Source organism: Cavia porcellus, unplaced genomic scaffold, assembly GCF_034190915.1.
Source record: "Cavia porcellus strain 051 isolate PalLab524CR breed Dunkin Hartley unplaced genomic scaffold, mCavPor4.1 scaffold_33, whole genome shotgun sequence".
NCBI classification, from domain to species: Eukaryota; Metazoa; Chordata; class Mammalia; order Rodentia; family Caviidae; genus Cavia; species Cavia porcellus.
Window position 1 is genome coordinate 30,920,072 of NW_026947516.1, and position 144,179 is coordinate 31,064,250.

Sequence of the window (144,179 nt, forward strand, 5' to 3'; positions counted from 1 at the left end):
GAAGGATGGACATAGTATTTGATACAAAAATACAATACCAAGTTATCAAAAATGATTACCATTATGCCTCTTGCTATCTTGAAAAGAGTTGCCTATATCATCAGGTATAACAGAATTGAACAAAACAGTACAGAACAAGACCAATAAAACCTACACTGGAGACCTTACAGGACTTCAAAAGAAGATAATAGTCAAGCCATAATGGGCATCATAATAAATCTTATTGCCTTCAAAGTGGTTGCCTATACCCTCAAACTTGATGCTATCAAACAAAACAATATATTTGACAGAACAAGACAGGGAGAGCAATACTGGGGTTCAAATCAGGTTAATAGGAAAACAAAAAAGTTACTGTAATGTATCTCACTATTTTTTAATGTAGTTTTCCCTTAATTAATAAATAAGAAAAATAAATTAATTTTAAAAAACTGGGACACTGAGATAAAAGAGGACATAATAACAGAACAGCACATGTCAGAACCGAACAATTTAAGCATCACTGTGTTTAACCACCAGATAACCTGACATAATAGTAGTCACCATAGTGTATCTTTCCTTGAATTATTTGAATATAACTTCATATACTATAGCTTCAAACTATTTGGCAAATAAATTAATGTCAAACTATTTGGCAAATAATGACAAACCATGAGAAAAAAATTTGAAGGCAAAAGTGAATAAAACTACAGTTTTTAAAAATTATGGATACACAATCTATCAAATTTAAAAATATTTACAGAAAATAAGACTTATCTAAAGTGACATAATTAGATAAAACCTGAATCAACTAATGAGTGTGTAAGAAACTATAAAATATTTTAACATTCTAAAAATGTTTTCATAAAGATGAAACATTGTTTTTCTATTATGATGAATTCCATTCTAAATAAACTGTTTAGTGTTAAGGAAAATGAATGGAAACCCAAGTTACTTGTTTTTGAATAGAGCACAGTTAGGCTCTCAATAACTAACAAAGATAATGAACTCGCATGAAGTCATGTGCATATATGTATAACTACATAAATCATTTTTTCACAATAATATACTCTCAATTAATTTCAAATGAAAATACTTGATTTTATGAAACCAAATTCATTCATTAAGTGGCATCTCCTGAGAAAATAATAGGACTATCTCAGGAATGAATGGATAACTTAATTTTAAGATTCTATAAATATTATATAAGGACATTTCTATATCATGAAAAGTAGTATCTTGAACTAACAACAATCAACTTTTTAAAGGGAGTGGGAAGCAATGAGCAAAGTGTCCCAATGTAGTCCTGGGGTCTCCCTTCCACTTGTTAGAAAACAAATTGGTTGAGACCTAGTTTCCTCTTCCTGTTGAGGAGAAGCTATCCTTTTGCTGTTTCTCCAAGAATGAAAGATTTCCTCTTACTGAGAGGTGGAACTGTACACTTGTATTGTATCTCAGCATTTGCAACGTAAGGTAGCTAGCTTTACAACCTGATCCGTTGGTATCAACAACATTCTGCTCTCACATTAATGAGTTTGTTCTCCTACTGGTTCCTCTTTAAGAAGGAAGAGCAAAAAATAGGTAGCTGTCCCTCTAGTTTTTGCCTTGTCATAGCTCCTTGTAGACAGGTAGAAAAATCAGCATATTCCTGTCTTTTATATTTTACCCTAATCTCTCGTGTGGAGCATGACAAATGTCTAAAATTCTGCATGCTACAATCTGAAACGAGAATGTAAAGAACATACTGTAATATGCTCTTCCTAATGTAAAAATCAAAGAAGAGGTGCCTGGGGGTGTGGACACATTAGTGACATCCTCTGAGAAGTAGATTTACATGTGCAAGAGGTTTAGTGGAGCAAATGCCTACAAAGGAAAATAATTGGGGAAAAAAACCCTAAGGGTCTGGTTGGGTCATCACATTGTGATGCAAAACTAATCCTGGTGATGGAGAGAAAGGAAGATACCTTTGGGTAAGAAATGTCTTGTTCCGTGGTGTGTTGTAAGGTTTCAGCTAAGCTGATGCAAAGTCTTTGATCCAAATGCCCTGTGTTTCTCACAACATGTTCATTATAGTATCCCAGGCAAGCCCATGGTAAGTGTGATTTTCATACCAATGCCATGATGGATTTCAGAGGGCAGTGGCTGGGGACCTCTGTCAATTACTTTTCCTGCAGACAGAGATCTGAAAGTCTCATTCTTATGAATACCACCATATAGTTTTCAGACAAGAGAAAACTATGAAAATTTGCAGATAATATAAAGATATGCTTGGAAACATCAAGAAGATCAACCGCAAAACATTTATTATTTAAGAGACGGTTTAAAACTCATCTACAGGCCCGGTGATGTTCAGGAATAAAAGATGAACTTGTTTTGTAGGTGAGAAAAATCACTATTGGTATAGGATGTGTTGCAACAAGGACTTTATCCAGAGTTACATATTTTCAGGAATAAGGATAATAAACCAATCAGCACATACAAACCTACAAATTCTTTCATTTCAATTGTTCAGCTTTCATTTGCTAATTTTTAAAAAACAGAAGAAATGTAATTTAATAGATTATCTCATAGCAGCATTGTTATGGCAAAATACAAAAAACGGCTATATATAAACCTAAAAAATAAGGATGTAAATTAATGTGCCTACACATACACACTGAAATAGTTATTTAATAAATCAGCCGCTTCAAAGAATATGTGCTGAAATGGTAAGATTTTCAAAATAAGTGAAATTTAGCAGTATATAAATTTTCTGAAATACGGTTCTGATTCACATACATGCACACATACATAAAAGTAAATGCAAAATAATAATTGTAAATATTCATGCATAATTATTGTGGGCTAACTTAGGAATAGTTTAATGTTTTATCATTTGTGCTTTATAGTTCTTTTTGAATTTCCCATTACACATGAAGCACAAAGTCAGAAAATAATTTTGTAAAATAAATTTAAAATGCCCAGCCAGGAGTGGTGGCTGGATGCTTGACTATAATACCAGCACTTGGGAGGCTGAGGCAAGAGGATCATCAAAAGTTTGAGGGCAGCTTGGGCTACATAAAGGAGTTCAAGGTCAGCCTGTACTAGATAGCAAGACCTTGTCGCAAAAAAAATTTTTTTTAACATGGCCAACTACTAAAATGTGATCATAATTGTTTTTTGTCATATATTTCTGATTTTCCTGTCGATGTCCGCTCCCGGCCGGCAGGAAAGACACACGACAAGGTCTGGCGGTGGTCAGGCTTTTCTTTATTCTCTCCTTATACAGTCTGCCCCGAAGCCTCTACCGGTCCGCTCTCCGCGGCTCCTTCCGTGCTTCAGTCTGCCCCGAAGCCTCTACCGGTCCGCTCCCCGCGGCTCCTTGCGTGCTTCAGTCTCTCTCTCTCTCGGGGGTGGAGGCACTGGCTATATATAGGATTAATAGCTAGGCAGACTACCCTGTGAGGCGGGAACTTAGTGGGGTGATAAGAAACAGGTGCCACACAGGCGGGCTCGATGAGAGGGGCAATCTAGCCCAGGCTTTTGTACTTTCCCACAGGCCTCGCAATCACCGCGTCTGATGACTTGACAGTGCCACGGCTCCCAACATCTCCCCCTATTTTATTTTAAATGATGGCTACGCGCATCGCAGCCCGTCCTGGATAGAGTGCAGAGGCCTATGCCCCGAACTGAGGCCCACCGTAGGCCCTTAGCGTAGACCCTGGTCGGCCGTCCCAGGGTCCACCAAGGCCCTGAGGCCCTCGTCCTTTTTTCTAGGGCCAGGAATGAACCGGACGGAACCTGGTTGCACATAGGCATGCACTCATTTCTCTCCACGAATCCCCTCGGAGAGAAATTTATCTAACAATCCAGCGGCTTTCGAGCGGAACGGGGTAGGGCCTGGCTTAGGTTGAGTCGTGCTGGGGAGGCACGCTCTTACCCGTCATTGACTCACCCACCCTGCTACATGTTGTTGTCTAGGGAGGAGAATGTGGGAAGCCTGTCACTTTTAAACGCGGTCGTAGGCCATGCGAGCGAGCCATGCGTATACAAGGGTAGCACATAGGGGAGCAAGCCGTTCCAGGCCCCCAAAAAGGGATTGTCCTGCAGTTCTTTTAGGGCTCATCTTGTTGTTGGGTCTGCTTTTGGCCTCTGGTGGAACAGGCCTGATCTTCAGTCGAGGGACTTGTCGCGTCAACCTCTCTGGGACCCACATTGGCTCTCGTCCCGATTCCTGCGGAAAGACACAAACCGCGCCTCGGCTTCCTCTTTTGTATCTCTGCCCTCCTTGACGGACCCTTCTCGGGAGCTTCCTCACTGTGCCTGTTCAAACACCTCGCGTACTTCTACAAGTTCTTGAGAGCTCCCCCCGTAACTACCCTCACTCTTTAGGCACGTGTGTATCATTTCCCACAATGGACGAGCAGAGACTGAAGCTCTACCCTCCCGCTCTGCTAGGGAAAGGTCTCTGCCCAACTTTTCCCAGGAGGGCAGGTTTACATGCCCTGTAGGCAGAAACCAGGGAGCAAAGCTGTCAATCTCTGCAAGGAAATTTTCTAAAGTCTTACGCCCCACCTTGAGGTCCTTGGACTTTAGGAGTCTCCGAAGGACCAACACCAAGGCTGTGTATCTTTACTTGGCATGTTTCCCATTTTTAATATATCTTCTGTTATTTTTACTTCTATGTTTATGTTTTACACTCTTTTATTACCTTAAGTTCTGGTGTTATGTTTCATACTCACCGCGTGAGGCCCAAGAAACCCGCCACTTACGCGTGAGGTTGAGAGGAGTCTACAAACCCTGTAGGTGCGCGCCACCCAGGGCCCAGGCTTATCCTCTACTCACCTGTCCTGCAGCTGCAGCACTGTGTAGGAGAATGCAGTCCACCGCCGCGTCTCGGGGTTGATCAATCCCCGTGCGGGCCTCCAAATGTCGATGTCCGCTCCCGGCCGGCAGGAAAGACACACGACAAGGTCTGGCGGTGGTCAGGCTTTTCTTTATTCTCTCCTTATACAGTCTGCCCCGAAGCCTCCTCTGGTCCGCTCTCCGCGGCTCCTTTTGTGCTTCAGTCTCCCCCGAAGCCTCTACCGGTCCGCTCCCCGCGGCTCCTTTTGTGCTTCAGTCTCCCCCGAAGCCTCTACCGGTCCGCTCCCCGCGGCTCCTTTTGTGTTTCAGTCTCTCTCTCTCTCGGGGGTGGAGGCACTGGCTATATATAGGATTAATAGCTAGGCAGACTACCCTGTGAGGCGGGAACTTAGTGGGGTGATAAGAAACAGGTGCCACACAGGCGGGCTCGATGAGAGGGGTAATCTAGCCCAGGCTTTTGTACTTTCCCACAGGCCTCGCAATCACCGCGTCTGATGACTTGACAGTGCCACGGCTCCCAACATTTTCCCTTCCAAGCATATGGTAGGAATGTATTTCCTAGTGGCCTTATGCTTACATGAGGCTATACAACAGTTAGTTTTAACAGTTTTAACAGTTAGTTAAAAGCAAAAACGTGATGTGGTGCATCTAACATGGGACATTAATTGCTGATGTAGATATTCTCTTTTCTCTCTTCCATGATGCCCAGAAGTGCTGAAAGTTGGCTGCTTAATCTGATGGTGCCTGAAAAGGCACCATCAAGATCAAAACCCTTCTGACAACCTGTGATTGATGTGTACGGAGTGCAAAATGAACTTGTGTTCCTTTCAGGACTGGCATATGCAAATTGTAGTTTCTGTAACATAATGTAGCCTTTTATGATTGATGCAAAACTGGTAACAGAAAAGGGACTGCTAGAACAAAACCGCAAATCTGAAAAAGTAGTTTCAAAACTAGATGTCATAAAGGGACTACTGGTACCGGAGTCAAAGAAGAATGGAAGGAGGGAGAGAGAAAGACAGAGATAAAGAGAGTGACAGAGAGACAAAGGATCTCAAAAGTAACTGTAAAAAACTTCATGGCAAATGTGCAAAATATTAATGACCTTAGTGTAATCATGTGAAATCATGTAACAAAATCTTAAGTTAAGACACATTTTACCAAATGTCAAATCAACACTTGAAAAAGGTGAAGGTTGTGAAATATGTAGAAAGAACAAAATACTGTCACTGATTAGAGGAGGCTGAAGAGATATAAGAAATAATACGATGTTTGACCCTGGAAGAAAAGAAACATTTATGGAAATCTTGTTGGCACTGAATTTGTTCTATTATCTGGTTACTATTAATAATTACCTTGATTCTACTATTGTTATATAAGATATCAATATTAGTGGAATCTGGATGAAAGGAAGAACTTCATACTATTTTAAAATCTCTTTTGTAAATTTAAATTATTTGTATATACATGTGTACATTCATTTGCCCATGGAACAAAGGAGAATAGAATGCAAAGAGACTAAAACTTATAAAACTGCGTTGCAATTCTTTGAGGCATAAAGTAGTATTTAGACTTCTAAGCACTTATGTTTTTGGGTTAAATTTGGTAACATACATAAAATTTCTTATTAAGAAGTATGATTAACCCATAATATGTAAGAGAAACCAAACTAATGTTAATTGCTAAATATCATACATCATTTTAAGTTTGTTATTTCATTTCATAGTGAGTACATGACTTTTCACCTTTGTAAGTTAGCATACAATATTGGTAGAATTGAAAAAAGTAGGTCATTTACCATGTCCAGATGGACAAAGAAATTTAGTTTTTCGAAAAGCAGGCCAATTGCACCATAGTTAAGATATCTGCGTACTTAATTACTGCTATATTATAAAATAAACTTTGAATTTCTCCTAGCACTACTGTTATGACAATGTATCACTATGTCATGGTTTGTCAACTGAGACAGTTGAAATTTTAATATATATTTCTTGTTGATTTTTCTATTCGTCCATTTTACATGTTCTGTAAATGAGAATGTCATGCAAAAATTAAATCATCACAATATTATTGTCTGATTGCTGAAAACTCTACTGCAACATAAGATGAGATATATAATTAATTCACTTTAATTCAGCTAGCTGTTACATTTTAACCACAACTTGTGTCACTTAGCTTGTCTTTTCTGTTTTCTTCTGTCCCATGTTTTTGAGAGAAAGACTTATTTGATCAGCAGGAAACATTCATGAATAACAAATGTTTAAAACCATGTAATCATGACTTTCAAATGGTATCCATCAGGCTTCTGCAGGGGACAGAGAATTTCAATCATAGGATATACTTTTGAGGTTGGTTAAGAAAATGATAACAACAGAATTTTAAAAATTGTATAACATGTGAAATTTCTGATCTGTGCATAAAATATTACCACATAGAAATACCTTCCATTTTATAATCAAAAGTTCTCCAGAAAAAATGTCGTGACGTTATTAACTTTTAAAATATTAAGAAGCATAAATGTCTGCCTGGCAAGCGCAAGGTCATGAATTTGATTTCTGGTACCTAAATAAATAAATAAATAAATAGTAAGAAAAAGTAGCAAAGAAAAATAAAAAAATATTCAATACTGATGACATACAAATAAATGACATGGCAAGCATGTAGTGTATTCTATAGAATATGAATGTTAAGTTCATGACAATAAATTTTAAAGATTTATAAAACTTTCCCATTAATTATGGCATTGTCAAGATACTCAGATGTATGAGGCATACAGGACCCAAGCCACCTACAACCCAAACAGAGCTACACCCAGGCATATAATAATCAAAATTCCAGAAATCCAATATAAGAACAGAATATTAAAAGCCATCAGAGACAAGAAACAGATCACTTACAAGGGAACACCCATCAGAATTACAGCAGACTTCTTGGCACAAACCATCAAATCCCAAAGAGCGTGGGGGGAAATAATTCAAGCTTTGAAAGATAATAACCTCTAGCCAAGATTGATATATCCTGCACAACCATTCCTAGAAATTGATGGAAAAACAAGGTGCTTCCAGGATAAAGATGAACTAGGGGAATTTGCAACCACCAATTCAACTCTACAGAGAATACTGCAGGATATTCTAAAAAAGACAAATATCAAGATTCCAGAAGCAGTGGCAGAGAGGCCACAAGGAATGGAGCAGAAAGCAAAATGAAGAAGACAAACTGACAACTAACGACAGAAAAAGAGTTCAACAGAAATGAGGCAGAGAATGTTGGATGGTAGGAACAGCTATTTTGGAGAAAACAAGGAATCATAATAGCTAGTGCTGATTTAATATCATCTTGTTTTGAAGTCACATCAAGCTTTTATTCTTCTGTCTCCATCGGTCTTAACAGGTTATTTCTTATTGGATTTTATTATATGTGATAATATAAATAAAAAATTTTATAGACAAGGAGATGATACAGAACCCATTGTTCATTTTCTGATAGTTGGTTCTAAAAACCCTGTAATACTGTCATTCTCTTGAATGGTTTTACATTGTCTTGATATGTTTGGTGCTACAGTATACGAAGTTATACTCAAAGATTTCAAGGAAAGGGACACTACGGTAACTACTTTTATATCAGAATAACTTGTGGTGAAACCCTATTCTGCTTAAATGGTTATGTTTTGACCTGTGCTGTTTTGTTGTTGTGACCTCTTTTATCTCAATCTCCTTTTTTTAATTATTTACTTTTTTATTTTTATCTTTTTTGTCTTTTTCCTTTTTATTGGTACCAGGGATCAAACTCACAACTGCCTGCTTGCAAGGAAGGTGCTTATGCCACTGAGCTAAATCCCCAGCCCCATATTTTCATCTTTTTAAAAAATTTTTTTTGTCTTTTTATTTTTTATCGGTACCAGGGATCGAACTCATGACTGCCTGCTGTAAGGCAGGTGCTTATGCCACTGAGCTAAATCCCCAGCCCTTATTTTTATCTTTTTAATTAAGGGAAAATAAATTAAAAAATAGCAGGATATGCTATAGTAACCCACTTTGATTTCCTATAAACTTGATTTGAAACCCTGTATTGCTCTCACCATCTTGTTTTGACTGATTTTCCCCTATTCTGCTTTACTTGATAGTACCAAGTTCCAAAGTATAGGTAACAACTGTGAAGACAATAAGATTCATTATGACGCCCATTCTGGTTGACAATTATCTTCTTTGGAAGTCCTGTAATGTCTCCAATGTTTTGGTTTTATTCTTTACTGTTTTGTTCAATTTTATTATAACTGATGATATAGGCAATTCTTTTTAAGATATCAAGAGGCAGTATGGTAACCATTGTTGATCACCTTGTATTTTGTTTTTACATTATCTATTATGTCCATCCTTTTGATTTGACTGATTCTGTTGTGTTATGTCACATTTGGTTATACTCTCTTCAAAAAAAAGTAATAATAACTGTGGGAGTAATAAAGCCCAAAATGTGTAATTGTCATTGTACAAAAGAGAGGAAAAGAAAGTGCTCTAAACGATATAACTGCATGCATATTTAAGTGTATAAGATAGATAACCACATTACTGAATTTTGTTGGATCATTGAACAGAACTGTTTGCAGTCTCACTGTTTGAATGTCCACTTTATATGCTTTAATTTTGTAAGTTGAACAACTATTTCTAAGATAACAATATGTGATCTAATAACTAGTGATTTCCTACTGTTTTTTTATGAAATTCTGTCTAAGTTGTACACTTTTTCTGTCTTTTTCTCCTTAAATAAAATTTTTAAAAAATTAAAATAAAAAATATGGCATTGTAATGCCATTTCATTTACTTCTTTCTAAATCATGCAGAATATAGCTTATTACTACTTTCGGTATAGTAGATATGCAAATAGCACTTACTCAATTGATTTAATGGAATTTTTTGTTTAAAATTTTGGTAAACAAAGGAAATTTCTGTTTTTAATCTACTCATTTAACTAAATCATAGAATGTTCTATTAACAAAACATTTTCCTAGCAATGATATATTAAAGTAGTGAGTGGACTTTATCAGAGATTAAATACAAACACTTTCTTATTCTGCATAAGAAGAGTCTTAAAAAAACTAACATCATCTTTTCAAACCTTTCAGCTTTGCATGCAAATATTTAGGCACAACTTAGTTCCTGACAAGTTTCCTCTCAAAACAAAACTACATTTTCATTAACTATACTCCAAAGATTGTTTTCCATCAGGGATTTTGATTTTAACTTGATTAGTAGACCAGTGGCTTGGAATTATAATATTATCCATGAAGACCTTTTCAAGGGAAGTCAAACAAGAAATAACAATCTCTCTGATCTCTATTTCATCGTACTACTGGACACAGTACAGTGGACACAGTAGTTGCACGTTGCAATGAATCAGCACAAATTCTATATTTTGTGTGCGGGACAATGTGAAGTGCTGAGAAGTTTAGGTTGAGAAAGGGTATAATTTCTACCCTTGAGAAATTTGTGATATTTGCTTGAGGAGGCAGGAAACTAGAGTATCGTTCCTATATGTCAAAGTATGGTTATAGCAACTATTCTGAATTTATCAACTATGGATGTTCAAGGTGTAATTTTTCTTAATGTTGGTATACAAATTATGTATTTATCTTGCCATTATTCCCTGTATCATTGCATATCCTTCTTACTGGATTACAAGCATCATGAAGGACCATATTGGGAGCTACTTTCTTTGTCCCTGAATCATCTGTAAAAGTCCTATGAAGGGCTTTTCAGAATACAGTAAGTAGTCAAGAAACACGCTGAGTATATTCTCTGTTGCAGCATGAGTGAATTTGTCTTTTTAGTTTACCTCCTCTATCCTTTCGCCTTTTTCTTAAATCAAAGAGGTACATGGTATCCTTATGAAAAAAAGTACCAAGAGGCAGAGATAAAATGGAATCATGAATTGCAGTTATATCTGCCAATAGTTGGAAAAATGGGTAGATTTGTCCACTCTGAAATTTTTGAAGGTTCTAATGCCCTTGCAGTGATGAATAGCGAGAATATTTTTGTTCATTTGTTTGTTTGCTTGCTTGTTTTGCTTTCTACAAAGAGCCATTTCTGAAGGAATTGATCCTGATGAATAAGGGCAGGCAAAATGTAGAGTTACAGGAAGGAAAAAGGAGAGGGAGGTCTTATAGAAGTGGATCCTCTGTGCATGGAAAGATGGCTGCAAGGAACACACTGAATTTTACACTGCCCTTTAGATGCCTTATTTATGACATTCTGATTACATTTTGTAAGAGATATTCTAATAGATTTTTTCTTATGTCATACTTTTGTAGGTATTATAAACATAACAGGATTATCATAGAGTATTAGGTCTGGAAAAGACTGAAAATTTAAATTTAAGAGGATTCCTCTCCCTTTCTTATTTCCTTTTCTTTCTTCCTTCCTTTCCTACTTCCTTCTGTCTTTCCTTCCTTCCTGCTTTATTTTCATTCTTCTATATCTCTTTCTGTTTAAAGTAAATATAATCATAAACGAGATTTAAACAGTAAAGACTTTTGTTATCTCACATAAGTCTGAATACAGGGTGATTCCCTAGCCGGTTCAGCAGCTCAGTGATTTCAAGGATTACCCTATATTTTCTGTCTTTCTTTTCTATTGTTCTCACCACCGCAGAGTTATCATCACTCACATTTTTAGATAGCTATTGCAGTTCTCAGCTCCACATACACAATCAACTGTATCCAAAAAAGCATTTGCTATTTTAAGCCTAAAGTGTGGAAAGCAATTTCTGCCAGCAAGTAATTAGGTGGTAGGGAGTTGTTGGTTGGGAAACTAACAATGTCTGCCACACTTCTTAAGATTTAAAATATTTTAAGTTATTAGACCCCTGAATTTGTTTTAGCTGTATCTTATTGGTTGTAATATGCAGTGTTTATTCTTGAGCATGTTTTTGATATCATGACTTTCAATTTTTGTGTTGTTATTGATACAATTAAAGGTGTTTGAAAACTATATATGTCCATTTTGCTCCAAAACCAAAGTGTTTCTTTTTTTATCTTATTACATCATGAAAAGATAATATTGTATGCATATTTTAAATAATTGGAAACCTACTAAGGGTACTTAGTTATGTATTTGAACAAATATACAATCAACTTTGTAAACCTCTCATGTTGGAAATTTCAAATTATCTGATTTTAGAATATGGCTGTTATAGTTCTTCCAAGGCTATACAAATGTCTATATATTTGATTGGAGATGCACTCAAAGATATTAAAGTAATTCAGCACTGTTAAATTACTTCATTTCTTTCTATTCTAGTTGTTAGAATTTGACCTTGTTTAAAAATGTATTTTTTTCTTTTAGGTTTTGCATTCTATTAGTTTTTCCTCTTTTATTCTCATTGCTCTTCTTTTAAATCTTGCAGCCCTCTTTTAAACCGCAAATAACCATTATTTTTTCCAATGTCCCTGATTTAACCTAGATTTTAAAACAGTGTGTTTTTAGTGAGCATATAACTTTGTTCTAATATTGTTTTCCAATTTTATTTTCAATAGTTTGACCTTCTTGTTAGAATGCTTTTCACTTGTCCTATCCTGGTTGTGTTACAATTTATCCTTGAATATGAAAATACATTTTTGGTCAATTTCCAAGATATTTTCTGTTATATGGAACAGAAATGTTTCTAGTTATTTTAAGAAGGTATTTAAAACAAAATGAAAGATGTCAAAGAATAACCTGTCAAGTATTATTACATAACTGACCCCCCAGAGGGGTTGATACCTCTTAAACTATGAATTCAAGAAAATAGCATCAGTTGAAAACCAGTACAAAACATAATGTCCCATATTCCGTTTCTTGGAACTCTGGATGCCAGGTGTTAAGACTGAGCGTTTTGTTGGAGTGCGGCATAATGTTAGTTTACTTGACAGCAAAAAATAGAAACAACACCTCCTATGAATTTCAAAATTCGTATGTCTGCATCTAATGAGTAAAATGTATGGATATTTTGGGTCCTCAGACAGAAAATAGGGATTTTTCTTTTACAATTCCAAGCTCTGAAGTACAAAAGGACAACCTAAAATGAAATCAAAATTATTCAGTGCTCAACATATCTACTGAAACCAAGATTTCTTTAAATAGTGTAAGGATGAAAGACCCAGGGGATAAGTTGAGGAAGTATCTTAGACTTTCGTATGCAGAATTAAAATTGCTTCTTTAATGCTACCAGTTGATTGAAGGCCTGACTCTTAATGAAACCAGCACTTTGATGACCTCTCAGATGACGATTTTTCTCCCATAACCCTTCAGCTAACAAGGATCAGCAACCATGAGAGATTTTTCCTCACATGCAATTCTATTATCTGTCAAAATGAAACTATTTCCTCTCAGGATGTCATAGCTATCTGGTTTAGTAACCAACATTTCCCCCTCACATTTCTTAATAATCAGATGGGTTCTGGCAACAATTCTCTAACCTGCTTATAGTCTGGCATTATGGTTCCATGGATGGAAAAATATATATGTGCCTGATAAATGAACAGCCTTGCAACTTTTGGGGGGCTTTTGCCTGATGATTTGGAACAAATTTTACTTTATTTCAGTGAGAATTTAGGGATTTTTTTTCTTATTTTAGCTCATTTAAGTTTTCTTTACTTTTTCATAATTTTTGTCCTCTACAGTTTCAGGAAATAATTTAAGTTTATTTTATCTACCTATTCCCAATATAATTAAATAATCAAAGAAGTTCCTCATGGATAATGGAAGGTGAAAAAGATAAACTATTAAGCTCTCAATTTCAAAAAAAAAAAAGTTATCCATAAATAAGAGGCTGAGAAAGTTGAAGTCGTAGAATGTGACTCAGAAAATCCATACAGTTCAATAAATTCTAAACCTCTTTATTTCATAGTTTGGGAAACCTATAGAAATACATTGTTTTTACCATGTATTGTCAAAACTGATTAATAGAACTCAAATTTCAAACACATGGAAACAGTACTGGAACAAAAACATTTTAAAAATTATATCAAATAGGACATTTGAAGCAGAATTATTCCAGTTTCTAGATTTGGAAACAGAATGGAGTTGGGCATGGTGATGCATGCCTTTTATCTCAGCACTTTGGAAGGCTGAGGAAGAAACACCGTGAGTGTGAAGTTTCTGGAGTTCCATCGCTAGTACTGGGAAAAAGCAACAACAACAAAACAAGTTGCTTCCAGCAATGAGTTCTATTATCTTTTGGTAAAACTGGTTCAGTCCTGGAAGATTCTGATAGCTCAAGTGTAATAAATGTCAGTTGTTCGTTTATAATAAGGTCTTACATAGAGGCTGAAACTCTAGCTCAGCAGCGTAAGTGTCTGCCTGGCAAGCATGAGGTTGTGAGTTCAATCCTCAGGTTTTTTTTTTTTTTTTTTTTTAATGGTCTTGTGTAGAGGAACAAGGAATGAAAAACTGTTGCTGCGATCCAAAGGCTTTTCAATCTATTTAAACTGTCTGTATCTGTGCGTGCTAGTCATGGTGATATCATTGTCTTCAAATATATTTGGACCAAAAAAGGAAAATAAGGTAGTAAACAAAAGTGTATTGGAAAGAATAAAAGCAGATATTATAAGCCTAGGACTCTTCTAAAAAAAGATACTTTTCTGACCATTTGTTTTCTTAGTTCCTGGAATAGTCACAAAGAACAATTTAAAAAGCTATGTTTGATCTTAAAGTTGTAGCATATCCATGCTTATTTAGGATAGCTCACAAAGAAATTAGAGTGAAACATATATAGGCAAGGTTGATAAGATGGACACTTAATACGAGTGCTCTAGATAGAGATTTTAGCTTAGTTTGGAGGATGTTCAGAAACTAATTTCCCTCAACGCTGCAACTAAGTGTGAAAATCTCCCATGCTAGTCAATTATAGTGTTCATTCTCTGACTGTTTTCAGCCTATGGGCAGTGAAGGTGGAATTAAAGAGCAATCACATTATAAAAAGAGCTTAATGTAGTTTACAACTCTTATTTATATCATCTTCTTAAATGCTGAAATGCTTCATTCAATAGAGTATAGCATAGACTATTTTTATAAGTCTTGCTTATAAAACTGCAATCACTGTGCAATTAAAATACCGCTGCAATTAAAGTGTGTGTAATGGAACATTCAGAAATGTACACATGACTTTCCTTTATAACCACCCAAGGAGACATTTTATATTCAAGTCTCCCAACTTGTAGGATCCATTTGGTTAACAAGGGAAATTCTTTATTCACACAATAGCTTTATGACGACACCCCCTCACACACGCATGTGCACGCGCACGCGCACACACACACACATCAATGGCAGTGTATCATTTATTTACAAACAACCAAATGAAAATTTCAGAAGGTTACATTTTCAAAGTGTGAATTGCTATGTAGAGATAGAATTCATTTGGCGTTATTTTAGGTTATTCACTTTCTTCCTTCTTTTTTTTTTTTTTTTTTTTTTTTTTTGCAAACGAGAAAAGAAAGTGAGCAACATCAAAACACCAGATATCATTCTAACTTGCTTTAAATAAATTATCTTAATTTAGTCTTAAAACGGCTGGCAAAAAGTTATCTTTTTTAGTTTTATAAAAGAGAAGATGTAGACTCGACAAGATAAAGTCATTTGTGGTTTTAAGTCTGGAATGCAAACTTAGGTACAGTTAAAAACAAAACACTTCCTAAATGTAAACTCCATTTACCCAGCATTATTTTTACTACAAATATATGCCATTAGTGTATTTTTGATTGTTAGGTAGACTCTGTAAGAAAATTTCCCTATGCATTTCGAGTATTTTCATTAAATATAGATAGACCCTCGCAGATGATCTACCTTCAAATCTTGTTTTATTTTATTTTATTTTATTTTATTTTATTTTATTTTATTTTATTTTATATTTTGAGATTCTGAGGACTCAGGGCATCATGCATGTTAAACAGGTTCCCTACTGTTGAGCTACAGTCCTGACCCTCAAATCCTATTTTTAAGGGAAAGTTATGGAGATCCAGAAATTTCAGGTGATTATCTCAAGTTCCTGATAAGTGAAAAGGCAGAGCCAAGTTTAGAAATGTAGAATATCCTACCAGCAATTTGCCTTTTAACTGAATGCAGCTTGCAAAAACTTTTGGTTTAATAACTATTAAAGTATTTTAGACCCTAAATGTTAACCATGAATATTTCAGAATATTAATTTAATAAATCTGAATTAAGCAGCTACCTAAATACCACATAAGTACTGAGGGCATAAGTGTTACTAGACATTGTAGTTAATCTTCTACATTATCTCATTTTTCCTTCATATACTGGTAGTACCTACTAAATAATGTTATGAGAATTAAATAAAGTAATTCACATAGAATGCATTGAACAATCTATGGGACATAGTACATTTCTAAATATTATTTCTACTGATATCACCAATCTAGCCTTTGTACTCTCTTCATCTGCTGTGTGCATCACTCTCTATCTTCCCTGGAAGGATGCAGCTGTAGTTACTAAAGCCACTTACAAAGCAAAAACACTTGTAGTAGAGAATCTAAGGAAATGGTAGACTATTAAATAGTGGGATCATATTTGAATTCTTAGAAGGCTTTTTTTCTTTGATTCCTTTGGTGATTGTGATAGATGGTTCTTAAGACAACCTCCATAATTACCATTCCTTCATATTTCATGGCATGTATAATTCCTCCCTTGACTATGGGCAACCTTTGTTACTTGCTATACTCATACTATAAAGCAAAACTGAAAGGACATCGGAGATGCGATTAAGATTTCAAATCAACCTGTACTTAATTGGCCATAAAGAAGATTATCCAAGGTGAGTCTGAGCTGATCAGATGAGGTCACTTTAACAAAGAACTGCGTCCTCTTGAGCTTGATGAAGTATATATCCAACTGGTAAAGCCCTTGTGCTGAAGAACTATGAACAGACTAGCAAAGAGGTTGGCCAGCAGCTGGCAGTCAGCAAAAAGCCAGGGCCCTCAGTCATATAGATGCAAGGAAATGAATTCTGCCAACAGCCTGCATGAGTTTAGAAGGAAATTCTTCTCCTGCGATGCTTCCTTATGAGAATACTGCCCCACCCACATCTTGATTGAAGTTTTGTGAGACCCCAAGCAGAGACTCAGATTCCTGATACACAGAAACTAAGATAATAAATATATGCTGTAGTAAGCTTTTATGGTGTGATAGTTTGTTAGAAAGCATAGAAAACTAATAATGCAATTATTTTTTATGTCATTTGAGCCTTTTTAAAGCATATGGTATTGTGGCCCAGAAGGAAAAAATAAGATATTTAAAATGGACAAGCAGAAAACAATAGCTTTGTGGTTTACATGTTAATGACTAAAACTACAGAGAAAACAGTCCTTTCATTTAGGTAGTGATTTTCTGGTAATTACCTTAAAATTATCAAGCTAGTTACTTCTATCTAAAGTTTTCTTCATCATCAGCCAAATGCTTCCTCTGAAATGCTCACTTCTCCTATTATTGAACACAAGGAAGAAATAGTTTCACATATTGTTATCCTGTCACAGAATCCTCCACCATGATTTAAAAAATATGGTCTAATTTGAGTTTTATGACAATTTTGTGCAGCAAGAATAAAATAAATTTGAGATTCTTAAGTTCAAGGGACATAGTTGAGAACCCAGTTGTTATCTGTGTGCTTGAAAACATCAAAGTCCCACAGGAAGTGCTTAAATGGGTCAGGATTACTTTTTACTGGTAAAGAAATTGTGACTTCAAGAGAATAAATGGCTTGCCTAGCAAAGAATGTACAAAGAAGTACAATAATTAAAACTCAGGCCATTTGTAGCAGAGGCCAAGAGTTATTTTTGGTGGTAGCATTTTAATTCTGAAAAGGAAGCACATTTAGCTATTAACTGCTATTAACTTTTTTGCTCAAATTTGCATTTCCCCTTAGCTGAAAACCCTGAAAGAAGGGGTATAAGGAGTGATAAAAAGAAATATCATGGATATGGAGTGTTGTCCAGCCTGCACAGCTCTTGGAGTATCTGAGAATCTGTAGTGTATTGGTGGATACCTCTGCGTGGATGTGACCAAGAGAATGTCGGATGATGATAAATGAATTGCTTAGGTTTTAAGAGAAATTTTGACTATTTATTACTTTTTCTGTCATGGCATTTGAAAGTGAAAGCTTGCAATTTTTTAAAAAAATGAATTTCTAAAATCTTTAAAAATTAATTTTGCTTACCCATATTTTATATCATTTCAATGTAAACTCAAGTAACAATTCCTCATTTGAGTCAATAAGAATACTAGATTTGCTTTGGAAGCTTCAACATTCAATGCTGAAGCAAGTGACAGAGCTGAATATCTCATGAGGTCATGTGTGTTCTGTCACCCTAAACCTTTTTGTTTCTCTGTAGTGTAAGTATAAATTTTCTTAGTTCTTTCAATGTACAAAGGAATTGGTCACTGAAAAGAAGCCAAGATTCCCTAACTCAGGAGTTTAATGGTATAGATGCTTAGTAGCCAAAGATTACCAGGAAAAACACATGGATTTATTATTTACTGAAACAAAGAAATACTGAGCATTATTATGGTGTTTCAAAAAGAAGAAGCTGTTAAGAGGGACTTAACATAGGATTTGCGTTTATGGACCCTTTGTTGAATTTCAACGGGGGCATTATTTGGTCTTGATTGGTGTGATCAGAGCAAAGGCAATTTGGTGACTCAATATCTTAAATTTTTTATCAAAGAGCTGTGAGACATGGAGGAATCTAAATGGTAAAGAAGTAGCAACCACTCTTGGAAGCTATGAGACGGGCAAATTTGAACAATTTTGTGGTTCTCAAAGAGTTTTTGTTTTTGTCTGATGTTGGTCTTGTGAGTTTATTTTTATGTTCATTAAAAGAAGAATGATACCCAACTACCAGATAAGAGATGTTAGGACTTTATCAAGGTTGTTAAGTAATAGCTGGCTTTTTCCATTCTCAGTTTGTTTCAGATGAGGCTGATGTTTCTTCCCGAAGAACAGGCACTAGAGTTAGGACTGGTTGTTGAAACTTACACATCTCTTGGTCCACAGTAAATAGACCAGAGATAAGGATGTCATTCAGGATGATCCAGTGTCAGTCAATATCCACAGAATTCTTGCTGAAGCTGCTTAGAAAAAGATGTGCCATTTTAATTAGGTCATTTACACCTAGGAGTTTAAAATGATTAAGATATGTTTGTTGCCTCTTCAACAAGAGTTGTGGGCCCCTAGTGTTTACCTATCAGTCTTCTTGCTAACAACAAAGTTATGTTTAGTTAGACTGTTCATTTTCCTTGCTAAATTTGGATTATTTACTTTCCCTTGATGGCTTATCTCTAGAACACATACTTAAGATAATTGAAAACTGTCCATTTGCTTTGCTCTATATATCACATTTTTTGCTATCTATTTTCACCTTAACTACCTGAGTGCCTGTACACATAAAATCTCATAACTGCCAGAAGGCAGAATCATCTTTCAGACCAACATTCTGACTAATGGGAAAAAAAAAAAAAAAAAAAAACGTTTTCTTGTTGATCCACTTTAGAGGTCGTTATTTCAGAATCTCTCAAGAAAGTTCTGGTGGACATTTTATTTCTATAAAGGAAGGGCGTTTTTAAGAAGTAAATAAAGAGAAAAACAGAGCCAAACATAGAGAAAGATCATCTTATGATAATGTTATTTGAGCTTTGTGAACATTTTCTCTATTTTAAGTCAAAGTCACTTATGGATTTCTGAGTTATGTGAGTTGATAAATTACTTCTTCATTTAAAGTGTTCTGTGTGAAGCTTCTGTTATGTGCAACATGAATACACTCCTCCAACTTCTTCACATAAACATTTTAAAATAATTGACCTATATATTCCAGACTTAGATACAGTGAAACTTTAGTTTCAAAGCAATAGGATTACAATAGGGAGAATACCCCATTCTCATAAATCTGAATTTGAAAATGAAACAGAATGGTTTCCCTTTCACAGTGTAAATGAGATGTAAGCCAAAATAAACCTGATGCTTTAAGAAAAAGCATAATAAGCAAGCAGAAATAACTAGTGAGGTCTTATTTGGGTAATGTCTCTGGCCAGCTGATGCCTTACAGAAGCTGATAAGATAGGCACATTCCACCTTTTAGTTTTTGCTGATGCTCTTGCAACAGTCCAGACTTAGAGGGTTATGGGAAGGAGAGAAGCCTAAGCAAAGCTTGTCAAAACAAAGTGATGGTAAGAAGTGCACATTTGTGAACGCTTGATCCAGTATAACACAATAGTTTGGCTTCTAAGGATTCACCTGTGTGTTGGTCAGAGGATAATGATGAGTCCTTTGTTTCTGATGCTTTAGACTTCAATTAAGAGGGCTTAATCTTAATGCCTTAAATATAACAGAATTCTCTGTTATGGAATACCTCGTTTTAGGTGTTATTCTTTTTTTTAAGACTGGATAAAATGGTTTAAATTATGTTGTCATGACCAATAGGAAAGAAAATCATCAGAAAAAATATATGAAACTTTCTCGTGAGGAAGAAAGAAAAGAAAACTTACTGTTCCTAATTCAATCCATACTACATCATCACTAGAGGCTCCCCAAGGATAAATATCAGCTCAGGAGAATCAGTCCTACCATTAGGGGGAAGCTAAAATGCCTTACAACTTCCCTTTCTCCTCCTAATATCCCTGCTTTTGCAAACACCACATGGCACTAGTATCCGGATCTGTTTCCTTCCTGCCATGAAGTGAGTGGGTTTATGCCATCAAACCTTTCACCCTTTGTTTTTCCCATGGATCCTGTTAACCAGAGACTGAAACTCCTGACCAAGGGTCAAATTAAGCTGCTACTCCTTTAACTTCTGAATATCAATATATTTTGGTCACAGCAACATCACAGAGAAATACTCACGTTGATAAAATACAGATTTTTTTTTCAGATCTAGACTCCTACAAGAGTGTTATGTGTTATTTTTTTAATTCACCAACCAAGAGCTTTCTTAATCACAAAGTAATGAGAGCTTTGTCAACATTATCCTTATTTCACTCTCACATGCTGGTCAGCTTTTCTCAATTATAACAGGGGAAGGAAATTCTTAAGAAGAAAAAAGATGTCTGATTCAATTTCAATGCGAGATATGGATATTAGAAAATTTTAAACTCTATTATTTAGTGCTCAAAATATTAAAAATGCATTTAGTATATATTATAAACTACAGAAATATAAATTGTTCTATCAGATAAAGAAGCCACTAAATATTTTTGTTTTTATTGGATATATCTTAACCATTTCGTTTACTATAGGGGCTATGTTTGTGATGCATAAATGAGAGCAACTTAATCTGTGCTTACACTGCCATTCCATGATTCAGGCCAGAAGTTAAGACAGGTCTTTGCTAATGGATGGATTGTTTATTTTAGAGTTTTCCACTGGGAAGAAGAGAAATTAAGAGTTTAATTAGCAGACTCTAGGCCAAGCTGTGCATATTTTATACTGTGAAATTTGTAATTTTTCATCTACTTTTTAACATCTTTTACTCAGTTACAACTATAGAGTTACTTATAGAAATACAAATACAAAATGGAGGTAAAATTTTTCTTGTTCTTTTGGGGCTTCACTTGATAAAGCTCCTAGTAAGTTGCAAAGGGATCCTATTTATATCAGCTTCATAACTCTTGAAAGATGGGACTAAACCCTTATACACCTAACAAGGTGGATTCCATGCAACAAACTATTTGGGCTTCCCTGAGTGCATAATCAGGAATTCATTCTGTGTCTTTATCAAAAGAGATGTGCCGGCAAGGATGTGGAGAATATAGACATTTCATACACTGTTGGTAGAAATGTAAATTATTATAGTCATTGTGAAAGACAGCACAGAGGTTTCTAAAAACAATAATTTCTCAATACCACCATATGACCCGCAATCCTACCACCATGTATACATACAAAGGAAATAAAGCAGTGTATTGAAGAGACACCTGCAACCCAACGTTTAGTGTGGAACTACCCTGATAACCAAGAATCAGGATCAACCTAAATGTCCCATAGTCATGCAAAGGGACAAAATCCTGTCATCTGCAGTATCTGGGATTGGAACTGAAAGATGCAATGTTAAAATAAGCCAAGTACAGAAAGACACACATGATCAAACTCATATGAGGAGTCTAAACATTTTGATCTCAGTAGTTGAGAGTAGAATAATGATGGGAGGGAATAGGAGACTAGAGATAGTAGGACAGAGGGATATGGAAAAATGTTGCTTAGTGAACACTAGGTTATGATTAGATAAGAACAAAATTTTCTAGTATACTATTGCAGATCAGGATGACTATGGTTAAGAATAATGCAATGTGCAATTCAAAATTTAAAAGAAAGTATTTTCAAAGTTCTTATATGAAAGAAATAATAAATGAGACAGAGACAGTTAACATTAAATGGTACATAATATATACATGTAACAAAAGACTGTCACCTCATTGATAAATGTATGCAATTTTTATGTATGAGATAAAATTAATTTAGAAATGCATGCACAGAACAATAGTTATAAAATATTCTCTAAATATAAACTCTCTTTTCTCTCTCTCTCTCTCTCTCTGTAACCTTTGTAACCTCTTGTAACCCAATGAATAAATGTAGTCATGTGTTACCGGCGGCCTTTCCAGTGGTACCATTTCCAATAACATCTTTAAAAAAACTAAATGGCACATGAATTGTGATCTTTTAAAACACTTTTTGAATCATATGTCAGCAACCTCTTTAGTTCTAGAAACCTAGATGTAGCAAAATAAAAGTTTAAAAGTGTCCTTTAAAAAGCTGACAAAAATTGAGAGAGGTATTTTTGTAGAATATGCATTAAGAATTTTACAGATGACCTATGCATCATTCAATGTGCTGTTGGGAACACTCTGCTGGTTAAAGAAAGTACATTGTTGTAGTTTTCCCCTTGCCCGCTCTCTTAGCCTGCTAGCAGACTGACTACTCACTTTGTCGATCACTGGTCTCGTCCCTGATCTTACTCAACTTGGTCTGGTGAGGCAGGATCTGCTTCACTTGGAACAGAGAAGTTATACCGGATCTTGGCTTCTACACATTTCCATGAGGCAGAGATGGCTATCTCTCCTGGTAGGACACCTCTGGGGCTAGCTAAGCAGCTTTCTGTCACAACAGCTTCTATGCTACAAATTGCAAGATCCTGTTGAAATTATGTATATGCAGAATCAAGAGGCTGGCACTAAATAAAATAGGCCATTGCTTCCTCAAAGCTTAGCAGGGTTCTCAAAGCATGGACGTATTAATTGAAGAATTTCTGGCTCCCAGCCCACCAGCAAAGTGATAGCCCAAAGTCCCCCAGAAATTTATCAGGTTGGCCTGCTGTTGATTGAAATAGTACCTGGGGACACCAATATTGTTGGGAGCCGCAGCCCCGAGCCCGGTCGCCTCACTTGGCGGACGTGAGGCCTGTAGTAAAGAGTAAAGCCTGAGGTAGATTACCCCTCCCATCGAGCACGTTAGTTTCCTGCTTACCGCGTAAGCAACCCGCTCAACAATATAGTCTGCCTGGCAACTGATGATGTTAGCCAATCAGCTTGCCTTGCTCACTTTAACATGATTGGACACTGTATCCGTATATATACTGGTGCCACCCCTGGGGGGGAAGAAGAAGCCCGGAAGTAGAAGCCCAGAAGGAGCCGCGGGGAGCGGACCAAAGGAGGCTTCGGCTGGGAGCGATCCCAGGGCAGGCTGTACGGAGAAGAAAAATAAAAGAAAAGGTTGTCCACTGCCAGGCTTTGTCGTGTGTCCTTCCTGCCGGCCGGGAGCGACATCGACATTTGGTGGCCCGCACGGGGACTGATCACCCCCGAGACGTGACAGCGGACAACGCTCCAGTACAGAGCTGCGAGACAGGTGAGTTGGGGATAAGCCTGGGCTCTGGGTGGCACGCACCTACAGGGCTTTTAGACTCCCCTCAGGCTCACGTGTAAGTGGCGGATTCCTTGGGCCTCACGCGGTGAGTAACATATTAAAAGATGGGAAACATGCTAGGTAGCAACACTAAGAGCGAGGGTGGTTGTGGAGAAAGCTCTCAAGAGCTTACAAAAGTACGCAGGGTATTTGAGCAGGCCCAGTCGGGGAGCTCCCGAGAGGGGCCCGTCAAGGGGAACAAAGATGCTAAGGAGAAGGACGGGGCTCTAGCCTCGGAGTCGTCTGACTCCGAGGACGAGGGAAAGTTGAATGGCAAGGAGGCCAAAGAGACCAGCTGTCAGGAGCCTAAGTCACTCGATAAGGAGTCGCAGGGTTCTTTCCCAGTAATTCAGGGTACCACAGAGCCATTTGTTGACTTTGTGGCCCGAATGCAAGATGCTGCCGATAAGATATTTTCTGATCCGGGAGTGGCTCGACCGCTGGTAAGGCAGCTGATTTTCGAGCAATGTACAAAGGAGTGCAAGGCAGCGATAGCTCCTCATAAGAACAAGGACCTCAACGCCTGGATTAGGATATGCAGAGAGATAGGGGGGCCGCTCTCCAACTCGGGAGTGGCTGCTCTCCTGGCCGCGGCTGTACAGCAGAGGGGACCTCGCGGGTTAGAAGGGGAATGTAAGGCTAAAGGGTGTTTTGCCTGCGGGGAGCCAGGACACATTAAACGTCATTGCCCAAACAATGCAGATGCTAGGCCTCGCCCTAGGAATGAAGAACCATATGTTTGTGGGCGATGCAAGAGGGGATCACACAAAGCTGAGGAGTGTAGGTAGGTCTTTGATGCTCAGGGCAACCGTATTTGTGGACGAGATGTTAGAGGGCCAAAAAACGGCCAGAGGGGGCCCCCTTCACAGGCGGGCCCCCGCCCCAGAGACAGGACAGCTCAGGATGGCAGCCTTCAACAAGGGCCACCCCTGGGTCAGCAGGTGTGGACCTCAGTGTCGCCTCCAGACTTATATTAGTGCCTGATATGGGTGTTCAAGTGGTTGAAACCACCTTTAAGGGACCGTTACCCGAAAATTCCGTGGGTCTGGTGATCGGGAGATCCTCCACGGCCCTTCGGGGTCTCATAGTAGTCCCGGGGGTCATAGACTCAGACTACACAGGACACATTAAAATTATGGTTCAATCTCTTGTGGGTACTATGGTAATCAATAAAGGAGACAAGATAGCGCAGCTCTTGCTGCTCCCCAGTCTCCACAGGAGATTTCCCTCAAAGCAGAAAATTAGAGAAAGTCAAGGTTTCGGTTCCTCAGGGAAAGTCTTCGAGGGACTCCATATAATACTTGATAAAAGGCCCATGCTCTCACTTAAGGTCAACGGCAAGAGTATAACAGGGCTCCTAGACACAGGAGCTGACCGTTCCATTATCTCTAGAAAGGATTGGCCCTCCAACTGGCCCACCAACACTGCAGATAACACGCTGCAGGGCCTGGGGATGGTGTCAGCTCCTCAGGTTAGTGCTTCAACCCTGCTCTGGTGCGATGAGGAGGGTCATCAGGGCCATTTCCAACCATTTGTGTTGCAGTTGCCAGTGTCTCTATGGGGAAGGGACATCCTCACTCAGATGGATGTCACGCTTACGTCAAACTGCTCCCCCCAGGCTAAGGATATACTCAGGAACCAGGGATATACCCCCGGCAAAGGCTTGGGCAATGCCCTACAGGGTCGGACATCCCCAATACCAGTAGAGAACAAAAAAGGTAGGCAAGGGCTGGGTTTTTCTTAGGGGCCGCTGAAGAAGCTCTCCTACCCACTTCGATCAAAATCACCTGGAGGTCAAATGATCCGGTTTGGGTACCTCAGTGGCCCTTGCCTAAGGAGAAGCTATTAGCCTTGTCAGAAATAGTCAGTACACAACTTAGATTAGGACACATTAAGCCGTCAACCTCCCCATGGAACACCCCCATTTTTATAATTAAGAAAAAGTCTGGCAAATGGAGGCTGCTCCATGATCTAAGGGCGGTCAACGCGCAGATGCAGTCCCTGGGGGCGGTCCAGAGGGGGCTGCCAGCTCTCTCAGCCATCCCTCAGTCCTGGCCAGTTTATGTTATAGATCTTAGAGACTGTTTCTTCTCAATCCCCCTGCATCCAGAGGACACTCATAGGTTTGCCTTTACTTTACCCACCATTAACCAAGAAAGCCCTGATCTCAGATACGAGTGGATAACGCTGCCCCAAGGTATGGCCAACAGTCCCACTATGTGTCAGATTTACCTTGATTCCCTACTGGCCCCCCTACGGAAATCCTTTCCCAAGATAAGATGTGTGCATTACATGGACGACCTTTTGCTCAGCGGCAGGGACCCAGACATGCTAAATAATATGCTCGACCAGTTGGTCGAGGCCCTGAGACAAGCTAATCTGCATGTTGCCCCCGACAAGATTCAGGGAGGAGAAATGGTGACCTACTTAGGCGCAAAAATCTCCCCTATGCTAGTCTCTCCACAGAAGGTCACCATTAGGACGGATGGCGTTAGGACCCTGAATGACATGCAAAAACTATTGGGAGACATTAATTGGATTAGGCCATATTTACATATACCAAATTCAGATCTCAAACCCCTGTTCGACCTTCTGAAGGGAGACCCAGATATAGCCTCCCACAGGAGGCTCACTCCTGAGGCAAGAGCTGCCTTACAGAGAGTGGAAAAAGCCTTAGGTGGGGCTACCTTACACAGAATTGAACCAGGGCGACCCTTTGATGTCTGTTTGCTACAGACTAGTCTACAGCCCACAGCGGTGATTTGGCAGAAAGGACCATTACTGTGGATACACCCTAAGGTCTCACCTGCAAAAGTCATAGAGCATTACCCGGAGGCAGTCGCTTCATTGGCCCTTGAAGCGCATGATAGAGCTGTCCAACATTTTGGCTCAGGACCACAAGCCATCCGAGTACCCTATACCGCCAGCCAGATCAAGACCCTGGCTGCCTGCATAGATACATGGGCCATTCTGAGATGTGTTTTCCATGGGGATATAAACAATCAATACCCTAAAGACCCTATCTTGTCATTTGTCACTCAGCACCCTATAATTTTTCCAAAGGTTACTGCCTCTGAGCCATTAGTCCCAGCAACTACAATATACACAGATGGCTCCAAGACGGGGATAGGCGCCTATGTGATCCTAGGCAAGCCCCCGGTTACCATACAATTTAAACCTGATCAGCCTCAGGTGGTAGAACTACAGATCGTTAAAATGATTCTTAAACGGTTCTCAGAAGCCATTAATATTGTCTCCGATTCTAGGTATGTGGTCAATGCTATGCAAGTGCTTGAGACTGCCGGTTTAATTAGATCCACTTCCACAGTGGCTGGGCTGTTCCTGTCTATCCAGACATTGCTTCAGAACAGACACCATAAGGTCTTCACCACCCACATAAGAGCACATACATCCCTGCCAGGGCCCATGGCACAGGGGAATGCGGCTGCTGATACTGCCACTCGCCCGTTATGGATTTTTACCTTACTAACACCAATCGAGCGAGCCCGTGCCTTCCATGATAAGTTTCATGTCAATGCCAGGACACTAGCAAACCATTTCCATGTTTCCAGAGCAGATGCATGAGATATCGTGCGACTATGTGACTCCTGTGCCACATACAAACCTGCCATACCGATGGGAGTAAACCCTCGAGGTTTGATCCCTGGTGATGTTTGGCAGATGGACATCACACATATACAGGAGTTTGGGACTCTTAAATATGTTCATGTTTCCACAGACACCTGTTCTCACGTCATATTCGCAACAGCAGAAACAGGTGAAAAAGTGTCTAATGTGATCAATCATTGCCTGGCGGCTTGGGCCGCATGGGGCAAACCAAAAATATTAAAAACTGATAATGGACCAGCCTATATAGGCAAAGCCTTCAATGAGTTCTGCAAAATGATGGAGGTTCAATTAAAACATGGTATCCCATACAATCCCCAAGGTCAAGGAATCATTGAGAGGGCTCATAGAAGCCTCAAAGAAATTTTACAAAAACAAAAAGGGGGAGTAGGCCAAGGCCTGGCCCCAAAGGCACGATTATCCATGGCACTATTCACACACAATTTTTTAAATTTAAATAATTATAATTGCTCCCCAGCCGTGGAGCACTGCAACCCTTCCCCCAACCATAAAGGGTGGGTGAAGTGGAAAGATGTCCTGACAGGACAATGGATGGGCCCGGATCCAGTGGTCAGCTGGAACCGAGGCGCGGTTTGTGTTTTCCCACAGGAATCGGGACGAGAACCACTGTGGGTACCGGAGAGACTGACACGGGCGACAAAGCCCTCGACTGAAGATCAGACCTGCCCTACCGGAGATCCATCACAGACCAACCAACAAGATAAATAAAAATAGCGGTAGCCCGAAATGGACAAGAAGATCCTCAGGCATATGCATGACTCGCTCGCCTAGCCTACGACCGAGTCTAGGGGTGGTGAGCTTCCCACACTCCTCCTCTAAAAAATTATGACATAGCTGGGTAGGAGAGTCAATGACGGGTAAGAGCGTACTCCCCCGGTGTGACTCAACCTAAGCCAGGCCCTACCCCATCCTGCACGTAAGCCGCTGGACTGTTAGACGCTGCCCAGGTCTAAATTTCTCTCCGAGGGGATTTCTTTACGGAGAGGAAATGAGTGCAAGCTTGTGTGCATCCAGGTTCCGTCCAGTTTGTGCCTGGCCCTAGAAAAAGGACGAGGGCCTCAGGGCCTTGGCAGACCATGGGACAGCCGACCAGGGTCTAAGCCAAGGACCTACGGTGGGCCTACGCATAGGGCATAAGCCTCTGCACCCAGTCCAGGAAGGGCTACGATGCGCACATTTATAAAAAAAATAAAAAAGGGGGAGATGTTGGGAGCCGCAGCCCCGAGCCCGGTCGCCTCACTTGGCGGACATGAGGCCTGTAGTAAAGAGTAAAGCCTGAGGTAGATTACCCCTCCCATCGAGCACGTTAGTTTCCTGCTTACCGCGTAAGCAACCCGCTCAACAATATAGTCTGCCTGGCAACTGATGATGTTAGCCAATCAGCTTGCCTTGCTCACTTTAACATGATTGGACACTGTATCTGTATATATACTGGTGCCACCCCTGGGGGGGAAGAAGAAGCCCGGAAGTAGAAGCCCAGAAGGAGCCGCGGGGAGCGGACCAAAGGAGGCTTCGGCTGGGAGCGATCCCAGGGCAGGCTGTACGGAGAAGAAAAATAAAAGAAAAGGTTGTCCACTGCCAGGCTTTGTCGTGTGTCCTTCCTGCCGGCCGGGAGCGACATCGACACAATAGGACTGATAAAAGTGGCAGGAATCCCTATGGCAACAAGCACATCATCTTGACAGTACCCAGAAGGGCCCTGCATCAGAGCAGATGGCTACAATGCTGGTTCCCTGGCATGCAGGACTGGTGAGGCCAGAAGACCCTCCCAGCTTCTTTGATTGTTTGGTTATTGTTGCTGTTGCACATAAATTTTAAAATTTAATGTGATCTCATTTGTTTATTCTTGATATTCTCTCCTGTGCTACTGGAGTACTGTTCAGTCATAGGCTTGTACCTATGACTTCAGGTGTTTCTGTTAGGTTTTCTTCTAGCAGTGTCAAATCTTACCCTTAGGTCCTTGATCCACTTTGAATAGAATTCTGTACAGGATGAGAGGTAGGGATAGATAGATAGATAGATAGATAGATAGATAGATAGATAGATAGATATTAAGACTTCTACATATGGATATACAGTTTTCCCAACACTATTCGTTAAAAAAGATTGTTTTCCTCTGTTGTGGTTTGTACCTAGACGTCCTCCCAAAGCCTTATGTGGCCCCAGGTTGGGAGTTTTGAAGGTGGTAGGATTAGCGTGTGTTAACTAGATTAACAGTGTAATACTGGGATTAAAGGTATGGGTAATGAAAGCCCTACCAGAAGCCTGGGAGCATCGATCCATACGCTTATAGCCTGGAAGGAATATAGAGGGATCAGGTAGGCAGGTTTGTTTCTGCCACTGCTACTTGTTGCCTTTTACCTACCCTGCCATGCCGTGGACTGTTTTTCCTTTATAATGCCCTTCTACCTTACCTTGGCACCAACTAGCTAGAGGTTGAAACTTCTACAAACTCTGAGATGAAATAAGCCTTTCTTTCTTTAACTTTGCATATTGAGTATTTGGTCTCAGCAACAAGAAAAGTAACCAAAACCCTAGGTGTACGTTTTTTACTTCTTTGTTGAGCAGTAAATGACTATACTTGGCAGTGGTAATGAAATCAATTAAATTTCTATCAGATAAGACAAAACGTGCATAACTCTAAAAGCTCAAATCAAGGAATAGGACCACAAGGTGGTAATCCAAAAAAATAGGATGTAGGATATTTTTATTGTAGTATGCATTTAAATTACACAAATTAGTTTGTGGTAAGAGTACCTAAACTCTACCTTTTTTTGCAAATTTCCACCAAAGAATATTATTATTTACAATCTTCATGCTGTACATTACAATTCTAGACTTATTCCAGTCATACCCCTGCAGCTTTGTAGACTTTGACCTGTATTTCCCTGTTTCCATCATATCTTCACCCCTTGTAACCACCTTTCTGCATTCTATCTATTTGATTAAAAAAGAAGATTTTGCATAAATGTGAGATCATACTGTGGTTTTCTTTTCTGCCTGATTTATTTCACTTAGCAAAATGCTATTTAGGTCTTACATTGGAATATCTCCTTTTAAAAACCAAAAGCCAGAATAATATCCCTGTGTGTGTGTGACAACTTTCATTCAGTATATTCATTTAGAGGTAGACACAAGCTATTACTGTATCTTGATTGCTGTGCTGCGAAAAACACAGGAGTATTCACATTTCTTAAAAATTCCAATTTCATTTATTTTATGTATTTACTCATAAGATAGATTGCTAGACCATGTGATAGTTTTACTTTTAATGTCTTTAGGAACCTTAATACTATTGTGATTGGCTGCACCAATTTACATTATCACCTAAAAAATACAAATTTCCTTGTTCTATATATGCATGACAGTACTTATTAGTCCTTGTATTTGGGTAATAGTTATTCTATTGGTGTAATGAAATATGTCAAGTTTTTTATTTGGATTTAACTGATGGTGGTGCTGAGCACCCCTTCATATACTAGTTGGTCATTTTCATCTTCTTTAGAGAAACGTCTGTTCAGATAATTTGCCCATTTTATATCAGATTATTTACTTTTTGCTACAGAGTTCCTTATATAGTATACTTTAACCATGAATACTATTTCATATGTGATCTACAAATACTTTCCCTTACTCTGATGGTTACTTTTTCATTGTGTTGCTTATTTTCTCATCTATATAGAAGTTTTTAGATTGATATAATCTCACTCATTAATTTTACTTTTATTTTCTGGACATTCAATGTCTGAATTAAAAAAAAATTTGCAAATTCAAAGGCAAGCAGATTTTCCTGTATGTTCTAAGAATTCCATGATTTAAGATCTTGCATTTAAGTCTCTCACATATTTTGAGCTGATTTGTGTTCATGGTATACGTAGGGATTCAATTTCACATTTTAAAATTTAAGTATTTAGTATTCTTAAAATCATTTATCAAGAAGTCTATTATTTTCCTATTTCGAATTCTTGGCACTTTCATTGAAAATTTTTGACTATATGTGTGGGTGTACTTCTGGCTTCTCTGTTTGGTTCCATTGGTCTATGTGTCTTCTTTTATATGAGAACCATAGTCTTCAGATTACTATTAATCTATAATACATGTCAGCAAGTGTGATACCTCCAATACTATTTATTAAAATTAATTTTGGTTAGGTTTGTTGATGTGTTTCTGTAATCCCTGTACTCTGGGATCCTGAGACAAGAGGATCATAAATTTGAGCCCAGCCTGCACAACTTAGCAATTTACAGAGACATTCTCAAAATAAAAATAAAAAAATAAGAAATGAGGATGTAGCTAAGTGTGTGGCTTCAATCCTCAGCACCATATACAAAATATTAATTCTTTATATTATTTATTCTGTGAAATTATAAAACATGGAGATTATTATAATTCCTATAACTTGAATTTTAATATTTTTAATTTTGATGTATTTGCATGCTTTTTATAAATGTTATAAAAATGTCACTATATTACATAGAGATTTTCTTTCCTTTGGTTAGATTGTTTTGGTTACTTGTGAAGTTTGAGACTCTATCAAAATTTAAGAATCATTATGTCTATTTTTGTGTAAAATATTATAATTTTGATAGAGATTGTGTTGAATCTCTATCTTCCTTTGGGTCACATGGACATTTTATTTTAATATTTCCAATCCATGAACACAAGATTTGATTTATTTTTGTCTTTTTCAAATCCTTTCATCAAAATTTTGTAATCCTTTATGTACAAATCTTTTTTAACAAATTTTATTTAAGAAAAAAAAACAGAAAAAGTGTACAAGTTATACAAAATTTCAGAACAAATAAACAGTAGAAAGTCACTAGTTAATAGATTGCATATTATCATCTTAGAAATTGTTGTTCAAGCTACAAAATTAAAGCATATAGAAGGGATTTTCAAACAGTGAGACTGCAAACAGTTTTGTTCAATGATCCAACAAAACTCAGTAATATGGTTATCAATCTTATACATTTAAATACACATGCAATTATATCCTTTAGAGCACTTTCTTTTCCTCTCTTTTGTACAATGACAATTACACATTTTGGATTTCATCACTCCCACAGTTATTATTACTTTTTTTGAAGAGAATAAACGAAATGTGATGTAACAATACAGAGTCAGTCAAATCAAAAGGATGGACATAATACATACTGTAAAAACAAAATACAAGGTGATCAACAATGGTTACCATAATGCCTCTTTCTATCTTAAAAAGAGTTGTCTATATCATCAGTTACAATAAAATTGAACAAAACAGTTAAGAACAAAACCAATAAAACCAAAACATTGGAGATATTGCAGGACTTCAAAAGAAGATAATAGTCGAACCAGAATGGGGCATCATAATGAGTCTTATTGTCTTCACAGTTGTTGACCATACTAGCAAACTTAGTAGTATCAAGCAAAACAGAATAGAGAAAAATCAGTCAAAACAAGATGGTGAGAGCAATACAGGGTTTCAAATCAAGTTAATAGGAAGTCAAAGTGGGTGACTATAATATATCCTGCTTTTTAAAAATTTTTCTCTTAATTAAAAAGATAAAAATAAAAAAGTAAATAATAAAAAAAGGAGATTGAGATAAAAGAGGACATAACAACAAAACAGCACAGGTCAAAATATAACCATGTAAGCAAAATATTGTTTCACCACAAGATATCCCAACATAAAAGTAGTTACCATAGTGTCTCTTTCCTTGAAATCTTTGAGTATAACTTTGTATACTGTAACATCAAACATATCAAGACAATGTAAAACTATTCAAGAGAATGACAGTATTACAGGGTTTTTAGAACCAACTAACAGAAAATGAACAATGGTTTCTGTATAATCTCCTTGGCTATAAAAGTTTTTGTTTATATTATCACATGTAATAAAATCCAATAAGATACAACCTGTTAAGACCATTGGAGACAGAAAAACAAAAGCTTGATGTGACTTAAAAACAAGATGTTATTGAATCAGCACTAGCTATTATGATGTCTTGTTTTCTCCAAAATGGCTGTTCCTACCGTCCAATCTTCTCTGCCTCATTTCTGTTGAGCTCTTTTTCTGTCGTTAGTTGTCAGTTTGTCTTCATTGTGCTTTCTGCTCCATTCATTGTGGCCTCTCTGCCACTGTTCCTGGAATCTTGGTATTTTTTTTTTTTTTTTTTAGAATATCCTGCAGTATTCTCTGTAGAGTTGAATTGGTGGTTGCAAATTCCCCTAGTTCCTCTTTATCCTGGAAGCACCTTGTTTTTCCATCAATTTCTAGGAATGGTTGTGCGGGGTATATCAATCTTGGCTGGAGGTTATTATCTTTCGAAGCTTGAATTATTTCCCCCCACGCTCTTCATGATTTGATGATTTGTGCCAAGAAGTCTGATGTAATTCTGATGGGTGTTCCTTTGTAAGTGATCTGTTTCTTGTCTCTAATGGCTTTTAATATTCTGTTCTTATATTGGATTTCTGGAATTTTGATTATTGTATGCCTGGGTGTAGCTCTATTTGGGTTGTAGGTGGCTAGGGTCCTGTATGGCCCATACATCTTAGTATCTTTAACTTTTGCTAAATTAGAGAAATTCTCCTGGATTATTTCTGTGAATAGCCTTTGTAGTTCATTTGTTTGTGTCCCACTTCTTCTTTTATGTTCTTAATTCTTAAGTTATAGATCCTCTTATTATTTTCAAGCCTTTGCATTATTGCTGTTTGTTTTCTTGTTATTTTTAAGAAGTTTTTCATTTCATGCTCCCACATTACAAATCTGTCCTCCAGTTCAGATAATCTATTCTTAGTTTCTTTCAAACTGTTATGCCAGCTTTCAATAGAGTTTTTAGTTTCCTGGTAATCTCTTTGAACCTACTTCACATATTCTATGTTCTCTCTATTTTCTCCACCAAACAATTCTCCCCTTTTTTTTCTGTTCTTCCATTCCACCATCTGTTTTTTCTTGGGTGGTACTTAGCATTTCTCTAACTATTCTACTTATATCTTGCCTTACGTCATTAAATACTTCACTTTTGAACTCGTCTATGAGGCTCTGGAGATGCCGCTTTATGTCTATAGGTGCCGTGTCTGATATTGCATGTTTTCTGTCCTCATTCTCCTTTGCATTTACCTTTCCTGGATCAGTGTTCTCAGGATTGGGGGCCAAGGACGCTTTCATGTTGCTCCCTCTTCCCATATTTTTTGTTCCTTCCATACAAGCATATATAGGAGGCCCAGTTTCTTTCTTTGTCAGTTACAGTTTGTTTGAATTGCGCCAGCTAGGTGTTCCCACCCACTGTAGTGTACTAGGTAGACACAGACCTGGGCAGCCTCTGCTGGGCTGCCGCTCCAGGTCAGTCAACCTACTGAAGGCTTCACTGCTAGGGTGCACCTCCAGGCACTGGGACATGGTTTGGTTTAGCCTAGTGGGTCTTATTCTGTGGTGTCACCCAGGCCAAGTGTTCCCCACCAATCCCGCTTGAGAGGGGAATATGCGACTAAAGTCACTGCAGTGTCCTGTTCCAACTAGTCTGCCTGGTCCCAGAATGTCCTCTATTGGAACCTCCTTATCTATGGAGGGGTCCCCATTCCTCTCACTCACTGCAGGTCGATGCAAGGCTCCCTGCCAGTCCCACTCTCAACTCTGTTCACCGATTCCTGCTCTCAGAGCTTTTGCGGGTCTCTCTTCCTGCCATGCCGATTCAGACACAGCTATGGCAGCAGGAAATTCACATCGTGGCTTCCAGAGGTGCAGGTTCAAGCTTCAGTGCTGAGATTTTATCTCTTCTGGTTATAGCACCGAGATTACATTTCCAGTTGGTTTCTCTCAGCTTAGTTCATTCCTGGGTTGGCAGGGTATATCTCCCCTTGCTTAGGACTCCTCACACCACAACATTCCTGGATTGTAAGCTGGCTAACTCAGAGAGCCTCCATAGCTGCTGTTTTCTATTTGCCATGTTCTCCTGGAAGTCTTATGTACAAATCTTTAACTTCCTTGGTACATATGTCATTTCCTCAGATAATTGTTGGTGTAAATATAAGTTTTTATGGAACTGTTAAATTTTATTCTAAAATCACATACATATACTTTGATTGACAGTAATATAAAAGGAGTATTATTTTGGGTCACTGGTCTCATTAGAGTTAGCCTCATTATCACACAGGTGTAATAAGAATGATGATTTTCTGTATAGGTCTTTTAAGTTTATTTTGCTGAAAGTTTTTATGCAGAATCTTAGATTTGACTTTTAGATATCTTCATGAGGCTACAAATCCAAGCCAAGAATTTGCCATCACATTTTTCCTGCAGTAGCTATAGTTGTGCATAAATTTTTCACTCTCTAATGTTACCATAATATTCTAATCTTCCTTGGTCTGTGAGGAACTGATTTTTCTTACTAAATTGCAGAGCTGGAAAACTTAAAAACTAGGACCGGTTTTCCCAGGAGATCTTTATAAACAATGGAGTCAAAAAGTCAACCTTAGCTCCTTCAGAGTGTCTGGTCATCTCATTAAATGAGCATCATTCTCAAACATGACATTCCAATCAGAGCTTTGATTATATAAACAATGCTTCTAATTACATTCTGTTAACAAGGACAGATTCTTATCAAACATATGCAAATAACTATATTGTAGTGAAAATAAGAATGTTCAATAAGAGTTGTTGAATTATAGAGGAGCCAAGTGGGATGAGAAAGATAAATGTTTCAATGTTTCATTTCATTTTACAAAGGTATGTCTTACTACATTACTATAAATTAGAAATAGCTTAAGATAACAAAGAATGGAGACCCTTAGATCCAGAAAATAGGTCCCTAGATCACCAGAAATATTTCTAGGAACACACATAATCATCCTTCATCACTTATTCCCATCCTATGTAAATAAATTTCTTCACTGGATATTGGTTGCTAGTCTCATAAATCCATCTCTTTCTGCCAAAGCTATAGAAATTCTGACACAAGGCATTACATGGTCTCAAAGTTTGTTTAAGTGAAGCCACGAGAGCTCTGTGCCTACAAATATCCATCTGCTATAGTCCTTTTACATAATTCGCTAAGATAATCCATCTTTGTTAAAGATGAGCATTGTGGACTATGATTTATGGCAAGTGAAGTCAGGGAAGCATGAGAGTAAAACAAAAAACTACATGACAAAAGGTGTAAAATGATTGTGGTTAACTTATTTACTGAAAATTTTCAACATTAAGAATCTGATGAATTGGGACTGGGGATTTAGATCAGCGGCATAAGCGCCTGCCTTGCAAGCAGGCAGTCGTGAGTTCGATCCCTGGTACCGATAAAAACGAAAAAGACAAAAAAAAAAAAAAGACTCTGATGAATTTCATCATAAAAAAAAAAAGAATCTGATGAATTCCATCATAAAAATGATGTTTTTAATGGGGTATTTGGTTGTTTTTGGTATTAAAAATCAAACAAAAGTCAATACAAAATGCAAACTGTCTGTGAGATGATGACTCACCTTGTTTTCAAAGAACAGTGAGTTGTCCTATTGCTGGACAAAATAACTGACTTGACAAGTTAAAAGAAGAGGCTAGTTTGGCTCACAGTTTCAGAGGACTGATAACAGCTATTTTCAAGATAGGGCTATTATAAAGGAAGAGTGTGGAGGAGCAAAGAGCTGCTCAGTTTGTGATGACCAAGAAGCTGAGTGAGGGAACAGTGCCAGAGAGGAAGAAATCATGGACCAGACATAGACCAAAAAGCATGCCTCCACTACCTACCGAGAAATGGGCTTTACTAATCCCGAGGCTGTTCCCAAGTCACTCAGGTTGACAATCTAGTTTAATTGTCACAGATACATAATTATACATAATAATAAGAAAGAGGACAAACATAATTTGTACAAAGAAAAAAATTAACATATAATATATAGTAGCCTGAGACATAATACTCTATAAATCAAGTATTTAGTCAGAATATATTAATTATATCAAATAAAGATGTAAAATGACATGAAACAGGTTTGTGATTCCCTGTTGAAAATCTTTGGCCTAGAACATACTGGCTTCAACTTTAACAGTAAAACTGGAGGAAGTTAAAATTTTAAGGGACTTTCTGAAAAAGCACTGTCTATTTATTGTCTAACAAGAGGCAAAATTGCACCAAGAATTTGATAAACAGAAACATCATAGACATTCAGGGCACTGAAAATTCTCTAAGAACTTCATATAATTTCTGAAGTATTTTATTAACATTTTATACATACACATTTAGCTTATGGTGAGCTAAACATTTCTTCTGATTTGACATTTTTTTCTATGAAACTCATATCAAATAATACTAATTTTCTCAAGTACATTGCTTTATTCATAGTGAAGGAATAAATCCTTTGTCATTTTCCAGGGGCCTTCTGGGGAAGCAGAGACAATTTTAGGAGCAATGACAGCATTTTGGATCTAATTTAAGGAAAGCAAAATGTCAAAAGTTGTCAGGAGCTTTGAACACTCAATTAAATAGAATCATGAGGTGAGTGACAAACAGTACTTACCTACTTATTTAATCTAAGTGACAATGAAAGATTTTAAAAATAAATATAGGAGGTAACATGATTAAAGAGGACAAAACCTTGGTCTTTTTAATATGAGACAAATTTGTTTTCTTAAGTACATGATATAGTCATCATAATCCAGAGGAAATTATTCTGATAAAACAATGTCTTCAAAGAAAATTGTTGAGACAAAAAGTTCCAGTTTAGCATCTCTACAATATTTGATGCTAGAGCTCTTTTAAAAGTCTTATAAATAAATTTAGCAAGCTTAGTTCACTTTGACCACAGAAAAATTCCTTTTTAACAAACTTTACACAGTTTCTTATATAAATTCAAGTTTTGCTCTACCTTTTTTGTTTCCTAATCAGAAATGAGCTTTTTCAAATTTTATTTTATGAAAAATAAAACAAAATTTTATAACCAAATAAGAGAACAACAATTGTTATTATACCATGGATTGCTATCTTCAAAAAAGTTACTCAGTACAAATCATAAACCAAAAAGATTCTTATTAGAAAGAAACAGATAATAATATTCTTTTATTAAAAACAAAAGTATTCTTTGTTCCTTAATAAAATATATTTTGCATGACTTTTATATAATGCTGTGTGTGTGTGTGTGTGTGTGTGTGTGTGTGTATGCACATGCTAAGGCATGAACCTTGAAATTCACACATGCTAAGTATATATTCTACCATTGTACTACACTCCTCAGCTTCTGCATCAGCATTTTACAGAAGACTAGCAAGTTTATAGATATATATCTCATATCATTTTATGGCTGCACAAAGGCTATCATAGAAAATTCCTAAAGTTCTGCAGGGAACCACAAAGATAAAATATAGTGACAGAAAGGTGTTCTATACAGCAACGTTTTGGATCAATGGTTATTAAAAGAACTCTGTGTTCCACCACATAAGAGCAATCTGGTACCCATTAGTATCCTCAGGAGTCCATTATGTAGGATGGGTGGTTACCAAATCGGTAACTAGGATATCTATCTATGGTCAGGAGTTTCTAGATATGCCCCATCCTGAAAAGGAAAGAGTTTCTGGACATATCTGAAAGGCAGAAATGTGCTGATAGACACATATCCAGAAGAATCTCAGGGATACAGAAGCAGAATGAGCAACACCCAAAGGTCTCTGGATTTAAAAGCCTATAGGAAGGTTAATAGTCTAAAGAGTACACAGTTCCCTAGCACATGGGCAGCCTTGGGAGTGTAAAGACCTGTGCAACACTAATGTGCTGGCCAACTGGTGGGTAGAAGATATCTAGAGACACTAATGTATATGGACAGGGGCAAAAAGCTCTAGGTTCCATGGTACAGGAGTTGAATGATGGTCAGAGAGTCCCCTGGTTCCTTTGTCACAGACTTAATCTCTTTCTTTCATCATATGGGCACGCTGGCTGCTAAAAAGCCTTAAGCCCCTTGGTTCTGGGACAGAACTGGGATTGAAATGACACAGGAAATCCTAGCTAGCAAAAAGTTGGCTGACTAGTAAGTTCTCTAGGATATGAACAAATGGATGTATAGTGGTCAAAAAAGGCATTAAAGCATCAGATTCTACAGCAGGGGGTTACCTTGTAATCATATGGACCTTGAAGACAGCAGTGTATGGTGTTTGGGTCATCAAAGAGCACTCAGAGCACCATGGCATAGGGACAATTGTGTTGAGAAGCATGCCTAGGGCATCTGTACCATTCCAGGCATGTAGTCACAGGAGCACCTGGCGTGCAGTGCAACCTTTATGTAAAAGCTAAAAGAACTCTTGGCTCCACAGCTGGTTAGACTGCTGATGGTCTATGTATCCACATATCTAGAGCACAGTGGCAGACTAGGGGGCAGACGTGTTGTTGGAACTCTGGTGGACTTGCCAATTGCTGACTGGAAGTTTCTCAATTGGTGTGAACAAACCATAGGTGAAATGGGTCTTGCTTCTTCAGTTTGCGGGATAGCTAAAGACCTGTATGGCCACCCAGTTCTCCTGCAATAAGCAAGTACTGTGACCAAAAGTCTTTCCTTTTCCTCACCAGGAAACAGATTCCCAAAGAAAATTTGATTCTCCATCGAACAGACAAAGTAGGTGCCAAGTTAAAGTAGGTACCCTTGGTGGCAGGATATCTGGTAGCTGAATTGTTCTCCTAGACACAAGTTTAACTGAAATATTATGTCATAAGTAATAGTATAGGGTATTGAATTAATTTTCCACAGATAAAGTAACTAAAGAACACAAATTTATTTTTTAGGAAAGCTCTGGAGATTAGGAGCCCAAAATTAAATTACTGATAGATGTATTTTCTTCTGTGTCTTAAGTCTTTTACTTATAGCTTTCTCACTGTGTGTCTATGCTTGAATTTTCCTCTGTGCACACACATACCCGTGTTCTAATTTCCTCTTCTTATAAGGACATCATAATCTGACATGACTTAAGTCATAGATTATGGCCCACCCATAAGGCCTCATTTATTATTGTCTGTTTAAAGATTCTTTCCAAATGCAGTCACATTATGAGATGCTGGGTGTTTGTAGTTAAATATAGGAATTTTGGAAGAATATTATTCAGCATATAGCATACTTTTTGCAGTAACAACCTGGATGAATTCTTCCTAATAATGTCTGATATTCTGTAGTACAAGAACAGGCCAGGGCCCATAAAGATCCTCAATTCTGAAGTCAGGGAGCAGTCTGGTAATTGAGAGGGTATCCAGGGTGCCAGTGCAGGAGCAAACTTTGATTGGGAGTACTTGCTAGCACTCTGCCAGGCAGGTGTCAGTTAGAGTCCCAGACCACAGAAGAAAGGGTAGACAGATGGTAAAAAGACTCAGTTGAACAACGGGCAGGCTGTCGGTTAAAAGAATACTTTATTTCCCAGAACGTGGGCAGACTTGGGTCTAAAGAGTTTCATGGACCTTAGGGAGCAGGTTGGCTGGTATTTTAAAGATTCCCAAGGAAACTAATGAAGGCAAACCAATAGAAGAAAGAGTATTAATTTGCATTGCATATCAGACAGTTAAGGATAGAAAGGGCCATCAGTTTCTCAGCACAATGCTTATTCAGTGATCAAAAAAAGAATTCTGGTTTGTACAATGCACAGGCAGACTAATGACGGAAGAGCCTTTACATTTCAGCACATAAACTCTGAAGGAACTTAAATGCCCCCCCCCCAAATAAAGCTTATAGAAAGTGGCTGGCTTGCAGATTCCCCTGAACATTAATAATTGAAGTATAGTGGCCAAAAGGGGTAAAAGCTTTCTAGACAGCCCCATATTCATATGGAAGAATATCCAAATATCCAAAGCACAAAAGCAGGCTAGTACCCATATGGGTCCCTAGAACAGAGTTGGGGTGTTGCTCTTGCTAAAGGGCCACACAGGGCACTATTATATTAACAAATTATACTTAGAATTTCTCTTGGGGCACTAGCATTCAGCCAGGCATGAGAAGTATTAAGGAAATACTGGGTGAGAAGGTGTAATGGTCAAAAGGTTTTCAACTCCACAGCAGACTGGACTGATGGCAACATTTGAAGGCTCAGACCATCAGGACAAAGGAAGCCACAGTTTTGGCAACATAAATATGAGAAAACAGACTCACCACTGGACAGGAGTTTCCACATCTCTCCTGCTTTTTGCATAGACAGTGAATAAAGTTGCTTTTGCATACTCAGTCTGAAGATTAAATGAGGACTGTCAGGAATCATGGTTTCCTTCATTGAGGCCAGAAATGTAACTGAATATAGTATTGCTTTTATATCAAACATTGTGAAGAATAGTGACATATGTTGAGTTCCTGGTATGATTTAGATCTAACAGGCCCCCTCTCAAAGTCTCATATGTTTGAAACTGACTGGATCACAGAAATACTCTATTCATCAGTGCATTTTCCCATTTAAACAGATTTCCTCAACTATCCTTCTCTGCCAGTTGACTTCTGTCTTTGAGCAAATCAACTCTGAACTGAATCTTATCCAAACAAGCCAAAATAAACCTATTTTTATGGTTTAGATCTTTTATGTCCCCCAGAGACTTCATGTGTTCAGAGTTTGAGTTGCTTGCTCAAATGGGCTTTGGTTAGCAGTGGTAGTTCACTGGAGGCAAGAACTTGAAGAGTGTATACTCCTCCATGGCTCCTTTTCTCTGCTTCTGAATAGTTTAACACAAGTAACTTTCATTTATGACTGGTCCTTCCACTATACCATTTCTGTGTCTGATCATACCAACCATCGACTGAAACTTCTGAAACTGTAAGCCAAGACAAATCTCTTATCCTTTATATTGTGGATGTGAGATATACTACCTTAGGGAGGAGAAGAGTAAGACATCTCTCCTACTTACCCTGTGGGTGTTGGACACTTTGTCCCAGCAATGGGAAGTTGAGAATTTTGGTACTAGAAAGTTGAAGTACTTTTTTCCATGTCTGTTCCTAACCATGTGGTTTAGAAGCCTTCAGACTTTGTGGATATGAGCTACAAAAGTCCTAGGATGCTATAAACAGATTCTGAGGGATTTTCTAGTCAGAGATCAAAAGACTGGGATGCTGATGGGAATACAGACAGTAAAGGCCAGGCTTAGGAAGTTTTAGTTGGGAGCAAGATCTCCATTGATGATTGGACTAGAGGCCATGCATATTACACTCTGGCAGAAAGTTTATATCTTTGCCCATGTCCTGAGAGTTTTTAGAGGACTGAAATTAAGAGTAGTGAACTAAATTATATGATGGAGGAAATTTCAAGACAGGTCAGTGTTCAGTCTGTGCTATGGGTAGGGCTGGATGCCTTCAGCCACATTTGCAGTGAGAATCAGGAGAAAAAAATAAGAGAATGATTTTAAAAGTTGTCAGTTTCACCAGAAAATCAGGGCCTGCAAGGTTGGGTCCCTGAAAAGCATGCTTGTTGAAAATATCAGCATTTAAAAGAAGGCATGTATTCTTCCATGGGACAATAAGAAAGATGACATCAAGTCATCTCCAGAATTGCAATCCCAACCCTTCGCAGGCTCAAGTTTGCAAAACTGTAAAGCTTTCATTTGAGAAGAAATTCATTGGGACTCCTTCTCAGAAAAGCCTTGAAGAGAATTGGTTCCTTGGGATTCATTTCAGTGTACTCAGTCATGTTAGCATTCAAACACTGCTATAGTTGCAGTCTAGAGCTGCCAGGCTACTCTTTATGCTGGTGACAGACCTCAGCATCACCTACTTGGTGCTGTTTAACAGTCATGTAGAATACAAGAGTTGTGGGTTGATGGAAGCTTCTAATCAGACTTCAGAGGGAGGTGTAAGATGCCAGGCAACATGCCCTTTAGAGAGGAGGGCATGAAGCTCTGAGAGTAAAGCCAAAAGAGCAATGAAGACACCAGGATTTTAGATTTTAGGAACCTGGATCATCTGCTAAGGAAAGCCACAGATAGTGAGTGGAGCCAACCCAACAGAAAGACCATGGGGGCTGAAAGAGGAAATGCCATAAGGATAGGCTGCACGAACCCTTTGGACCTCATATTTCCATTTTGTTTAAGTCCCATTTGTTTGTACCTTCACATTTCTTCCTTTTGGAATGGAAACATTTACTTTATGACATTAGTGATATTTAGCTTTCAGTCTTCACAGGGCATCTCACATAGGGATGTCCCTTGAGCCATAGAGGAGACTTTGGACATGGCCTTTTCAATAGTCCTGGAACTGTTAAGAATTTGGTGACACTTACAGCTGGACTAAGTGCATTTGGCATAATGAAATGAGCTTTGTGGAGGATGAAGGACTGTTAAGATTTATATATAAAATGTTCCCCCTAAGGCATCATGTACTTAAAAGTTGATTAGGTTTTGGCGTACTATATTTATCAGTGTTTCAAAGTATTTATACATTGATTAGGTCAATGTTGGGAGGTGAAACCTGGCTTGTGGGTGAGTCCATGTGGGCACAACTTGAAAAGGTATATTCTCATGTCCGGCTCCTCTCTTTTGCATCTGTTTCCTGGAGCCATAGATTTAACAATTTTCCTTTTCTACACCCTCTACCACATCATTTCTTTCTTGCAGCCAATAAAATGCAATGAATCCTTTGTCATGTGAGCCAAAGCAAAACTCTTCATTAAATCGCTGATGTTGTGTATCCTGTCTCAGTGAAGGTGAAATGACTAATACACTTCCTAAAAATGCAGACATGGTATACAGCAGAAAGAACTGAAAATATGGTGTCCAGGGATTTTACATGACACATTCAGATGGAGGTGAACTGATAAGAAGGGGCCTTTGGTTCTGTGCTCTAGATATATAGCTGGCAAGAAGTTCTTTTGTAATAACACACAGGGGCAGGATATAAGGGCTACCTTGGAACACAGTGTGAGGTCAGTTTTGTTTGAAGAATGAGAGAGCAACATTTCCAGGGCACAGTATTACTGGCCTTATTCCCAGAGTGCCAGCACTCTGGCCAGATATATACGGAGATACTCTTGGGGTACTACTGTTTAAGGTAAGTTGGATGCCAAACTGGCTCAGGTTCCAAAGCACACTGGGAGGATGATGGCTAGAAGACTTCATGGAAGGGATATGGATAAGCCATATGCCAAATGAATCCTATGTTTTGAACTCTATGTGGAAATTAATGGTCAGAAGAGTATGCAGTTCCCCAATTCTTTGGCAAGGTAAGGATCACAAGAATGCATGGAACACTAGAGTTCAGGACAGGTGGTGTTTTCAAGGCCCCAAGGCACATTAGCATGTAGAATGACCAATTAAAATATTCCAGTATCAGTTGGGTGCTGAATAATTCAGAACCAGAAAAGCCAGAAAAGCCCCAAGCACCAGAGATGGGAATTATACTGGATTCTGCATCATACAGTTAACCAAGGTGTCTTGGTTACGTTTCTCTCATTGTTGGAACAAAATAAGTGACACTCAAAATTAAGGAAGGAATATTTATTTATCTTATAATTTTTGGAGGTTTCAATCAATCATCATCTAGCTCAAGTCAAGGTGGCCCGATAGAGGGGTAACAGTTAATGGTGGCAGAACACAGCAAAAGAAGCAAGAGCAAAGAAGACAAGAGAGAGAGCAAACATCTTTTCCTCCCTTATATTGTAAACATGCTGTCTCCACACCGTCTGTGTGTCCTCCTCTTGTACAGGCTCAGGGTGTTTACAAAGTGAGGACTCTGGCGCCTGCTGTGTCAGTTAAGTTTCTAAAGTTCTCAATACTGAAGTCCTAAGTTTTGGTGTGCAGATAGATAAGATGCCTGGATTCCACAGCCTAAGTGATTGTAATGGTCATATGTGTATGTGTGTATGTTGTTTTTCAGTTTTCCTCAGGTAACATGGGCTCCTAAGACCATATGGAAGAGTAGGTGCTGCCCTATAAGATGTTAGATCCAAAGATACCTAAATATAAGAAGAGGTCATGCCAAGCAGTTTATTCGTTTGATTGCAAATCAGACAACTGAACCCGAAAGGAGTATAGACCCATTCTACCCTCGGTCCCGTCTGTCTTGCGATTGTTAAGTAGACTGTACTGGTTTTGATTTTGCCCTTGTGCAGCAGGACGGCATCCTAAAAGCTTTTGGTTTCCAGTGTTGCAACAGAGACTTCTGAGTCTTGGCTCCAATTGCTGCCAACTGCATTCATGAGTATCCATAACATGTCCGAAATTGGGCTAAGATGGAGCCCATTTACAATGTTATACGGGAGGTCCTTTGTTTCCTCTGACATGATGGTAGACCCAGAGACTATAACACTCCTACAATATCTCATTAATCTGGGACAAGTACAGCAGGCAGTCCAAATGCATAGGAATAGATTGCTGCCACTGCCTGGTCCAGGGGGACTACTCAGTGTCTGCTCTTGAGAACAAGTGCTCATAAAAACTTGGAAAGAGGGGAGATCTTCTGACCAATTAAAGCCAAAATAGAAGGTCCCCTTTTCAGTAATCCTTGCCACATACACTACTGTAAAGGTGGCAGAAATTGATAATTGGATTCACCTTTCTAGAATAAAGCTAGCTTCACCTGCAGTGTCTGAAGAATAAGACCACTCAGAGGAAGAAAGCTAATCCTGTGAGCCTCTGATGGACTTTACATTTTTCTTCAAAAAGTAAAACGCCAGTAATGTTACAGATAAGTAACAGGATCTCTCTAAGGCAATGGCTTTCAGACTTAATAATTTATGTGCTTTAACATATATTCTTCTCTTCAGGAGCCATGAATATCTGACTTGCTTTTCATATTTGGGATAATAGTGAAGTTTCTTTTTCCTGTCAGAAAGATCACTGGTCTCTAACGGTTCTCTCATTGTTTTCTGATGTTTTTTTTCTTCAATCCAGTCAGTGAGCCATCGCACCCCAAGGTATTTGGAGAGCACATAATCCCTTTTAGATCGGGTCTATGGCCCCTTTCACCTCAAAGAAAACAGAGAACTCCACTCAGTAGCTCGCTAAGAATTAAAAGGATTTGTATCTCTCAGAGGAGAATCAGATAGGGTGTGGCTTACACTGTCTGGGAAGAGAGGTGTGACAGAATCTTGGAATCTATGCAGCACTGTCTCTCATGATCTCGTCCACATAGAGAAGTTCCCATAGGTTCTTGTGAGGTGTGTGTGGGAGGCAGCCTGCTCTGTGTTCTTATGGGTATACTTTTCTTTCTTCTTTCATTTGGCGCAGGTTCGTTCTTTAGATGCAGTTTCTCCTTCCACCTTCAACCTCACTTTTCGAATTAATGTTGTTAGCATTTTTTTCCTTATCTTGTTCAATTTTTGAGACAAGAAGAACCTGGAAACCAAGAGGTGAGCACCTCAAAAACCTGGTAACAGAAGGCAAGGTGGTTACTATAGCAAGAAAGCAGCCTGAAGCAGTGAGTGACAGATTGTACTCCTAGGATTAATTCCAATGACAGGGCTCCAAGTCTGAGGGAGGTCACATAATCCACAAACCCTCTTGTGGGGATCTTCCACCTCTGGAGCCCCTTCCCTTCAGAAAAGTCTGTATTTCTGTATTACATTTTTATAACGAAACTAACTTTGGTAGGCAACTTACTTGGACATCTTTCCTTTATTTTTGTATTGGACTGTCAGTTCAGAGGTGGAAAAGTCATAAGGTTGGTAATCACACTTCTGACAGTACAGTTATACATGTCAGCATTATATTGGTAAAAAAAGGAAAATCCAACCTGAATCTCCTGTGAATTTGGTTTTTCAATCTCGAAGTAGAACTGTGAATGGGCAAAATGGGAGGAATCAAAGCTTCTAGGTGCTGGAATACCAGAAATTAAATGCCACAAATTTCCATTATTCTAAATGTCAGAGGTGGTTAACTAAGACAGGTGGCATATAGGCAATTATCTGACTGTAATAAAAATTAGGAGGTTGTGTTTCATTTTAGAAACTGATAAAAATAATTTTGAGAAAAATATTTGCATTCATAAATGTAGTAATATCAAACCCAAAACTGACTGTTTAGTTTAGAAATCATTAAAAATTAAAAGCAAAACAAGATGCACTGAGAAGTGTATATGTGACAACTTTTTTTAATATGTCAATTTAGTTAGGCCATGCTCCTCAGTTATTTAAACACTCACCTAAGTTTTGCTTTGAAGGACTTTTCACAGAAGTAATTATAGTCACTATTCAATTGATTTTTGATCAAGTGAGGCCTGACTTACTCAGAAGACCTCAAAGCAGGACTGAGACTTTCATGCCATAAGAAGGTATTATACATGTGTATAGTAATATCTATCATCCCATAGATAATTTCCATCATGTTCTTAATCATTCCTTTCTGATTACTTGTAGGCATAGTTTCTGCCCATGCACATGGGTTAAATCACATTTATGATCATTCCTTCCTGAATCCTTGTTTTACAAATACTACATTTGCCACAATGTTATAAGCCATTTCCATAGATTCACACACACACACACACACATACATACATACATACATACATACATATACCTATCTTCCTGGTTTGGTTTCTCTGATTGAACTGATTTATACACTATGATAACAAAGAGGAAGCCTAAATTCACCTTCAATGAAATAAGTTGAAACTGATCAATACTTTAAAGTAAGAACAAAACAGTATAATTTAAATAAATGCAAGATGAATTCATTTGATAAACAATCAAAATAATCTACTAATTAAGCAAATTTAGACCTCAAAAAAGGAAGTAACAAATAAGGATTCTGAAATGATTTTCTGAAGTTCTTGGTTAATAATTTTCTAGTTTTTATAAGATCCAAGTACTCACTCAAGTATTGTAATTATACCACAATTAAACCAGACGGAAAAACCAGAAGTTGTGATCAAAGAATTACTTTCTTAAAACCTGTACTACTGTTTTAAAAAGTGTTTTGTTCAACAGACCAAATGCTATTAACTTAAAATCGTGATAAATCTAGAAAACAGTTCATATTAAGCCCTAAAAGTTTCATTAAACCAAATCAACTGAATATTGATTCCTTCTGTTCACATATATTCTATAAAATTTTGGTTAATATAGTGTACAATCACATTGACATAATAAAGTTTAAAGACAAATTCACATGCATACTACAGCTACAAAATAGCTAATATGAGAATTGCAATATGTCTAAAATAATCATAGGGTCATTTTTGACCGGAGCCGCGGGAGACAGGAGACCAAACTCGAGCAGGATCAGCTCTCAAACTTTATTATGTACAGCGAACCGGACCTAACAAGGTCCGCCACCCTCAACGTTGGTTCCTCTTCCGCCGTTGGGGGCAGGAACAACCTCTTATAAGAGGAAGCAGTATCCAATCACAGAGAAGCGCGCCTAACAAGCTGATAGGCTAGCGTCACGGGTAACTGGGCAGATATGACAATTTGGCGGGCTTGTTCAGGCCGGGAAGAACCCGGAAGCAGGAAATGGGCGCCATCATAGGCGGCTTCCCACATCTCCCCCTTTTTTATTTATTAAAATAGGATGGTCTGTGGGTCCCTCCAAGGTGTCTATGACCTTGTTGCTGTTAGACACCTAGGAGTGGGCCTACCTTGTAGGCCGAGGCATGAGAGAATGTAGAGGTCTATACCCTGCTGTGCATCACCCTGTTTTGTGCATATCCTTGCGCCAGGACCATGCTCAAGGTGAGTGGTTCATTTTTTCGCAGGGCCAGGCTTTTGTGAACCGAACCTGGATGCATATAGACATTCATTCCTGCCTTCCCCCCAACCTTTGGGGCGGATGGCACTGCAGTACCCTTGGTCTCGCATCTCAATGCCAATAATTTGACTCCAGAAGGGACCCCTGGCCTTATAGGCCATGTATATCTGAGTGGAGCCTGTCTTAGGTTGACCGGGAGGGCTTTTCCCGTCTTACCCGTCATTGGCTTGCCCACTCAGCTCTTATAGCTGATGTTCTGCAATGTGAAGGAGATATGTGGCGGCCTGCTGGCCTGATGGGCCACCTGCTGCCATTTGCATGGCTGCCATAGCTGTGATCTTAACCTGCTGCTGAGTTTGTATGAGGCGATCTAACAAGCATTTAATAACCACAAGCCCCACTAGGAAGGCCACGGCAATCAGGATCCAAGTAGTCAGGTTGGGCCAGGAGAACCAGGAGGTGACGCATTCCCACAAACTGGCTATAACACTGCCTAAAGTTGATAGGTAGGTAGGTGTCTTGCAGCCAAGCTGTCATATTTTTAACAGTGTTGGTCAAATTTGTGCGAACAGGGGTGATTAATAGGAACCCACAGAATAGAAAAAGCTCCAAACCAGACATTTTAGTTTGTAGATGGTCTCGGGCGCTGAGCGTCGGTCCCAGAAGGGTCGAGTTGACTTGTGTCCGCGGGCTTATCTTCCTGTGCTTTATCAGGAACTGGTGGGGAGTTTACTGCTCGCGTCAATCTTTCTGGGACCCACAGCGGCTCGCAGCCTGGTTCCTGTGGGAAGACACAAACCGCACCTCGGGTCCAACTAACCACTGGATCCGGGCCCATCCATTGTCCTGTAAGGACATCTTTCCATCTCACCAGCCCTTTGTCGGCCGGGGACGGGTTATTGTGCTCCATGGCAGGGGAATGATTATTGTGATTAAGATTTAAAAAATTTATGGTAAAGAGTGCCAATGATATTCTTCCTTTGGGCGTTAGGCCGTGGCCACCCAATTCACGGCACAGGCGTGTCCACTCTTCTAAGGACCTATTTTTGTTAGTTCTTAGGACATCACGGCACTCCTTAGTGCACTGTTCAAAAATCAATTGTTTTATGAGAGGGTGAGCCGCCTCAGCATCTGGAAAAATCCTGTTAGCGGCCTCAAGCATGCGGGCCACAAAGTCTGAAAATGGCTCTCCCTGCCCTTGTATAATTTTTGTAAGGTGACCCGTATGTTCTCCCTTTCCAGCCAGCCGTCTCCAGGCCTGGAGGCCACAGCGGCTAATTTGTTCATAAACCTGGCGAGGGTATTGAGTTTGATCTTCCTCAAAGGCTCCTCGCCCTAATAGCATATCCCTGTTCCACTCTCTCTGGTTATTTTCCCTGTTGGCTGCCATAGCTGTCCTCAGTGACACGGAGGCCCCGAGCTCCTCCGACGACAAGCACAGTCGGGAACGTGCCAGGAAGCAGCGTGAGGAGTTCACCCTGGAGACCAGGCAGCACATGTCTTCCCCTCCAGAGCCAGGAAGCAATGCTCGATGTGAAGACCAAAGCTTCTCCAGGAGAACCAGCAGCTCAGACAGCAACTTGTAGGAGAACTAACAATGCCTCCATAACGCCTCCATCCCTCTCCACACCTCTCTTCTTCTCCACCTATTTATCCTGGCAACCCTCTTCAGGTGGAGCATCTTCTCTCAATGCATGCTGATGTAATCCAGCTGGCGTTAAGTTGACCACTAGTTATCAAACCATAAGAATCCACCCCTGGTCAACTTAATAACCACACACATTACCTTAACTATAGTCCTTAGTGGCAGATTTGTTACATTAATAAAACAATTACATATATTCACAGTTTTTTACACTTAATTCCTGCATCAAAACAAAAAAATTTAAAAGGGTGACCAAGATTCAACTTTAAAACACAGTACTTTGACAAATCAACTGGGTTACAAACATATAAAACATTAAAAGCACAGTAAAAGAACAATTACAATCACAGTCCTTGCTTCCCATTAACTTTAACATGGCATGGCAAGACTCAAATATAAGAATCTCCTGCAATTCAAACGTACTCTTGATTTTTCCATTATCCTATTCTAAACAACCATGTTCTCTGTTTCATCTTTACAACCCACAGTTCCAATGGAGCCTTGCTCTTGGCCAAGTGTTTTAAATTACTCTACTGGCCCTTTGCTCTAAATTTCAAAATACATCTGGTCAAAAGTTCTCTAAAGTAACCATACTACCATCCCAAAAGTAGACTGCACTGAAATTCTTCTGGCACCCAGGTAATATCTCTAAATACAAACAAGAAGACCAACTTTCATCTAAAGCACAATATACTACCTGGACTCCAATGTGGGAAGCCGCCTATGATGGCGCCCATTTCCTGCTTCCGGGTTCTTCCCGTAAGGCGGAGTAGCTCGGGCAGGGTGGTGTTTGGTTCCCCTTTTTATCTTCCCGAGCCCTAAGTTCCTCTTTTAACGGTGTAGGAGGGTCATGCTTAGCAAAGACGACCTCTTCTTCTGAGCCTTCCAAATCCGAATCAGAATTAGAGCCCTGAGGGTCCTCCGGAGACCCACAATCAGCAGTGGCTCCGGGCTCCTCTGAGCATTCCAATCGAGCTCTATCAAAAGCCTGTCGGGCTGTATTAGCAAAGCGAAAGCAAAACAGATGCAAAGGGAAAAGAAAAGAAAAAAAAAAAAAAAACCAGCGTCCACTCGTGTGGCGCTCAAAATCTGTTAGGTGCATCCACCCAACCCAGGTGACCCAGTACTCACCTGTCCCGGGAACCGCTGTATCTCACGTAGCTGATCAGGGTGAAGAGAAGAGGTGCTCGCGGCCTTCCGTTGTTATTGGGCCAGGTCCTCCGTCGTACCGCAGGCGACAGCAATCGCACCTCCCGGCCGAAGAGGCACGTCGCTGAGTCTTTTACCTTTTTCCCCGTACGGGCCACCAGATGACCGGAGCCGCGGGAGACAGGAGACCAAACTCGAGCAGGATCAGCTCTCAAACTTTATTACGTACAGCGAACCGGACCTAACAAGGTCCGCCACCCTCAACGTTGGTTCCTCTTCCGCCGTTGGGGGCAGGAACAACCTCTTATAAGGGGAAGCAGTATCCAATCACAGAGAAGCGCGCCTAACAAGCTGATAGGCTAGCGTCACGGGTAACTGGGCAGATATGACAATTTGGCGGGCTTGTTCAGGCCGGGAAGAACCCGGAAGCAGGAAATGGGCACCATCATAGGCGGCTTCCCACACATTTTGATTAAAATTGATAGTGCATCTGATAAATTTTAATATTAATTTTCATAATACTATCCTATAATAAAGGTAGATCCAAAAACATTTTATTAATTTTCAATAACTATATTTTCCTTCATATTTACACACCAGATACATTTACACATCTATAAGTAGAAACATACTGAATTATAAAATAACAGATGCACTGCTGTTATATTTACAAGAAAGAAATAACTAAAAATATTTTACTATTGAACATTCTGCTAATAACAAGAGTTATAAGTACTACAAAGGTGAAAAAACCACATTCGTTTTTATACAATAGTATACTTTAAAAAACTCACTGGACAAATCCCTCCAAATTTTTGGGATTATGAGAATACACAGAAAGTTGTGTTACTAAAGTTAACTATTAAGTTTAATAATTTGGTTGCTACCCATATCCTTTGAATTCTACAGAATAGCCCATATATAGGTTTGTTTTATTGAACAGGAAGACTATTTTAAGATAACAAATTTGATCCAGTGTCTTAGTTACTTTTTACTCTTTGCTGAGACAAAATACCTGAAGCCCACGGTGGGAAAGGAAAGATATTTTTCTTACAGTTTTAAACAAATTTAGTCCAGTGTCTTAGTTACTTTTTACTTGTCGCTGAGACAAAATACCTGAAGCCGACAGTTGGGAAAGGAAAGGTTTATTTCTTACAGTTTTTGGAGGTTTCAGTCCATACTCAGTTGGCTCCCAGGCAGGCAGGTATGGCAAGGCCACAGTTCACGGCAGCTGCAAACAGCAAGCCAGAACCAGCAAAGAGAGAGACACACCTTCTTCCTGCCATTACATCCCATTCTGGCTCCACCCCTTTGTGGATGGAGCACTGACACCATTAATCCAAGCACTAGACAATGAACGAATTACAAATGCACAATTCAAACTCATGAGGCCTGGGGACACAGACATAAACCATGACATTCCACCCTTGGCCCCCAGGACTCATGTACCTCCTTTTACAAAAGATATTTAGTCCACCTCCAAGAGTTGTCAAAGTCCTAACAGCTTCAGCATTGCTGAAAAGTCCAAGTCCAAAGTATCCTCGAGGATCTGTGGCAAACTCTTAACTGTAACCCCTATACAAATGAAACAAGGTTAAACATTTCTGAAATGCAAAGGCACAAGATAAACATTACCATTCCAAAAGTTACAAACAGGGGAATACAAAGCATTGGAAACAAAGCAAGTCCAGCATCCAGCAGGGCAAACATTAAGTCCCAGAGTTCCATGCTCAGCATCTGAAGCAATCTGGTTTCAAGCTCCAAAAGGCTTGGGTGATTCCACCCCTAGGGCACTTCCAGTGATTTCAACGATTTCAACTCCTGCAGCTTTTCTCTTAAATCCTCTCTGCTCACTTTTTGCAGCTTTCCTTGGATCATCCACGTTCCTGGCTTTTCCAAACTTCAGGGGTCTACACTGCACCTTCGGCTTCACCCTTACATCTTCACAAATTGCCCTCTCAGGGGCACACTTGTTGGCCAGCCAGGCCTTTTGCAATTGAGGTGGAAGCTGTCTTACCCTCAGAATTTGTGCATTTTCCTTGCACCTAAAATCAGCACCTTGTACATGCCACCAAGGTTTGCTGCTAGCTGAAGCAGTAGCTAGGCTTTTCTCTCTCTTGGCTGTAGGGGTCAGTTGCCTGGATCTTGGGGCTCTGTTTACCTGATTGTGATGAAAAGCTTCTCTGTGTTGCCGCCATTCTGGAAGCTCACGTGGCCTCTGTCACCATTCTGGAACCTCAAGTGGCCTCTGTTGCCATTCTGGAGCATGGCACTCTGCAGCTTTCTCCTCTGAGCAAATTGTTTCACCTTTGCTGTGAGGCTGCACAGGGTGGGGACTGGCTTCCTGGGATGCCCCGGGGCCATCTTTCTTATCTCTCTGCTTCCCCTCAGGAATCAATATCTCAACTCTGTCTTTACAATCCACAACCTTCCTGGAATTTTCCTTCTGGCCAAACTCACAGCATTGTAAATTATCTTCCTGGGCTCTTTGCTCTCCATTTGAAACATAAAGCTGGCTGAAAGCCCCCAACAATAGCCATGCCACAGCCTCAATGTTCAATTGCTTTTTAATTTCTTTTTCAAGATTAATCAGTCCATTGCCCTTTGTCTCAGTCTCAGGCAAAGTCTCTGGGCAGGAGCAAAATGCAGACAAACTTTCTGCCAAGCCATAACACACATCATGTGGAGTCCAACAACCAACTCAGTCCTTCCCAGCAGAAACCTCCCAAGCCTGGTCTTTACCATCCAGCTTTCTATCAGCTTTCTGATCTCCTGAGCTCTGACCAGAATCTCCTCTACAGAACAGCCTAAGCTGCTCCAGCTCTATTCATCCAGGCAACATGTCCAAACCTTTCCAAACTCTGCCCACAAGCCATTTCCAAAGCCTCTTGAAAAACATGTCCAGGTATAGTCACAGCAAACGACCCCATTCCTTGGTACCAAATTCTGTTTTACTTTTTACTAATGACTGAGACAAAATACCTGAAGCCCAAAGTTGGGAAAGGAAAGGTTTATTTCTTACAGTTTTTGGAGGTTTCAGTCCACACTCAGTTGGCTCCCAGGCAGGCGGGCATGGCTGGGCCGCAGTTCATGGCAGCTGCAAACAGCAAGCCAGAACCAGCAAAGAGAGAGATACACCTTCTTCCTGCCATTACATCACATCCTATCTCCACCCCTATGTGGATGGCACACTGACACCATCAATCCAAGCACTAGACAATGAACGAATAACAAATGCACAATTCAAAGTTATGAGGCCTGGGAGACACAGACATAAACCATGATATCCAGTCCAAATTAAAGTCGTATACATGTGCATGTAGTTCACATTTTTAAAAATTCATTATGCAGAGAGGGGCAAGAGCATTGTGCAATGACTTCAAACATTTGGGAGAAATTTAGGTTAGAGGTTAGTACAGATAGGACAGATCAGAGCATGAGTCATTTACTTCATTTTCATGCTCTTTGGTTACCTCTGTTTTGTGCAATCAACAGTACCCTCTGCTTAAAGATATTCTAAATTTTAAAGTACGTAGAATATGTGAAAATAAATAGCAATAAACCTAACATGCTTGCCCAGTAAACGTAATCCTCTTTCCTTTTATGCATCTTAGTGGATGTTGTTTAAAAAAATGATTCAGTTATCTGTGATTTAAGTCAATCCATTTTCATATTAAGTCACAATTCTTAATATATTACCATGCTGGATAGTCAGAACCATATTATTTATCAACACATGCATCCTGATATGGTTAAAAGCCTAATGTAACTTGTGGCATTGTATTTAATCTTTCTGGAACTCCAAGTTGCAAACACTAGGATACTGGGAAAATTAAGAAAAAATTTCCAAACTTTAACTTGGTAAATCTCTAAATCTACCAGATCTTGTTTTGTCTTCAGTTAGCTTTCAAAAATTGATGGAGCTACAACCTAAATTAAAATCCCTAATTCTCTCCTTATCTGTTCAGACTCACATGGGATTCCATTGCATCTCACACTTTCATTTCTGTCTTTTAGGGAAAAGGAAATGATTCCTGCCCTTAGACAAGTTAGAGAAATCTTTGCTGGTTCAGGTACTCTTAGCTTACCCTATGGTAAATGTCAGGTTAATATTTCATCAGAAGTTAGAAAATTATTTCTAACATAAATAAAATATTTATTCCATAGTGTAGTACTCATGGAATGGAATATTGCAGTGGGCATGGAATATGGGTTTCTGAGAATCATTATTTGACTGTAGATTAAATTTCTTTTTTGTGGTGCTCATAACAATGCTCATAATATGTACACATTGCTGACTGCTATGGTGTTGTGATTGTACCATTACTGCAGTACTCATGCCATTTTCCTTTCTCATTATCTGAGAAACAATTCTGTGTATACATTCATGCTTTCCACAAGTATTTGTTTGCTGGTGGAATTTTGTCAACATATACTGGGAATTCTAAGCTTTTATCTGTAAACTTCATTAGTTTAATAAGTATATACTCATGTCATATGTTACAAAATTTTTTCAGGACACAAATAATAAATATACACTCCCCTTGGAGAAAGCAAACTATAAGTTAAAATTCAATTATGACACTTTAAATTAAAGGAATCTAGAGATTATATCTTAGCGGATTGTAAAAGGAAAAAATGACCATGTTTTTATGCACATAAAATAATGAATGTTAAAATAGTAAAGAAATATATTATGTGAAACATTTAAAATACAAATATATCATGAGCATACCTGTGACTGAAGTGAGAGAATGAATATAATCTGTTTTTGACTTTTTAAAAGTGTTTTGAAGGGGCATATCCTAAACACACATATACTAATAATGACCAGCAAACAAAGTAACACTCAGATTAATGGAAATATTACATCAAAAAATTGAGCTCTAAAAACTGAGCTCTAAATCTGAAGCATCTTGTAGTTTTTACTGCTCAGAGGAAATGCACTAATGAAAACACAATTAGAATTTTTTTCATGAGGAATCAATCATAGAGTTATTCATGTTTAACAGAAAACAAGCTTTATTACTTAGTGGTTTGAAAATTGCTATTTAAAATACCTTTTTTAGCCTTAAAAATTATCATTTGGTGACAAAAGTAATTTCAGAATTTTGAAAAGATAAATAGATAAAAAATAATATAACAATTATCTACATAACCCATGGCTCATTGTAAAAGATTTTACATAGTAACATTTATTTTAGTGCAATCTATAATAATGCAGATTCCAAATATGGCAACCAAAGTCCTTGGAGGCATGTTATTGATCATAATATAAGCGTGAAATAATCAGTTTAGCCAAAAGAATTGAGAACATTTTGAAATGTACACCACTCTAAAATTTCCAAAGCATTTGAAAAATATTTAACCTTTTCCAAGTTTCAGATCTGTCTTATTGCCAAAATGAGTTGGGGATGTGAGGTAAGGTATCCAGGAGAAAAAAACTCAGAGCCACCTAGATTGGTTTGAAAAATTCTTCTTTATAAATTTAAAGGAACAGAGCAATGTGCATGAAAAAATGATGAAAGCCCATCTACCCAAAGACCTCATTGGAGGACATTATTTTGATTAACTCACCATTTCCAGGTTCAGATGTACAAGTTTATTGGTTTAGATACTAGATGCTTACAGCACAAAATGATTTGTCATCAAAACTCAGATTTATATTCACCAGTCATAGAGATATCTATGGGCAAAGCTATAAGTAAAATTTATAAAGTTAAAAATCATCAATTTATCAATACCTATAGGTCAGATTTCCTCTACAGCAGAACACAGGTTTTGACATGTTTAATATGTTTTCTTTCTTAGCTAGATGTGTAGTAAAAAGAAAACAACAACCAAAATACTGGTAAGGGAGTATGGAATGATGAAAAAAGACAGATATCCTTTATTAAATATTCTTTATAAAGTGGGTTTAGCACTCTCCAACTGGTAGCACAAAAGCATTATGGCCAAGACTCAGTCTCACCTAATACTACTTGAGCGAGTCCTTCATACATATCCATCTTCAACTTTTCTGCTGTAATTTAATTGTCAGTCAACCTCAAGCCAATCTATTATTTTCCTTTACATAAGTTATTTTTTCCAGTTAGACTCTTAAATAGAAAGAAAAAAAAATGATATTGTTAACAAAGACCAGGAACTATTATCATTTAAAGTAGATGTATATATCCACCTTATAATTCATTTGGCATTAATTCATAGATTAAATTTAAGGAAAGGACTTTTATCTTTATTTCCAAGATTTTTTCAAATAAGTTACTTACCAGCCCAGTTAAAATGTAGCTTGTATGTGTTCACATGTAAGCCTTCAGACTTGACCCATGTAAAAGATTTGCAAGTACATAAGGAAGTACAGGATTCTTTTCCTGCAATGGGCCATATTTTAAGAAAGCAGAATTAGAGCCTCCATATGGAGTAGAATTAAAATCAATACCTTTAGCTCTCTGTGTTCCAGATTTAAAATAAGAATATAGGTAGAAAGATTTTTATTAAACTACTAATGTATCTTCCTTTTTGATCTTGGATATGTCTTTAAAGATTTAAATTATTATTTTTTCTTGCCATAAATAAATTACATATAAAGAAAAATATAAGATGATATTGGGTTCATATTTTGAAAAATAATGGATATAGTTCTGATAATAGTGCAGAAGTTCTAAATTGTTTTTGCATGTAATATCAATCATATTTTAGTTGGAAATCATGGACATGAATTGAAAGAATGAATTGAAATGGATATAACACTTTCATCTATTATTCAGCGAGCTGTTATGACTTACAGTGAGCAACTTCAACCTATCATTTTTGCCAATTTAAAACTTGATTAAATGTCAAGCAAGTGCAATGTGAATGTGCCTTTCAGAAATGTTCTAAATAAGAAGAAATGGCTGTTTTGCAGCTTTTCTGATTTAAGCAGTGCTTTTATGAGACACTGTTATTAGAACTGAGATGTCTACTGTACTTCAAAGTGAAAGTATCCGAGTTTCAACTGATCACGTTACCTCACAATCAAGTTTGTCTTTCTATTCACCCCTTTTCATTATGCTTTAGTCATACTACCTTTTCAGTTGTCTTATGTACCTTAAGTGCTAGGACATGATACCTTTTTGAACTTTTACATTTTTGACCTACCAGACTGAGTATCTCCAACGGCACCTTTGCAGTCCCCTGAAGGATTAGTGTGGCTAATTCATATGAATGCCAATTTGTTGATAGCTTTCAGCAGGAAAACTTCCTTTCATCAAAGTTGTCTGAGAATTGCAGTGTAGAAAATAGCTATTTCTAAAATGAGCCTTATGAGACAAAGCCAGACAAACAGAACCTATGTTTTACAAGGCTTAGTCTTGGAAATTGTGTAACTATTTCTAGTACATTTTAGAATCTAAAAGTGATTGTTTTAGGCCATCTCACTTTAAAGAGGTGAGAAATGAGAAGAGTGTAACACAAATTTGCATTGTATTTTGAAGCCACAGCAATATGAACCACAATTTTTCCTTGAATCTAAAATTTGTCTCCTGAAATAACAGGTATTGTATTTCTCACACAATTACTACACTAACAAATAATAACAGCTAATATTTACTTAAATTTAACTTACTCTTAGATCTGTGACTTTTCTACATTCCCTTGAATTTTTTTATTTTAGTTTTGTTGTGTTTTCCATATCAAGTCTTTTCAGGAGAACTTTATCTCTCAGTTTCATAATAGGAGTAGACAATACCATAGAAAATGGGAACTCACATGGAAATTGATTTATAGCAAATAGTTTTGGGCACATTTATTCTGTTAAGTCCTATATAACGGTAACTATAAAACGTAAATATGAAATCACTTTAAAAGTTGATTAGGAATGAGACAGTAAACTGTAATCGGTATGTGCTTTGAACTATATTTCATTTTAGCCAATTAATCATGCATATACTATATTAAAATTCTAGAACCTCTTTTAATTTTCAAAGATTACTAAGAAACAGTGAGAAGAGATGCTATATAATATATAAATAAAAAAGAATATATGTTCTTTCTCTGTTTAAAGAATTTAATGATAAAAGTGATTAAATTAATGTCATTTGAGTTGCTTGAATACTCTTTCACTTATTCTTAACTCTTATTCTTTAACAAAAATAATTTGATATGTAATTTTAATGAAGCTAGACTGTAAAGCCTGCTAAGACCTGCCATCTTATGTTCAAGTGATTAAATAGAAGAGAGTTTACCAGGGCCACTGAATACCATATAGTTAAGTCTCAAAACAGCATAATATATTTTAAAGTCAAATATATATCTACATCTACATTTACTATGTCTATATCTATATATCTATATTTCCTAAAGATTAGTAGCCTTATCATCATCCCCTGTGCTTGAAATATTCATACTATGGTTTGATATAATTTTGGAGATACATTCAGTTATAGAAAACACAGGAATGTTAGAAACTACTAAACCATTTCTGTTCTTAAGCTTGAAAATCTCTGTTACATCACCAGCTGGAATCTAAACACAATGCATACTCTTATGTTACATGAAATTGAAGTATTACAAAGCATTTTTTATATTAGTTGTAAATTGTATGCGTTTTATTAGCTGAATCTTTTCATATTTACCTTCTTTATGCCTTTTTATGCTTTTATTGACTAATTTTGAAAGGCATTTTTTCCAGTGTGAATTATTAAGTAGACTCCCTCAATCTACTCTGTCCCTTCCAAGGCAGCAGCATATTTTTCAGAAAAGCCAACTGCTAAAATTATCTTTAAAACACATTTCTGTTCTTCATTTTCTTGTGATCTGATGAATTGCTATTTTCTCCATTTCAATGTTCTTATATGAAAAAGGTGTCAATATTCAATATGGAGTACTGTTTTAATGTTTCCACTCAATAGCATATGTGTTTGCCACTTAGCAGATATCTACTGCATGTAAATCCTTCCTTCCTTTACAAAATGACTTTCTTCTGGTGCCATTATTAATAACTAAAAATAGAAATGTAAAACATCCTGAAAATCTTTTTCAAAAATAAATTATACTTGGATATCACCTGTGGTCTGATTTTGCCAAAATGGTGAAATTACAGAAACACACATCTGTCTTCTTTGGAATCTACTTTAAGAATGCTTTTGTACTGAGGATATAGTGGTAGAACACTTGCCTAGCATGCACAAGGCTCTGATTTTCATCACCAATACTACGAAACAAAAACAAAAAGCAAAGCAAAAATCTCTCTTTTTCTTAGCACCTGGTAGATTCCACCACTCACTTGCTATGAATATTAAAAAATTATGTAAATTGGAAATTTACAAATTATTTGTAAATTGGAAATGATGTAAGTGCCACTTCATGTGACTCTTAAGAAGATCAATTGAATTAATTCAAATAAACCTTGTGAAATAATAAACAGTTAATTTATATTAATCATTAATATTTGGAAATATATTGTACTTAATTTACCGAATGCCTAAGAACTATTTTCCATCCCTAATAACTTGGCTCCAATCTGACTTTGAGATTTTCAAATACTTCTGTCACTACCAACATCCTATATAATTCTTCTAAATTTCAGTACAGACGGTATGCTATAAATTTCAGGAGGTTCCCACAGTCCTTGAAGTCCATTCTTAGATCACTTAAGTTATTTACAAAAAAAATCTAACCTGAAAGTTATGTAAAGAAATGCATAATGTTTTAAAAGGAGATATATAACAGTGCTCCAAATACATAGTTTAACATTTGCATTTATATTAAATTATTTATGTTTATACATTTTTAATATGCACTTATTTCTATACCTCCCAAGCCTAGTTTCTTACACTTCAATGAACACATTTTTTTTGCATTTCTATCCAGATTCATAGCATATATTTTACTACAAAGACATTCTAATATATGTGCCCTCATTTTGCTGTTTATAGCTCAAATGAGAATTCACATTGTGTCAAACATCAGGACTATTTCTTTAGTTTTTTAATCACTCATTTTCCTCCTTTCAAAGACATGCAAAACAGGAATCTTTCATAATTATATTAGCATAATTGGGTCATATTGTGTGAGTCAACATTAGCAAGCCCTTCCTCAGTGAATTATTATTTTTTTATAACTAAGGGTAGCCAGTCTGTATCTTATAGTATTAAGTTAAAATCTCATCTTTTAGGTTATTGATTAAGGCTGAATCTTTGGAAAGTCACAATTTAAACAGACAAGGAATGTAAACAACAAGGAATGTCTGCAATAAGAGCTCTAAGAAGAAAAAAGACTGAGAATATCATCAGAGCAATAGGCCTTTTTATTTTAGAACAATTGGTCCAGTTTATATTAGAACTGTGCACACTGTCAGCAATGATGAGTAAACAAGAACACTAATCAATGGATAAACAAATACCTGATTATTTTATAAAAAATTAAATATATATATAATTTAACTATATAAAATTTGAATATATATGTGTATGTATATCAGTTTGGGAAGTTAAATACACTATTTGTATACATTTAACATTTTATTTATTGTTGTGGAAATAAAAAATAAATAAACCTGAAATTTTTGTGTAGAAGAAAAAGGATGAAGTGAAAAAATGAACCAAGTATGTGACTTGCGTTTTAATTTCCTATGATCAAAAGATATATGAGTGGCTAACAGGCATATGGAAAAGTGGTCAGCATCATTAGGCATCTGGTAAATGCCAATAAAACAGTAATGCCATATCATCGCACATCTGTTAGAATGTCTATTATCAAGAAAAGAAGCATTGGCCACAGTGTGTAGGAAAAGGAACTCTTGAATACTGTTGGTGGGAATGCAAATCACTTCAGTCCTTGCAGAATACAGTTTGGAGGTTGCTCAAAAATTTCAAATTAGAAATATCTTTGTTCTACATTCCTTTAAACACGTAAAATCTCACATTTTGATAATTTACTATTCAGAAATACGTCTATTCATGACTTTTTATCGAGTTTATAATCAGACTAGTTGATAACAGTCTGTTCGTTTAACTTGCTTTTGAGGTATGTGAACTTCTTATATACTTTGGATATTAACCACTTATAAGATAAAATGTTTCTAAATATTTTACATATCTCTTGCCATATATACATGGAGAGATATGATACAGTTCTAATATATAATACATGATGGCTTGGACACTGCCCTAAACTTGGTAGTTTATATATAATATAAGGGACAGAAAGGCTTTTCTTGTCCTTTCTTGCTTGCTTTTGGTGTCTTCTGTTTGCTATGAACTGTTTCTCTTCCACATTGCCCCTCTGCTAAGCTACCCTGCTTAAACTCAGACAATCATGAACTAAAAGTTCTACAAACTGTGAACTGAGTAAACCTTTCCCTCTTAAATTTTGGCTGTTGAATACTTAATCTCAGCAATGAAAGAAAAGTAACTATGACAACGTTTGGTACCAGAGAAACAGGGTCATTTGTGTGACTGTACTTGGCCATGTGGTTTGGAAGCCTTTGGGAATGGCTTGTGGGAAGAGTTTGGAAAGGTTGGGTGGTACTAGCTGAAAATGGAGAGCATTTTAGTATGTATTTGATGAAAGATGCTGATAGAAATGCAGCCAGTAAAGACCAGGCTAAGGAAGTTTCTCCTGGGAAGAATGATTGCATTGGCTGTAGGGCTCCAGACAAAGTGCATTACATCTTGGCAGAGAATTTGTCTGCATTTTCCTCATGTTGAGAGACATTCCCTGACACTGAATTTAATGGCAGTATACTGATTAATCTGGCAGAATAAATTTCAAGACAATCTAATCCTGAAGCAGTGGCATGGCTACTGTTGAGGGCTTTTAGCAAGATTTATGTGGAGAATTAAGAGCAAGAGGCCAGGAGACTGGTTTAAAATGATTTGAGTTTGGCCAGAAAGGAAGCTCCAGTAAAACTTTAGACTGCAAAAATATAGCAGAAGAGAACTTGATTGCTGAGGAGGAACAGGAAAACAGAAAAGATGGCCTGAATGCATCACAAGAAGCAGCAAGACTCTACATTTTTCAGCCTCAGAATTCCAAAAGTGAAAGAATTTCTTTTGAGAAGGGAGCCCCAGAACACTTTTCCAGAATGACAGTCACCTAGGGAAGTTGTTTCTCCGATTTTTTTTCATAAGCATGGGACCTTTATAGCCAAGAAGAAAGGAAATCTGGCCACTGCTTCAGCTGGCAGCAGACCTTGGTATCATCTACATGGTGCTGGTTTTAGGTACATGTAGAATACAAGAGTTACAGAGTCAGGGAAGCTTCTGTACGGATTTCAGAAGGCCTGGGAGGCTAGACCATGTGCCCCTGAGAGGACAGTGTGTGAAGCTGTGAGTCTGAAGTTGAAGGTGCTTTGGAGACCCCATAAGTTTGGAGAAGCCAGGAATGTGGATCAGCTGAGGAAAATCGCAAGGAGGAAGCAGAGATGGTCCAAGAGAGAAGCCATGGGAGCTAAAACCACCAGAAGTGACATTTAGGGGAGAGCCATCCAAGCTCTTTGGAATGTACGACTTGCCACAGATTACTGGGGATGCTAGGAGTGGAACTGTGGGACTTAATTTGGACTCACTTTGGTTTCATTCCTTTGTATTCCTCTGTGGTGGATTGACAACTGGTGGTCAACTTGTTAACACCCAGCTGAATTGAATCAATACAGTGTTGGGTTTGAATGGCTTACCTGAGGATTGTTGCCAACAGCATAAAAAGAGAACTGGAGGGGAAGAGGATGTGCTGTTGATTCTTCTGGGCAAGCTTGTCACACTGGTCTTCCTGATGTGAACTAGGCTTTTCTCATCATCAGAGGAGCTAGCATTGCTCTGAGGATGGCTGCAGTTATTTTGTGGGCGCTCTGGTCCTTAGCTTGAGTGTTGCTTCCTAGTTGCAGTGTAGATCAGTCAGCCTTATGGCACAGATCCTTCATCCTACTGTCACAGTCTTATCTACCTTTCATCACAGACTTTTGGTCTTCTCAGTGAAGATCCTTAAAACAGACTTGCATGAGACAGTGTCATAGGCTCTAGGTCTTCAGCTAGACTTGTGCAGGACTTTGCCATGACATGCAGGCCCTCAAATGGATTCTTTGGGTGTCTAGTGCATGGACAGATCTCCCACCTTCTTTTACACTTGAATCTTTGGGTAAATACTATAAAATAATCCTACAGATTATGTGTCCTTTATTAAATCTTTTCCCTTGTAAAGCCTGATTACAACAGCCTCTATTTGTACCGTTTGGAATGGTAATGTTTACCTTGCCATTGCATGTCAGAAGTCTTTAACTTTCTTTTCACTTGTACAGAGGCTCACAGTTAAGCTGTTGCCCTAAACCTTAGAGGAGACTTGGGACTTGGACTTTTCAGCAATGCTGAAGCTGTTAGAAATTTAGCAACTCTTAGAGATGGTCCAAGTGCCTTTTGTGTAAGTAAATGTACTTGAGTCTTTGGAGATCCAGAAGAATAATGTTATGGTTTGTGTCTTGATATCCCCCCAAAGCCTCATTTGGCCATAGATGTGATGTTTTTCAGAGGTGGCTGAATCTAGTGTGTGTGATGCTGGGATAAAGGGTGTGTGATTTAAAAAAAATCAATACACTGATTCATTTGGCACTGATCTAGTCCTGGAAGCCTAGAGGATACAAGGGCATAAAAAAATCTAATATTCCCCTCCTTTGCTGTCTTGTGCCTGTCATCATATATTCTCCTCTGTGAAGTCACTCTGATTTGGAGTTAGCCTATTACAGACTGAAACCTCTCTAAATGCTGAGGTAAATAAACATTTCCCCTTTTAATTCCTAGTGTTGGTCATATATTAGTCAGGGTTTTACTAGACAAAATAGATATAACATGAGATAAACAAATGTATAAGGTATTACAAAATTGGCTTACAATGATCAGCCAAAGAGTCAGATGAAAAAGTATGCAGAGGATGTCTGCTGGCTGGAAATCTAAAAATTCAATCCAAGATCTGGAGTTCAGTCCAGTGTCCCTTGCAAATCTGCACCAGTAGGATGATGGATGTATGCCAGAAGGCTAAAGCCTACCCTAGAAAGCTGAAGAGTCTATGCTGGAAGGCAGAAGCCTAAGAGTCTGCACCAGAAGTCAGGAGATGACATCCAAGCTGAAGGCAAAGCCTGGAGCTCCTCCAAAGAATGGCACCTCATCTATCTTTCCTCCTACCCTTTTATACCATCCAGGCTGAAACACTTTAGGGTGGGTCTTCTCCATCCTAGAGTGTAGAATTGCTAAGCCAATTTAGTTAAACTTCTAAATGTCCAAAATTGACACACTAAATCAACAAGTACAGTCATTTTTTTCTCAGTAATAAGAAAAGTAATTACGATAGTATATGTTACCTTTTAAATTGTTAGTTGTTTTCTTTGGTATGCAAAAGCTTTCTTAGTTTGACATAATTGCACTTATTTACTTTTGTTTTTGTTTCTTGAGCTTATAGCGTCCTATCCCAAAACTCATTGCCAAGGCCAAAGTCACCAATATTTTTCCAATATGTTGTTCTAGGACTTTTATGGTATCCGATCTTATATTTAACTCTTCAATACATTTAGATTTGATTCTTGTGTGGAATATAAGAATTCATTTTCATTCATTCATGTGAATATCCAGTTTTCACAATAACTTTACTGAGATTATCTTTTCTCTATTATGCTTTGTCAACATGCTTGTTAAAAATTAGAAAATTAACTATGGAAGCATGATTTTATTTTGTGTCTATTCTAGTCCATCAGTCTAGATGTCTGTTTTTGCGCATTATCATACTGTTTTGATTAATATACCTTTCTAACATAACATGAATTTAGAACATGTAATAGCATTGACTTATTTTTCTTTCTCTGCATTACTTTGGTTATTTGGACCTTTTTTGTTCTACACAAATTTTCAATTTTTTTTCTCTATTTCTGTGAAAAATATCATTAGATTGATAATGATTGTGTTGAATATGTATGTTGCTTTGGGTCATATGAATATTTTTACAATATAAATTCTTCTAATCCTTAAAATTTGCCATAGCTCTTATGGAAAATAATATGGAAGTTTCTCAAAAAATTAAAAACAGAACTACCATATGATACAACACTATATCTTTTCGGTATATGCCCAAAAGAAATGATATCAGCATCACAAAGAGATAAGTAGATTTCTGTATTTGTGGCAACCCTATTTACAACAGCCAAGATGTGGAACCAATCTAAATGTCTGTTCATCAGTTTGTGAATAAAGAAAATGTAGTGTATGTACATCCTTGTGCATGTGTATGAGTGCATTACTTTGAATTTCTGCTCAGCTTTTAAATTGAGAGAAATGCTGCAATCTGCGACACAAAGATGAATTCAGAGAGTATTATTTTAAGTGGAATAAACCACATAAAGAAAGAAACCCACTGCACTATTTCTTTTATGTGTGAGGTTTAACAAATGAAATGCATAAAAACAGAATAGAGTGGTGGTAACCAAGTGGTGGAGAGGTGGCAAAACTGGATAGATGTTGATCAAAGACTATCAACTTTCAGTTTTGAGTAAGTTTTTTGAGTATAAAATATCTTATAAGCTATTAATAATTATAATTTAAAATACTGCAGTACATACTGGTTATTTTCTGGGAGAGTATTTTCTGTGTGTGCATGTGTGCATTTGGTTGTGTGTGTGATGCTTGGATGAAGCCCATGGACTCATAAATGTTGAGGAGGAGCTATGTCACTGAGTTACTTTCCTAAGCCAGAATGTCTATCACAAATATTTTTATGACACATGCACATGTACAGAAAGGTAACTTGTGTAAAGATGGACGTGTTAGTTGATTATAGTAATAACTATTATGTATATAATAAATATATATTATGCATAATAAATTGATATAATATATACAATGTAATAACAAAAATATAACTAGCATATGATTTATCAGTCTAACTTCTGGGTAAATAGCCATAAGAAATAAAATCTGTATGTCAAAGAGTTATGTAGACTCCCATGTTTATTACAGCATTTTTCACAAGAGGCAAGATATGAGAACAATTTTATTGTACCCATCAATTGATTTATAGGTAAACAAATGTGTTATTTAAGTATAATGGAATATTATTAATTCATTTAAATGAAGAGAATCCTGACTTTGTGACATGAATAAACCCGGAGTATGTTATACAAAATGAAACAAATAGAAATATAAAGAAAAATGATGCTTACTTTCACTTATTTGCACAATTTCAAAAAGTTGAGGGCACATAAGTGGAGAGTAGAACAGTGGTATAGAGGTGAGGATGTAGGAGAAATAGAAAGTCATTGGTCAAAGATTACAAATTTTCAGTCATAAAATGAACAAATTCTGGGGATTTTATTTGTATCTTGATGTCTATAAATTAATAACACTGTATTGTGCACTTTGCTAAGAGTAGATCCTAAGTATTCTTATCATATAAACCATAATTATGTGAGGTGATGGATATGTGAATTAGGTTTATTGTGGTGATTATTTAATTATTAATACATGTTTTCCATACATAATAATTACATTCATCACAGGGAATTTTTACTTGTACATAATATATCTGATTCTTCTTTTTTTCCTCACCCCCTTTCCCTTCCTTCAACCCTTCTTCCTTCAACCTTTGCTATTTATAAAAACAAGCATTGTGCCCTCTTTCTCCTTCCATTGTCTCTCTTTTTAAATCCCTTTTCCCTTCTTTTCCTTCACCATCCTCTCCCTTGTTCCCTTTATAATTTAAAATTAATCATCTTGTATGTCTTAGTCATATATATTTTTATTTGTCAATTACACTTCTGTAATTCTGAGTAGAAATTATTGAAATCTAAAGAAAGAAATTGGTCAATCTGAGGGCAGGAGATTACAAATCAAGTCTCGAGATCCTGCAACAAAAATATTTCTTTTATCATTTGAGTATCTTTAAGAAGTAATAAAATGAATGAATTTGTATTTCATTTCAAATGCCAAGTCTGATCCCTTTATAGTGGTAAAAGCCTTATTTTACTTAAAGAAAGCGCCAACAAATGAAACCTCATTATTATACTAATATATATATATATATGTTGGTGCACAAGAGTGAATTTGTTTTCCTTATAAGTATATACATATATTTATGTGTATGCAGTGATATATGCATTTATGTATCCATACATCAATTTATTTTAAATGATGGATGGATAATTGCTACATCATTTGACCTATATTTGAATGTGCTAATCCATCCTATCTAAAATAGATAAAATGCGTCTCTTCTTTTTCCTGTGAAGAATTAATAACTTTTTTAAAGTAATATTCTATATAGAAGAGAAAGCAGTTTATATACACTGAACCACTCATGTTTTAAGATTTTAATTTTTAAAAATTTCAGTAGTTAGTATCAAAATAAGGATAAAAACAGTAATTTTAAACATTTTTATACCTGTAATCTTAATTTCCTTAAAAGAATGACTACGTGGGTCCAACTTTCAAAGTTGCATAATGTATCTTTTTCTTTTTGCATTAAATTGTACTCATTTATGTGTATTTCTGAGTTGACAATTTTGGATACCCTCTGAACCTTATATCTCTTTCTTTTGGCTAATTACTATTATTTTTATAACTTTCAAATTAATTGTCTCATAATACCTTTAATATTGTGAGGAAGAAAGTATAATAACCACATTTTGTGTGGGATAACAGATAACTGATAATCAATTTTGGTTTTGTGGCGTTAAAGCAAAACATAGACAATCAGTAAACACGGGATTTCTGTATTTTCCTCCATCAATTGTTAATATTTTTATTGGAATAAAAGCTTTTGAATTGAATGAAATATAAGCATATATTAATCTTTCATCCACACATAGATACCTTTGCAATATTTTTGTTGTTATAAATAAAATGCTACATAGACACTGTAGTTTTCAGTTTAAAAACAAAGGTAATTGCTGTTATATCCCAAGATGGCTGCCTGCCTGTGACAGGAAGGAAGATAGTGAATATTACTGGCACTCTGTAGGTCAACACATTTCATGCTACAATACATGCAGGTCTCTCTGTTACTGTAATCAGAGTTACTCTCAGTTGTCTTGGGTTGTGGAGTCAATAGTGTTATTTTGTTCATCCTAGGGAAAACTTACTCAGAAGCTATAGAACATAACTACTGTCCTGTGACTTATTTTTTAAATAAACATATAATTTATAAAGAAAATCACTATTTTGTATCTACTATTTATTTCTGGGTCAAAGATAAATACTTTTTTGGTTGGAGTGTATTTGAAAAGGGAATATTGGGGAGAAATAACAGCAGCTATGTCTAGCTTGTGTAATATTTATGGTTCTACTTCTCGAGGAAAGGAGCACATTTGTATTTTTGTGTATTGAAGTAGGGAATTTTTAGTTTTGAATTTAATGAAAAATCATGGCTAAATGAAATAAAACAGATAGAGAATTTTCAATTATTCTACTTGGTCTTCATCAGTTAACTGCAGAGCAATTTTTATGAGTATTTGAAGTATTAAACAGTTAAAACTATTAGACATCTCTAGAAAATGTGAAAGCCATTAAATTGTTGCAGTGGCTTCAATTCAAGTGTAAGATGTCTGATACACTTGTAAATGGAGTGTACTTTGAAAAACGTTGAACAATGCTTTATTCCAATTCTTAACCAGATTAAACTTTAATAAAAAAAAAAAAACAAATATTTGCCAAGTTGAAAGTGAATATGCAATAAAACACAGCATATCAATTGATACATCTCTGGATGAAAAGTTAATTTGACTAAGATTCCCTTCTTAAATGGCAAGCTTAGGAACATAATAGTTTTTGTTTGTTTTTAGCTAGGTGGTCAAATTTTAAAAGGTGATAAGCCACCCTTACAAACTCTGTAAATCTCTGTGGCAGTTTCACAATACTGTACTACATTCATTGAATCTGATCCATTGCTCAAATAAAGATTCCCAAATGAATTTAATTTGCTTTCTTTTATTCATGCTTTTTTCATTCATTCTGGTTTACAGACTGGAAGATTTAAGGTAGCAAATATGCTAAAAGATCATCATGTTGACACGCAAGAAAGAAGTTGAGGAAAAGAGAAATAGCCTATGACTTTTATCCAGTAAATGTTGTAAGCAGGAAACAGCCTCAAGAAATTATAACTCAATAGAATTTTACTGGTTAAATAAAAAATTCTATGGAAAACTAGACAAGTACTTCTAGTCCTTCATCTGAATGATATCAGAATATCCTTTAGACATTTATTGAATGCCAAATATGTACCACTTACAAGTAGTTCACTATCTTTTACACTTTGATTAAATTTTCCAAGAGTGATAACATGTTTACCTATTTCAGTTGTATAATGTTGCTAGCCTTCTTACAAGCAAAATATTGTGAAATAGCTCATCAGAATAGAGGTATTAGAATGTAGTAAAAGATGACAGCAATTATTTATAGAATATAATTGTAATTTTCTCAATGCTGTTTTTATATAGTGACTTTCTATTTTCTCAGCAATCTTGGCATTATCTATCATCTTCTTGTATAGTTAAAATTTTTTACTATACCCTACTTATTAGCTAATAAAATGATTTCATTTTGTTTAAAATTTTTTCTTTATCAGCCATTTGTATTTCAATAACCATCCCATCACAGAAATTGCACTGATACTATCTGACTAGAGGCAAGGAAAATTCTCATTTGGATCAACCCAGTGACAGCGTTTCATTATTCATCCTAAATTTCCTCTCATTAATATGACAGAAAAATTTTTTTTGTCTTTTTCGTTTTTATTGGTACCAGGGATCGAACTCACGACCGCCTGCTTACAAGGCAGGCGCTTATGCCCCTGAGCTAAATCCCCAGCCCCTGGCAGAAAATGTTTTAAAATTAAGAAAAATGGCCAGTTTTGACTTATAAGTGAGGTGACTCGGGAACGATCACATGTGTTTTGTAAATTGAAGTGACAGATGTAATACATTTTTTAGGTTTTATTATTTAAAGAATAACGATCCCTTAAATAAAAGTAAAACATAAATAGAAAAAATTACGAACTTTTAAAAAAGAATAATTTTCTTGTTTAGGTCTGTTAAGTGAATTGAAAACATAAACCGTTTTATCAGAAGATTTAACAGAACACAGATACACTTTTAGGACTAGAGCATAATGAGTATGACAAACACAGACAGGTGTGGTCAAAGGGTGTAATGAAAAGAAACGAGTAATTTTCATCAATCACTCAATGAAAAGAAATGTTTAGATGATATGTGGATAGTTGTTCAAATTTATGCTTCTATCAGGTGCTTGCTGGAGAATCTATCCTACCCTTTTAACTTAGCTCTCATGAGAACAGTTCCGTGAGTTTGGAAAGAAAGTCCATGAATAAGTGAAAACAAGTAATGTGAATATTTCCTGAAAGGATATTTAAAAAGCAACTACAGGAAACAGAAAGGAAGAATTAAATTTAGGGTAAATCAGGTTGGATGTAATTTGTTTTGTTAAGCTTTTAAATTTGAATAACGTGAGTGCACACTAACAAATTTGTCAAAGTAGAATCATCTGCTTTTAATTTTCTGTTTTTAACTCTCATTCTCCGAGGTTCAGCTATTTTAAATATTCTTTATGTCCTGGTAATAATCATCATATTTGGAAAACGTGCTTTTACTTCTATTCTTGAATTATTTCTGAAAATAAAAGAGGAAATATTTAACTCAAATATTAAAATTTCTTTTCTCTAGTTTTTGATGTCTACATATTTTGGTATTTTACTTTACCAAATTTGACAGTGTCTCTTGATTCCCAGGTTGGTAATGCTATTATGGCACTGTTATTTCAGAAATCTCTTGGTTTCAATTTCCCAATTTTATCAGCTATACTTTTCTTTCTACATTTGCAAGGGTATATATATAATATATATAATATATATGTATATATCTGTAAAAATCTCTAAAAATAAAATATAATAAAATAATAAAAGATCTCATTTCTTTCTTCTAGGATGAATTGTCATGATTTGAAAAATCTTTCTATTATCAAAAGCAAATATATTTGTTTCCTTATATTTTATCAGTTGCTCAAGCCAATAGAATATGTTTTCTGTTTGTTAAGTGAATTGGGCTAATTGTTTTACAGAAAATTTCCTTTCGAGTTCATTGGTCTTTATTTTGCACCATTTGGTTTTCAAATTTCATTAATATAAGCACATATAAATGATATTTAAAAATTAAATATAAAATATAAATGAAATTTTCTTTTTGGTACTGGGAATCAAACTTTGTGCTTGCAGGGCAGGCACTGTGTGCTGAGCTATATCCCCAGCATAGCTTTATATTTAAAGATAATTATCAATCAATATTTACTAATTATAATATTAAAATAATGTTATACATACACATTTTATAAATATTTAATGTATATGATGTGGTTAATAGATATTAAGTGTATATTAAGTTGCTTAATTTATATTAAATGCAGTTTTTATGTTTTTAGGCATAGTGATAATATGACGATCCATGCATCATAAACCACTTAAAAATAAACCACTACAGTTGACTTTATAATTCTTCTGTGGGAATTTGCTACCATCATGCCCTTCCTTCCAACATTAGAAGTAGTTACTCACATGAATTTGATATTTATTGTAGTTGGCCTTTTCATTAAAAAAATTATTGTTTAATTTTACATAAAAATTAATATTTTTTATGACTGCATAAATTTATTTTTCTGTCTATCTTTTTGGGAAAATCATTTTCTGCTATGATAAACACCATATTCATATAATTTATGCTTTGATAAAAATTAACCAAAAGGCTAAAGTTGAAATGCAATTGTTTTTGTAGCATATAGAATGTAAATATTTGCTATAAAACTAAATTTTTAAAAGTGCAAAAATGTTTTCAAAAAGTTTTCCAAGAAATATGTTTTTATTATAAAAGTCAAAACTACATATCCAATTTAAAAGCCAAATATAATAATTATATTAAAGTGTTACATCAAAATTATTTCTAATCCTGAATTATTTTTTCTTCACAATTTAACTAACATCAAACAGTATACATAAACAAATTTTTTGACAGTTTTAAGGTTTAGTGTCAATCATCCTGAAAAATTAAAGGATTGGTGACATAATTTAAGTGTGTTTCACCCAGAATTGTGATTTTAGATGTTGGGGGACATTTTTCTCCCTAGGTTATATTTGGCAGTTTTTAGAGGTAATATCTTTGATTTTTACAGCTTGGAAATGATGCTACTGGGGTGTAATGAGTGGAAACTGAATAAACTGCTAAATATCCTACAGTGTACAACCAATCCCTCACAACAGGTAGAATTTTGGCCTAAAATATTCATAGAACCAAGGCTGAGAAAATCTGATCTACACTCCTTTCTATATGACTTGTGTATAGCTGCAAGCCACTGAGTTTTAATTTTTTCGCAGGAAGAATTGAACCCAGGGCTCTCTAATACTGAGATATAGTCAGCAGCATTTTTCATTTTAAATTTTGAGATGAAGTCTTACTAACTGGTCTGGGCTGTCTTTAATTTGTGATAATCCTTATCTTCAATAGATTCCCTGCCTGTTTCATGTATTGAGTCTCTATTTTACTCTATCCTGAGTTGCCCTCAGTATTTTGATTGCTCCCTTACTTTAACTTAATGGAAGACATTTTTCAAAGGAACGGTAAAAATATAGAATTTTTATAAAGAGTCTTCCAAATTAGCACCTGAGACATTGTTTCTATCAATTTCTTACTGCAAACACCTGCTCATCCTTTATATATCAGTTTATGTACATACGTAGTCTGCACTAAGTTACACTTGTTACATAGTTTTATAGTAGTTGGTGTATCTCCCTCAATATCATTATACTATATCATCCATTACATTGTCTTTTTAATAATTTTCTTCTCTATTAGATCATAAATGCCACAATGACAAGGACAATTTCAACTTTATTTTCTGCAATATCTATCGTATGTGTCAATGCACAGTATTCAGTAGATATAGTTCCACTGAATTAATGAATAAGTTATTTTTTGGCATAACAGTGGTCCTAGAAATGGTCCCAATAAAAAGTTACAAGTTTTAAATACTTAGAGTTCTACTAGTGATTCAAAGTTACTTCAGAAATGTTTTAATGATCTCATAAAACTATAAATATATTTTGTATGGCATACGTTAGATGCAGGGTATTATTAACATAGTTTATGAATATTTTAGATAAAATACAATTCCAAAAGTTGACATTTGGTTTATAAAGGGCACTTATATATAAATTTAAAAATTATGAATTTGTGTGGCAAAATATTATTTGATATTGGTTAGATTCTCTTGAAGCAGATATTGAGACAGAGATTGGAGAACAAAGTGCTTGCTAGGAATCTATATTATTGAAAGGAGAAGGCGGGACTGGACAGAGTGAACTGAACTGTGATGCAGTCTCTTCTAAGCTACAGTCCAGTGATGGTGAAACTTAGACATGAATGCCCAACTGCAACCCCAAGCTTACCTATTGAACGCAAAAGGCTAACAGTGCAATTAAACATGAATACTGATATTTTTGACTAGAAAAAAACTCACACGTTAACAGCTTTTGTCTTAAAGAAAACCTTTTGTCTTAATGAAAACATACATGACCTAGGTTTGCTACCACTGGCCTAGGCTAATCTATCAGGGGACTCTGCAATGAGTAAAGCTCATCACTGTCCCACTGAGGTTGCAGTGGCAGACTTTACACCTGTGACTGATTTAGTTACTGGGCGCCAGCTACTCTGAATAGGGAATTATCATTGGATGCAGTCGTTGAAAGAGCTAACACCTGGAGATGTTCACCAACCACATCCTCACAGCTGGGGAGCAAGCACTTCCTATTAAATTCAACACTCTGAGTATTTGCATGTCATAACTCATTTTGTCAACATAACATCTGTATTCAGTATAAAACAATAGTAAGTAGCACAGTTAAATTCAAGCCCTGTCATTTCAGTTTCAGAGTTCACATTTATAAACACTCTGCCAGTTTGTCTCCTACTATATCGAAAACTACATATACCACATGCAGAAAATTGACGATCTGTCTCAACAGTAATTATATAAAAAGACAGAGAAAGAGGAAAAGAAGGGAAAGGAAGGAAAATGAAAAGAAAGGAAAGGGAGGAGAGGGAAGGATTTGGAAAGGAAAGGGAGGGGAGGGAAGGAAAGAGAAGAAAAGAAAAAAGAGAAAAGCATTTATGCAATTCAAGCATGTGGTACACAGTAAACTGCAAAAATACATTAGTCTTGCAAAGGAATTCATGATACCTCTCAGTCAAGGAGTATAAAAGAATCATTTTGAGTACCCATATGTCAAATTCTTTTCTGACTCAAGTGTTCTTTGCTCCAAGTCAATCCATTCTAACTAGGTCAGTTCCTGGGTTTTGTGCTGATTTGTTAAAGTAGACATTCCTCAAGATTGATTGTCTGTCTTGTAGAATGTCTTGTTGTTCCAAAGGAGTATCTCATATTTTCATATAAAAATCTTTCAGGTTGTATCATGTAATGCTCATAATGTATTTCTGATTCCTTCTTCTTCCTCTACTATGCATTGGTGTATCTATGATGTATAGTCATATCTACCATGTTGCTTAATCCCCAAAAGTGCACTGCTACTGTATTTGAGTTTACATAAAGAGTGAATAATAATACCATAGAGTACAGACATTTCCCCTGTCACCTGACAGAGAGAGCTATTTCTAGTCCTCATCTCAGTCTGGGAAGTTTATATTTGTAATCTCATGAAAAGTTATTGGAATCCCAATAAGTTAATTCCAATCTATCATTTCTAGTGCAACCCACAGTAACAATAAAAACCCCAAGATATAGTTATAGTTATGGAGAGCCAAAAGGTCCTAAGTCCAGCCAGGGTGACATGTCATCAGAACAAAGGTCTTGACTCAGGACCAAACCCAGGTTTTATTCATTCATGAAGAAGGGGTGGCTCAAGAATCAGGGACTGTGACAATGACAGGAAGTCCATGAGTGCTGTGAGATGGGCTAGGTAGGAAGTCTAAAATCAACTTGTATATAGAACAAGAAAGATATGCAGAAAGGGTCATCTGCATAACAAAGCTTGAGATACTGTTTTGGGGTCTGTGATTCAGTTCTGATGTGTAAACTGTTCTCCCCTGGGAAATCATACCCTCTTATCTCAAGACTACAAGTCAATTGACAGAGTGGAGTGATGGCTCTTCATCCTGCCTGGCTCAACCAAGTTTTTGGGGAATCAAGTGGAGGGGAATCAGGGACTGTCACCTAGCTTCATAGATTATGCATCAGCGCCTCAGCCAGTGCTATTAAAAGTGCTTAAAGCCGATAAAAGTGATAAAGAAATGGCCAAGCCAGCTCTGTACATATCAGTACATGAATATAGGGCCAGATTTAGCTAAAATGGAGATAACTGATGTTTATTCAAGAAGAGCCATCCAGGTGGTTCTCTACAGATCCCAATTCTTTGTTCTGAAGAAGCCAGAGCAGATCAGCTATGGCTTCATGATTTCTATTTGTCTCTGGATTGTGATTTCTCTATGACATGCTTTAGTGAGAAAAACTATAAATCAGAGAATGAAGACATTAATTTTAATATAAAACCTAAATTGAGCCTTGAGATATACAAATGTTTAAATGTTCTACAGTATCAATAAACTTATCCAAATCCTTAATTCGAGCATCACATATAGCTGTCTATTGTGACATAGACAGCACTTTACTCTGAAAAGCATCTATATTCACACTGTTTGGCAGGGGGTACTGGGGGTTGAATTCATGACCTTGCACTTGCCAGCCAGGTGCTTATGCTGCTGAGCTAAATCCCCAGCGCTCATAGTAATATTTTGATGGACTGCTCCTTATATATTTTTCCATCATTCCCTAAGGATATAAGCTTTTGTTATATAGTAATGGAGTGATACACAAGCCAGTCATATTATAGCGACACTTTAAATCTTGTTGGAATTGCAACCTTTCAATTTGATCTCACATCCAAAGGATGGAGGTTTCTAGAATGCTCACTTGAGTTGGCAACCATATGTCAATTTCTTACTGAATTTTTTCAGCTCTCTTCAGCATTTATTGTCCAATTGTCTACAAAGTGAGAAGTTTGTATTCAATGAGCTAATGCTGCAGAGCCAGTAGCTGTGTTGGGTATCAAAAGCACTAGGGAGGTAATCCTTGCTATAATCAATCCAATAGTCCTCTTGATCTCATTGCTAAATCTGTTAATTAACATCTCTACCAAGAGGGAAGTAGCTACATGACAAGTCTCCATCAAATTGACTGGAAGCCAAACTCTAGGCATCTTGCCCATGATCACTACTGTACAGTCATTAGAATGTTGTTCAGATATGATACAGTGGATGAGATAACAATTAGTACCTGGACACATATTTTGTTGCTACTCTGTCTTCCTTATTAACAGTATATGAGGATCATAAACACATGTTTACCTTTATAAACCTATGACATCGTATTACTACTTTGACTTTTCTTCCATCTACCAGCTGCAGATACCCAGATGCTAGCTACTCAGCATGAAAACATAGGGCTAATTTCCATAAAATATGTTGTATGGTTCCAATTTTGTCATTATTAATGAGTCTGCGGGTGGGAATCTTAAGCCTTTACTTGACCGTGTAACATTGGACAAAGCCCCTGAGGCCATGATACATTTGGGAGAGCCTGAAAAGGAAATACTGTGCCAAATCTTGATCTTTTCCCATTAGGAATTCTCTGGGGGACCAATCTTCAAAGGAATAATTAACTGTGCATGTATTCCATTCATGGTAAGGGTTCCACAACACTTCCCAAGGCCCAAATCACCTTCCTCCAAATGAGGGGAATGAGCTTCTAGAATACAGATAGGAATGTTAGGTTTAAAATCTCTTACAGTTTTACCATCTGAGGGAATAGAATGTAAGGTTAATAAGACCAATTTTTCTTTAGACAGTTGTACTTTCTAAGTCTGATCCAAAGCTAACATGCAAGGGCTATATCTTGCTGTAGATGGGCTACACATAATGGTGGATATACAAAATGAGAGGTAATGTTAAACTTATCCTGTTTTTGTGAATACATTAAAATCTGTGGGTTGGCAGCATAGTATATGTAGGGTTATTGCTCTCTATAAATGGAAAATCTCTTGGGGCCTGTCTGTCTATGTAAGGGATGTAAGCAAGGATGGATTAGGTATGCAGGCCCAATACTATTCTCTCTGGACCACAGGAACACATACTGTAGCTACTAGGAGAGCAAGCATTTCAAGGAAAAGATTTCAGGTGATTGAACAAAACTCTGGCTTTCAGCTAGCTGGTAAACCTTTTGAATAGTCTGCTGTAGGTCTTCCCAGGACAGTGGACAAAATACTGTCAGGTTCATTGCTTGAGGTCTCGGTGGAGAGTTTCACGTGGTGCACAGGTGGTTTGGATTCTGGCCATGAAACAGCTCTGATGGTCTTAATGTCTCCCAATTATCTGTGGAAATACAAATGTGTCCTCAGTCCCAATTTAAAAGTGATGCTGGGCCATTCCAAACACCTGTTTGAAGGTCATGCCAAGCAGTATTCAGAAAAGTTAAAACATGGGTAGCAAAATTTTGACCCTGCATTTCACCTTTCTTTTGTTTAGCTGGTTGATTTTTTTAGTTTAAGAATATTGTATTTGATTATCGACTGGTCTTGGGAATTAAAGGGAATCCCTGTAGTATATGTTATATTCCAGTTATCAAGAAAAATCTGAAACTGCTTACTAATACAAGCAGGAACAATATCAGGTGTTATTGTTCATGACACCCCTAAGTTAGCAAAGGCTGATACACAGTGCTGCATGACATACTGACTTTATTTAACTGAATGCCAGGTAGCATAGCTCATATGTGAGAAGGTACCTGTAGAACCATGGAAGTATTTGTTTGTTAAGAGGCTAAATGGCTAACATTCATTTGCTATAACTTATTGGTTCTAAGACCTTTGGGACTGCAACTCTGTTGAGGAATAGGTCTAGAAATGAGCTGACACATAGCACATGACATCATGATTTGTCTAGCTTGTGTTCTGGTAATATTAAATTCCTTTTTGTGGAGATTTAGAATTTTGGTGAAAAAATTTATGAGGTTGTCTCAATTTATTAATAATGTAAACCAGATTTGCAAGAGAATCTCTGTTATAATTACCTAATGACAATAGACTTGGGAGATTAGAATGGGTTCTAATATGATCATAAAGAATGGAGCAGTTCTACTTAATATAGCCCTTAGCAATTTTAAAAATAGTTATAATAGAGTAGGTTTGAGATGACCCAATTGCAGTTGTTCTTCTACCACTGTTGATAAAAACTTTAACTTTCCCTGCAGAAAAGTACCAACGGTTTCATTATAATTCCAAATTCAGATATATTTTGCTTAAAGGCACAACTGAAAGAATACGGCACTACAAGTTATTTCCCAATGTTTTGCTTTCTTGATATTCAGTCTTAGCCATCATTCTTCTAGCTGATCACACATGCATTTAATGGAGAGAAGTAAGTAAGATAGTGCTCCACTCTTTCATAAGGTTTCTGCCCCAGAGATTGACATGAATGGGCACAATAAAGAGCGTTACACTGCCTGTCTGTCCATCATGGCTGGCGTAAAGGAATGGCAGTGTACCCTGTGAATCAGACTGAGAGGATCTTAAGCCTATCAAAACTATAGATCTGGGTCTGCTCAGCCAAATAGGTGTCCCATGACTGGCTATTTACTATGGTGACATCAGCTTCTATATCCACAAGTCCAGTAAAACATTTCCCATTTAGCTTAATAGTACAAGTAGATATACGAACCGTAATGCCCTGGGAAAAAGATATTTAAAGGCTCAACTCTATCAGGTTCATGTGCAGGTTTAAGGGCTAGAGTGGAAATTTCAGTGGGAATTAAAATAGGCTTTTCGCTTCCCAACAAATAAATGCAAGAAACTTCTGGTAAATATAATCCTTTACTCTGATTGATCTGCTGGACCAAGGAAACAAAGAAAGCAAGATTTTGCTGTGCACTCATCCTGGCAAAGGGACCATTGCTTGTCTGGTTTGGAATGAATATAACTGGCCTAACTGGGTCTGAATCATTGGAGTACTGACTGACTGGACTTTTATTTTTATTGGGGCCCTTGGTTTGGGCATGTGGATTGCTTTTCTGCAAGAGTGTGCCATTTTTATGAAATTTAGATTTACAATATTTCTTCTAATGTAAGCTTTTCATGCAATGTAGACACAAATTGGGTGCCGCTCGAGTACTTGAAGGGTCTGGCACCATGTAGTGTCAGGTGTTATGTCCCTATTTGCCACAATTAAAACATTTAATCAGGCAGAATTTATTGGAAAGATTTTGGCATATAGTCTGTACCATGAACACAGAGGAGTGAGTGATATATCCAAAATTTTTGCATGCACAAATGTAAATAGATAAATCTTTAATATGAAGTAACAAGACTGACGTGTTTACACTCATTGTTGGTGTTCTCATAGACTAATTGATAATAAGCATTGTAGCCTTACTGTTTGAGAAATCGGCCTGGCAATTGTGCTACAAACTTGGTGTAAGTTCTGTAGGACTCTGAGGTAAAGAATTTAGTAGGTGTGCCTTGTCTGAGCTAGAAATCCACTTAAAAGCTCTTTACATTGTATGAAAAGAAGGGGCGGAGTCTGCTCTTGAATATTTAACTTAGCATATTGGCCTGCACCAGATAACATTTCCTCCATAATAGCTTTAAGAATTTATCCTTACTATCTTGATTACTATGTGCTTGTTCTGAAATGAGTGTCTTTAATTGAAATTCAAAATGTAGGAGTTGTGCTGACAATAGTCACATGCGGGTGAGATGTGTCATATCACCTGGCATTTGAAAACCTTGAGTTATGTTATCCAAATTACTGAGAGTGAAAAAGGAGCCTGGACTCTATTATCTAGTACACTCTGCCTCAATTCTTTTGTTGCAGGCAACTGAGCTAGATAAAAATATTAGGCAATGAAACAGAGCTAGCTACTCAATGGAGCTAGTGCAAACACCTGGCAGCTGCTTGGGAAAGTCGAGGCCTCCTGCTGTAGGCTAGACCTCAAGACAAAAGACCATAAAATGCACCCACATATCCTGAGAACTGATGCCCTAACTAGTTCCCCTCCCCCTAGGAAAGAGTTACTGCTCTGTAAGAATGCCTTCTTTCTATGTGACTGGCTTCTCCATTTGTCCCTAATGTAATCAATTTTACCTGAACTATTGACCTTATTGGCTAACTATAGTTATGCCCCACCTTATACCCATCTGCCTTGTGAGTTCCCAGTCTTCCCCCACCTTGAACCCATGGTTGTACTCTATGAGTCCCTGGAAAAGACAAGGTCCTTGGCAACCTGCTGGGGACCCCTTTTGTATCTCTTCAGACAGAAGCTTACTTTTTCTCAATAAATATATTCTACTTTAACTTCCATTGTTCCTAAAATTCATTCTTTGGATTTAGAGAATACGAACTCAAGGACATAGTAGGTTGTTTTGTGCTGACTGCATTTATGAGTAGGGTGTTCTGAGTCTGTTGCTTTAGTGACTGGAAAGCACTCTAGTTGTGCACCTATCCTCATATCATCACTGTACTTTGTCTTTTTAGTGATGAAGGAAGAGAGGGGTTGTACGGAACTGACTCTTTGGTATGGGCAAGGAAAGGGCTATGGGAAGCAGAGCAGTGGAAGACTTATCTTCCAAATTGAGTGTGGAGTACTAAGCTGGATGTGTGAATAAACTTGAAAAATTTAGCATTTCTTTGTATCAGGCAAAAGTGAATTTATTTGATCATCTGCTATTTTTTTTTAAAGCTTCCATTTTATCCAGCAGCACATTTGGAGGCATTTTACCATGGTAATCTGATTCTTTTTTTAAAAAAATTTTATTTAAAGAAAGACTAAGTAAAACAGAAAATAGGTAGAAATAATACATACGTTCGGAGAAAAAAATAAACACTAAGAAATCACAAGTTGATGTTTACATATTGACGTTTTACAAATAGTTATTCAAGGTACAAGAGTGGAATATGTAAAGTGGGAATGCAAACACCTGATTCTTTCGTTAAGGTAATGTTAGAGTCCTTTTCTTTCTCAATTAATTTATTCATAGTTTGAGTCTTTACAGCTAGTAAACTCACTGGCTTGTTTTTTTCTCCAAGTTACCTTACAGAGAAAATAAACCTGCCTTCACTAGGTACCAAGGGGTTACAGTTTTTGGATAGATTCTTTTTTTTTAATTTTAGGTTTTAGCTTTATAAAAGCTTTCACCTATTTTATCCCAAACACTCACATTGAGTATAACAGCTTTGGGAAAGGAAGGGTAAAATGTAACTATGTGATAGAGTAATCTAAAAACTTACTTAGGTGGCACCTTAATGCTTGCATCATTTACCAGCTTTATAATCAGTAGACTAAATTCCTTCTCTTCTGCAGATAAAGAATATACTTTCCCTATTGTTATCCTTGATTAATAGACTCATACTTGCTGCTTGTGTCTGAGCACTATAATTAGTAAAATACTCTGCGTACTTTTAAATTGCTCATGATAGGTCCAGGGGATTAATATTTATTCAAGAAGAGTCATCCTGGTGGCCCTCCAAATCCTGTGTATTATGAAGATTTTGGCTGCATCAAGCTGCCTATTCTCTTCTCTCAGGCTAAGTTCTCTGCTGAAGTCTGAGATCCTTATGCATATAGATGTCTGTTGATCCATATGCAGTATTTCACCAGAGTATCCTAAAATTCATGGCTACAGACAAGTCCACCTCTTGAAAAATCTTTTTAAGATGAAGAATCGATTATGGCAGGTAATTGACTATGGATTGCCTTCAGAATCAGCTTGTGAGGTAGAACAAACATACCTGTAAAGAAAAGGGGGAGATGTTCAAGTATAATGCATTCACAAGAGAAGCCTCATAACACTTTGGAAACTGAAGGCATGAAGGGTCCTCAGTGTTGTCCTGGAGGATACAAGAGAGCTAGATTTTTTATCCACACTTATATCAGTCATTGGATGCTCTGGCTGTAACATTATGTGTAACATTTCCCTTTGGCAAAAACAATCCCTGGGGAAATTCTCTGCTGTAAACTACAATCAAACAACATTCTCAGAAGCAGGAGGATTGATTGCTTAAGTCCTGAAGTGCATCTGAGTAACATCTCACACCACCAAAGACACCACCCGGATTGTTTGCACCACTGATAAAAGTTTTATCTTTATAGTTACGTGACTATCTGAAAAAATATTCTATATTATAAATTATAATGGTGTGAATTTTTGTATTCTAAGTAAATATAACTCACCTTTAATTTATTTTTTTTCCATTTTAGATTGCTTTATTTGGATGAGAATAGTCACTTAAACATTTATACCTATTACCCCATGATTTTTATTTACAGATCCTTTAATTTGTACATTGCAGCACATAATGATTACATTTATCATGGTGAGTTAATACAGGTACACAGCATAACTCAACTCTTTTAAATCCCATTTTTCTCTCTTCCATCACCTATTCTTAGTCCTTTTCCCTAGGTGATTTTTTTTCTCTTTGCTACAATAACACATGCAAATACAAACATAGTGATGTTAGTATTAGGAATGTAATACCCTTGTCTATTCATTTACAAAGGGTTATAAGACACTTTGGCTTTAGGCAGAAAAGAAAAATTTGTTTTCTGAGAAAATGTTATCTTGAGGATACTTTGTATAACTCACATATGCTTCACTGTGTTTGGTTCTTTCTTCAATAGAGCTGTTGCCCTAGGACATGTTTCTTAACAAAATACTGGCTTTCTGAAGCCATCAGTTCCAACAGGAAACATTTGAAGTAAGCCTTTTGAATTTTTATTTCCAGGAATTAAAAATGAATGTATATATTCGTTTGTATTAATACATATATCCAAATATTTTAAACCACAGAGATAGCATGGAGGTTATAGGGATACTGTAATTTTAGCTCTACAGTTTAGACAAAATCTACTATATTGAACTTACTGATAAGTGTCTCATGGTCTCTTCCATACTCCTTAGGGTAAGCAGCTATTTGCTTACAAGAATGTTGCCAAGGAACTTTGTAGTAGGCAGGTTCTTTTAGATACTTCCTCACTCTCCTGTATTTGCAGTTGTCTCATGAGGCAAACAACGCGCCAAAAGTGTAGGTAATCAATCATCTGCTCCACACTGTCTTACTTCTGTCCTTGTGGCTTTATCACTTGCATCTGTAGATTTCTGACAAACAGTAGGGAAACGATGAGATCAAACATGTGACTTTAAGGTGATAGCACTACATTCTCTCCTCTTAAATATTTCCATTTCAAAACATGAAAATCTTCTGTGAAATTTGAGGTTGTGAGTTAACCATGAAGAATTACTTTTAGAAGTTTGTGAGTAGGAGCGGGCCATTCCCAGGGCTCTTTAAAATATTCAATTTATGCAAATTCAAATTTCCATTTATAATGGCTTGCTAATTTCTGATAAAAAGCAGGCTAGTCTGTGATATGGGCACTGAATATGTAGAAACACTGAATTTCAGATGTAATGAAAGAAAAACTGCTACTTATGCCTGTAAAAGATCACAAAAGATACTAACAAGGTTTAATAACTAATGGATCTTATCATTTAGTTGAGTAGCCAAAATTTGAATTTGAAATAAATGTTTTATTAGAAATTGAAATAGTATATCCTTTCTGTGTGTTGAGATAGCTACCTAGCTACTTAACTAATTTACATAGAATTTATCCTTTCCATTTGCTTATGTGGAAGGAGGCCAAATAAATATTTTATTGATGATACAGTAATAAAAAGTTAACGCTGTTTAGGTGGATTAATTTTGGAGATGCTGGTTGCCATGCATGAGATTTTTATGTCAGCTTTGCAAACATTTTCTAATCAAATAATTTCCTTTAGCATGTATATGCATATTTAATGTTGTAGATACTCTAAGAATCATCTTGACGACTTTTGCAAATCTCGCAAACTACAACTTAATGGTTAATCTATGGAAGTCATGTTTGTTTGTTCATCTCAGAAAGGTAGGTTATGTCGCACAACTTGAACCTGTGTTTTTCAATAGTGTCCCACACATAATAATTTTCCACAATTAGAAGCCCTACAATGAGAAGCCCTAAGATTTTCACAAATAATGATAGTGATTCAATGCAGGAAATGCTTTCCTGGTGAGTCTAGGTCAAAGTTAAATAGTGGCTCTTGCCTTCAAAACTATGCTGCAATAATTGCTGGTCCATTCAGTAGAGACTTTAATTTTAGTATTGTTTAGCTCTTCAATTGGATGTTTCACAGGGAAAATTTTTACCTAGCTAGCTTATATAATGCACAGCAGTGACTTTATGTAATGAGACATAGGACAATAACCCTTTAAAGTAAAAGCTTTTTAAAATAAACTGTGTACACACACACACACACACACACACACACACACACACACCTGAGTCTGCCAAAAAATCTGTATGCATTTCAGCAGTTTTCCATACTACTAATAATAAGCAAATCGCTCACACTTTGACAACTTTTGTAATTGTAGAGGCCAAAAATAGTTTGCTTTAATCACATGATGCCTCAATAAATTTAATATTAAAATATTCATACAAAATTTTTTTCCTGATATACACATTATTTTAGCAGACTCTATATTATTTTAACTTTCATTTTCACATATCTATATGTATTTATGTTTAATACATGTCAATATGTGGATATGCATATATTATATGCATAGGTTATACTTAATATGGTTTATATAGAATAAAACCTAAATATATTTACTTAGCTTATTTCATTTAGTTATACCTTAACCAAAGTATTCAAATTGCATTTGCTAATGTTGAGTTATATTTCTTATGGCATAGCTTTTAGTGCTTTGATAAATGATATTATACACTTTCAACCACTTGTAATTATCCCTAATATCCCCAAAAGGTTGAAAAGTGTTTTCAACCCTATCCAAAGTGGCTTGCTGGCTATTAAAGGCTGAGTGCCTCTGGCTGAGAGGCGCCTTGGCTGTTAACATGGGTAATTATAGACATTCCTAAGGCTATTAAACTCATAAGGCTATTAAAACATCTAATGTTTTTTAGCTTTGATTATAAGACATCTGAAATTGCTTGGCTGGGTTAGGAGTGTCTTGTATTAAGCATTTAGGTCATAAGTTCTCTAGAGCAAATCTTATCTATGTTCTATGATATTACATTTTGTGATATAAAGCTATACTCAGGTACTCTGTAAATATCAGCTAATTCCTACATCTTTAAGAGTTAATATCTTCTCCTGCTGTAGTTGAGGTCCTTATTGGTGCAGCATTTCTATAGACAATGAGGAACTAAATCTCATATTTGGATTGTGATGACATTAGAATTCTATAACATAAACAAAATGTAAACACATATGAAGCAATGTTATTTGCGTATCACATTGATATATGCAAATTTAAATAAAGCAATATGTGATTTTTTAAACTCCAAGGAAAAATAGAAATAATCTTGACCAATTTTCTGTTTCTTTTTTGTTGATAAAACTGAGGCATACAGTATTTGTATGATTTATAGTGTCACACAGCAGGTTATTCACATTATTGAATCTATATGAGGCTGTATCTGCCAATTCTCAAAAGAAAAAGATAACCTATTTTGTAAATATAATCCATTCTTTGTAAAATACCAAGATCTTATATTTTTATTTTCTTCTAAGTAAATTTTCTCTTTTTTTTTTTTTTTTTTTTTTTTCTTTTTTTTGTCTTTTTCCTTTTTACCCGTACCAGGGATCGAACTCATGACTGCCTGCTTGTAAGGCAGGTGCTTATGCCGCTGAGCTAAATCCCCAGCCCCTCTTCTAAGTAAGTTTATGACAATGGAAGATTCAGTAGTCTCTGTGAATAAACCTGATAGTTGTTTATTCCGATAGAACACAAATAAAAATTAATGATAATTAAGTACTGACAATTTTATCCTATAAAATTTCATAAACCTATTTTAAAATACATCCACTTTTAAAACATTCAAACCCATTTTCTTTACAATCCATTGTTTCCAAAAGAAAATAATTTTACATAAAAGAGCAATGCACATTCCATTTCCTTCATTAGGCAAGATATGAAGGGTTAACCTAAACGTTAATGAAAGACATAGTTTGCAAGAAATCTATCGAATTTTAGATACCAGAAAATTCTAAAATAAGACAGAGATTTTAAAAACTCTAGTTATGTGTATTTTATCATTATGGATAAATTGGATAGCTATTTATTTCAAGGAACAGCAGTTTCTACACCTGTCCAATGGAGGTGATGTTAAATTAAGCTTATCTAATTTTGGAGGATTAAATTAAGCAATGACTAGAATGTGTATGTCACATAAGAAACACCCAGGACTGAAGAACTGGTGTGTGTGTGTGTGTGTGTGTGTGTGTGTGTGTGTGCTGGGGGGGGTGTCAAACCAGTACCTCAGGTATGCTAAATAAGGGCTCTAGCACTGAGCTTTACCCTCAACCCAGTAATAAAGATTTTCTGGTGCATGTTTATTACCTCTGGCTCTATAAGTAGTTCTCAGATCCTGTAAGAAATGATCCTTGACTTTTAGAGACCCAAAGTGAAATGCACAATAAATACGACCATAGAGCACTAGACATGGATCAAGCAAATTTTGGGAAAGACAAATATCATTTAGTTAAAATTAGCATCAAATTTTTGACTCCTAAAGAAATAAAATTGAGGGAAAATTTATATTATAATGACAACATAACTAAATCAGTAACTTAGAAGTTACAAACTATGGAAAATTGTAGACCAGACTACTAAGTGTAAGTGAGCAATTGATTCCTTGGGCTTTACTCTAAATAGGATTTGATTGAAGCAAATGCCGGTAATTGCTTAACTCACCTTGTACAACTGCACAATACGTGATTATTTCTGTAAAACCCTAATTCCAAAGGAAGTTGCTCTATTTTTGTTTTATATATTTGTCAACTCTTTCTCAAAACAAGGTTAGTACTCAACTATTATAAGCTTAGTACTTAAATAATGGTGCTAGCAAAGCTATTTTGAAGACTGATGCAAGGGCATAAGAGATCATAAAAGAAAAAAAACCCTTAAAATTAAGTATTACAATTTCCTCTTTAAGCTAGAATGAAATACAATAGAGAACATTAAAGCTTTTTCCTAGTGTAGCCATTGTGAGTACTAAAAACAAGCAACAAAGTAGAGCTTGCCACATTTTCCTACTATATTCTGGGAAGAAAATAATTGGAGCTCAAGGCAACCAAAAAACTTGTTAGGGTACTAAATGTTGGAAAGAACTGAGAAATGATTTCTGTATCCCATATGCAGTTTCTCTTTGTGAGGTATTTACCAAACTTCAAGCTGCACAAATACTAAAACAAGATACAGAGAATGGATGGGACATGCAATGTTCTTGCACTATAAGACTTGCTAAGATTTCAGTTATCCCCAAGTAAATGTATAAATTGTTACATCAGTCTTTCATTGTTATCCTCAATGCAATCGCAATATTCATCACATTTATTTGTGAAAAGTTGACATGTTATTTACAAATTATACAAGTACATAAAAGACTAAAAAGAGTCAAGAGAAATTAAAAAAAAAATAAAGTTGAAGATCGCACACAAGCAGATATAAAGATTTACTACAAAGCCTCTATAATTATGTTTACAAATTGACTCAGAGATAAACCAATTAACCAGAATGTTGAATCAAGAAACAGATCCACTCTTATATGATAACATTATTTAAAACAAAGTTTATGCTGAAGTGTGGTGGGAAAGACATGTTCTTTCCAGTAAATGGTGTGGGATCAAGTGAGTGCTCAGGTGAAGAAAAAGTGAAATCTCACCTACCTCTCATCATACAAAATATTAATTTCAAATGTATCATATTCTTAAAAATTAATGTTAAAACAATAATGCTTTGAGAAGTTAATGTAAAAGAATATCATAACACTTTTTGAGTAGGCAATGGTTTTATGAAAGACATTATGGAAATAGTAATCAGAAAGTAAAAGTAAAAAAAAAAAAAAAAGAAAGTAAAAGTAACTGATTGTTTCCTTAAAAATTTCTGATTATATAAACATATCTTTAAAGACTGAAAAGGCCAAGTCACAATATGGAAGAAGATATTTACAGTGTGTCTACCCAACACAGGAGTCAAATTGAGACATTATAATGAATTTCTACAAATTAAAAAGGGAATTGAATACTAGGTAAAATGGGTATATGGGAGTGTCATCAAAAATTATGTTAAAGCCTGAATGATTGTGAACCATCTAATTCATATGTTAAACCTCTGTGTATCCAGTGTGTCTATATTAGAGTTTGGGTCGCTATGGAAATTAAGATTAAATGTGTCCCAAAGGGTGGGGCTCTGATTAAAAAAACGGTTGATATCTTTATTTTTTAAAAATGATACAACAGAGATTATTGTTCACTTTTGTTTGCTGGTGCTTCTCATTTTATACTTTCATGTCAAACTAAATATCCTTTGACTTACTCTCTTTAAATATATAAATGCATCCCAATACGTTTAAGTGAAATTTTGAGTTGACTGGTCTGATCAATTATGTGTTATTTTCTTTTTATTTGTGCTTGCCTTTTAATTTATTCTTTTTGATTGCACATATTTATGGAGTAGAGAGTGATAACTTGACATATGTATGTGATATATTGTTATCATATTTGTCTTTATTTTTAAATTAAGGAAATCCCTCCCATGTGCTGATTGCATAAAGATACATTTTTAAAGACCACTAAAAACTGAAGTTTCTTTATTATTCCTAGCAATATAAAAGTCTGAAAAAATATTCGTACAAAAGGAAAAGGTATTCTGAGGTACACTGGAAAATCTTGAGGAGTTAAAATTCATATATGAATTAATAGTGTACTCAGTATATCCTGAAACCTATGCACTAGGAATGTGGAGATACACAGTGTGGGACATGCTTTCTGTTAGTAGTCAACTCAAAAACTTCAGGGAAAACAGAAAAGTAATCACACGCCTTCATTCCACATTCATTGATGTTAGAGAGAGATAATTCCATGTTATTGAACAAATATTACAAAAAAGTAAATGAACAGACATGTAAAGAAACATAAGACAGAGTTCCTACTATAGACTGAAATGGAAGTTAAGTAGACTGTTCAAAAAAGTAAAGAAAACTCAAAGTTACCAGGAAGATAACAATGAAGGACTTCTGATATAACAATTTCTTTAAGCAGCCTAAGCTGCAAGTTTGTTTAGAAAATGACTGACCTGAATATGGGGATATAAATAACAGTGGATATCTATAACAGAATTTGTAGTTCAGAAGTAAATTTCATAAGAGAGGATGATTTTTCTGCTGGATAGCTTCTGTCATGTTTTGCAAAACACACTAGGTAACTTGCCGAAAGTGACAGAAAGTTATGACTGGGGGAAAAGAGTAATCCCAGGTGGATTCAGGAAGCAGGGATTTATGACAAAATAAGTATACAACTTTAACATACTTCTCTTGGAACCCTCACAAGCCCAGCTAGATAGAAGAAAGAGACTCAATTATGCAGGGCTGAAGGCATGAGGTCATATAGAGGAAGGAGGGTGACCGCGATGATGGAGCACACTGTTGAAGACAGGCAGGAGAGAAGAGTGTAATAGGAAGGGAATTATTTGACACAGGAATTTAGATGTATGTATGTGGATGGATACATGAAGAAATTAGGGAGAGAAAGGAGCTAAAATTATGTCAGCACTTAAATACTTCTCACAATTATGAACTGGAATAAAACAGACAAATAAAAACCTATTGACAGTATGCTACTATCAAAAGATAACTTTGTTAAATTGCAGACTTATAGAGGACCCTAAAGATCAGGCTTAAGAGGTTTTTGTTAGGCAAAAATACTACAATGTTTGTTGGACGCTCAATTAAAAAAAACAAAACAAAACAAAAAAAAAAAAAACAAAGACTCTTTCCTTCCAGCAGATGCAAGCCATCCAACAGATTCCAGTCTCTGTGACTAAAAAGCAAGTGCGAAAATTTCTAAGAGCCATAGGTTTGACTCAGAGTTTCGGACCCTGGCAGAGGCCTGTTGCCTATCTTTCCAAGAGACTTGATTATGTGGTAACCGGATGGCTACCTTGTCTGTGGGTGATTTCCTCGGTGGCCCTCCTGGTAAAGAAGCCTTAAAAATTGACTTTTGGACAGAAACTCCTATTCGCTGGAGACTCTCATCAAGGCTCTGCCAGACCGATGACTGCCCAAATCCCAAGTCATGCATTATCAAGCATTACTTCTAGATCTGACTACCATCAGTTTCAAGGGGACACTGGCTTCAAACCCTGCTACTCTGCTGCCTGATGATGCCCCTCCTTGCCCTTCCACGAATGTACTGGGAACCAGACTTGACAGATGAGCCACTATTCAGAGTTCTTTTATATTTCTCCTATGGAAGCAGTTACATCTATCAAGATAAGCAGGTCACGGGAGCTGCCTTTACCACAGACTCTCAGATTCTATGGGAACCAACCCTGGAGCTGGAAACATCTGCCCAATGGGCTGAACTCCTTGCCCTCACTGAGGCCTCAAGTTGTCAAAGTATGCATTTGTTACTGCCCATGTTCATGGGGCCATTTATCAAGAATGATGCTTATTGACTTCTGGGGCCAAATGATTAAAAATGCTCCCCAAATTTTGGACTTGTTGGCTGCCATCTGGATGCCAAGGAGAGTGGCTATTATCCACTGTAGCGCCCATTGGACAGGAGATGGCTTTGTTATACAAAAAATAATTTGGCAGATGCCACCGCCCAAAAGGCAGCCACAAAATCAGTGGGCATTGAGATAGCCCTGACGTTACTGCTGATCCCACCTACTTTGTCAGAGCCTATTTGCACTTGAAAAGACTTGCATCTGGTGGCTCAACTTTGAGCGATCCCTGGGGGCTAATATCAAAGCTTGCCCAGTCTGTGAGCCTCAGATGCTCTCAGTGCCAATTGGTAAACCCAAAACAACTGCAACAAATAGAAACCGCTCATTACGTGGGACTATGCCTAAAGAACATTGAGAAATAGACTTTACAAAAATGGGGAAGTCTAGACTTCAAGGAAATAAGTACTTATTAGTAATGATAGATATTTTTCACTAGAAAAGTGAAGTAAAGTGGGTTAAAGCTTTGCCTACTAAGTCTGAGTCAGCCCTGATAGCAGTTTCCCTGATTTGGCCTCCTTTTTTCCATGGGGTCCGACAACGGCCCAGCTTTTATAGCCCAGATAACTTAAAAACTAACCTAAGCTTTGCAGATCAATTGGAAACTCCATTGTGCTTACCGGCCTCAAAGTTCCGGACAAGTAGAAAAGATAAATAAGATGATAATTTTTTTTTAAATTATCGTCTTTAAAGACGATAATTACTAATGACCTTGAGAACTGGGTGAGTCTCCTTCTTTTTGCTCTTTTGCATGTGCAATGTACCCCCTATGTTGCAGGTATTTCCCCTTTTGAGGCTTTATATGGGAGACCTTCTCCTCTTATCCCTAAGTTTTAAGAGGAAAATTAGCTGATTTAGCTAATCAAGATCTTATTAAGTCCCCTCAGAGTTTTCAGTCAGTTTCTGACTTCCACCCACCAGTTATTTGGACAACAACATCCTCCACCAGCTGTCCACTGCAAGGACAAATGCCCTGCTGTGGAGCCTGCAACACTGGTCCTTATCAAGAGGCATCACCATAAATCTCTTGAGCCACGATTAGAAAGCTCTCTACATAACAGTCCTCAGCACTCCAACCACTATCAAAACATCCAGAAAGCCTGCCTGGATTCATCAAGTCCCGCTTCCAAAGGCAATCAACCACAGATAATCGGACTGTCATTCCCTCCAAGGACTCTTTAAAGCTTAAGATTGCCAAATGTAACTGGTAATCTTGTGTTCTCCCTTATGGAGACCCCAAAGAGGCCTCTGTCTGGCTTTAAAAAAAATTGTTACTTGTATGACAGAACACAGTTAATTTAAAATGTTGGTTTTCTTTCTCCTTTTGGTTAACAGTTTTAATAATGGGAGCTTCGAGACCTTTATTAATCCTCATATTGGGCCTTTTATTGTAAACAAGTTGATAAACTATGTCAAAGATCAGGTTAAAACTATAAAAGCTTATAATTTTAAAGACATAAGGTTACAAACAGACACCTATGTCTAAAAATCCCATCAGCCAATGATTTGGTTCACAGACTAAAATCAGTGGGGAATGTTGTACACTAGCAAAAAGAGCTTTGTTATGTTTATATAACCAAAGTACCTGTAAGGCTGCCATACTGTTCTGTATGCGTTTTTTTCCTCTGGGTGACCTAATTGGTATGTTAATCAATGCTCCCCTCTATAAAGCATTGTAAATCCCTAAAAACCTAACCTAATTGATATGTTGACCATTGTTACCCTCTACAAATAAGAGATGTGGTGCTAAAATTAGCTGACAAAAGATTGTTAATTGCTGCTACCACTTCTCTGTTCTCTGCTAAGGAAAACAAAGGTGCTCCTCATTAGCAAATCTCCTGATCCACGCCCATAACTCCTTACTTTGTAAACTATGATATGCACATAATGGTTACAAGCTTAGAGAGAGACACACAGCTTTTGCAAACTCCAACTGCACTGTATCACTGGGCCCAGGATGAAATAAATCAGCGCTGCTTTTTAAAAATGTTTTTGCCCCATCACAGGGGCCTAAGCCCTCCATGGGCCTAGGGCACACACATGCACATAAGACCTACACAGAGACGTAAGCCCTCACAGTGGCCTAGGCCACACACACAGGCCTAAGACTTACACAGGGGCCTAAGACCTCACACGGGCCTAAGACCTACACATGGGCCTAGGACTTCACATGTTCCTAGGCCACACACAAGGGCTTAGGCCCTACACAGGGGCCTAAGCCCTCACACCAGCAAGGTGACACATATGGACCTAAGCCCTACACACGGGCCTAAGCTCTTACACGGGCATAGGCCACACACACACACACACACACACACACACACACACACACACACGGGACTAAGACCCAAACATGGGCCTAAGCACTCACACGGGCCTAGGCCACACACATGGGCCTAAGACATACACATGGGCCTAAGCCTTCACAGGGGCCTAGGCCACACACATGGGCCTAAGCCCTACATACAGGACTAAGTCCTCACATGGGCCTAGGCCACACACAGGGGCCTAAGACCTGCAAATGGGCCTAAGCCCTCACAGGGTCCTAGGCCACACAAATGACCCTAAGACTTACACAGGGCCCTAAGCTCTAAAACTCACTAAGCCACACAAGGGCCTAAGACTTACACATGAGCCTAAGCCCTCACAAGGGCCTAGGCCACACACACAGGCCTTAGCCTTATACAGGGGCCTTAGCCCTCACACAGGCCTAAGCAACAGACAGGGTCCTAAGTCCTACACATGGGCCTAAGTATTCACACAGCATAGGCCACACATAAGGACTTAAGATTGACACAGGAGCCTTAGCCCTGACCTGGGCATAGCACAAACAAACACAGGCCTAATCCCCGAGATGAGCCTAGGGCACACAAAGGGGCCTACGGCCTACACAGGAGCCTACACCCTCACCCTGGCCTAGGACAAACACACACGGGCCTAAGCCCTCACACTGGCCTTGGCCACACATACAGGCGTAACGTCTACACATGGGGTGAAGCCCTCACATGGGCCTAGGCTGCACACACAAGGGCCTAAGCCCTACACATAGGCCTAAGACCTCACATGGGGCTAGTCCACACACATGGTTCTCAGCCATACACAAGGGCCTAAACCCTCACACGGGCCTAGGCCACACACACCTGACAAAGCGCTACACATGGGCCTAAGCCCTCAGATGGGCCTAGGCCACACAAATGGGCCTAAGACCTACACAGGAGCCTAAGCCTACACACAAGTCTAAGCCCTGACACGGGCCTAGGCCACACACTCATGACTAAGGCCTACACATGTGCCTAAGCACTGACAGGGGCCTAGGCCACATACACCTGAATAAGCCCTACACACAGGCCTAAGCATTCACATGGGGCTAGGCCATACACACGGTCCTAAGCACTCACAAGGTCCTAGGCTACAGACACTGACCTAAACACTACACACGGGCTTAAGCCCTCACAAGGACCTAGGCCACACAAACAGGCCTAAGCCTTGCACAGGGACCTAAGTCCTAACAAAGGCCTAGGCTACACAGAGGGGTCTAACTCCTATACACGGCCCTAAGCCCTCATACGGGCCTAGGCCACACACATGGGCCTAAGCCCTACAGAAGGGCCTAAGCTCTCACACAGTCCTAGGCCACACAAATTGGCCTAAGATTTACACACGGGTCTAAGCTCTCAAACGGGCATGAGCCACAAATGGGCCTAAAACCTATACAGGAGCCTAAGCCCTTAAAAGGGTCTAGGCCACATACATGGGACTAAGCCTTATACAGGGGCCTAAGCCCTCACACGGGCCTAGACCACATACAGGGTCCTAAGTCCTACACACGGGCCTAAGCATTCACACAGGCTAGGCCACATACACTGGTATAACATCGACATACGAGGCTTAGCACTCACCGGGGTCTAGGACAAACACACACGGGCCTAAGCCCTGACATGGGCCTCTTCCACACACACGGGGCTAAAGCCTAAACATGAGCCTAATACCTTACCTGGGCCTAGGACAAACATACACAGGCCTAAGCTCTGACAATGGCCTAGGCCACACACACAGGCTTAAGGCCTACACATGAGCCTAAGCCCTCACATGGGCCTGGGAAAATCACAAACAGGTTTAAGCCCTGAAATGGACCTAGGCCCCACACATGGGCCTAAGCCCTACACAAGGGCATAAGCCCTCACATAGTCCTAGGCAACACAAATGGGCCTAAGACCTACACAAGGGCCTAGACCACACACATGGCACTAAGCCTTATACAGTGGCATAGGTCTGCAGAGGAGGAGCTGGGCAGATCTGGGGTGCCCTCACTGGCCTCTCTGCGTGTCTGGAGGACTCTGGATATCTGTGCCCAGACTGCTGGAGTTCCCTCAGGCTCCCAGGTGCAGTGAAGGAGAGAGGTGGGTTTGAGGCTTCCACATCAGCCTCCCCATTCCCGGCTTCATTTGGAGACCTGCTGAGCTCCCCATAGGTGGGCTGGCCAACACTACCAGCCTAGCCCAGCCTGTTTAGCTGCCGCGCCTGGCCATAGGTCTGCAGAAGAGGAGCTGGGCAGATCTGGGGTGCCCTCACTGGCCTCTCTGCGTGTCTGGAGGACTCTGGATATCTGCGCCCAGACTGCTGGAGTTCCCTCAGGCTTCCAGGTGCAGTGAAGGAGAGAGGTGGGTTTGAGGCTTCCACATCAGCCTCCCCATTCCCGGCTGCATTTGGAGACCTGCTGAGCTCCCCATAGGTGGGCTGGCCAACACTACCAGCCTAGCCCAGCCTGTTTAGCTGCCGCGCCTGGCCATAGGTCTGCAGAGGAGGAGCTGGGCAGATCTGGGGTGCCCTCACTGGCCTCTCTGCGTGTCTGGAGGACTCTGGATATCTGCGCCCAGACTGCTGGAGTTCCCTCAGGCTTCCAGGTGCAGTGAAGGAGAGAGGTGGGTTTGAGGCTTCCACATCAGCCTCCCCATTCCCGGCTTCATTTGGAGACCTGCTGAGCTCCCCATAGGTGGGCTGGCCCACACTACCAGCCTAGCCCAGCCTGTTTAGCTGCTGTGCCTGGCCATAGGTCTGCAGAGGAGAAGCTTGGCAGATCTGGGGTGCCCTCACTGGCCTCTCTGCGTGTCTGGAGGACTCTGGATATCTGCACCCAGACTGCTGGAGTTCCCTCAGGCTTCCAGGTGCAGTGAAGGAGAGAGGTGGGTTTGAGGCTTCCACATCAGCCTCCCCATTCCCAGCTTCTCTTGGAGACCTGCTGAGCTCCCCATAGGTGGGCTAGCCCACACTACCAGCCTAGCCCAGCCTGTTTAGTTGCCGTGCCTGGCCATTGGTCTGCAGAGGAGGAGCTGGGCAGATTTGGGGTGCCTGCATCGGCCTCTCCATGTGTCTGGAGGACTGTGGATATCTCTGCAACCAGGGAGGGTCCACAGGTTCCTGAAGCACTGCGGCCTGTGGTGAGTACCCTAACCCGGCTGCGATTGAAGAACTGTGGAGCTTCCAAGGGGCAGGTGGGCGCACAGTGTCCCTGAGGCCCAGCTTGTCTGGAACTGCGGAGTTCTGAGCAGGCAGAGGAGGGCCACTGGTTCTGTAGGCCTAATGGCTTGGGGTAGCGCGGCACCAGAGTCTCAGTAGCTCCAAACATAGAAGGGGATTTTCAACAGATCCTGAGGAAGCTTTCAAATAACACTTGAAACACAGAAATATAGGAAAATGACAAAACGAAAGACCAAATTACAACCTCAAACCTCCAGCCCATCTCAAGAAACCCTAGGAGCGATGTATATAGAAGAAAATATATCCCATCCACCTCATATATCGGACACAATAGCCACTGAAATTGACAAGCAACTCCAGGAAGCTTTAAAGAAATTCAAACTCGAAATAATCTCCCAGATAAAAGAAGAAATGATAAAAGAAATGAAAGAGATTCTAAATATATCTAAAGAAAACACAGATAAAAAATTGGAGGAACTAAACAAAAAGATAGAATCCCTAGACGAGCAATATAAGAAACAAACAGAATACATAATGCAGATGCACAGAGATATACAGGAAATAAAAAACTCCACTGAAAGTTGTAAAAACCGCCTTAATGAAAGTGAAGATAGAATTTCAGACCTTGAAGACAGGATTGCAGCTGGTGAACAGGAAAGGAAAGATCTTTTGAAAATAACAAGGAACCAGGAAACAACAATTCAACAACTGCAAGACGATGCAAAGAAGAATAACATAAGAATGATAGGGATTAATGAAAGAGAGGGAGACAACATGAAGGATGTCAGGAGGATATTTAGAGAAGTAATAGCTGAAAATTTCCCAAGCATGAGATCAGAAACTGACATCAGGATCAGTGAAGCATATAGAACTCCAAACAGTCATAACCAAAATAAAACTACACCCAGACATATAATAGTCACCATCCCAGAAATCCAACACAAGAATAGATTATTAAAAGCTGTCAGAGAGAAAAGACAAATCACTTATAAAGGAAAACCTATCAGAATCACAGCAGACTTCTCAGCACAAACAATAAAGTCAAGAAGAGCATGGAGTGAAGTATTCCAGATCCTAAAGCAAAATGATTTCCAACCAAGACTGACATATCCTGCAAAACTATCATTCAAAATAGATGGTGCAATACGATACTTCCATGACAAAGAACAGCTGAAGAACTTCATGAACACCAAACCAACCCTGCAAAAAATATTGAAAGACAGTTTAGATACACAAAGGAAAAAACCACTAAGCAAAGCAAATAATTAAACAGAACCGAAAGATAAAGATGTAACAGCAGAGAGATAACATTCCTACAATTAACCAGCATTTAACAGTAATAACCATTAATGTAAATGGTCTCAATGCACCAATCAAAAGAAACAGACTAGCAGAATGGATCAAGAAACAAAATCCAACCATATGCTGTTTACAGGAAACCCATCTAACCCAGAAAGATACTCACAGACTGAAAGTCAAAGGATGGAAAACAATTCTTCATGCAGCAGGAATCCAAAAAAAGGCAGGAGTAGCCATTCTGTTTGCAGACAACGTGAACTTAAACCAACAATGACCATAAAGGACAAAGAAGGTCACTACATACTCGTAAGGGGAAAACTCCAAGAGGAAGAGATAACTATCTTAAATATATACGCACCAAACTCCAGAGCACCCAGTTATATAAAACAATTATTAACAGAAATGAAAACTCAAATTATCAGTAACACAATTGTAACAGGAGACCTTAATACACCACTGACACCAAGGGACAGATCAACCAGACAGAAAATGAGCAAAGAAATAACAGAACTGAATCACACCTGTGAACAAATGGGTTTGATAGACATATACAGAATGTTCCACCCAACAACATCAGAATACACATTCTTCTCAGCAGTACATGGATCATTTTCTAAAATAGACCATATATTAGCTCACAGAACATATTTAAGCAAATGCAAAAGAATTGAAATCGTCCCTTGCATATTATCGGATCATAGCGCTCTGAAATTAGAAATTAATGACAAAGGATACTGCAAAAATTCCGCAAACACATGGAAACTAAATAACACACTCTTGAGTAATCAGTGGGTCACAGAAGAAATTAAAGAAGAAATTAAACAATACCTAAAAGAAAAGGAAAATGCAGATACAACTTACCGGAAGCTGTGGGATGCAATGAAAGCCGTTCTGAGAGGAAAATTTATTGCACTGAGTTCGCACATCAGGAAAACAGAACGAATACAAATAAATAACTTGATGCTACACCTCAAAGAGCTAGAAAAAGAAGAGCAAGTCAAGCCCAAAGCCAAAAGAAGAGAGGAAATTATAAAAATCAGAGCAGAAATCAATGCAATAGAGACTAAGAAAACAATCCAAAGAATCAACGAATCAAAGAGTTGGTTCTTTGAAAGAATAAATAAAATCGATAAGCCCCTAGCCAACCTTATTTAAAAAAGGAAAGAAAAAGCTCAAATTCATGCAATAAGAAATGAAAAAGGAGAAATCACTACAGACCCAATAGAAATACAGAGGATCATCAACACCTATTTCGAAAACCTCTACTCTCAAAAGTTTGATAACACAGAAGAAATAGACAGATTCTTAGAAGCATATGAAGTACCAAAGCTAGATCAAGAGGATATAAAACTGTTGAATAACCCAATCTCTGCTAATGAAATTGAGAATGTAATTGGGTCCTTGCCCACCAAGAAGAGCCCAGGCCTAGATGGATTCACTGCAGAATTCTACAAGAAATATAAAGAAGACCTAATGCCGACACTCATCAAACTATTCAATGAAATTGAAAGAGAAGCAATCCTTCCTAAGTCATTCCTGGAAGCAAATATTACTCTAGTACCAAAACCTGAGAAAGACCCAACTATAAAAGAGAACTATAGACCCATCTCCCTAATGAACACAGATGCAAAAATCCTCAATAAAATATTGGCAAATAGGATCCAGCAAATCATCAAGAAGATTATACACCATGACCAAGTGGGATTCATCCCAGGAATGCAAGGATGGTTCAACATACGCAAATCAATAAATTTAATCCACCATATCAATAAAGCCAAAAATAAGAATCACATGATCATCTCTATAGATGCAGAAAAAGCCTTCGATAAGGTCCAACACTTATTCATGATAAGAACTTTACAGAAAATTGGAATAAATGGTCTTTACCTCAATATAATAAAGGCCATTTATGACAAACCAACAGCCAGCATCATACTAAATGGCCAAAAATTGAAAGCCTTTACTTTAAAATCGGGTACAAGACAAGGATGTCCTTTATCACCACTCCTATTTAATATAGCACTGGAAGTACTAGCCAGAGCAATTAGGCAAGAAAGAGAAATAAAAGGGGTAAAGATAGGAAAAGAAGAAGTTAAATTATCATTGTTTGCAGATGACATGATACTCTACATAGAAGACCCCCTAAACTCCATTGAAATACTCTTAGATACAATAAATAAATTCAGTAATGTGGCTGGATACAAAATCAATACTCAGAAATCAATAGCATTCCTATACACGAACAACAAAATTACAGAGAGGGAAATAAGAGAAACTGGACTATTCACATTAGCAAGCAAAAAAATGAAATATTTAGGAATTACTCTTACGAAAGAAGTGAAAGACTTATACAGTGAAAATTATAATACACTGAAAAAGGAAATTGAAGATGATCTCAGAAAATGGAAAGACATCCCTTGCTCATGGATAGGAAGAACAAACATTGTGAAAATGGCCATTCTCCCAAAACTGTTATACAGATTCAATGCAATCCCAATAGAAATACCATCAACATACCTTATAGATCTAGAGAAATCACTCCTAAATTTCATCTGGAACCAGAAGAGACCTAGAATCGCAAAGGCAATTCTAAGCAGCAAAGACAAAGCAGGAGGCATCACAATCCCTGACTTGAAGTTATACTACAAAGCCACAGTAGTAAAATCAACATGGTATTGGAATCAAAACAGAGCTGAAGATCAGTGGAATAGATTAGAAGATACAACCACAACTACAAACACACTCAACCACCTTATTTTTGATAAAGGAGCCAAGCAGGTTCACTGGAAGAACGACAGTCTCTTTAATAAATGGTGCTGGAAAAACTGGCTCTCCATTTGCTGAAAACTAAAGCTAGACCCATGTCTATCACCATGTACTAAATTAAAATCTAAATGGGTCAAAGATCTGAATATTAAAACAGAAACACTAAATCTATTGGAAGACAAAATAGGTAGAAACCTTGGAGATATAGGAGAAGGTAAAGAATTCATGAACAGGACTCAAACCGCACGGGAAATACTTCCCAGAATCAATAACTGGGACCACTTCTTATTAAAAAGTTTCTGCATGTCAAAAGAAATCTCCAGCATAGTGAAAAGAAAACCCACAAACTGGGAAAAGATTTTAGTGAACTCTCTCTCAGACAAGGGCCTCTTGTCTAAAACATACAAAGAATTAAAGAAACTCAGACCTCCGAAATTCAAAGATCCAATCCAAAAATGGGCATCTGAGATGAATATGCAATTCTCAGATGAAGAAATGCAAATGGCAAATAAATACATGAAAAAATGCTCATCATCATTGGTCATTAGAGAAATGCAAATTAAAACCACACTGAGATACCATCTCACTCCTGAAAGAATGGCCAGGATCAAGAAAACCGACAACAAATGCTGGAGAGGCTGTGGGGAAAAAGGAACTCTCCTGCACTGCTGGTGGGAGTGTAGACTGGTACAGCCTTTGTGGAGATCTGTCTGGAGATTTCTCAAAAAGTTGGGACTGGAAATCCCATTTATTCCAGCTATTCCACTTCTAGGCATATTCCCAGAAGAACTGAAAGCATCATACCACAGTGATTTATGTGCACCTATGTTTATAGCAGCACAATTTGTAATCGCCAGATCTTGGAAACAACCCAAGTGCCCATCAACTGAGGAATGGATAAAAAAGTTGTGGTATTTCTATACAATGGAGTATTATTCAGCTATAAAGAAGGATCACATTGAGATATTTATCAATAAATGGGCGCAGCTTGAGACCATACTCATTAGTGAAATAAATCAATCTCGCATGTGTGAATACCGAATAGTTTCCCTAATGTAAATAATGATTCAAATATATAAAAATATGTGGTAATCATGATTCCCCATTAGGTGGCCTTGAAGCCTTATAAAGTTTTCACTCATTAATTAGAAAGGCTTTATTCTGGGCTTCTTGATATGAAAATATTTGAAGCTAGAGTATATGAAGTTTTATCCAAATATTTCAAGGAAAAAGACACTATGGTAACTACTATTAAGTCAGGTTATAAGGTGATGATGTACTAGGTTGTTGAAACAGTCATGCTGTGACCTCTATTGTTATATTGTTATGTCCTGTTTTATCTTAATCTCCCCCTTATTGTTTCAAAAAAATATTTAGTCATTTCTTATGTTTGTCTTAATTAAAGAAAAAATTCAAAAAAATAGGATGTATAAATAGTAACTCTTTTCGATTTCCTATTAACTTGTTTTGAAGTCCTGTAGTACTCCCACGATCTTGTTTTGACTGATTAGACTCTGTTCCATTCTATATGATAGTATCAAGTTTGAAGAAATAGGCAACTACTTTGAAGACAATAAGATTCACTAAGATACCCATTCTGGTTTGACTATTGTCTTCTTTGGAAGTCCTGTAATGTTTACAATGCCTAAGTTTTATTGGTCTTGTTCTCTACTGTTTTGTCCAACTTTATAATATCTAATAAGATAGACAATTCTTTTTAAGGAAACAAGGGACAACGTTGATAACCATTGTTGATAAACTTGTACTCTGTTCTACACCATGTGCTATGTCTATCCTTGGTATTGACTGACAGCTTTGTTTTGCCATATTTGACTGTATTCTCCCCCCCCCCAAAGAAAGTAATAAGCACTAAGGAGTAATAAAATCCAAGATGTGTAAATCTTGTTGTAAAAAAGAGAGGGAAAAAAAAAAAAAAAGAAAAAGAGCTCTAACGGATATAACAGCAAGTGTGTTTGGGGGTGTTAAATAGCTGACTTTATCAATGTTTTTGGAACATTGAACACAGCTGTTTGCAGTCTCCCTGTTTGAATGTCCACCTTGTGTTCTTTGATACTGTGATTTGAGGAACTATTTTCAAGAAGATAGTGTGTAATCTACTAGCAGGTGATTTCTTACTGTTATGTTTTTTTTTGTTTTGTTTTGTTTTGTAGTTCTGTATTGCGTGTACCCTTACGCCACTTTGGTTTGTTTTGTGTTTTTCTCTTTTTCCTCTTAAATAAAAAAAAAAAAAAGCCTTATACAGTGGCCTAAGCTCTCACACGGGCCTAGGCAACATAAATGGGCCTAAGACCTACACACGGGCCTAAGCATTCACAAAGACTAGGCCACACACACGGGCCCAAGATCGACACACAAGCCTTATCCCTCACCCAGGCCTAGGAGAAACACAGATGGCCTAAGCCCTGACATGGGCCTAGGCCACACACACGGGCCTAAGGCCTGCACACGAGCCAAAGCCCTCAACTGGGCCTAGGACAAACACATAGGGGCCTAAGCCCTGATATGGGCCTACGCCAAACACACTGGCCAAAGGCCTACATATGGGCCTAAGTGGTCACATCGGCCTAGGCCGCACACACATGGTTCTAAGCGCTACACAGGGGCCTAAGCCCTCGCACAGACCCAGGCCACAAATACCCGACTAAATCCTAAACACGGGCCTAACCCAACATCCGGGCCTAAGCCCTCACAAGGTCCTAGGAAACAAACACAGGCCAAAACACTATGCACGGGCCTAAGCCCTCAAAAGGACCTAGGCCGCACACAGGGGCCTAAGCCCTCGCACCAGCATAGGCTACAAACAGGAGTCAATGTCCTACAAACGACCCTAAGCTCTTATGTGGGCCTAGGCCCCACACACGGCCCTAAGCCATCCACAAGGGCCTAAGCCCTCACACGGACCTAGGTCATACAAATGGGCCTAAGACCTCCACACGAGACTGAGCTTTCAAATGGGCCTAGGCCACAAACACGGGCCATAGACCTACACATGAGCCTAAGCACTGACAATGGCCTAAGCCACATATACGGGCCTAAATCTTACACAGGGGCCTAAGCCCTCACACGTCCTAGGCCACAGACAGGGTCCTAAGTCCTACACAAGGGCCTACTCATTCAAGGAGCCTAGGCCACACACACACACACACACACACACACACACACACACACACACACGGGCCCGCGACCGACACAGGAGATGGAGCCCTCATCCAGGCCTAGGACAAACACACACGTCCTAAGCCCTGACACGGGCCTAGGCCACATACCGGGGACTAAGGTCTACATATGAGTCTAAGCCCTCACCTGGGCATAGGACAAACACCCACATGCCGAAGCCCTGACAAGGACCTAGGCCACACATAAGGGCCTAAGGCCTGCACATGAGCCAAAGCCCACATCTGGGCCTAGGACAAACACAAACGGCCTAAGCCCTGACACGGACCTAGGCCACATACAATGGCTTAAGGCCTACACATGGGCCTAAGCCCTCACAAGGTCCTAGGCAACAGAAACAGGCCTATATACTACACATGGGCCTAAGCCCTCACAAGGACCTAGGCCACACACCGGGGCCTAAACTCATCATAGGGGCCTAAGTCCTCACACGGGCATAGGCTACACACAGGGTTCAATGTCCTACACATGACTCCAAGCCCTTATGAAGGCCTAGGCCCCACACACCGGCCTAAGGCCCCCACAAGGACATAAGCCCTCACATGGACCTGGGCCACATGCACGGGCCTAAATCTTATACAGGAGCGTAAGCCCTTACATGGGCCCAAGCCACAGCCCAAGCCACAGACAGGGTCCTAAGTCCTACACAAGGGCCTAAGCATTCAGACAGCATAAACCACACTCTTGGGCCTAAGATCGACACACAAGGCTTAGTCCCCACCTGGGCCTATGCATGGACAAGGGCCTAGGCCATATACACGGGACTAAGGCCTAGACATGATCCTATGCCCTCACCCAGGCCTAGAACAAACACACACTGCCTACGTCCTGACATGGACCCAGGCCACACACATGGGCCTAAGGCCTACACATGAGCCTTAGCCCTCACCCAGGTCTAGGACAAGCAGACATGGCCTAAGCCCTGACACCAGCTTAGGACATACACACAGGCCTAAGGCCTACACATGAGCCTAAGCCCTCACCTGTGCCTAGGAATATCACAAACGGGCCTAAGCTCTGACACGGGCCTAAGACACACACTCAGCCCAAAGGCCTATACATGTGCCTAAGTCCTCACAGGGGCCTAGGCAACACACAGGGATCAAGTCATACACACAGGCCTAAGTCCCCATAAGAGACTAGACCACAAACACAGGCCTAAGCCCTAAACAAGGGCATAAGCCCTCACATGGGCATAGGACGCACACATGGGTCAAAGACTTACACACGGTCCTCAGCCCTCAAACGGCCCTAGGCCACACATATGGGCCTAAGCACTACACACGGCACGAAGGCCTCACACGGGCCTTGGCCATACACACGGGCCTAAGCCCTTACAGGGACATAGGCCACAGACAGGGTCCTAAGTCTGATACCCGGGCCTAAGCATTCAGACAGCCTAGGCCACACACATGGGCCTAAGCCCCACCCACAGGCCTAAACACTCATAAGGGCCTAGGCCACAAACATCGCCCTAAGCCATACACACAGGCCTAGGCCACACAAACTGGCCTAAGACCTACACTTGGGCCTAAGTCTTCACAAGGGCGTGGGCCACACATGGGCTTAAGACCGACACACAGGCCTAAGCCCTCATAGTGGCCTAGGCAAAACACATGCAGGCCTCAGACCTACACACGGGGCTTGAGAACTCATACACGCCTAGGCCACACATACCGCCCTAAGCCCTACACTGGCCTAAGAAGTCATACACGCCTAGGTCAAACACACTGCCCTATGCCCTACATACAGGCCCAAGCCCTCACACGGGCCTAGGCCACACACACAGGCCTAAGCCGTAAACATGGGCTTAACCACTCACAAGGGCCTAGGCCACACTCACGGGCCTAAGCCCTCACACGGGCCAAAGCCACAGATAGGGTCTTAAGTCCTACACATGGGTGTTAACATTCACACTGTCCTAGGCCACACACAAATCTAAGATCAACACACATGAGAGTTTGCCCTCACCTAGGCCTAGGACAAACACACACGGGCCTAATCCCTGACATGGGCCGAGGCAGACACACAGACCTAAGCTATACACGAGCCTAAGCCCTCACCCGGGCCTAGGACAAACACATATGTGCCTTAGCCCTGACACCAGCATAAGCGAAACACACAGGTGTACCGCCTAAAAATGGGCCGAAGCCTTCACATAGGCCTAGGCCGCACACACATGGGCCGAAGCCTTCACATAGGCCTAGGCCGCACACACGTGGGCCGAAGCCTTCACAAGGTACTAGGTCACAGATACAGGCCTAAACCCTACACATGGGTCTAAGCTCTCACAAGGCCCTATGCCACATACAAGGGTCTAAGCCCTACAAAAGGGCCTAAGCTTCACAGTGGCCTAGACCACACACATGTGACTAAGACCTACACACGGTCCTAAGCCCTCACATGAACCTAGGACACAAACACAGGCCTAACGCCTACACACAGGCCTAAGTATTCACAAGTTCCTAGGACACACATACATGAGCCTAAGCCCTGACATGGGCCTAGGCCACACACATGGTCCTAAGGCCTACATAGGAGCCTAAGCCCTCATCTGGGCCTAGGACAAACACACACGGGCCTAAGCCTTCCACAGGGTCCAAAGCCCTCACACAGGCCCAGGTCACACACAGGGTCCTAAGTCCTACACACGGGCCTAAGCCTTCACATAGGCCTAGTCCACCCCCACGGGCCTAAGGCCTGCACACAAGCGAAAGCCCTCACCCGGGCCTAGGAGAAACACACACGGGCCTAAGCCCTGACACAGGCCTGGGCCACACATATGGGCCTAAGGCCTACATGTGGGTATACTCTTCACACCAGCCTAGGCTGCACATATGATTCTTAGCCTTACACACAGGCCACAGTGCTGACACAGGTCTAGGCCACATGCATGGGCCTAGGCCCTACTCAGGGGCCTATGCCCTCCTGTGGGCCAAGGCCTCACATACCTGACTAAGCCCTACACATGGGCCTAAGCCCTCACATAGGCCTAGGACACACATATATGGGCCTAAGCCCTCACACAGGCCTAGGCCACATAAACGGGCCCAAGGCCTACACATGGGCCTAAGCCCTCACATGGGCTTAAGCCCTCACACAGTCCTAGTCCAGAAACATGGGCCAAAGCCATATCCACAGGCCTAAGCCCTCATATAGACCTAGGCCATAAACACCTCCCTAAGCTGAAAACACGGGCCTAAGCCCTCATACGGGCCTAGTCCACACACACTGGCCTAAGACCTACACTTGAGCCTAAGTCTTTACACTGGCCTGGGCCAAACATACGGGCCTAAGACTGACACATGGGCCTAAGAACTCATACACGCCTAGACCACACACACTGCCCTAAGCCCTACATATGGCCCTAAGCCCTCATAAAGGCCTAGGCCACACACACGGGCCTAAGCCCTACACAGTGGCCTAAACCCTCACATGGGCCTAGCCCACACACACGGGCCTAAGACCAATACACAAGCCTCAGCCCATACCTGGGCCAAGGAAAACACACAGGGGCCTAAGCCCTGATACAGGCCTAGGCCACACACTCATCCCAAAGGCCTACACATGTGTATAAGCATTGACAGGGGCCTAGGATGCACACACATAAGCCATACACGGGGGCATAAGCCCTCACACAGACCTAGGCCACACACAGGGACCTAAGACCCTCACAGGGGCCTAAGCCCTCACTAGGGCATAGGCCACACACATGGGCCAAAGCCCTACACACGGGACTAAGGCCTCACACGGGCCTAGGCCACACACATGGCCCTAAGCCCTTCACAGGGGCCTAAGCCCTCACAAGGGACTAGGCCACACACACGGCCCTAAGCCCTCACAAGTACCTAGGCTACACACATGGACCTGAGTCCTACACAGTTGCCTAATCCCTCACACAGGCCTAGGTCACACACAGGGTCCATAGGCCTACACATGGGCCTAAGCCCTCACATGGGCCTAGGCCACACACACTGGGCCTATGACCTACACATGAGCCTAAGCCCTCACACTGGCCTAGGACACACACCCATTGGCCTAAGCCCTCACACGGGCCTAGGCCACATACACACGGGCCTAAGCACTCCACATTGGCCTCAGCCCTCACACCGACCTAGGCTATGCACACGGGCCTAAGCACTACACACAGGCCTAAGCCCTAACATGGGCCTAGGCCACACAAACGGGCCTAAGTCCTACACACAGTCCTAGGTCCCCACATTACAAATGGGTGAGAGGCCCTTGGAGTCTGGTTCAGAAGTCTGCAGTCACTGCGCGCATCCAATTACAAATGGGCAAATCCCCCACATGGGCTAAAGTCCAAAAGCCCTAAAATACAAAAGGGGTATAAGGCCCACAGAAGTTGTCTCATTTTATCTGAAGTTACAAATGTGTGTACTCAGATTACAAACAAGCAAAAAAACACAAATACTTACAGATGTTTAGCCAATTTATCCGTGAAAAAATAATTGGTAGGGGGTCCCCAAGTAATCCCGGACCAGCCCCCAAATCTTGTAATCCACAAACGAGCCCCCAAATTTGAGCTTAAAAAATGGGGCAAAAACATGTTTTAAAAAAGCAGCACTGATATATTTTATCCTTGGCCCAGCAACACAGTGCATTTGGAGTTTGCAAAAGCTGTATGTCTCTCTCTAAGCTTGTAGCCTTTATGTACATATCACAGTTTATAAAGTAAGGGGTTATGGGTGTGGATCAGGAAATCTGCTAATGAGGAAGACCTTTGTTTTCCTTAGCAAAGAACAGAGAAGTCTAGCTGTAATTAATCTTTTGTCAGCTTTTTTTTTTTAGCACATCTGTTATTTGTAGAGGCCAACAATGGTTAACATATCCATTAGGTTAGGTTTTTAGGGATTTACAATTATTTATAGAGGGGAGCATTGATTAACATTCAATTAAGTCACACAGAGGGAAAAAAATGCATACAGAACAGTATGGCAGCCTTACAGGTACTTTGATCATATAAACATAATGAAGCTCTTTTTGCTAGTATACAGAAGAAACACTCAAACATGAAAGGAAAATTTACATTCTTGCTTAGGTACTTGGAGGATCTAAAAGGAAAGTAGGGATTTAATTAATAGAGTAAGGGAAGCTAATGGACAGGAAGAAATGAGAGTTACTTGGTTTACACTGAACATTTTGAAACCTAAAGAGAAGAATACTATTTACATGTTTTTTTTTTAAATGGAAGTAAAATGAACTACACTCAGGAGGCTGAGGCAGGAGGATCATTGCAAGTTCAAGACCAGCCTGGGATACAAAGTGAGCTCAGGGCCAGCGTAAATGGCATAGTGAGACCTTGTCTTAAGAAGACACAAATAAATTACAGGACTTCTTTGTGATGTACTACATGTAAGGGCTAACAGCAAAACTATATAGATATGTGATTCACTTCTACTTCTTCCCAGAAAACCATTCTGAGTTTATCTTTCATTTTTCTTTTTTCTTCCCCGGCAGTTCCAGAGTGCCATCAAGTCTGACTGAGAGGGCTGCCTAATGATGCCTTATAAATGTAGTAATCTGAACTTTGTCTCTGGAATATCCTATAGTGCCTGTCAATATGTACTCCTATAGTGTAGGGTAAAGATTTGTTGAATGATGAAATGAATATAGGTTCACCACCATGTGACATAATGCCATGTTTTTTCTATGCATTTGTGATTTTTAAATATTCTACTTGTACATAAGATTCTTTCTAAAATTATTTTTTACTTGCATAAAGGCAAGCTCCATCTGCACAAAAAAATTGCTCTGAACTTTCCTCCCAAATTCTCACACAAAAGCCTTGTAAGCTCTGCTCTGAGCCTTGAAGTGTTTTTACCTGTAGTCATTCCAAAACTGTATATATTCCAGAACAAACTGAATAATCTTGAGAATAGAAATCATGTAATTATTTCAATCATCTTCTTCCATGCTTACCACAGTGGCTAACAATCCCAAGAAATCAATAATCTTTGTTTTATGGATTAATAAGTGAATTATTCAATGAAATGAAAAGAAATTGTCAAGTGATTTTAGTTTCACATATATATTTTATATTTGTTTCTGTTTTTTGTATAAAGGTTCTTACTCATAAAGTTAAATATTCATATTTTTCAATTTGATCAATGAAAAGTACATTAGAATTATCTAACAATTCTTCTGTTGGGTTGTCAATTTTTGCTTGCTTGTTTTTCAGAAAGATCTTAAATAAATACAGAAGACATACCTTCATTAATATTCTAAAATATACAATCCTCTCCCCTGAAAATAATTACGGAGGCTACACCATCAACTTTGATGTTTGCCATGTTCTGTGATGCTCTTCTAAATACCAAATATTTCTTGCCTCAATACTGACCCCAATTTTATCAAAAGAAGTTTATAATTGAGGGCATACTCAACTGATCCTTAATTTATATAAAGGTTAGTCCCCTGAGGTTAATTGTCCAATACTTAAATTTTGTATTTGACCTTTGTACAAGAACATATTCAAAAGCACTGCAAGTTTACTGAAGTAGTGGATCGCATCATTTTATAATTTTTCTACTAGCTGAATAGTAAAGTAGTTCACAACAAAATCTAACCTCTTCCCAACTTTATCTCATTCTTTTTAAAATCACCACATAAAACTTCATTGAAGAGCACATATAATGCCACATCTGTTACACCTTTTGTGGCAGTTTCCACGAAATTTTAGATCTAATTCCTATAATTCCATTTTCCATCAATAAAACAGTCCTCTAAATTAATACAGATATTTTACTATAAAGCTTAGTGGGGAAATCCCAATCATTTTATAGCATACTGCTGGGCCACTTTTATTGTTGCCACATATTTGAAGTTTTTGCTCAATTTTTCCTTAGAACACTCTTCAAAATTAATGTCAAATTGACTCAGTCTATTTTGATACAATGTCAGCCTACCAAATGCAAAAACATATGAGTTAATAGTGGTTCTTACACTCACTTATTAATATGCCAATATAGCACATAATTTTGAGAACTTAATATAGAAAAAGTTGAGGCTTTATTCTGGGGATTCTGTGAGGGAACAAGTATTTCCTATCTTGGACCTTATATTCAACAAGTAAATATAAGTAATGAGGTTAAAAACCCATGAAGAGACGATTTCTTATCATTTATATTGTGTAGGATATACAGACACATGTAATACTGACTGAATATTTTCTCTATATAACATACATAGAGAAAGCATTTTTAATAAAATAGCCTGTATTCTGAGGCCTGAGAGATTAAAAGTCAGACACAGAAAAGGGAATTTTTTTCTAAGAAATCCAAAGGCTCCAAAGAGAAGCTCTTAGCATTTAAGAGATTTCAGGATGATCAGTGTGGCTAGTATGTAGTAAGCGGAGGTTGTAGTGAAAGGGTATATGAATGAGGTCTGTAATTTGTTGGCAAGAATCAGATCACATAGGAATTTAGAGGATGAAGGGAAGTCATGGGATGCTTTTAAGAAAAGGAGAGATATAATTTGATTTGTGCTTCAAAACTTATTTATACTTCTATAAAGGTAATGGATTTTAAAAGGTAGAAGCGAGGATCCCAGAGGTAGGGCACTGTGGCAAAAATCTAGGAATAAAATGATGATCACCTAGACTAGAGAAACAGACTGAGTTGAGATAAATGTGAGAACTAGAATAGACAGCTTTTGGAGGAAGATTGATTTACTGGGTGAATAAAACATAAGCATAAAAAAAGACTGCTACATTTCTGACTTGAGCAATTAAAGAATTATGTCACTTACTGACACATATAATTTGGGGGAATGTAGGGGATAACTGTTATTTTTTCTCTTTCTGCAACCATTCTGACTTCTAAATATAACATCCTGACTTTTTATTGTGTATTTTCTATCCTACTTCATCATATTGGGTATTTTTAAGGGGACTAATTTTAATTCCCAGATCCAAATATGTGTATGAGATGAAAGCCTGGATTATCAGCATTTTAGAATGCTCCATAGAATTGATTGACTTAATCATAACAGATAGCTTGGCCAAATGCAATCCATGAGTTCAGGTTGAATTACTGGGGAAAAGGATGTTCTGTTTCCAAAGTGGTTGCTAAGTGAATAGGGTTTCAGTTTGGAACAGCCAGAGGTTACCATGCTGATAAAGCATGCCAGAGAATGAAGCCAGTACAGAGACAAAAAAGGTCAAGTGTCAGAGTGAGAAACCAAATCCTGATGCTCTTCAAATCCTGAAAGTCTTATTCCTGGAGTCAGGTTCAGCCCATGACCTCTCAGATAGATATTCCAAAAGTCAGTTTTTACATGCTGTAACGTGTTTGAGTTGGATTTCTCTTCTATATAGCAGGGTTTCTATTCATCTAGGTGATAACTGGATGTTAAGCATATTAACCAGTTTAAAATACAGGTAGCAGAGTTAAATTTGAATTTCAGATAAATGATAAATTCATATTTTGAATCCTAAATATTGGTAAAGTGGGTGAACCCATACCTCATATGGAGATAATAGTTGGGCAGCTATATATGAAGACTTGGCACTTCAGAGAGAGGTCAGGGGAAATCTGGAAAATGAGACCAAGTTGAGCAAGAGTTCAGCAGCCTGCTCTATCAGTCTAAAATCCAACAGACTGAGAAGAACATATGAATGATTCACAAGGAATAATCAGTGAAGATGGAACTAGAGGGCTGAGGAAAGCCAAAAAGAAATGAGTTTCCACACAGGATTCATTCAGAATCGTAAGAATGATAATCAAATTTCTGTGTCAAAAAGATTGAGTACCCTGTCCCCTTGATCACTTACCTATGGAGCCTTTTCAACATCCCCATCCTTTTCAGATGCTCAAGTGTCTTCGGCCAGTTGAACACATTCAGAAACTTACCTCTTCCTTATAAGTATTGAAATGTGCCCTCTCCTGTTGATTTTGATATCCAGAGACTTAAACATACTTTTTTCTGATTCTTCAAATACCTTGAGGTTTTAAAGGCTAAGAAATAAAGAGAAATCACAGCAGATACAATTAGCTCTACATATATGTAGGTTCTGCACCCATGATTTGAACTAATCAAGGTTCAAAAGTATTTGAAAAAAAATGGTTGTACCAAATGTGTACAGACTTTTTGGCTTTTCATTATTCCCTAAGCAATACAGGATAACAAGAGTTTACACAGCATTTATAATGTGTTAGGTATTATAAGTAATCTACAGATAATTTAAAGGATACAGGAGAATATGTACAGGTTGTATGCAAATAGTGCACTACTTTATGTAAGGTACTTGAGTAGTCTCACGTTTGGGTATTCATGGGAGTCCAGATTACAATGAATGACTGAATATGCCATGCCTATTTAACAAATCAAAGTTCTTTGTTCAGGGGTGCAGACATATTTACAAACAGCTCTAGTGAAAAGTTGTTCATGACCAAAGGAATAGCAGCACTGTGGAACCAACTCTTTTTTCCTCTATTTCACTGAGTCCGACTGGTCTTCTGTCTTCACTTTCTTTCTTCAGGAAGCCACTAGTCATCCTCTTTGCCTCTCCTCACTGATCTTCATTTTCTCTTCTAATTCCTCCATTAATTAGTGGTGGAGATGAATTATATTATTGAAGGGGTTTATTTGTAACCGTCTTGTTTATTTTTAACCAAATTATCTATTGCTATAATGCATTCTAAAAGTACAAAAAGGAGAAAAAATGAAAACTGAAATCTCTTTTCTTTTCCCTTCATTTCTATACCCTTGCTTTAAGTGTGTGTGTGTATATATATATACATATGTATATATATATATATATATATATATATATATATATATATATATATGTTATGCTAGCTAGCTTACTTAATCATCACAAAGGACTTCAGACAAAGAAAATGAGTCATCACAGAGAAGAAAGTAAGTACCTCAGACTCATAAAGACAGTAAGTATATAATATATATATATATATATATATATATGCATAATATAAAATATTCTCTAACATCAAGTGAGCAGATATCTTTGGAGAAATCTATTTGAAAAACATCACACTGTTTTTAGCATACTGTTTTTGATACAAATGCTAACATGGTATTCAAATCTGGAGCATTTCTTTTGTGTCACTGAACTTCCAAATATATTCTTATTCTTGTCTGTGACTTGACTTCTGCTAAAGTATCTGTCTACAAAAGGTTCTCCTCTTATGTTATCTGTGTGAAATCTTTATTTCTGAGAGTAGTTTGACTCACTTAGAAATTCCCTTTTTGTTAATATTCAAACTTAGAGTCTCCGCCCAAAATAGATAACACTTGCTGGGTTACACCCACAGTCTTGGCACAAGTTCAGAGTTCTCATCTTGAAAATAACTTTTTCCACCCATGATGTGGAGCAGGCAGTTTGTGATGGGCAAAAACATCACTCAGCTATCTCATAGAGATTTATAATTTTCTTTTGAGTAATGAAAAGAACTACAGTGTGGTTTGTAGCTTCTACAAACTATAGGGCTTATCATTTATTTCTGACATGATGCATTTATTAAGACAAACACTTCCAATTTCTGCTGTGTGTATCTTGCTATTTCTAGTATTCTCAATATTCCTACCCTGTCTTGTTCACTCATCCATATATTCTTACTTAGTATTCTCTGAACGCTTAGCAAAGCATTTTTGATATATTTGGAGTAGGAGAGAGGAATAAAATGATGTGCTCCATTATTTACTTAAATGTTTAATATCAGTTTTATCATGGAGATTATATATATTTAAAATGCATAACATGTTCAATCTTTTCAATTATTCTTATATTTAGAATTTGATAGGTTTCAAAGAGTGATACAGTTTTTTTCTCTTTTCTTCTTATCCTCTATTTATGACTTTCAATTTTCATGTTTTAACTGAGGTATGATAGAAAAAGAAAACTTTAACCAAAAGAGTTGATCTCTTCGCTTACTATTAAAAAACCCTATCTACAAGGCATGATAAAAAATTGCCAAAAATTTCTAAATTTTAAAAATATATTACAATAAAAAACAATTGTTATTAATTCCCCACAAAAGACACACAGTTATCATGTCATTCTTTGTCACTTTCCAAAGCATTTAAATGTTCCTTTGTGAGTGTCTTTAAGTGCATTATCATGGTTGCTTTGAGGCCCTTGTTTGAGACACCATAATATTGAAGAAAAAATTTGGACTACTATGTGATTTAATATGTAATAATTTTCCTATGAAAACATTTATCTTTCATCTTCATTTTGACTTGCAAATGCCAGAATTTTCATTGCGTTAGATCTAGTAAATAAAGTAGATTTAGGACACATTGTAATGTTTTGCACAAATCTGCCATTTGTTTGGGTGGCACTTGGTGGCAGCACTCACCATGTTTTTGATCACATCTGGTAAAGATACTCATGAAAGAGAGCTTCTAGACTTGCTTCAGAAAGGAGTAAAAGCAATGGGATAAGTGTTTGAAGTGATGGGGGATATTTTGAGGGAAGTTAAGGCAATGTGTCTTATTGTAACAAATATTTTAAATTTAAAAATTGACTGTATACTTTTGAGTACTCCTTGTATAGTAAGATTGCATATATTGCCTTATTTAATTTGCTAGAAAAATTATTGAAAGTGAAGAACCTTTGCTTTCATCAAAAGGATATAGAAAGCATCATATACTTCAAAATGAAACAACATAAAGGAATTTCTTTTGTGTCTCAGAAAAATCTTTCCTTGTTTTCAAGGTCAACTGATTTTCTAATGCATTCAAAATATTCTTATCCCTACAGGATGGGAAACCTAGTAATTCACTTTGTTGAGAAATATGAGAGAGAAGGGTTTAGGGCAGATGGGCTCTGGAAGCTTGAGACAGGCAGAAATTTGTTTCTAGTTTGGCAAACTGATGGAGTGGCACTTTGATTACATGGCATTAATTCATGTTTTTAAAAAAGCAGCTTCTGTAGCAATTTCACTCCAGTTGATTCTCTCAAAACTCATCTTGTTTGAAACACCATAATGTTGAAGTAAAAATTTGGGCTACTATGTGATTTAATATGTAATAATTTTCCTATTGTGATGAAAAAATATTACCTATTTTAGAGCCCTCAACAATCAAAAATCCTACTTGAGCATCCACTACACTAATAGTATAACATTAGTGAAATCCAATTTCTCTTATCTTTTTCATTCTAGATTTGTTTTTGTTCCAGGATTTTTGCTTCTTAAGTATGACGTACAACAAATATCTATGAAACCATTTGCTAAGTTTTGACAAGTACCTCTATTGACAATACTATTGCATGGTGTAGGCAAGGTCTTCACTTGTTGAGATAGCAGAAGACAAAGAGAAAAAAGTCAGTAATCTGAAAAGAAATAAGAGAGAAGTAATGAGAAGTACAAAATTAGTTCACAATTATAAAGGCTGTCAAATAATATTTCTGACAAATTCCCTCAAAAGAGTTTAGTTTGTCAGTTTTTTAAAAAAAACTGCACATGTATTGGGACCATGAAGTTTTGCTATTTATTGTGAAAGACTTCTGAAAATTTCCACATGACTTGTCTTAAGATTTACTCATGATACATATTTTGATTTCCTCCCAAATATTTAAAAACACTCATGCTATTTTTCCTCCTAAAATTAATAAATTGATAACATTTTTTTTCTTTTTTTTTTTTTTTTGTCTTTTTCATTTTTATCGGTACCGGGGATCGAACTCACGACCGCCTGCTTGCAAGGCAGGTGCTTATGCCGCTGAGCTAAACCCCCAGCCCCAATTGATAACATTTTTAACATAATTCCGTTATTTACACAGCTTTTCCACATTCTCAGATTTCTTGATAATCAGATTATATTTTATAGTCATTTCTAAAGATATTTTATTTTATTTTCCCAGCTAGGAATCAAATATCTCTTTCCTTGTATTGATGAACACTACTATAGGAGGTTACCTGAGAAAATAGGTAGATTTCTTTGCTATATTTTATAGTTCTTATATCCTTTTCTTACAATTGTTAAGCTTTGAAAATGATTCCTTACTTACACTGTCCTCCTTTCTAATGTAACCTAGCTAATACAAAAAAAGCATATACTGCATTCCAAAGTCAAAGTATCAAATAGTTCTTAGGATAATTTGATGATCCCTGTTCCTAAATATTTGCATTCATTTCGGAGCTCAGGAAGATTGCCACAAATAATGGCTATAATTATTACAGTACATTTGTTGCCTAAATCGACTTTAGGGAGAAAATGTTATGCGGTTATTTTTAGTGATGATATAAACTAGGCTGTTCAATTGAGGGATCACTTCCAAGTTGACCTGAAAAAGAGACACAGCTACCATTGCTTCAATTGTATTAATACAGAATATCTGGCTATTTTAAGACCTAGTTTGTCTTCCTTATTTTTTTTTTCTTCTGGGAATCACAAAGTTGCCACCTTCTCAACAACTTAAATGACCAAATAAAGAAGGAAATATAATCTACTTTATATACTACTATTGCTATTTTAACGTATTTTAATTGTTTGTGTTGGAAATTTTATTCAGAAAATTTCATAATTAAAACTAAGTGAATTTAGAATTTAAATCATGGTTCTCGTATAGATTATTTTTTATCAATAATATTAAGTTATTCCAAATCAAATCAAATTGTATGCTATAGCTTTCAATAAAGTTCCAAACTAAAAGTTTTATTGAATTTTCCAATCTTGTATGTCAGTTCAACAAAGGTGAGTATAATGCAATTTTTAAATTAAGTTTTAACATTTTTTCTCAATTACAATCTTAAATTCCTGCTTCCCAGTGCTTCAGTTATCTGAATTTTAAAAAATAATATGGATGCCGTTTGTATATAAATGGCCCTTAAAGTCTTCATTCAATTCTTCTGTATCACATTTCATTATTACTGCTGTTCGGGGGTAGTTTTTTTTTTTTTTTTTTTTTTTTTTTTTTTTTAGCTTAATTAAGTGTATTGGTACAATTTACACATACATAATGATCACATTGACTATAGGGAAATGTGTACTTGTGTATCATACATCTTGATTCTTTTTTGCCATCTCCCTTCCCTCTCTTCAACGCCTCTTCCCTTCTGTATTTACAAAAGTTTTGTGCTCATTTTATCCTTCTATTCTGTTTTTTCCTTTCCCCTTCCTTCATTTCCCCTTTTCACCGCCTTAGTTCCCTTGTCCACTTGAACATTTTCTTTCTATTTCACAATATCTATTATATATTTTGATTTTTATTTACAGTTTCAGTTTAACACATCAGAGAGACCATGTGATATTTATACATGTGTGTCTGATTTATTTTACTTAAGCATATGGTGTCAAGGTGCATCTGCTTACCTAGAAATGTCTCAAGTTCGTCTTTCTTTATGACTGAGCAGTTCTCCATTGTCTAAGTATACCATATCTTTATTAGGGCATTTGGGCTCTTTCTAACATTCAACTTTTACAAATTGTGCTGCTATAAACATGGGTGTCTGTTAAGAGTCACACTATATTGCTTTAAAGCCCAGGACATTTGAAGACCTGTAAGGACATGAGTCTGCTGTTTAGCATGTGTGAACAATGGGATACACTCACATAAGCATGACTTAACATAGACAATCACATATACACTGCGTGGTTATGAAAGTATACAAGAATGCTTAAGGTTTTTGTGTTATAGCAGCCAATATACGTGGGCTGAAAACTAAAGATGCTTCCTTGATGTTGTTGCTCACGTTGGCTCCTCGTGCTTTCTTTGCCTGTGAAACCTCATCCATGAAAATACTCCTCCTGCTTCCATCCTCCGAAAAGTGGTGTAGTCAGCGAGATGAGGCAAGTGTTCTGCTCTGGGGTCTGGGGACATAGCACCTGATGGCAAGAGGCATTGATGACATGCTTTCCCTGGTTTCACCATGGTTAAATGTACCTGACTTTTTAGCAGCTTAGAATGCCCCCTAAGGCCTGGGAAGCAGTCAATCTAATCCCCAGAGACATGCTGAAGGCTTTAGAAGCTACAGACATGCAAATACCTTTCCTGCTACACACAATATGAGTCAGCGGGAGAGGGTGTCTTGGCTATTGTTCACTCTTTACCGCTGTGTGAGATGAGAAGCAGAAGACCTCCACCAGCAGGTAGGCCAGTGGCAATGGACCAAGGAAGACCTGGAACAATGGCTGCCTGCCACAGGAATCATGCTGTGGAATGCAAGGAACACTGACTCCTCCCAAAGCATATGTTCTTGTAGAACCTGTCATGGAAAGGGACTGCTGGATTTGCAAAGGACAGTGCTGCAAACAGGTAACTGAACTTTGATAAACTGGTTGATGACAGTAGCCCTCCTGGTTTGGGTGAATCTAGGTGGCTGGAGCAAGTCACTAAATGGGCAATCTATCTAGACTTAGTAACTGTACTACAAGAAATGGGCATGTGACAAATGATGTTTGCTATGTAGTATCACAGCCCTGACAAGGAATTGCTTATGGCACTCATGAGGGACTTGATTCTGGTGAGTGGGATGGCTGGTACACTCAGAACACTGGCAGCCTTTCTAGCCCTCTTCACAAATCATGATGATTAATGATGCCAAATTTGGACAGACCTGATGGCAACTTGCTTAGCCATAGACAAGATAGATGGGCAGCCCTTAGAAGTGCTACTGATTCTGTAATGGCAGTTGTACCTTGAGTAGCAACACTATCTGATGGTCCCAAAGGTAAAAGCAGCCCCACTGAAGTAGCAAGATATGACACTGTCATCCTTTTATTCAGATTATGAAGCAGGCCAAGCTACTCAGTTAATGAGGACCCTGGGAGACTAGAGGCCCCATGAGGAATTTACTATTTACTGGTCTCCAAAGAATGTGCAGCATGTACATTCTGGTGGACACCAGAGCCAAGTCAACACTAATATATGGCAACCCAGACCATTTCATGGGACCTACTGAACATATAGAAGGATATGGAGAGCCTACGTGACATCAGATATTGAGTGTTTCGCTCTTTGTCCTTATGCTGTCTCTATTTCGTTGGTTGCTGAATACATACTGGAGGTGGACATACTGACTTGACTGGTGCTCAGCTTGACACCATGCAGGGAGAATTTCAGCTGTAAATCCATGTGGTAAAATCCACACCATGCACCACTGATTCTCCCACAGGCTACCTGGGTTGTGTGTATAAAGCATTGTCAACTACCTGGGTACCATGAAGACACAGTACCAACTCTTTCAAAATTGGAAGAAGTAGGGGTGATATGTCCTGCATGTAGCCCTTTCACCTTCCTAATATGGCCTATATGGAAGCCAGATGGGATGCGGATGACTGTGTAATACCAGGAATTGAATACAGTGATTTCTCCATTGCATGCGGAGATGGTTAATACTGCAAACGACAGAACATTTCACCATGACAATGGGCCAATGCCATTACATTGTGGGTTTGGTAAGTGCACTTTTCTGCATTGTTATCAAACTTGGCAGTCAATTTGCTTTCACCTAGGAGGGTAGATAATGGACATTCCAAGTATTGCCAAAGGCTATTGCATAGCCCTGCTTTGTGTCATGAGTGGTAGGATTAGTCCACTGAAGCAAACCACAGACTGTGTCACTACTCTATTATATTCATGACATTATGATAACCTCTAGTTGTCTTGCATATTTGAAAGTCCACTGCGTACAGTCTGAAGGAAGTTTTGCTGGCCTGGGGGTAGGGTGTCAATGAAGACAAGGTCCAAGGATCTGAATTGTCTGCCAAATTCTTGGTTATTATCTGGTCAGGTAAAATGAAAGTAATTCTTGATTCCATTTTTGATAAAATCCAGGCAACCTCAGAGACACAACAGCATGTTAATAGCAGGAATACATGGCCTTTTGGGTTTTTGTTGGATGACCTAGCAAGCTATCCTGCTGCATTTTTGTACCAGATTATTTGAAAGAGCACTACATAGGACTGGGCGGATGCAGTGAAGGCTGCTTTTCAGGACTTGAAGAGAGCCATTGCACAGATACAAGTCCTCAGAATCATAAACCCTACCTGCCATTTGCTCTAACAGTGAATGTAAATGATGTGGGTTTTGGCTGGGGCCTATGGAAAAAGCAAGGGAAATGGAAGTACCCTAGTGGGTTTTGATCACAGTGTAGAAAAGGGCTAAACACTGGTATTCCCTGATTGAAGAACAGTTAGCATCAGTACAGGCTGCTCTGTATGCCTGTGAGGGGATCACAGGGCAGCAAACGGTGAAAGTACAGATCAAGTACCCAATAGAAGGCTATGTCCACACATGGACATCCTATTCAAGGAGTGGAGTAGCCCAGTTATGTACTTGCCACAGTGGGCCTCCTTTTTGGCTATCCTGTTGGCAACTGAATTGGCAACAGTATTGGGACCAGTGACTTATATGGCACGAGAAACCAGAGGATACTGAACTACAGGTCATGACAATCAGCCCCTATGCAGAAGGAAAGAGGGGCCTCCAACTGATGCCTTGATGGGTCTAGCCATGACATTGTCCTATGATGGATAGTGGTTTCTGTCTAGTTTAGCATGAAAATCCTTTGGTTTAAACCTGGGATATTGCTCAAGCCAGTTGTAAGAAGACCCCTGACAGGTTTGCATGTATGGGTGGTCAGTCTTTAGGGAGCTAACACTTTCGCTACTGACTTGAATGACCCAGGATTGGCAGATGGGCCACCGACTCTTGTGGGGCACTGACCTATATAGTGAGGCTCATGGGAGCACTGCCAAGCAACTGACCATGTAGTATATCATGTTTCAGGACATAAGCCCCTCCTCTTGCTGGAGAATCACTTCACAGATGCTTTGTTAAGGGTAGCCACTCTCCAAGGCAAGCATCTGCTGTGGGACCTTAGCTCCATAACAGATTAGGACCCCACACTATGCATCAGTATATGCAGTGATGTCACCTGGACTTGATTCCTGCTGAGTCAAAGACTGTGGTAAAGGTGTGTTTACAGTGCACCCTAGAGGAGAAAGGTGTCCACATAACTTGCACAACACCACGGACACCCTCTACAATAGCAAGTGGATTATGTAGGTATAATCTGGCTCTCTTGCACAGACAAGAGATATTCTCTGGCTTCCATGGATACAGCCATGGACTACCGTGGATACTTTTCCTACCTATTTCCTCTGCTGATGAAGCCTGTGTCATTAAAACACTATAATGGTTGAGTTCTGAGTACTGGATGCTGCTAGGAGTAGTATCTGACCAGAGAACCCCTTCCACAAGTGCTCAGGTATGACAATGTTCCAAAGAAAAAGTTGTTTTATGGCACCTCTATATGTGCTACTGGCCACAGGCAGCTGGTATAATTAAGAAGTACAAAAGACTCCTGAAAACCAAACTGGCCTATTCGGCTCAACTACTCTACAGGTGGCTATGGGCCTTACCACAGGTGGTCCAATTGATCAATAACCAGTCCCAATGTATGGATGACAGCCCATTGGGTCACCCGTTGGAAGCACAGCCAACCCATCTGCATATTCAACCCACAAAGCAAGGTCCTAAGGTGATGAAAGGAAACTCAAGCCTTCTGGCAGTGGAATCTATGTGGTCAGGAGTCTGCTATCCACGGATTGGAATAGGTATCCCTGCTCAGTTGGACTGAGTGGGGGCAGCAGAACCCAACCAACTCTGCCTGGGATCAATGATGCTATGTTGTTGAGGCTCTGTTCTGGAAAAACACGACCACCACTTGGGGACTGGGGCCTGTTATGCACAATGATTGGAGATGGATGATTGGGAGCCAATAATGTTACTGGATGCAGTCCCAATTTGCATTCAGTGGGTAAATACATCAGCAGAGTGGACATCACTTGAGCTATGTAACTTTATGTTATGATAAATGGTACAAACACTTGGTGGGGTGACCACAAGCTCATCCTTGCTATTCCTAATGATTGGCCCATTGTAGAAGGTTTATGAGTCTGTAGCACCACAGGCTGGCTTAACCTACCTTCACACAAGCTAGGATACTGCACCTAGGGATTCCCATATATGAAGGACACTAGCATATCAACCATCACAGATTCACTCCATTGTTCAGATGCTGCGTACCACAGGTAACACTGTACTTGGTGGCTGGCCTAGTGGTTTTATTTGGTAAACTTGATAATGTCAGGGTACTATAGGCCTAGCCTTCCAGGTTGAAGTCCTTGCTCAACACATGTCCCAGGCCCTAAATATCACATACCAGGCTTTGATGTTGCTCATGAATGAAACTTTCCAAATGAGAAAGGTAGTTTTGCAAAACCACATAGTTCTGGATTTGCCAAGTGCAGTACAAGGATATACTTACACACTCTTGCATATAGAATGTTGCATTTACATCCCTAACCACGAGACACATATACAAGAATTCTTACAAGAAATGAATGCAGAGGTGTGCACCATCCAGGCCTCGCAGCAGGACCAATGATGGGAATCCTGGGGATCCTCCTTGTGCTGGGTGGCTATAAACTGCACTGTGGTGCAGTGAGGTTAGTGGCATTATGCTGTCCCCTTTATTGCTGTTGTGGTATCTGTGCACAGGGGTCAGCACTGTGGGCCACTCATAAGAAGTGACATTTCCCTGACCTTTGAGGAGGTGGGATGTGGGGAGACACAACAGATTGCTTCAAAACCGCAGGACACTTGAGACTCCATAAGGATATTACCTCACTATTTAGCACATGTTCACTATGGAATAAATTTACATATGCATGACTTAACATAGACAACCATGCATGTGCTACAGGGTTATGGCAGTGCACAAGAATGGAAGTTTGAAAATGGCCAGTATATATGTCTAAAACAATAAAGACACTTGCTGTTGTTGGTGATGTTAGCTCCACATGTTTCTTTTCCTTGGGGACCTCACCCAAGAAAGTTCTCTTTCAGTCTCCCAACCCCTACGGTATGATGCTTTTAATTCTTTCAGGAAGACTCAAGAAGGGGAATAGCTGGGTGAAACGAAACCTCTATTTTTAGTTTTTGGAGGGATCTTCACACTGATTTTCACAGTGGCTGTAGTAGTCTACACTCTCACCAACAATGAAGAAGGAATTTTTTTCCCCACAGTTTACCTAGCATTTGATATTGGTCGATTGCTTAATAATATTCCTTTTTTCTAGGTTGAGGTGGAATCTCAGTATTTTTATAATATGCATATCTCTAATGATCAATGATGTTGAACATTTTTTCATATACTTGTTTGTTGTTTGTACTTCTTTTGAGAATTATGCATTCATCTCAGATTCCCAGTTGTAGACTGGATCTTTAAATTTGGAGGGTTATGACTTTAGTTCTTTACATAGTCTAGATGTTAGCACTTTGTCTGAAGAACAATTGGAAAAACTTTTCTCACTCTGGTGGGTGTCTTTTCACTCTGTTGTTAATTTCTTTTGCTATGCAAGAGCTTTTTCATAAAACAAGATCCCAACAGCCAACATTATATTAAATGGTCAAAAACTGAAATCCTTCACTCTAAAATCAAGAACAAGAGAAAGATTTCCACTATCACCACTCCTACTCAAATAGTTCTGGGAACATTACCCAGAACGATTATACAAGAGAAAGAAATAAAAGAAATAAAGATAAGAAAGGGAAAAGTTCAATTATCATGAGTTGCAAATTCCACGATACTCTAAATAAAAGACTCCAAAGACTCCACCAAAAGACTTCTTGATTTAATCACCAAATTCATCTGCAGAGTAGATACGAAGTTAACATTCAAAAATTAGTAGCATTCCAAATAACAAACTCACTGATAAATTATGGAAAGCAAACCTTCCACAATAGCATACAAAAAGAATTATTTATGAATAAATCTAATGAAGGACATAAAATACCTTTACATTGAAAAATGCAGTACTCTGATAAAGGAGATTCTAGAGGATATCAGAAAATAGAAAGATATTCCTTCCTGTTGGGTAGGAAAAAACAAACAGTAAAAACCGTCATAGTCCCAAAACTGTTATTCTAAGTAATTGCAACCCTAATCTAAATACCAACAGCATACCTCACAGAACTAGAGAAAACATTACTAAAATTAATTTGGAATGGGAAGAGTCCTAGAATAGCAAAAATAATTCTGGGAAACAGAAGCAAATTAGGGAGCATCACAGTCCCTGAGTTGAAATTATGTTACAGAGACTGTGATACAGCTAGCTTCTATTTTTTCCTTGAATATAATGTTTTACATTAATGTTATTTAGACAAGGTATGCCTATGTACCGTATTCCAAGTAACTATTACAAAGCCAACAGTGTGCAATATATCAACTACTGTAACTGTCCTACCAACCCGCTTTGAAACTCAGTCTCATTATCTGTTTATCTTTTTTCTCTTTAAAAATGTAAAAGAAATCAAGATACTGGCAAAAAAAACCCAAAAGCAACAAAAGTTAAAAAAAAAAAAAAAAAACAGACCTTAGGATAAATGGAACAGATTAGAAGACGCAGAAACAACTCCAAATACTCTCAGCCATCTTATCTTTGACCAGTGGTCAAAGATATTCACTGGATGAAAGACAGTCCCTTTAATAAATGGTGCTAGTAAAACTGGCTTTCCACATGCTGAAGACTAAAAATAGGCCCATGTCTATGACTATGCTAAACTAAAATCAAACTAAAATCAAAACTAAAATCAAAATTGATCAAAGATCGAAATATCAAAACACAAACACTAAATCTGCTGGAAGAGAGAAGAAGTAGAATTATTGAAAACATAGGAGTAGACAAAGACTTATTAAACAAAACCTCAATCACATGGGGAATATTACAAAGGGCATAGTTTTTAAATTAGATATTTCTTGTTTAACAACTTACTTGGTTAATGACTCTCCAAAATTTTGATTCAGTGCTTGGACTTGCAGTCTGTCTTGTTTTTGTACAGTTCTGTACATCTAGTTTATATAGTCCTAATGTCTTTTTTATAAAGCATACTTTGTTTGCACAGTTTGGTAATTTTTTACTGAATGTACAGTACTGTAATTTTTCTGATTGTGTAGTACTATAGTTTTATTAAGTATGACATATAAGAGTTATGCAAGTAAAAGCAAATTCATCAAATCAGAGGGTTTTTTTTTACTATTTTTATTCTTAATACATATTGTAATATGCATACTATATACAATTATTCATTTAGTGATCATTTCATTTAATGATCTAGTGGCAGGAAAAGAACTCAGTTGTCAAACAGGAAATGCCTGTAGCATGTTTCTTCGCAAAATTATTTACATAACACTGATTTATATAGATTACACTAAACATTTTCTTCAATTTCTGCAAGAATATTTTCACCAACATAAAATAGTTTACATACAGTGAGAAGGAAATAACACAAAAAGGAAGAGTAACATTTATTCATATATTTCACTATGGAACAGCAATATAAATATATTTTTATCAGTTGCTGCTGTTAACAAGGTATTTCTTGTTAGCTAATTCACACATTTAACTCACTTAGACCTCTCTCAACAGTGGAAAAAACAAAGACAAAAATAGTTAATTTGCAAAAGTCACAATGGGAAGATTATCATAGAAAAATGAGAAGCCAAGTTAAACCAGAAGATTGGGCTAGGGATTTAGCTCAGTGGCATAAGCGCCTGCCTTGCAAGCAGGCAGTCATGAGTTCGATCCCCGGTACCGATAAAAAAAGAAAAAGCCAAAAAAAAAAAAAAAAAAAAAAAAAAAAAAGCTAAACCAGAAGATTTAAAAATGCAAATTTCATAAGTGTCATTAAATGCAACGGAGTTATGAGAAGAATGAAAATTAGAAAACTATTAAGAGATAGAAGGAAAATGTGTCTAGTTTTCAAGGAACTGAAATAAAAGACAGTATAAACTACTAGTGGTAAATAAATCACTCTGTCAGAGGTTTTCATTTTGTAAGACCCAATTTTGAAGTGCATTATCATTTTAGGTTCATTGGACAAGTCATGTTAATTCTAGGCCTTGTTATCTTTTACTGTAACAATGAGGACTTAATGAATTTCTGAAGGCCCTTCCTCTCAGTTCAAATCAATCACATTTATTTAATAATATTTACCATGGATTTAGTTTGAAAGCAATAAAAACTGTTGAAACACTTAAGAATAATGCATTGGAGGGATGTTGAAGATTTCATAGTCTTAATAAGAGAGACAAAGGATTCTGTGTGCTCCAGATTAGAATTTTGCAGTTTTAAATTTTGTAAAAACCATGTGGCAGTCCACTACCCACACTATCCTTTGCCAGTAAAACCAATAGCACTTTTTTTCTTTTATTTTTTTTTAAACTGGGGATTGAAATCTGTGGTTTGTACATGTTTAGCAAGTTCTCTACTGCCAAAGAATCCTAATGATTTTTTTTTGTCTTTTTCCTTTTTATAGGTACCAGGGATCAAACTCATGACTGCCTGCTTACAAGGCAGGCGCTTATGCCGCTGAGCTAAATCCCCAGCCAAAAATCCTAATGGTTTCTTAAAGCCTTGGATGATACATACTTTAGATTTAGAGGAAATAGTCAAGTTGGCTAAGGTTTTTTCACTTGTCCAAATATTGGCAACGTTAGGGCAACAGTGAGAGATACAAGTGCATTAGAAACAACTTTGCAGAGAAAAACTCAGATTCACTTAATTCTTTTGTGTTTAATGTAGTTTAATAACTACAGGGATTATGAAAACATTATCGAAAATCTTTGGCTTTATTACATGATTTTATTTTCCATTGAGATAGTTAATGTCTCAGTAAAGACTAATACATTAATGGAAAAGCAAAACTTGTACATTTCTTGATGCTTTTAATTTATGTTGAAAGATAGTAAAATAGAAAAAGTCTCTTAAAAATCTTGAATTTCAATTTTTAGGTCCATATATAGAATTGTTGTTAATGACACAATTATCAAGCTAAAAATAAGCATTACCCTGTTTGCAAATTTACATATTTGATAAATGTATGAGTTTTTCCCCTTACTAGATACCCAATTAAGAAACTACAAAAAGCAAATAGTCTTTTAAAACTATGAAGATAATATCTAAGTGGAAAATAGAGACCATTTATTGAGACTTTTTATATTATTACAATTAAGTGAATGATTAGAAATGCCAGGGAAACCGAAGATTGTTTCATGTGGCTCTCTGTTCAGTGTGGATTGCCAATGTGGGAGAAAATCCTTGTAAATCTTAGCATTGCTCCCACACAGCCACCTACACAGATGATCACTTGACTTTCACGCTAACAATAGATGTGTTAGTAGAGCTCTCACCATCTGCAAAACGAAGTGCACTTAAAAAAAGGTAACTGCAGTAGACAGTAGTAATTGCTTATATATTGTGATTAGCATTTTATATTTACATTTAAAAGGTAGAATTTGAGCTGTGATAGCTCCAGTTTAAATAAAGTCAGTCCCTGTGATAGCTCCTAAGTTAAATAAGGTCAGACCTAGATAAACTCACTAGGAAAACATGAGTTTTTAAGTTTTTTATTCTTACAGTTTATCTAAGAAAGCAGATATAAATTTTGATTTACTCACTCCTCTTCCATAATACTGAGAAACATGTACATTAGTTAAAAATCCTACAGAGTTTATATTCTAAAGAATTCCTACAGAGGCGCATTTGTTTGATTTTCTTTGTTCTTAAATTTGTATTTATCATCATTGAAGGATGAATATTGTAAAAAACAATAAGGTTTCCATCATTGAAGGATATGGTGTTTGGTTTCTTTTGTCTTATTTATTTTTGTCAACTATGGAAGGTTCATTGGTTTCTTTACAGGGAACTTAGTGGAAAAGCCTAAGAAAACATGCTAAAAATGCATTATCCATATTTTTGTAGAGAAAAGAGTAGTTTAAGGGACCATGGATAGAACTTTTTCATATCAGAAAGGTTATAAGTGACACAGGCAGCAGTATGTGACTGAGGAAAGACAGTGTAAGACCCATTTTTGTCATCTCAATACAAATAGGTACAAAACGACCCTGCCTTGGCAAAGGTCCCATGTTTTCCCAACCTACGTATTTGCCCAATGATTTAGTTTTATACAGATGAGGCCAGCAGTCCACCATACGTAACTGGTGAGGGTTACTGTAACCCCAAAACTGCATCCAAATAAATGTTGCCCCAAATTCTATGATTAAATGTGTACTTCTTGGGCTGGGGATGTAGCTCAGCGGCATGAGTGCCTGCTTTGCAAGCGTGCAGTTGTGAGTTCGATCCCTGGTACAACAACAACAATAAACAAAAATATGTGTACTTCTTTACCATAAACATGACCTTTTCCAAGCCTATGTTCATGTAGCGTATTTCTATGTAGTAGTATACTAGAGTGTTTATAGCAGTATAAGCTAGCTTGATTTCTAAACTTTCAAAATACTTTATAATTCTAAAGCTTTAATATTAGGAAATCTAAGATTTGAAGAGAATAGAATATCATCCAGTCCAAACCCTTCATTTAACAAATGATAAAATTGAGGCTCAGCAAAGGCTCACACACCTAGTTAAGCACATATCCAGAACTAATCCCTAAGACTCCTGCCTCTGGTCCAGTGCTTTTTCCATTATACTATAATAAAGCATTAAGAGAACAGTGGTCCCTTGGGTTAAGGGTGAGGGGGTGCTGAAAAGAAATAGAAAACATAAAAAGAGTAGAGAAAAGGAAGTATTCTGACATCCTCCAATTATTTGCCTAGAGTTGATCCACCTAACAGAGTCATTAGCAGTATTGAATTTAATTAAATCAATGAGTTTAAATGTGTTGGGCAGTTAGCACCACAACTCGATGGTACCTCTTTGCTAAGGTTTAGCAATAGGAAGAGGATTCTTAATGACAGGGTTAAGGAAATTTGCACCCACATCATTCTAGCTTAAAATCTATGAACCTAGAAAAAGATTTAAAGAGCTGTTCAAATACCTCCTGTACTAACCAGTTCTTTGGCAAAAGCAAACTGTTTGGAATTGTGAGCTGTGCAAAAGGGAGCCTTTCTTTCCTAAGGCTGAAGGTCAAATATTTCTTATCTCAGTAAAAAAAAAAAAAAATGAATAAGTAAAGGGGAACAAGCTCAAAGATGTGCAATATACAACAGAGAATTCAGTTCTTTGGAGTATTTTATTCATTTAAATTTTTGTATAATAAGTTCAATGAGTAAGAGTAGATGGAAAATTTTAAATACGCACTGTGTTCACTTTTTTTTTTTTTTTTTTGTGAACTATAACGTGTCTGAAATGATACCTATCTCCTCTCTTCTTATGCTGGATTATTCTACTGTGAATCAGTTTGTATTGTAATACATGGGGCTAACTCAGGTGGCCTTAAGAAACTTACTGAACTATCTATCCTTGGTCAGCTTCAGTTATATATGATTTTCTATTAAGAAATACATTTACTCAATCATAAATTGAGTGAAATCTATAAAAATCCATTGAATATAATATAATAAGTATTAAATATTTTATGTAAGATATGTCCTGTAAATTGAAACAATATTTATTTTTGAATTTTTTCCTAATTTTAAATTATATCTGGATCTTTTTCTCTTGTTAAGAACCAGCCTCCTAGTAAGATACTGTGATTAGAATCAGAATAGTTTTAAGTATAGTAAAGCAACATCTTCAACATCTCTATGTTATCAGACCTCAGGAAGAAGCTACCTCCATCAGAATGCGGCCCTATGAATGAGTGCCCCACACTGCTCAGGGTGATGCCAGCAAGAAGATAAACGAAAGACCTACCCAGGCCTCAATGGGAGATCACCTCTTTAAGAAAGAAAACTAAACAGGGCATAGAATTTCATAATTTCCAAAATATTCAGGATACAATTTGAAAACCATTTGTTATACCAAGAACCGTGAATGTCAGAGTTAGCATAAAAGAAGGTAGTCAATAAATTCTAGCACAGAGATGAACCAAATGATTAAATTATCTATCTAATAAGGACTTTAAAGGAGCTATCATAACACTGCTTTGACAAACAATTTATCTTTAAAAAATAAAAGTAGACAATGTTAGCCAAGTAATAGAAGTTATAAGAAGGATCAAATGAACATAGAACCGGAAAATATTATAACTAAAATACAGAATTTACTCAATCTGAATAAGAAAATAAACTAAAAATTAAAAGGAACACAGTTGCAGTGCTCTGTAGCAAAATAACAACAACAACAAAAACTAAAACTGTACTTGCAGCACTTCAATCCAGAGAAGAGAGAAGAAGGCCAGAAAAGGGGAAGGGAACAGAAGAGATAGGGGAGGAAAAGAAGAAGGGAGAGAAAAGAGGGGAAGATCAAAAGAAACAATGACCCATCAACAAATGAATGGATAAAAAATATGTGTTTTTTTAATATAATAAGGTACTATTTAGCCATAAGAAAGGGTAACTTGAGACCTTTATTGCTAAATGGATTACTTTAAGACCATACTCTTAAGTGAAATACTCTGGACACACATGTAAATGTCACATTGTCTTTCTAACGTGAGAAACTGAAAGTGTAAATACGAATCAAACTGTCCAACAGATATTGTGAAATGGGAACAAACTGTTCAAAAGGAAGCAGGGACTAGAGAGGCTGGAGGGGAAAGGAAGAAAGAGAAAAGAAAAAAATGAGAAACAATAAAGCGAAAATAAACTTTGTAAATGAGAGGAAGTGGGGTTGAAGGAGAAGAGTGGAATGGGGAGAAAAAGACAAATCAAGGTATATCATGTATAGGTTCAAATTCCCTGTGATGAATATAATCATCATGTATACCTACTTTATATCAATAAACTTAATTAAGTTAAAAAAGAAATAATGACACCAAATTGCATAAATAAAAAGAAATTCACAGCAAGGCATAACGCAATCAAACTTTTGAAAGCCAAGTGCATAGAAAAAATTGTGAAAGCAGGAAAAATAAATTAATATATAATTTATAAGGATGTACCATATAGAATGTCAGTAAGTGTCTCATTAGGATACATCTAATTTTGTGAAGGCAGGGAACTAGCATACTATCAAATGTCAAGAGAGAGCTATAATATTTATGTCCATACTAACGAACCTAGATTCCTCTAGAGCAGTATTGCCCAATATCCAGTAGAAATACCAAACACACAAGCAAACTAATGTAAGATTTTAGATTTTCAAGAGGCCAAATTAAAGTACTTAAAAGAAATAGGTGACTATAATGTCAATATTTATTTTATGTAATCTGGTAATCTTAAATTTTATCACTTAAACTTCTAATGAAAATAAAATTCATTAATGAGATAAATTACAATATTTTAATCCTAAACCCTCACTAAAAAATGTGTGCTTTAAGGTGAAAATATATTTGAAGTGAGGAGAGCTACACTTTTAGCTTTCAGTATTCACATGCAGCTACTGTATTGAAAGCTTAGTAATAGAGCGTCTGATAGTCAAAAACACACTCAAAGGGTAGGACTAAAAGTTCTTTAGAGACTGCTTGCAAACCCCAGATTTTGCTTTCCACAAGAATTGAGGTAATAATCACTTCTTCGATATCCTTTGATCTGGAAATGTGATAAAACCTCTCTGTTCTCTCTCTCTTTCTCTCTCTCTTTCTTTTGCCTGTGTCTGCAAAGCGACTTCTCTGATGACAGCATTAGGGTTTGATTCTTGACATGAAAGCACATTTAAGTAAATGCATTTGCCCCTGGGAGAATTCTGATAGTGTGTCTATTCAGAAGAGAAAGTTACCATTTTATCAGATAATGTAACCTTCACAAATGTGGATTATTTTGGCAACAATGTCCAGCCATATTGCCCAGTATTTTCTCAGGTTTTCAAAGCAATGCAATTTGTTGCATATTTCCAAGTTCTCACAGTACTGCCCTGGAATCAAGGACATTGTAGTTCAAAACAATTGCTACATATTTAAGCCTAAATTTAACAAATAAGCTATTTAATGCTGCTTATTTTATTCTTCCCTACAATGGTAACACTAAAATTTCATTAGAATAACAAGGAGAGAGAGAGAGAGAGTTCTAGGTACTGATCAGGGCCTCAGCCTCCCAAACGAATGGACAGCAAAGGCTTAAATAAAAGAGACAAGTGGTATGATTTTGGGCTCCTGGGGATTCAAGATTCTCTGGCAGAATTTGTGATTCTCTGGAGGCTGAGACCAAAGTACCTCTCTGGAAGGCCTATGTTTGTTTGGTTTTCAAACCAGGTAGGGCTTAGAGTGGAAATTGTGGGAAACTGAGTGAGCAGGACTTTGGGATTTGGCTCAAGGGCTTCTCCAGGTAGTAAATTATGTTAATTTTAGCAGAACTATCTTATCTCCAGGTTGGCCTTCACTGCAAGAGTGAGATGTCTGCATCTATCTAGTCTTTCTCTGGTTAATAATAGGTTGGGAACCAGGCATCCTCAGCTAAGGTCTTGTCTTGTTTTTTGAAGTACCACAGCATCACAGGCTTCTGCAGACCTCATCCAGGACCAGTGATTCATAGACATTCACTTACTATGAATCTGCTGCCCAGCCAGGAGTGGTGGCACACAGCTGTAATCCCAGCACTTGTAAGGCTGAGGCAAGAGGGCTGCCACAAGTTTGAGGCCAGCCTTGATTACAAACTGAGGTTGAGGCCAGCCTGAAATGCATAGTGACACTCTGTTTCAAAAAGACAAAACAAAAACAAAAACACAATGGAATCTGCTGCCCATCTCCAAACAAAGGGCTTAGGCCTGGAACAGACGGAGAAGTAAACATAGAAAGCCACTATGGTTAATTTTAAATCCTGTTCAGAGCCACTATGTAGTGGTCTCCATCACAGGTGAATTAGTGGCATTCACAAATCCAGTGGAATGTAAATCAGACAATGTAATGTTAGTGTTCATTTATAATATTAAGAAATAAATTCAAGGGCAATATTGGAAATTAGCAACCAATAGCAAAAAGAAATTGGAACAAAGATTCTTCAAATGGGCAGAAATTGTGCGATTACTCAGCTAGCTCTTAGCAAACACTTAAAATAACAGTTTATAAGGCTATTTTCAGTTATCTTGATGCTGAGGTTAAGAGACTTTGCCTGCAGCCTTACGTGAATTAGCCAGGGTAGATGCTTCAAATCAAAACATATTTTTATCCATGCCAAACTAATCACAATGAATTATCTGTCTAGGGATACAGTCAGTGGTAAATATGTAGCATAAGGGGGTATGCATGTAACAGAAGATGTTCCCTTCTCAGCCAGTATATTTCAGTTTGTTAGCACAGTGCTTGTTCAACTTCTGGATGATTCTGTCTCTTAGAAGCACTTGGTCACTATGATGATGCACACTGTGTAAACCAATCCCCAATGACAAGCCATTCTGCCTCTGTACTTCCTGCTTGCTTATCCCATATAAGCTCTAGATCACCAGAGATCAGGGCTTGATATTTTGGGAATGATTCAGAATAGTGCTTATCCACATAAATGAATCTGCCTCTAAATCCTTGGTGTCATTTTGGTGTTTCTACTTGCCGTAGCATGCATAATTTAAACATAGATGAGAAATCAAGAGGTCAAGAAATAACTTCTTCTATTGTATTTCATCAAAACAGAAAGAATCACCTATATGACTTCAAACATGTGAACCTCATGGTTTTTTAAATGGTGACATCAAATTAGTTGATTTTTACGTGTTTACCCTCTAACAATATTCAGTTAGGTAATAATATGTAAATGTATTGACCATTCATATAGTGACAGTGACACACAACAAATGGAAGAGAATAGGTTTTAACTTTTAACTCCAGTATACCAATATTGTAATATGATGATTGAAGAAATGTTTGACAATAACTACTTTTATATAAATGATCATTATAATTTGGATTTTTTTGGGTATCAGAAATCAAACTCAGGACTTTGCACTTGCCAGGCAGGTACTGTGCCCCTGAGTTACATCCTCAGCTTAATAATTTGTCTTGTTGGTATGTTTATAATTTTAGAAGCACTCTTTAACGACTTTCTCATATTCTCCAATACTGTGCAAACTTGTTAACCTCTTGATCCCTACCCCTAGTTTTTCCAGGTTGCCAAAATTTTTTGGTTTTAAGAAATTAGTTATTTTATGTCTTGCATCTATCTCTTTAAAACCAGTTTAACCAGCACTGATATTTTTCCACTTCTATGTTTCTTCCTTCCATGTGCCCTCTAAAACCTCACTATTACAGCAATCATAACTTCAAATATTCATTTTCTTTGCTCTTGTCCTTGGGCTGCCATAATTAGTTGAATAAAAATATCACATAATTGCTAATCAGTATTATTAAACTTACAATTTTGTATCTTCTAGCTTTTTAACATTACTTATCAAAAATTTCATTGGACCCAAAAGAGCAGCCTTTCACTTTCCGTGTATTGACAGGGCTGAATCTTTTCCACTTTCTTTGGACCTCCTTTAAGTAAATGGTTTGTTACATCAGAGAGAAAACAAAGGACATAAACTATTTCACATTTTTAGATCTACTGCCAAAGTATCTATAATAATTCTTATTTTTACCTGTATCCGCCCCTTCTGTGAGATACGCCCTTCCTACCTGCATTTGTATTGCCTTTTGCATGCTGACCCCTTAATGGCAATGCTTTCGCATAAACATCTTCGTTTATCACTCAGTCATGTGTGAACAGAGTCATTTTATATCTTCCTGGCACCAAAACCCCACCATATATATGACTGAGTTCATTATTTTGTTCCTCCATTTTGACTATCTTGTTAGACAATTTCATTCAATTTAATCTCTCAAAAGAGAAAAAAGTTTTCTAGATTCTTGACTTTTATCTCTTGCATTAACCTCACTACAAAATGAACTCTACATGTGTTGGTAAATTTTCTATTCAATTTGCCATTGTATTTCCATAATGTGGGACAGTGATTCTCAATAAATATTTGTTGAAAAAATCTAAGCTTTCTTTCACAGAGCCCTCTGCATGGAATAATTCAATCATTTCAACTTTACTTTCATGACTTCTCTTCAAATTATCCCCTTTAAATCCATTTCTATCTCTTGTTATCAGGTCTTAATCATCCGTCACGTGAATTATTCACAAGGTGGCCAATAATGCAATTACCTCAGCTCTTTTCCACTCTGTCTTCTCTCCTGAGATGTTTCTTAAGAGTACAAATGTGACAATGTACCTTAAAAATAGAGACTTCTTTCAAAAAACATAATCTCAGTGATTTTGTGCTTTTCAATTCTTTCCAAAATGATTTTTTCTTCCTCTATGCCAATAAAATTTTATCTAATATTTTAAAATAATTGTGTGAGTCTAGAATTCCCTCAGTGTGTATTTTGGTCCTCTGAATTATTTTTCTAATATGCATAGTATTTTACATAATTGTGAATCATTACATACGTTTTCCTTTAGGCTCAGTTTGCATTTTATATATTTATGAATATTATCAATATAGCCTACCTCTGGCTCATTATTCTGAGAAAAATCTTCTGATTTTGTATAGCGAAAGTCATCTCTGTCAAATGATATCTTTGTATAATGTAAAATCAAATTCCATACTAAGATAATTTGCAGTCACGAGAATTACAAATCAAGATAAATAATCAGGAAAATTGGCAATCAGGAATGTAACTATATACTTAAACAAACAGGTACCTGAAAGAAGATGAATTCACAACTTTTTGTCACTATACTATGGTTCTTAAATGTCATTTGGTTAAATGAATAATTTTTTAATTGTATATTATCTGCAATGCACATGTTGCTTAATTCTATAAAGTAAAAGCCATGATCTTTATAAAATTAGAAATTGCCTATAAAGAAACAATTCTTTCTGCTTTCAATCATAGCTAATAATATTTTTATTCTCTAAATGCATATGGTCGAGATTTTAGCAGTAAGTTATTGTTTTGAGTTATTATCTAAGTGGTTGCTCTAGGTATTAAAATTCGCACTGTAATTTGAAACAATCTAATTCAGATTAATACTAACTTAATTTTAATTGTATACAGAAATTTACTCTACAATAGTTTACATTTCTGTGTGCTATTTATCATTATAATATACATAATATGCATTGTATTTCTTAAACCTAATAAGCTCATCAACACAATTTTGTAACTATTGTGCTAAGTAGGGGTCCTATAAATCATGTGGGAGAGAGAAAGTTAAAAGAAGTTTACAGTTGTCCTATCCTTTGTATTTACCTATACAGTTACTTTTGCCAATGTTCTTTAGTTCTTCAGTAGCTTGAGTTACTGTCTAGTGTTCCTTTCTAACAGCACGAAGTATTCCCTTCAGAATTTCCTGTAGGGCACTTTTACTAGTGATGAATCCGCTCAGTTTTTGTTTATTTTGGAATGCTTTCATTTCTCCTTTATAGATAGCTTTTTACCATACAGAACTCTTGATTGACAGTCTTTTTCTTTCAGCACTTTAATCCCGATGCTTTCTTGTTTTCCTAGTTTCCAACATTTTTGGCAAGGCATGATATTTCTTCAAAGGGATGTAGCAGGAAAAAATCAGTGCTCTACAGTGGGATTCGTTCAGTCCAGGAGTGATGGGGCTTTTGTCAGAGGTGATTCAGTGCAAACTGAAGTCTAATGTCAATTGGAAAGGCATTCCTTCAGTTATTCAACTCTACTTAAGCGTATTAGAGAACATTTCTAAATGATGAAGCATTTTACCACAATTATAAATTCACCAAGGAGATAATTGTAGATTAAAAAACACCTAAGATTGGGGACAAATTATACAAATGAAAATGCAGAAAGGATGTGGTTTCATTAGAAAGTATGTAGGTTTCAGCTACCATGCAGGAGAACTGTCAGAGTGGAAGAAGAGGCTGAAAGATTGGTCGAGACCACCTGACAGAACTCCTTTCTGATAACTTCATGGGTTGTGGACACCATATTGAGTCGTACAGGGGGTAAAATTAAATTTGCTTCCAGAATGTGGGATAAAGCAAGAGAATTAGCAGTACATTTGCAAGCCCATTTTCAGTACTGTGCAATTCCAAATCAACATAATGGAAGACTGGAAGCAAAGGTCAGGGATGTGTCAGATGGCAGTACACACATCCATCAGCGTTTGTTTGTGTCAGAAATGGTACAGGATTAGGCATCCTTATAGGCAAGCAGTAAAAGAGGTGAACTTACAAAACAAAGGAGGCTTAAGTAAAGAGTAGCTTTTTCATATTTTGTCTTATTACTAACGTACAAGTTACTTGACCTCAGAAGTATAACTGAAGTAATGATATTAAGTGAAGGTAAAGAAACTATGGATTTGGCATCAATGTAGGAATGTTTCCTAAAACAAGCTTTAGGGTCAAATTGAATTCACTTTAGAATCTGACTTGCTCATTTTGCCTTGATACTAATTTCTTCATTGTTGTGAGATTAATTTTTTTAAAAAATGTGTATTTTACTGTCATGCCTGATATTGTAAGGACTCAATAAATTGTTGTTATTATTCTTTAATCATAAAAAGTCTCATTGGAATAAGGAATAAAGTAAAGTTTTCACTCAAGAAAACAAATTATTTTTTCTCTGGTAATTATTTCCAGGTCCTATGAGATGCTTTGTGTTTGATGATGAATGGAAACTCCTGTAGGACTTGATGTTGGTGAGTCAGCACACAATTAAATTGAGAATCATGGTGGGAAAGGAAACGAAAGGAATGCATAATACAATTACTCAGTTTTACAAATGAAACTCTGATGATATACAATAGTTAGACAAAATTTGGAAAATAAAATGTAAAGGTCCACAGGAAACCAGTAGATTACTTAAAATCATCTTATTGAAAAACATCTTATTAAAAGTTGGGATAAATGTTTTGAAAACACAACCAGCCATTCAAGATAGTTTTCTGGACCCTTCACTTCCTCCCATTCTGATATTTGATGAGCTGTTCAGACTATTCCTACTATTCTCAAACAGACTGTGGCAATAATAACCAAATGTTTCCTATTGGAGTCAGATGTGTACTTCTCAGTCTATTTACCACACTTCTGCATTTCATCTTTTTATCCAATTAAATATTTTCCCTCCACTTGTCACTATGTTTAGTGTTGGGAATCCTTTGAAATATAAATCAATTAAAAACAAATAGACAAATACCTCTAAAATTTTCTATGCTCAAAAAAACAGTCCTGTGAACAAAGCACATATGCATAAAATTACAGCCTAATATGACAGAAAAATCATCTCTATGGATTAGTTGAATAAATTGTAGTACAACTTTAAACTGAATTATTATATAGCCACATGTATTAGTAAGTAAAAAAGGAAGTAACAAAATGTTATATAATGTTTTATTCCATATTGCATTGCTATCAATTATATTTATTTGGATTATTCAAAGCATTTTAGGTAACTACTTCCACATGTATATATGTACTTGAAAACATCCAGAATGATATTCATTCTTGTGCTAACAGTACAATTCTGGATTGTCAAAGTTTGGGGAATTTTCACGTACTTCCTCACACTCCATAGATTCATTTTTCATAAGAAACATATATTATATGTGTAGTCAGATATATATATATATATATATATATTTTTTTTTTTTTTTTAAAGTTGTACAGTAGATAATACCAAACTGTGCTTGATGTGAGACTCAGGTGAATCTCAATCCCATCTTTTCCTATCTCTGTCTTATTTCTTTATCTGAATTTTGAAGAAAATAATAATGCCTTTTCCATAGAGTTTTTGTCAGTATGAGATAACATAATCTAGATAAACTTAAGAGTTCAACAGGGGTTAGTAATGCAGATGGTGATGATGGTGATAGTGGTGGTGGTGGTTAATTAATTCACTTAAAATCTTTCTTATCCACAACTTTCTTGCTAAAGCGTCCTACAGTCAAAAACGAAATAAACTAGGAGAAAAAATTTCAATATTTATTCAAGTCTCTTGGGACACTGTCAACATTTAAAATGTCCCAAACACCATCTCATTTTTAATTTGGTGGTGCTGAGGATCGAATCCAGCCCTAATACATCCTAAGCAAGCACTATAGCTGAAACACATCCTCAGCCCATATCTAATTTTATGTATCATCTCCCCATGGTTGTCAATACTAAAATAGCAGCAGCTGCCTGATATTAAATTAATATTATTTTGTTGCTTCTTTCTCCTTTTATTTACCATTAGTTTCAGCAAATTTATTTCTTCATATGTCTGTCTCTGTTCTCTTTCTCATTTCTATTTTAGGTTTCTATTCTATTATATTTTATTAGTCATTTATGCCTTTTGACCATTTCAATATGTCAACTTTTCTATTTCTCTAGGACCAATGCTAACATTGCCTGATTACCCCAAATTTGTTAACTCCAAATACATGAAAAAATAAGAAACAGACATTTTAAACAGGAAGTGTCAGAGGATAGTTTCTGAGGAAGTTCACTTACGGAAAACAATTTTCATGTAAATTGGATTTTAATGGTGAATTCAAGCAAAAGAGAGGAAAGGGATTTGAAGAGTTGGATGACATATTGGAGAGAGTACAGGAATTCAGTATACCTGGAATTTAAGATGTGATATAAATTAGAGAGTGATATGAGTTATTCCTGGGTAGTTTGGATTTTTACCAGAAATTAATATGTAGCAACTAAAATTTTGGGCAGGGAGTGACATGATTAGATCTTTTTGAACTTTATTTTTGTAGTAGTATGAACAAGCAATTGAGGAAGAACATCTGCAGAGGTTTTTTAAAAGTCTGTTTTTAGCCTTGTTTTTAACCTACCTCTTGCAACAAGTAGGTCAGTTTCATAATTCTGCTTTCAACAAGTAAAGAAGCACAATAACAATTTATACATTATTTTATATGCCTTGATGTGCATTAACAAGTGCTTTATATTCAGTATGTCGGGTGCTCAAGCTAGTCTGAGTTCTGAGTTTCTATTATGAAACACTGCATGTTAGAAAAGACATCTGAAATATATCCTATCAAAATGGAAGAGGCATAAAATAATTCAGGGAAATAATGTCTTGTTTTGCGATTGACTTATTTCTTTTTCTCTCTCTTCCTTCCTTCCTTCCTTCCTTCCTTCCTTCCTTCCTTCCTTCCTTCCTTTCTTTTCTAACTTCTCTTTCTTTCTCTTTTTTGTTTCTTTTTTCTCTTTGAGAACTGTGCTTGGGATAGAAACCAGCACCTGAGTTTACCCATGCTAGGAAAGTATTCTCTCACTGAAGCACGTCCCCAGCTCAGTATTTGCTGATTTCTATTTGAGAAATACAATTGTGATTTATTTCGAGCTAGCAACAAGATGTTATCAAGCACATTGTTAGGAAGCATTGAGCAAGATGAGCTCTCATGATCTGCAGAGAGCCATCTCTAAGATATTACTGGTATTGTGAAGTCAATACCTCAATTGTATGTAGGGAGGATAATTAGGTAGGGAAAAGAGGCCATTGCTAACAGCTTCAGACTTTTTATTCTCATGACAAAATTCCTGCTGAAGGTCAGATATCATATCCTATCAGCTTTTTCTCCCTCTTATAGACACGTTCCCCTATTCTGTGCTGTACCTAGTTCTGTAGAAGCAAAGGATTATTTTTCTTTATATATAATTGGCTCTCAGTGGAATTTGCTTTTCTTTAAATCAATTCCAGTAGCTAAGAAAATAGGTAATGTTGATTCGTATAAGTTGATAAGGGCTCGTACCTGTACAAATTCCCAAACTCAGGATATGATTAATAGAAATAAAAGGATGAGATAGAATCACAGCTCACAGGTACAAACTTTCAGGCTTGAACCTCAGTTGATGACTTTTATATGGGGGAGGAGGAGTTTTACAGTCAGAGTAATTAAAAGAGTCAGTTTAGAATTAATAATAAAATGTTCTTTAAAAAAACTAGATTAAGCATTTCTCCAAATTTTCCCACAGGAAGGTCTTACAAATCACTGGTACTACTCAGATACTGGTGCTACTAATGAGTTCTGCATTTGAACTAATAACTAAATTAGGCACACAGAAAAAAATGGAATACTGAAAAATGGACAGAAGTAGTCATAGACCATAATGTCAAAAGTCTTCCCCAAGCATTTTCTTGTAAATAAAAGCTGATTTCAGTACCCGTAGGGGATCAAGGCAGTGGGAAAAATAATAATAGGATACATAGGATACAAAGCAATAACAGGACACATTAGTAGCCAAAAGGATATGGTGAGAGTTAAGTGCACAGCAACTTGTAGTTAGTTTCTTCTGTGAAGAGTCAGAGCGGATGGTAGCTAAATTAAAATCAACATGGATCAAATATATAAAAATTAAAACAGAAACATTGATCTACTGGAAGAGAAAATAGTTAGAAATCTTGAAGACATAGGTAGTTAATAACTTAACAAACAAAACATCACATGCATGAGAGATATTGCAAAGAGCAATTGGGATCTCATATTATCAAAAACTTTTGCACAGCAAAACAAATACCAACAATGTGAAAAGACAACCCACAGAGTGGGAAAAAATCTTATCCAATTGTTCTTTAGAAAAAGGACTACTATCTAAATCATAAAGAATCAGAAGTTAGGTTCCTCAAATAAAACCAATTCAAAAATTGCCATCTGAAATGAATAGACATTTATTAGAAGTAAAAATGGCAAATAAACACATAAAAAAATGTTGAACATCATGATTATTAGAGACCAGCAAATTAAAACAACACTAAGATTGCATCTCACTCCAGATAAAATGGCTATCATCAAGAAGTCAACCAATAACAAATGTTGGAAGCCTGTGGGGGAAAAAGAACCTTTCTAAACTGTTGTTGAGTGTGTAGACTGGTGTAATAAGTGTGGAAATTAGTGTGGAGATTGCTAAAATAATTCTAGCATTACAGGTTCCTTTTGACCCAGCTGTTCTCCTTCTGGATATCTTCCTAAAAGAATTAAAGCATCATACCAGAAGATATATGTGTATCCTATGTTTATAGCAGAATAGCTTGCAATAGATCTTGCAATAAATCTTATAAGCAACACACATGCCCATCAACCACTGGATAGATTTTAAAAAGTGAATTTTTTCTTAATATATATGCAACTTAGCCATACAGAAGGATAAACCTGAGACACTTTTTACTAAGTGGACAGAC

General features: G+C 37.5%; 1 long non-coding RNA gene across 1 annotated transcript; it reads right to left on the reverse strand.

Annotated features, from left to right (window-relative positions):
* Positions 1–3,204: 3,204 nt before the first annotated feature.
* LOC134474558 (uncharacterized) lies at positions 3,205–5,337 on the reverse strand. The gene is made up of 2 exons (XR_010045399.1): positions 4,801–5,337; positions 3,205–4,189 (listed from the first exon to the last, which is right to left on the reverse strand). It is a non-coding gene; the product is annotated as an uncharacterized LOC134474558 (long non-coding RNA).
* Between the last annotated feature and the right edge of the window lie 138,842 nt (positions 5,338–144,179).